We start from the raw sequence: 121,896 nt of genomic DNA, 5'->3' as shown, positions 1-121,896 counted from the left end.
AGATGTGAAAGTGTATTTTAGAACTCGCGTGTTGGTATAGCGAGTGTCTTGACAAAGAGGCGGGTACGTCTCGAAACCAGTAGACAAAAAAAGTCAGTAAGTTATAATATACTAATATTAGTTAAGTGAATATGGAGTCGCAGCAGTCATGATGCGACGATTGCTGCAAAAATATCGTTTTTATACGTTCAAGAAAAGAGCTTTTTTATTAATTTAAGAAAACGTTTTTGTTCGTTTTTCTGTGTTTTTTTGTAAACATATATTTTAATTGAACTAAAAAATTATTTAATTAAATATGTGAACCTTTAATGTATTTTTTTTTTGTTAATGCGCCCGTTTTTGCCGTGTACCCTTCAAACAGATTTCCTTCTCATATCGGCGATGGTGATGTTCAGTACTCGGCGCTTCGATAGTCCCTGGGACCTCAACTGAGGGCCCCCGCGGCGAAGAGTAGGGCCGATAGGAAGATGAGGAAGGTCGGAGGGCCGCTGGTGCTGGACCCCTGCTGCAATTCGGCGAGGCTCTCTTCTGAAACAATGGTACACTATCAGATCACAGTTCGGCCAGTTGGATAACGTCTTTATTTTGGGATGTCTCGAAAACACTGCGACAAATGGTCATTTTTGAATGATTAATTTAAAAAAATTGATCTAATACTAGAACTACAGATTTATATAAAATAACAAAAACGCTTGGTTATAATTAATTAACTTACACAGAAAATGTAAAGATAATATTTTAGATGAAAAAGAATAAAATAAAGACAAATATTAAATTTAAGTTTGTCTACAATATACATCAAAGAAATACAAGAGCGTTAAATAATTTAAGTAACGATTAATCTAGGTTTAACAGAAAAAAAAACAGTTTTGTTTATATGGCAATAAAGTTTTACAATTCACTTTCTAATAATCTAAAAATATACAAAACATATGCGTACTTAAAATACACCCAAATAAAACAGTTCTTACAGCCCGTGTGACGAGTGATATATGATTTTATTTAATCGACTTTTTCTTAAAACTATTGTGTCATAATATATATTTTCCCCTCATACCAGCACTTTTGCTGATTGGGAATATTTCGTACAGTTAAAATATGTAATGTAATGTAATATGTAATGTTAAAACGATTGATCGATTGACTCATATTGACCATATCGAGTCTGTCCAACACCATTTTCTAAGAAAAGTGGCATGGTTGCTCGGATTACAAAGGGCTAATTATTTCTATTTTGAGAAAGAGCAATCCCTTAATTTGTCTTCATTGGATAGACGTAGAACTGAGATAGACCTTATATACATTTTCGAAATACTTCATCTCTGTTGCAATCAATTTCTTTTCATGTTCCCAACCATGTCACCAGAAGTCAAAATCTGCAATTTATTCAATCTTCTAAGAGCAACTTTAGTTTTATGCCCCAATATCCAGAATGTATAGATTAGTCAATTCATCACATGACTTGGAATTCTTTGGGATAGATCTTCCGGCTTTTTGTTGATCTCTTCGCGACTAAAACAGTGTGGGATGAAGTTGGACTGTCATAGTTTAGCTCGAAGTCTTATGTCTTTAGTTTTTAATAATATATTTTATACCATTATTGTATTTCCCTCGTTCGTCTTTCCTACATAGTTATATGTTCTTTTTGTTCAGTTTCTTGTATTTATGTTTGTTCATGTAACTGTTGTAATTGGCTTGGGCTGTATCTATAATAAATAAATAAATGAATTCAATCTAATATGAACACTTAATTGATTGATTTATGTACTGTTTTAGTGGATTCTGCCTTTAACAAAGTACAAAACAAATATAAGTATCAAAACAAAATAAAAAACAATATGTATATGAATAACATAAAACATTGGCATACATAGAAAATAATTTATAAATCCGTAATTTGAGCATACAAGATAAAATAACAGTAAACAAAATACATCAGTTTTAGAGTAACAGAGGCAATGTGTCAAAATGCATTTCTTAATATAGGTGGCCTCCGTGGTCAAGGAGTAAAGACGCTTGACTCACGCCCTAAGGTACCGGGTTCGATTCCCGGTTAAAACACAAAAACTTAAATGTGATTTATATGAAGCTTGGGTATTTTGTGCTGTAATTCTCTAATATGTGTTTTATAGGTTCTCGTACTCTTTTTTATACAGTAAAACAGATTTATTGTGGTATTGGCATCACTTTTAATCGTATAATTTAACTTTAACAACTATTATATATTATGTAACTCAAATAAAACTTATGGCATAATAGGATGGGGAGGCACTAATAAATCAACATTAAAACCTCTCGAATCTGCTCAAAATCAATTTTTAAAAAGCGCTTCGGGTATTCCAGCGTCAAGTTGTTCGAAGAATTCGATATATTAGATATAAGGCAATTATATATATCAAGAATAATTATGTTTGTGAAAGCAAATTATTCTACCAAATCCCAAAAGAAACACTCCCACACCAACCAGAAGTCAAACTAAAGGATGGGTCATGGGGTCTACCACAAACTCTAAATTCGGGCAAAAAAAAATCAGATTTATGGGTCCCAAAATATTCAATATGTTACCAAACATTATAAAACCATGACCCGAATTAAATTAAATAAATTAGTAGTAAAATGGTTGCTGGATTTAGGTAGAGAAAATCGGAAAACTTACTAAAAAACATTCTAAAATAATAAACGGTATGTTTAAATATTGTATTACTGTATAAGAAATTAACTATAAGGTAGTCATGTTATTGTTTATTTTTGCATAAAAACGTCTGCCTTAAAACAGGTTGTACTTAGTTTGGCAGACTAGAGATAATCCAGAAAAATCTGACCTAAGTATTGTAGTAGACAAAGAAATTATAATTTTCGAATTGTAAAGATAAATATTTTTTGTATAAAAATCCAGCATATTTACACAAATTTTACTTTCCAAATCCGATGTGAAAATGTTCATTTAAATATTACAAAAAATACAACTTCATCTTTTAAAATAAATAAAAGAGTAATTTGTAAGGTGTGAATTAAATACTTAATGTTAAAAAAAGTATATTTTTTTATTTTACAAAAAAACCTAGTTAATTTAACAACGAACTGTAATTTTCAAATAACTGTTTACGACAGTTTCTAGGACATAATATTCAGTTATGAACCTATTTCAACAATTACTCAATTTTCAGTCCTTTGACTCCATCGATTAATTAGTATGGTAATTAAATTTTTAAAAACCACAATCGTTATTAATAATACTCGATAATTGTATGAAATAATAAATCAACTGAACTGCAAAGCCTCTTATTTTTAGTTGTTTCGTACAGAAAAGATAATAGTTCAACCTTAACTTATTTTGGCGTTCTCGTTAAGACTTAAAAACATTTTTACAAAATGGTTTGGAATTAACTGTTTGCCTAATTACTGGGTTGTCGGGAGGGTCTCAGCGAGGTTTTACACTAATTGCTAGCGTAATTAAGAGTACAAATTTGTACACGGCTATAAATTCTTTGAGTACCCACTCAGGAGAATGAAGGGTTTATTGTTATAGAATTGGTCCTATTTTTATTTTTGGTTGAGAATTTTATCAAGTTTATTACTTTCTTAACCAACGTAGATTAATAGCATCGCACAGTACGTAAAACAAAGTTTTATTGTTTGAATTAACATTCAAGATACAGTCCACGTATGATGAAAATAAAATGTGGAACTGGAGATGAACGAAATTTGAGTACGCACCAGTTGCATAAAAAAAAAAACTTTATTGATACAGTAAAACTCCAACTGTCCGGATTGATGAGTGCCAGATTTAATTGCTTTTGAAATACTACAGCGAATTGAAACCGCATTAAAAACTCACTTACATATGTCTAGAAAAGTTAATTGCACAATATTTTTATTTGTTTTTTTATTTATTTTTTAAATTTACATTGATAAACCCTTACGGTAACATACATTTAACAAAATATTTTTACTTTTAAAACTCACATTCTACTTTTAAAAATAATATGTTTAACATCTTTTGTAAAGGTTGTCTGAGTCTTTTGTTTAGTTTTGTGTGGTAGTTTATTGTATAATTTCAGTCCATGGTTTATAAGTCTCGATTGTCCTTTTCTCGTTTTAAAAGGTTGCATATAATATTTTTCTGATATTCTCGTATTGTGTTCATGTTTACTACAATTTTTTAAAGTTTTTCTTCGTCTACAATTACATCGTTGGCTAATTTATGAATAAACTTTAAAGATTCTAGTTTAAAGAGTGCAGTTACATTTAATTGTTTAGTTTGTTTAAAAAGTTCTTTAGTTGCTGTTAGATAGGGTAGGTTATATACTAACTTTAATATTTTAGTTTGCTATCTTTGTAGTCTGTTTATATAATTTTGATTTCCTCTTCCCCCTAGTAGTTGCATATAACATATTTTAGCTTTTACATAGGCTTCATCCATTTTTTTTTTCCTCTATTGGAACAAAGTTTTTGATCTAAAAAAAAGACTCGATAATATCGCCACTTTGCTAATTAAATTGTTGATATGAATTGTCCGTGTCAATTGTCTGTCTATTGTTAGTCCTAAGTATTTAACATGTTCAATTCCAGTAAGTCGTTCATTATTTATTGAAGTATCTACTTTATGACATTTTTTTCTAGATTCAAAATGGATAATATTGCATTTTTTTCATTAAGTGTAAGTAAGTTTGTGTTTGTCCATTTAGTTAACACAGTAAGGTTTTCGTTTATGTTATTGTTTGTTAATACGTCTGTTTGATTTTTATAGAATAGTCTAATATCGTCGGCATACATAATAATTTTTCCTTTAATATACAGGAAAAGTCAATTAAAAACAATCTTGAATTATTCTTCTTAATTTTTCATTTCCTGAAACGCACTTTTTATATTTTAATTTTGGCAGGTTTTCGATATATTTTTTTAAAACTTCGTGGATATACATATTTGAATGAACAACCTGGATGAAATGGTTACAGAAACTTGCACACATAACCTAATATATTATATCCACGTTAATTTAGACATTCTAGTGAAGTTAGTCCTTCTTGTAGTGTAGTGGTGAGACTGGTAAGCGCATTCGCCTACTATGATTAAGGTCCCGAGTTATATTTCTTGCGGGGTCAAAGTGTAAAATTTGCGTTATCTGTTATTTCGCTGTCCATTCGCTTCACATGTCCAAACCAACGCCAAAATCATTTTTATGGATTTGTCCCTTATAAAACTTTTTATTTACCCAATTCCACATACATCTGAATTTGTTGAAATAATATGGACTTGTTTTCGGCAAGCAAAATTTTGCCGAATTCAATGCTCCCAATAAATTCACGACTTTTTTTGGCTTAAGACCAAAATCATTTATTACGGCAGGTTAGAACACAACTTTATTACTGCGTAAAATAATAAACTCTTTATTGAGTTCACATCATTAGATTAAGTTAAATACGAAAGTTATAAAGATAAGAGACGATAAAAGCTAAAGAGACATTTGTTTTTTTTTTGTAAATAATAACTTTAGTGGCCGTATTTTGAATAAAGTGGATGTCAAGTCAAACACTTTATCCACACTTAAACTCATAAACAAGGGCTTTTATGAAAAGTTGTAACGGACAATTTGTTTAAACGTAATACAAAAATGTAAAAAAATATCTCAAAAAGCGGATTTTACTTGTTAGGGGGTTTACGAAAATTAACATTGATATAGAGAATACCTTAAAGAAGGGAATATGGAAGTCTAAGCATTTACAGGGCTTATGACCTGTCGTTGGCTGGTATAAGTGGCCACTTTACACACTGTGTAACATTCACCATTCACCCGAGGGGGTGAAATCCAGTCTTTTGTCAATAAATATTTGGACAAACTCAAATATTGTAATAAAACCAACTGGTCCAAGAAAAATTTGGAAAATTGTTTTCAGTCGTTGCCTTGAATGTGAAATAATTCAGTCAGATTATTTCTTTACAATAATAAGGGTTTCAGCTCTTAAACTTCACTAAAATCAACAAATGGAACAATTGAAGAAATGTAGATGTTCAAAGATGGGCAAAATAGTGAATATTACACTGTGTGTAAAGTGGCTACTTAAACCAGCCAATGACAGGTCATAAGCCCTGTTAATGCTTAGACATCCATATTCCCTTCTTTAAAGTATTCTCCATTCATGTTGTAATTTATTAATCTTAATTACTTCCGAGGGGGTGAAATCCAGTCTTTTGTCTACAAACATTTGGAGAAACTCAAATATTGTAACATGGATATGTTACAACATTTAAGTGACATTCGTTATTATTTGACTTATTTTTGTTTTTTTATTTTATTTTATTTTTACAAATTTTATTACTATTGTTTTCAATTTTCTATGTTTTTTTAGACAGCGCACGTCTTTTTTAAATTTATTTAATATAAATACGGCCTAAGCCTATATGTATGACTTTTGTTTATGAACTTCGCTGGTCTGTCTTCAAACCATATCTTTTTAAAGTTATTATTTCATTGTCTACTGATTGTTTCTGTAAAATGAAAAAATAAATATACAAGCCGATTAGAACAGTTATATGAAGAAAGATATGTTCAAGAAACTGAATAAAAATAACATAAAACAACGTAGCAAAGGCAAACAAGTACAATAAAATAATGGTATCCAATATATTCATAAACACGATCAACATATAAGACTTCGAGCTAACCCATGCCAGTCCATCTTCATCCCACACTTTGTAAATGGCGAAAAGATCTACAAAAAGCCTAAAGATCTATCCCAAAGAATTACAAGTTGTGTGACGAATTGACTAATCTACGCATTCTAGACATTAGGGCATAAAAATAAAATTTTCTCTAAGAAGATTTTATACATAGCAGATTTTGATTTTGGTGACGCGGTTCGGAAAATGAATGGAAATTTGTGCATTTCAATGAGCTTAATTGAAGTTATCACAAATTATTTTGGTCTAAAAATTTTGTATTTATTCATTTGTTTTTTAAATGAAAAAGAAACATTTGCGTTTTTATGAATTACCCAAATATTTGAGATTTGAGGGCCATTTTCAACGAGTTGTAATTATTATTCATGTTTAAAGCATTAACTTTGTGGTCAAACATCTTAACTAATATTAGTATGTAACCACTTGCCGACTTTTTTAGTCGACCGGTTTCGAGACGTACCCGTCTCTTCGTGAGAACACTCACTGTTTGACTACCAAATTGTCGATAAGTGGTTTTGTACTAAATTTTTCTTACATTAGTTGAGTTTAAAATAATTCACTATTAGAAAATTCGAATCAAGTTGTGGTAAAGCAGGGTGCGAACCTTGGACCTTTAATCCGTGAGTCTGCGACACTAGCAACAGGACCACAACCCGATTCGATCTCTGACGAGACATATAAAGTGGCTTGGTTAACCTTGTAACCATTTTTTTTTAATAATGTACTAGTACTTCTACTGTAGTTTTATGTTTGATTTAAATAAATAATTAAACACAATTTTTTTTTAATGCTTTCTTAATTTAAAGCTTGGCTTTTAAGCTGAATCGATATTAACTTTTCATTAAGATATATTTCTTAAACCTGTTTGAAAAATCCTTCTACATGTGTCTAGGTGGATGAAGAATACAGTTTTGTGTGTGAAATAGAACCGGCATCTTACATGCTTTCAATTCAATAAATAGTATCGGATAAAAATCCTAAAAAGAAAATAGAGTGGAAAAAAGTCCGCGTCGTACTGAAGTTGTCGACGCGGACAGTTGGCTTGTTCTGTCACAATTTCGTTTCTTAAGTTTGTTCGTTCGCCGTTTATCCATCGCATTTTAACGCAATCAAAACCATATTTGGTTCAATTTCAGGTGAATTATTTAGCACGTGTGTCATCAATCAATGGACTATGAACCCTAGACGTAGGGTAGGGCGATATTTTTTTTTCTGAATTTTGAAACGAAAAGAGTCTAAAAATTGCCTTTTGTCCAGTCCAATTAAATTTTATTATGTGCATTTAACTTTATTAAATAAGCATCTAAGGGCGTAAGTTTAACTTTTTTTGTAATAAATGGGTAGCATTGTTTTAATAAGCCATTACTTTCGTCAATATTAGCCAGACGCTCAACGGAATCAGTTCCGCGGATTGTAAACTTTTGGCATGTTCGGTAGTTTTAAAACACGTTTGAATTTTTAATGTGATTTAGTTATATCTCGAGAGGGGAGACTACACTTACGGAGAAATGGAGTCAATGTTAAAAATCTCAAGTCTACAAAAACGTCGAAATAACATTGACTCCGTATTTATGTTTAATTTACTGAATAGCTTAATTGATGTGCCATCGTTACTGGAGCAAGTGGAATTCAATGTTCCAATCCGCCGGTTGCGAAATAATAATGTGCTGTTCCACGATCTACACAGCACAAACTACGGCTTGCATGCACCAACGTTCCGATTGTGTCGTATTGTAAACTCGAGACAAGATCTGGACTTTTTTGGTATAAGTCTTTATAGGTTTAAAAAATTACTAAGATAGACCGAATCTTGTCTTGAGGTAGTAATTTTTTTTTGTCCTCGTTTTAATTTTATTTAGCTGTATTTTATTTTATTAGTGCGTATATTATTATACGAAATTGTATTTACCATTGTTATAATGGACTGCATAAGTCCGTCAAATAAATAAATAAATAATATCTTTTCTAACAAAAAATAATTTTACCAATATAGACAATTAACAAAATTTTCAGACTTGAAAAACTTCAAACCTCGGTTGAGGCAGAAAAATAGTGTGGAATATTTTTTTAAATAATTTTTACGTTCAAGTAATCCAAAATGCAAATTTTTAGACCCCTGTCATTTTGATGTCTAAAAAAAAAGTTGGCCCACTCTACCCCACAGTTATATACATTTTTTTTTTAATCTGAAAAAAAAGGTTTTACATAAATTTTTAAATATTTTTTTATTTAAATTTTATTTTTTATTTAACAAATTTACGAACAATGTCCAATTGAAAAAATCACATAATAAAAAAATAAAATAATACAGTAACAAATATTAAAAGCAATACAACAAAGAAAAGCTAAGACAATTAATTAGATAGGCTTTATAGAATCAAGGTTAATGGTACAAATATACAGTCAATTTATTTGGAATATTTCTTCAGTCTATTTGTAAAAAATTCAATTTGAATTCAAAATAATTTAGATCTTGATTTTTATTTACAAATATAATCATTCTCGGTAGAGGCGCATGGAAACCATAATTAGTCTTACGATGACCGAGGAACAGAATATCATTATTTCTGAGTCTACGTGAAGAAACGTTCAGATATATTTGTTGGAGAATAGTCGGGACATCATATAAACTATTGAGTATTTTGAACATGCAAATTAAATTAAAAAATAATCTGCAATATCAGATATAAAAGAAAGTAAATGTGGCATTTTTCACACATCCGTCGTTGTTCTACGATCCCGACGTTATATTATATAAATGCTCCGTTAATGACGATAATCGTGACCATTTTGGAATGTGATTCAAAGTCAAACAAACGAGGCCGGTTGAACGAAATCAATATACTTTAAAGCTCTCACCTGTTTCGAAGGTAGTAGGCCGATTCCTTTACGGATATCAAAAAGTTTACACCCCACGAATTATTCTCGCTCCCCAAAAGGAACTCTAGAGTAATGCGAGCGTTGAGAGTAATGTGTACTTACACCGTGAACAAGAGGAGATATATTTATCTGTTCCATTTACTCTCGAGTTCTACTGTTCCCGTTTAATGGGCAGACAGCCGACGCCGACCGACGCCGATACCAGAGCTACGCATACACGCGTTCAGTGCCGCGTAGTAAAAAAGTGAAAAAATATTACACCTGCGATTCGCGGAAATGTTATAATTTCAGTTTTATTTCGGTTACATGGACGAAAATTGATTAAAGTTTTTTTTTGCTGAAGTAATCCTTTATTCATTAACAAAACATACATGGAAAAAAAACCAAAAGTTTTTTTGTATTTTTTTTAAATATTCAGATAACAAATATAAGTCTACAATATTACAAATAAATATAATTTTAACATTAATTAGATACATATATTAACATTAACGTATCCCATTATGTAAAAAAAAAACATTCTTGTTTACATAATGGGGAGTGACGTCTTAACATAGTTTGTTTATTTTATTATAAAATTTTAATATTTTTAGGTAACATTATATAATAACATATTACAAAAGAGATGAAGAACATTTAAGAAAAGATAATATAGAAGTCTAGGCATCTACAGGGCTTATGACCTGTCAATGGCTGGTTTAAGTGGCCACTTTACACACTGTGTAACATTCACCATTCTGCCTATATTTGAACATCTATATTCCTTTAATTCTTTCATGTGTTGATGTTTGTGAAGTTAAAGAGCTGAAACCTTTATTTATGCAGGTGAGATTCAGCTAATTGAATTATTTCAACTAAATACTAGGCAACGCCTAAAAATGATAAGATCATAAGCCCTGTAGATGCCTAGACTTCTATATTCCCTTTTCTTAAATGTTCTTCATCTCTGTTGTAATATGTTAATATAAACAGCTCCCCAGGGAGTTGAATCTAGTCCTTGTCTACAAAAATTTGGACAAACTCAAAATATTGTTGATAAATTACCTGGTCCATGAAGAAGTATAGAAATTGAAAAAATATCATTTTCAGGCGTTGCCTAGTATGTAGGTGAAATAATTCAATTAGATGAATCTCACCTGCATAAATAAAGGTTTCAGCTCTTTAACTTCACAAACATCAACAGATGAAAGAATTTAAGGAATATAGATGTTCAAATATAGGAAGAATGGTGAATGTTACACAGTGTGTAAAATGGCCACTTAAACCAGCCATTGACAGGTCATAAGCCCTGTAGATGCCTAGACTTCTATATTACCTTTTCTTAAATGTTCTTCATCTTTGTTGTAATATGTTAATATAAACAGCTCCCCAGGGAGTTGAATCCAGTCCTTGTCTACAAGAATTTGGACAAACTCAAAATATTGTTAACATCATATAAATTACAAAAAGAAAAAACTGTGTTTTTAATCAGTGATACACAAAGAAGAATTATGAATGTAACTTTTTACTTCTTTCTTAAACATATTGTATTCGTGACTTCTTTTTATTTTCTTTGCTCATTTCGTATTCCTCTGTAAGTATAATGATGTAGTGCTGTACAATATTTGAGTTTGTCCAAATGTTTGTAGACAAAAGACTGAATTTCACTCCCTCGGGAGTCATTTAGATCAACAAATTACAACACGGATGGAGAATACCTTAAAGAAGGGAATATGGAAGTCTAGGCATTTACAGGGCTTACGACCTGACATTGGCTGATTTATACGGCCACTTTATACACTGTGTAACATTCACCATTTTGCCAATGTTTGAACATACATATATCTTCGATTCTTCCATTTGTTGATTTTAGTGATGTTAAAAAGTTGAAACCTTTGTTGTTGTGAAGAGATTCATCTGACTTAATTATTTCACATACAAGTCAACGCCTGAAAACAATTTTACAAATTTTAAACTTCTTCTTGGACCAGTTGGTTTTATTACAATATTTGAGTTTGTCCAAATATTTATAGACAAAAGACTGGATTTCACCCCCTCAGGTGAATGGTTAATGTTACACAGTGTGTAAAGTGGCCACTTATACCAGCCAACGACAGGTCATAAGCCCTGTAAACGCTTAGATTTCCATATTTCTTATATTTCACTTAAAGATTCTTCTCATCGTTTCTTTGAATCTCTTAAAATAAATATGTGTTTATGTTTTTCCTTTTTTAAAAAAAAAAAAATGTTATTACTATTATATTTTATTTTTACATCTGAGTATTTTTTTCATTCTTTATTTCCATTCTTAATTCTTAATTACTCTTACAAGTTTTCTTCATTTTTAATATTATTTCCATTTGTAAATAGTCACTACAAACTACAAACCTTAAAATATATTTTTTTTCACTTAAATTTAAATATTTAAACAACTTTCATTTATGTTTTCTTTTTCCTTCTCTTTTTTATACTTTCATAATTAACATTAGATTTAATTGCTTTTTAATATGGAAACTTCACTGGTCCATTAGAATTAAGTCCAATTGTGTAAAATATTAAACTTTGTAACTGTACTGTATGTTTCCTGAATAAAAGAAAATAAATAAAAAATATTCCTTTCTTTAAGGTGTTCTCTATATCAATGTTAATTTTCGTAACCCCCTAACAAGTAAAATCCGCTTTTTTTATGTTGAGCTTCCCAAAAAAAAAACAGCCTCTTGTGTTTAATAAAATATATATGAAAATGCGAAACAAATAAATATTTTTCTATTGAAAACATAAAATATAAAAAAAATCATGTAACATGTAAGGTGCTAAACGTGCTTTGTTTCTTTGTTGTTCTCAATATGTCTTATTTTCTAAATGTTATTATTATTTATGTCCTGAATCGAGCTGTTATAACTGCTGGGAATGTAATTCAACGTATTAAACTTGTAAAATACTTGGTGTTATATGATTTATAAATAATATTTAAAAAAATACATATATAACCAAGGCAAATATATTCATTATACATATTTACCTTCTTATACAATACATACTGCTTAGATGCTTTTTAAATTGACCTAAATTTAAATTTACTGTCTTATATTTCACTTAAAGATTCTTCTCATCGTTTCTTTGAATCCCTTTAAATAAATATGTGTTTATGTTTTTCCTTTTTAAAAAAAAATGTTATTACTATTTTATTTTATTTTTACATCTGAGTATGTTTTTCATTCTTTATTTCCATTCTTAATTCTTAATTACTCTTACAAATTTTCTTCATTTTTAATATTATTTCTACTTGTAAATACTCACTACAAACTAAAAACCTTAAAATATATTTTTTCACTTAAATTTTGATTTTTAAACAACTTTCATTTATGTTTTCTTATTCCTTCTCTTTTTTATACTTTCACAATTAACCTTACATTTAATTGCTTTTTAATATGGAAACTTCACTGGTCCATTAGAATTAAGTCCAATTGTGTAAAATATTAAACTTTGTAACTGTACTGTATGTTTCCTGAATAAAAGAAAATAAAAAATAAAAAAATACATTTATTATATAGTAAATATACGAATGCCCACATCGTGGTGTAGTGGTTAATGCAAAAGGTCTTGGGTTCGACTCGTGACATGGTTGATGTGAAATATTTATTTAAAAATGTGTTTTTACATTACGATATTTCATAGTCCCTAAACTGGCACCTGAAACGTTAGACTGATCATCTTATCTTCATGTAATGAAAACGATTATGATACGCTGTAATTAGTGTACCTATACGCCATTAAGTGCGGCAAGGGGGGAATGATGAATGGTGATAAAATAACATTTTGTTTTATTAATATTTTAAGCATTAACTTTGTGGTAAAACGTTTTACATAATGTTATAAAATATTTGAATATAAGTACTAACCGACATTTCTATGTCTACCGGTTTCAGGACGCACCTGTCTCTTCGTGAGGACACTAATTAAACCATCATGCTAAACACACCGAGCCAACCGTATCATCTCCACTTGATGACAGTTGTCAATTGAGTTTGCTGCGTCCGTTCTTTTATTACTTAATTCCTTACAAACCACCCCACATCCAAGATTCTTCTGAGATACCTATTCTTAAAATTCAGTATTTTTCCGTTTTGGGCACTAGTAAGGTGTCAAAATTCGCATTTATATGAGATTCATCCGGCTAAAGTCAACTGATGTAAGAGTTGAGGAAATATGGATGTTTAACCATGGTCAGAATTGTGAATATTACGCGTGGCCAATGTGTGTGTAACGTGGACAATGACAGGTAATAAGGCCTGTAAATGCCTAGACTTCCATATTCCGTTATTAAAAAAAAAATCCCTCTATGTTGCAAAAAATTGAAATATATTCTTTTCTAATAAAATAAATAAACAACATTGTTTTTGATCGCTATTTTTTTTTCCTCCGACCGGTTTCAAAACAAACAAACTTCTTTGTCAAGGTTTACGTAACTCGTTAAAATTAGACAACTTGGGAATCTTAGATATTAAAAAAGGGATTTACAATAAGAAAAAAAATATTATTTAACTTTTGTACATAATTTTATTTGTACATTGGCGGGCTTATTGCCAAATGGTAATTTCTTCCAATCAACCAATATATTAATACTAAACTAACAATATTTTTTTTAGTCCACTCCTGTTTAGTTTCAAAAATATGCATCTCAAATGACCACCCTTTTCATCATCATCATCATTCCCTTTCCGCACCTAATGGTGCATCGTGCACTGCATTGGTAAAACAATCGCAACGTATCTTGATATTTCATGAAGGTAAGATGTTCAGTCTTACGCTTCAGGTACCAGTCCAGGGACTATAAAATATTCCAGTGTAAAAACACCCTTTAAAATAAATATTTCAAATCAACCATGTTGGGAATCGAACCCGAGACCTCTTGCATGGTAGGCAAACGCACCACGAGGCCGACAAACCACCCTTTTAGGAAAAAAAAAAAGACTTGATTTATAAGCTGTGTAGTATTTAGTAAACATATTAAAAGAAAATAGGAAATAATTAATTTGTTTCGTAAAACTTGACAAAGAAGCTCGTTTGCTTTGAAACCGGTCGGTGGAAAAATAAATAAATTAGTCGTTAAAAACTAAGTTGCTCAATTTATTTTATTATAATGAATAACCACAAAGTAGGTGCTTCAAATATAAAATTTATATTAGATGCTACTCCTTTCTATTTAAATAGCGTGTTCTATTCAGAGATGTTAAATTTGAATTGTTATCATATCCACAATGGATAAATATCCTCAAAAAGTCCCAATTTGTTCCGGAATGCGGCAGCCCTATCGGATACGCTCGCCTTGGGAATTGGAGAGAATCTTGAGTGTGCCTACAGCGGATACAGAGAGCTTTGTACCACATATTTTAACCATGGAATAAAAAAACTCGTATCAGAGAAAATGGCCAAAACGTGTTTAATGTGATTTTGAACGAAAATATGAAACATATTCTTCATAGATGGCGCTTTGAATATATTTTTTTCAAATGCCATTTTTACGTCTATTTTTAATGGAAATTTTACAAAACTTGATTTGCGAAAACTTTACACTATATTGATTGTACAAATACCATAACAATATAATTTAGGCCCTTTTTACCATTTTGTGACTTGTTCACTCGGTGGCTATCTGGTAAAAGTCCTAAAAAAGGAAATCGAGTGGAGAAAAATTCACCTCGTAGTACAGTAAGTGACGCCTTCATCTACCATATTTGAGATTTGGATTAAAATATTTCATTGCAAGGTGGTTTGTACTTATACGAAACCAATAAGTAAGAGATTGATGATTATTTTTTGTTGTAAAAAAATATATAATTTATAATAATACAGCTTTAAGAAGTAGGTGTGCGGTGTCAAATATTAAATGCATTCCAAACAGAAATAACTTTTACATGCAAATAGCGAGAAAGGGATGGAGTGGAGCGTTTATGTTTTAAGTACTGGGGATTTTTTATTTACCATGGATTGTTGGTCGGAAAAGATGCGTGCGTTCACTATCGAGGCGTTCTCAACAAGCTTTTTTTGGTTTTCTGCAGCTAGACATACGAGTAAGTCCTGTAATCGTAACAATTTTATATTGGTGAAATAAATTAAGCTTCTTCTACAAGTTTAAATGAAAATTCAGAAGTAAGAATTTGAGAATTAGGGACAGCTATCAACAAACGTAATTTCACCTTTTTTCTGTATGTTTTGTGTTGTGCTTAAATATGTTAGCATGTATTTAAAAAAAATGTAAATGCTCCTTGGGCGTTAATGAACAAAATAAATAAATAAATACGTTGCTAAGGTCCAGCGCCATCTGCTTAAATTGATGTAAACGTCCAACGTAAGAGTGATTAAATGTTGGAAAATCCACAAATATCACTAAAAGACGTTCGTTTGTTTAAGTAATCGCTAAATCAACTTTGTGTGAAATAGTGAAAAAAAAACACAAATTTCATCAATTTAAAATTTAAATTGTCTAAAAATTAAACCATTATTACTATAGAAAAAAAACTTATGCCGAAAAATTGTAAAGGACCTTTTTTCAGAAACGCGAGATGACAACTTTTTTACAATGATGAACCACATGTTTGTCTTTGAGGTTATGTAAGAAAGTAAAATTTCGGTTACTCAAGTTCATAAAATCCAAGGAAAATACATAAACGACCATTGCATAGCAAGAAGGTGCGCTATTTCAGGTAGATGAATCAAAAGCCTGTATTTTTCGTAACGGTAAATTCTGAGAGACATTGTGAGATGATCAATATTTAAAAAAAGAACTTTGCAATACTATTTTCATCAAAAAAAAACAACTGGTTTCATCAAGCTTGCGCCAATGCACGCTCTACCCATGCGTCTATAGTTTTGGTAAAAAAATACATCTGTATTTATTTATTCATTCAAAATTATAAAATTAAATATTTATGAACTTATTAAGGCTTTTTAGGCTATGCCCGTGTCAAACTACAATAAATAACAATAAAAATACATAGTAAAATTAAATAGATCAAATTATTATGACATAGAATAACAATCTAGAAAAAGGTAAATGTAATAAATAATCAAATTCCAAAGAATACAATGCAAAAAAAGATACTAAGAAATAATTTTTAAAATATACATTTTACAAATTAAGAATCACACATAATCAAAAATACAAAATAGTGGTATCATTAAAATCAACAAAATAATTGTAAAATATAGTAGTTTAAAAAAAAAACAAAATAAGAGTATCATTTAAATCAACATTAAAAGAATATATATATAAAAGCATAATTAAAATGATAATTGAGATATGTATTCTAGAAACTCACTCAATACTATAGTAAGAAATATAAGAAATAGGAGCAATAAATCACATGCCAAATAATAGTACGTACTAAATTTAGTTAAACAAAAATACAAAATGAAAAAAAAAAAACATAAAAATTATCAATATATATAAAAAGCAAATAAAAGTGAAAAGTATGGAAGGAAAGCAGATTTGAACATTTTTGCTAATCTCGAACTTTAAAAAAATTGACAACCTCGTCCCTATCGATGTGCAGCAACCAATTGCAAACATTTTTCTTAAATACATTGGCACTTGTGGAGTTTTTTATGGCTGCCGGGAGTTGATTAAAAAAATTCGGAGCCAGGAAGGTAAAGTTTCTTTGAGCTAGCTTCAAGTGAGTGGTTGGGCCAAGGTAATTAATCCTTCCCGCTGATCGCGTCTGTATATTTTGCTGAGTCCTGACTTTATCTACAGATTTCCAGAACTTCACAAGTGTCTCCTTGACAAATAGCTGCCGCACATATAGAACTTTACAAATATCAAACAATTCTTTTGAACGATTGCGAAAAGGTATTTTTTTCATTGTTCTAAGAACGAGTTTTTGTACTTTAAAAACTGGATCCAATACGCTAGCTGCGCTACCCCCCCCATCCAATAATTCCATAAGTCGCTGTAGATTGGAAAAAGGAGAAGTAAACGCTTTTAAGTAATGACCAATCGATTATGTCGCGAAGCGATTTAAAAATAAAATTCATTTTTCTTAGTTTAGGTGTAATATACTTTACGTGGGAACTCCAGCTTAGGCATTTATCAATATAAACTCCTAAGTATTTGATATTATCACACTTTTCAAGATTAATGCAAAGACATGGAATAGAGGGTTTGGGACACGTATGAATAATCAGTACATTGTCGATTTGAATTGTATTGATGTTTTTTGAATCTCTATGAAAAGCATTGATGTTTTTTGTTGATATTTCTTGTCTTGACATTTCTTCTCTCCATAGTTAATGATTTAGATAAAATTATAAATAAAATTATAAATGAAATTTTTTGGTTTAGGTTTATTTTTTACTATCTAAGAAATTTTATCTAGTAATATAATATAAATATCTACGAAATTATCTAAGAAAAGTTGTCTTCCGGTTTGGGCACTCCAAGCAAAATTTCTCCAGTAGTTAAAAATATTGTAGCAGAGAAGAGATGTCATGTGTCAGGATATTATTATTTTGTTTTGTACTATCTATCTCTACTTTTAAAAATAAATAGATAATTCTATGAATATATCAAAGTTTTTTATTATTTTTTTACGGTCCACGTAAACTTAAACCTTTATCCATGCCAAACTTATAATTTGACGAAATGGCTTCATTTATACGACGTAAGGCTATTTCTTTTTCTGTCTTTCATTTTTATTCAATGATTTTGGCATTAGCATTTACTAAAGCTCCAGTATTGTACAGAAACTTGGCAACATGAAGTTGTCTCCTTGTTCGAATCTACGAGATCCTGACCCTAAAAGGACTGTGTATTTCACAGTTACCAGTACATAGAATATTGATCATCTTTGAACAGTCCTCCATGTCTGCCCTCCGGTGTAAAGTCAACACATGGTAATGTGGTTGTTAGGTTGATTACGTATTTCTAGGTTACATGTTCGGTAATGCCCTCATCGGCGTGTTTACACGGACTTCAGGGAAGTTTGACATGAACTTAATCAGAGTTACTTCAACGGGAAACAGTTAAGTCATTATAGTTGATGTTTCATCACTTGTGTACATATTGCACTCCGAGTAAAACACCGTCGTATCTAGATACTTCTTGTCAAGAAAACAATATTGATATTTGAACGTTTACTGGCAAGCTTTCATTTTTTAAATAATATTAAATGCGTCAACTTAATGATCAAATATTAGATTAAATTTTAGTAAATAATTTAACGATATAGGATATAAAATATCAATGTCGGAAATTGAAGATTGAGGTAGAACGTTTTTAAGTTAAACGTTGTTTTATTTAAAAGAACCTCAAAGTTTGTTGCAACTGAGGACAAAATTTAAGAAGTAAATACAAAAGTCTAGGCATTTACAGGGCTTTTGACTTGTTATTGGCTGGTTTAAGTGGCCACTTTACACACTGTGTAACATTCACCATTCACTCTATGTTTTAACATCACATTTCCTCAACTCTTTAATCTTTGACTTTTGTGAAGTAAAAGAGCTGAAACCTTTATCATGTGGGTGAAATTCTTTTGAATGAACCAATCACCTACGAGGCAACACCTGAAATCAATGTTCACATTTAAACATACTCAACATATTGTTGGATAAAAGATCCCGCTTAATCTAAATTGTATTAAATTACCGCTTTGTTTCCAGAATTTAAATAAGATCCAGTATTTATCCCCTGTACGCATTTTTTACTTGTTCAAGTATCTTGAAAAGTACAGCCATAATTTCAAGTTTTATATAACAGAAATGAAGATCATGTGAGCTGTCGTCAGATGACATTTTTTTTTTAAACCCATAAAAATTTACATCCATCCTTTATATCCTGCACCCTTCAGCTTTATGTAACCGCTTACCGACTTTTCTATGACTAACGGTTTTGGGACGTACTTGTCTCTTCGTCAGGACACTGATTATACCAACATGCAAATCTCACAAAACATATGTAAGTGGATCGAAATAATTATTTGTTAATATTTTATTTAATTTTTTATTTACATTTTATATATTTTCATAGCTGATATAATTTATGCATATTTAAATCTTATTGTAATTTTAGTTTTTTTTACACACATATATGTATGTTATAATAAGAATATCTTTCCTGTGAATATTGGTTTTCTTGAGAGGTTTGATGGTTACTATAAAAGCCGTGAAATCCTTACTACAAGCAACCAGTTAGTCAATCAGTAATATTCAGTAGAGTTCAGCCGTTACTCTCCCGTTTCATAAACATATTCTGAATTTTATTTAACATGTAATAAATATACAACGAATCATAACGTAATTTTCTTCTGTCATCTCCAACTATTGTCTATTTCTGTAAAAAGGAAAAAGGAGGGTTCATCTACTAGTGTACTGAAGAGTAGGACTGGAAGGCGTGTAACGGTCGGAGTCGGGCTGGTCTGCTCCTTCGCCGCCGTGGTGTGTTATTAAGGACGCTGTCCTAGTATTGGGTTTTCATATTGCGTGGGGTTAATAAAGTTGATCGATAGGTTGGTTAATAGATTAATTGATAGGTCATGACTAGAATGATGCCAGAATTTCAAATAGGTTGATGCTAGGTTCTTGTTTTGAATAGGGTGATGCTAGGAATAAAGCGAATTTATGCTTAATGATTTTCTTTTGGGCTTAATAGGTTTGAGTTATTTGACGAACGGAGGGGTAGTGATGGTTCTGTGTCTCTCGATCGAATTTATTTCTTTCAGTTTACTAACAAGCTAATGAACTAACATACCCTTTCGCCGTCGAATTTGGGAAAATTAGATTGATGATGACAGAAAAATTTAATGTATATACTTAGGTTGCTCTGGTGGCAATAGGGGCATTGAAAGCTGCCAATGTAAATTTCGAAAAAAAACAACGCAAATTTTGTGTCAACAAAAACAAATTGGAAAAAAAAATACCCCTCATTACAGCTAAAAAAAATGTTTCTGCAATGTTCGGATATGGAAAGAGGCTACAAAATCTTTCAAACGTATTCGGGTAAATATGTGGGGCGGGGTTTTCAATGTCATCTTCAACTGTAATAAAAATTGATCCGGTTTAAATTTATATTTCAATTTTCAGTCATAATAAAAAAAATACTAAATTTGTTAAAAAGTTAAAAAACATTTTAAAATATGTGAAATTAAATTGAACCAAAATTTGTAAACGAGAGACTACTCTAATTATTTTATATAAAAATGGTGGTTTGATGAAGAAAATTGAGTTTATAAATGAATAATAATGGTTAAAACACAGGTGTTGAAGTCAAAACTGTTCAGTTTGTAGAAAGTAGATTTACCAACCCCGCAAATTAGTAGAACTGAAATAATGAAAAGCTTCGGGGACTTTCATTTTTGTTGGGAACTTTATGAAAAGCTTGAGAAGTTTAAGTTCATATAACTTTATCAAAACGAGCTAAGTGTAATCAAGTAGTCTAGATTAACTGGAGGTAATTAATTAATAAGTGACGAGTAAGCGGGCCCATTTATCTTAGATTAAAGTGGAACTATAGATAGTTATTAGGGTACACGGAAAATGGGTAATTAATTGTAGCAGCGATGATTTAAGGTCAAACTTCGTCAGATATTATTTATTTGAACAGCTTTGTTATTTTCTTAATAAAGGTGTTATATAATTATAAAGCAATATATTTTTTAAACAAATTGTATTTTAATTCCTCAGTCAGAATTTAATTATATTTGATTACAATTAAGAAACAAAATTCAAAAGAATAGTAATCGATTACATGAACTTAGATAAAATAAATTTTATTTATGTATACTTTTTCATTTTTTTTTTATTTTTATAAATACAGAATAATATTCCCTCACTGAGGTAGCCCGTGCTGAGGGAAACATTTCACAAGAAGTATAATGAAACATGCCTTTAATTAGTTATTTAACATAGTTAACATAAAAAGAGATAAAAACTTAATTAATCTTATTACCCTAATTACCATCGTAAACATAATAAGCAAAATATTTTAAATAATCATAAAAAAACATAATAAATTCATAAAAGCTCATGGACATTATTTCATAATCAGGAAACAATTTTTTACCTATTTGGCATGATCCACTCATCGATCCCTAGGTATCCCACCTCCACTATCCATTTCTTAATAACAATTTTATATTGAAAGAACTAACTAATCGTCCTTATGGATAATGAAAGTTGATTGAACAATTTAACCGAGTAGTAAGCCAATCCTTTTTGACTGAAAGTTGTTTTCATTTAAAGTTATTTTTTGCAGCATTAGGGTGGAGTATCTAGGAACTCTTGTATTTATGGTAATTACTAAATATTAAAACGAGTTCATAATAAGAAAAAAACATAATTTAAATAACAATATTTGCTTTACTTCACTCCCGTCTAGTTTTAAAGATCGTATTTATCTTACTTCACACTTTCTATCTTTAAAAAACAACATGACAAAAATACTTGACTTATTAATTTCATATGTTTTGATGTATGATGTATGGCGGCCTCCGTGGTGTAGTGGTCAAGACGCTTGACTCACACACGGAAGGTTCCGGGTTCGATTCCCGGTGAGAACACAAAAATTAAAATGTGATTTTTCTCAAGCCTGGGTGCTCTGTGGTTTAATTCACCACTGTAATTAGGCCTCCTCGCCTGTTGTGGTGCAAAAAAAAAAATGTAAATCTGAATTTGTATTTTAATATTCATATCTGAGTTTTTTTTACATTGTTTTTGGAATTTTATTATTTATACTTTGTTTTTCTGGATTGTTATTATGTTGCATCGAATGTCATTATAATTTAATTAAATGAATTTTGCCATGTATTTTTTTAGTGTTAATTATTTTGGGTTTACACGGGCACAGCCTTGAAAGCCTTTATAAGTTCATCAAAATTTAAACGACTATAATTTTGAATGAATAAATAAATAAAAATAAATATTGAGGAATCACTGTTGAAATTTTAAAGTTAAGATTTATTAGTTAATTATTCCTTGATAAAGAAGCTTGTGGAGCTTTGAAACCGCTCGCTTGAAAAGTTTAAAAAAAAAGTGCTTTTAAACAAAGTTATTTAAAATTTATTTTATTATAACGAATAACCACAATGTTAGAGCTTCATATACAAATTTTATAAACAGAAATTTTACGAGGTAAATTAGGAAAATATATCAAAGATTAACAACAAAGTGATACAAGGATGGAAAAGATAATTATACAAAAATAAATACAATTTGAAACTAAAAGTTTTGACCGAACAAACACTCTTGTATGAGATGTCTGTTTGCCTTTGAAGTTTAAGTAATGGATATAATTATTAATACAGTTAAGCCATGTTAATGGTAAGCATATTCAATTTAACATTTTGTTATGAGACCGCTTGAATATATTTTGAAGCACTACTACAGGGTGCGTTTTATGTTCCAGACAATTTCATAATTTAAGATTAAATTTAAAAAATAAATTAATTTGAAATATGACGTCGGCCAAGTGGCATCATCTTTTCGTGGCTAAAATGCTATCTATAAAGTATGTTAATTATTTATATGAACTTCGGATGTTATTTCAGCAATTCCTTTTTTAGATGTTATCTTTAAACATCAGAATTGTCTGTAGTTTGCTGGTGTACACCTTTCTCATAAAGATTATTTCGAGTAAAAAACCCAGGGTGGTCAAATCAGAGGATAATGGGGGCTAGTCGATCACCACCTTTTAACATTATTCGGCCCGGAAAAGTTTCTGCGAAATTTGCAATTTGTATGTTCTTGCACTTCCGGTTTTAACGGGCTTGTTTCATTTAGATCTGGAGGTTCAGCGACGATCTGCAAATTTCCACCTAAAAAGAAGGCGTTCCTCTGTTATTGATGGCGTCCGTCTACTCCCAACTGAACGAATGTCTCAATCAAATATTTAAAAAAATGACTTTAAATGCTCTTCTTAATGCTTGGCAATCGCGATGGGAATCTTCCTCTTCAGGGAGGGTTACCTTTCTTTTTTTTCCTTCAATCCGTCAGCGCTTAGAATCTTCTTGGCTTATCCCCGATCACTGGACTACGCAGTTTTTATCAGGTCATGGTAAATTTAATAAAAAATTATTTGTTTTTAATATTGTTGACTCCCCTTCGTGCTGCTGCGGATATCCTAACCAATCTTCTGAACACATCCTGTGGTATTGTCCATTTCCCCTTCTCTATGATTACCGAATGGAGCTTCTCGCTACTATCCGTGGCCCTGTTATAGGTCCTGTCGGATATACAGATCTGGTGGCTTCTAAAAAGAATTTCAAAGCTTTTAAAAAGTTTTGTAATCATTTCGGCGAATTGATCATGTCCAATCAATTTAATCCCAGTCAGTGAAGAATTCACTTCCCTCTCTTCTCAATCCAATGAAGAACATATTATTTACTTCTGGATTACTTTCTTTCAGCACAAAGATGCTAAGGCTACCAAATTTCAGAGAGCTCCTTCGGGCAGCTTTTCTCGTTTGACAACGAGCAAATTTTCCGTGTATGTGGGCACCGCCAAGGAGACTTATGTCCTCAGATGCGGTGTGCGGTATGTGGTGGGTAAGCTGTTGTATGTTCTAATTTCGGTACAAAAAAAGATTGATGAAAAAGATACGATGAGAAATGGCCGGACATTTACAAACACTGTGCCTCACTACGTACGTACTCTAGTGTACGTTAGATAAGTTGTTGTTCAGACTTTGTCTCTCAAAACATTAAAAAAAAAACAAAAAAAATCATGACACGCTAAATGATTTGCATGGCATCGGAAATTTTTTGCAATTTTATTAATGTATTCACATTTTTTTTATTATTTTTATGCGGCGCTAGACGCATCATAATAAATTTTTACCGACTGTACTCCACAATTGTCAAATATGAGCAGACAAATGACAACAAAATCAAAAAAAAAATCGGGTTGTGGTCCCGTGGCTAGTATCCCGGACTCACGGATCAAAAATCCGTTGTTCGAATCCCACTCTACCCAAACTTGATTCCTATTCCCATTTTAATAGTGGGTTGTTAACAACTCGCTGAAAATGGCCCTCAAAATTAAATATTTGCGTAAATTATAAGAACGCAAATATTTCTTTAAAAAAAAAAATAACGGCCAGATAACATTGGTCAGAAACATAAAACGCACCCTGTATATAATATAAGAGAGCACTACATCTGTAGATGGATAAATTCAAGGGGTCTCATAATAGACTGTCTAATTTGATATATTTAATCACGTTATTCTAAAAAGTGAATTAAGATTCAATAAATCATATTTCAATAGCAGTAAAACATATTTGAATTATGTAAGATAATATTTAAGAAATTATGTAAGAAGTGAGTTGACTAATGTTATAAATGAATTCTACACTGACTTCGCAATTAAATTTTGTTTAAAATATAAACGTTCAAAGAAAGGCATAATGGTGGATCGAGTGCTTATAGTTATGACATACACCGCCGACTATACTCCCATTTACACTTGTCTAAAATTATCTTCATCTCGATTGTAAGACACTTCGATATTATTCTTGGAAATGGTTTTTTCAATACAACATGGCGAGAGACCCAATGACGGTGGTGAATTACAGCCCAAAACATCCAAGCTTGAAAAAATCACATTTAATTATTGTGGTCTTACATTAAATTTAGTAAAACTACAACATAAACAATAACTTTATTTTAACCTTCCTTGAAATCGACCCTGGGACTTAAAGCACTGTAGGCAACCACACTAATCTACCACGAGACGGATTTATCTCCACTCGATTTCCTTTTTCAGAAACTCTGTGGCTCTGTATCATTTTGGAACAAAGAAAAAGTGACGAATTCAAAAATTTATTGGAACATAGTTATTACACAAGATTCACACAAAATGAAGGTTTAGTGATTCCAAAGACAAGCAACAAATATGTGACAAGAACTTTAAAATATATGGTTCCAGTTATGTTCAATTTGTTACCAAAAAATCTGAGAAATGGCACTATCAAAAGTGACAAGGGCAAAATAATAGACTGGCTATTCGATCAGGAGTTTATATATTTAAAAAATTGAATATTTGTAAATATAGATTTATATAAAATAGAATTTATAACTAAGTAATATTCTCATGGATGTTTATGTGTGTATATGTATGTTCATATGTATGAATGTGTATATATGTGTATATATGTATGTATGAATATGTATGTTTGCATGTACGGGTATATATATGTATGGATATGGATGAAAATGTGATATAGATATTGACTTAGATATAGATATAGATTAAGATATAGGTATGGATATGTTAATAAATAATATTTTTAATAAAATGCTTTGTGCCTATTAAATATGTACACATTTTTGTTTTAAATTTTGGTACTCCGGTTCTGTATTTATTAATTTTTTATCTTAAAATTGCGTTATCATTCACTTATTTTTTGCTTTTTTTTACATCTTTATAAATATTTTTTTGAAAGCATAAATTACAAGTACTTTTTTCGCTCCTTATATTTAAGTTAGTAGTAAATATTATTATACAGCTATGTAGGACTATCATATTATAAATTGTAAAGGATTTTTACCAACAAGCCATATTCATTGGCTTGGTGAGTCCTGTAAAAAATAAATTAATTTAAAAATGTTTTAAAAATAACTAAAATGTATGTAAATAATAAATAAAATAAAAATAAATTTTTAAAAATACCTGAGAACAGCCATCAAATCGAAAACACTCGTTCGGGACTTTATTTCTATTTCACACACAGAGCTGGATTGTTCATCCCTCCGGATACAGACAAAATATTACAGCCACCATTATTAATACAGTATTTTTAACGATTTATCGATTACCGATCCAAATGGTCTTTATTTCTTGCCCGATTTTCAGCCATAAAATTCCATTTCATTCCGTCTGAAGTCATAAACTTAGTCGTATTCATGGATCGCGGTAAATTATTATGGGTTTTTTTTTTTCAATATTTGATTTTTTTAAATTAAATCGAATGTAGGTATTTATCGGGGTTATTTTTAAGCATAAAATCATTTTAAATTGACATACAAGTAGAGGATGCAAATATTTGTTGGAATGAGTTTTTTTTTTAATTCTTCAAAATAATTCAAATACACAATAATCTTTTGAAAATGATATCCGAAAAATATTCTCCGCGACTAGTAATTACGAATAGAATTCTGTTGGTCAAGTTTTAAATCACTTTTTCCAATATAAATCCGGCGCTATTTCTGAAATAGTGCGTGTTATATTGGCATCCAAAGCTTCATGAGTTAGTAATTATTTTCAACACACCATATACTTAAAAGGAAATGCGGTGACAGAGAGATTTGATGAATAAGTATTTGTAAATAGTTTTTCTGTCCCTCCTTCGCAGATGCCTCCCCGATATTGTGTTATTTTTAAAAAGAGCATCAGAATTAAATTTTCTGCGTTGGTATTTTTTTCGTTTTCAAAAATATTTGTATACCGTACGTCTGAAGATGGCAGATAAAACTAGGCGCTCTTATGGGTTTTTGGGGTTTTTATGGGTTTTTGGGTTTTTATGGGTTTTATGGATTTTTATGGGTTTTTGGTATACATAACAAACAAATTTTCAAAAATAAAAAACAATATAGACACACCAATGGTTAATAAATATAATGTGTATAAAAATCCCTGCTCTATTGCCATAATCTAGGGAAAAATACGGAAATACGTTTGTATGAAGAAGTCAAATAGAGCTTCCTCTTAAAAATTATCATTATGATGGCGTATGCGCTATAAATGATAAAATATTAATTCTTTCGTAGAAATAATTTTACAAAAAAACAACGGAATTTAGGTAATTATTTCGTTCTGTATCATATTTTTATTTAGAAAGTACATATTGTATTGTAAGAAGAAACAAAAAAAACTGATAAGTTGAACAGAAATCGGTTGATATAATTTTACAATTCGGCTACGTAATTCTTTTTCTTAAGGGTGGGGGTCAGTGTTATGCAAGCTCCTGACGTCACTGCGACGTAAACAACATGTTCAAATATATTTTTACTGAATAATATTACCAAATTTATTTACAACGTAATTATATACTATAGCATGAATAAAAATTAGGAATATCATGTTTATTCCAGAATATAAAAAAGTTTGAGACTTTCTATAAATAAAAGGTCACAGAAAGTGAAACAAAAAGGTTACTCGTTCATCAAATCGGTTTGCGACATGTCGACACAAAATGTCTGTGACTGTGGGTAACTCGGAACATAATGACATTTTCAACGATCAAATGTCATGTCATTCATTCTAAAAACTTTATTTCTTTGAAACTCGCAATCTTACATATTTTATATCATCAAAAAAATTGTGTGTTTTTTTGCGTTCTTTAGTTACATTTTTTTGCGAAAATTTCCGTCGGTCAACAGCTGATAAATAACAACAACACACCATCACGCCGTTTTCCCGTAAGAGTAGGCGCTTCCTCTACATTCATACATCTTCTCATGCACGCGCGTCGATCATTCCGACTTTTGACATGTCCATCTTCAATGATTTGTTGGATTTGATCGTGCCCTGTCTTTCTCGGTCTTCCTCTATTTCTGCATCCATCAACATTTGCATTGTAAATATTCTTAGCCGTTCTTTCGCTGTATATTCGCTCTACATGTCCAAACCAGCGCAGAGCTCCTTTCTTGATTTTGTCGATAATGCTTATCTCAGCCTTACATACTGTACGGATCTCAACATTTGTGCATCTATCGTACATAGTTTTACCACACATACGCCTGTGAAATCGCATTTTCACAACATTCAGCCTACTTTCATACCCTGTTTTTCCAAGTCCATATTTCGCTCCTATACATCAGGGTCGGGACCAGGACTCCATTGTGAACTGCTAATTTTGCCTCTTGCGACAAACATTTATTTGCCAAGGTTGATTTAAGTGCACCGTTCACTCTGTTCTCGACACTCACCCTCCTATTAATATCTTTCTGTCATTCTATCCGTAGTAAACATACTTCCCAGATACACAAATTCCTTTTCTTGTTTTAGTATAACTCCTAACTGTGATTTCATATTAATTTATACCTTCATTTCTTTCAAACACCATCACATTTGATTTATTTACATTTTTTTCTTTTACATTTTACATTTACATTTTTTTTTGCACCACAACAGGCCAGGAAGCCTAATTACAGTAGTGAATTACATCACAGAGCACCCAGGCTTGAGAAAAATCACATTTTTAATTTTTGTGTTCTCACCGGGAATCGAACCCGGAACCTTCCGTGCGTGAGTCAAGCGTCTTGACCATTACACCACGGAGGCCGCCAATATATATTATAAATAGATGTCAAGAAATATCGAATTATTTACAATTTTAGTACTATTCAACGCATTTGTTTTTGTCATAAGAGAGGCAAGTGTTCTATTTAACTTTGATTTTAGTATAAAATAAAAGTATTTTGGTTTTTCCATCATTTCAGCTCCTGTTAAACAAAAGCAAATTTAACATATCGATATTATTTATGTTTAAAGCATTACCTTTGTGGTCAAACATTTCAACTAATGTTAGTAAATATGAATATATAACCACTTACCTTTACTTTTTTAGTCAACCGGTTTTGAGACGTACCCGTCTTTTCGTCGAGTTAATGCGAAATGTTTTTTACCTCTGTTAAAAAAATATGTCAAACATAATAACCTCCATCATCATCAAATCTCTATACGCACCCAGTGATGCATAGGGCACTGCATTGGTACAATAAATGCGGCATATCTTAATCATCTGTTACCGGAGAGTAATATGTTATGTATTCTAATCATCAGTTAAAAGACTGAAATGTCGCTATTTGAATATTTTCCCTTTTTTTTCCTTCTTTCCTTCCCATCTCCCCTCCTTCCTTTATAGTCGTGTAGATGTTTAGTAAAAAAAATCGGTAAAAAAGTATTTGTGTTTATATTAACATAAATACGCAGCGTTTAAAACCGTCTTAACTTTTCGTAATTTCTGTCTGTATTTTTAACATTTAAAAAAATATATATATTTTTATGTGTCCTCGGCACGGGTAACCCCAACAAAAAAACATTATTTTTATTCAACAATGTTTTAAGTATGTACAAATGCTTGCAAACTGGCTGGATACCTAGTGAAAGAAGAAGTACAAAAATTGGAAAATTGTTTTCAGGCGTTGCCTAGTAGGTGAATTGGTTCAGCCGGATGAATCTCACCTACGTGATAAAGGTTTCAGCTCTTTAACTTCACAAAAGTCAACAGATATAGGGGTTGAGGAAGGGTGGATGTTTGAACATAGGCAACATGGTAAATATTACGCAATGTGTAAAGTGGTATCTTGAATATATTTCCTTCTCAAAAATGTTGTTATTTATTATTGTTAACAATGTGAAAAAATTCGTTAACAAATAAATAAATATTTTCATGTCCAATTTTATATTAAAATTATACAAAGTCCGTATGGACTAAATGTATATCATCTATTCCTTTTTTTCTTACTGAACGGTTTGGTTAGGTAGGAAGAAATTGCCTTAAGGCATATGCATTTAAAATTTATATAAAGTGTCAAAACTGATAAATACATTAATTTATTATTTATTTTTATATTACATTAAAAAAACTATAATGTATACAAGGTTCTTTATCTAACTAAGGTTATTTACTTGTTCTAAGACAGTCAAAAATATCTATGTAAAACAGTAATCAACATGAAAAACCAATAATAAAGGTAGCGTACATAGTGAATAACATGGTAAAAAAATATAGTAAACGTTGTTAAAAATAAAGTAAAAAATATATCTAAAAACCCATTTAAATACTTAGTAAAAACAAAATACATTGTAAGATGCATATTTAAAAAATCACAGTCTAGTAAAAAAATATACTTGTGTATATTTTAAATAAATAAAATAAATCCTAGTCATAGTAAAAAAAATAAACATGTGTATAGCAAAAAATATCTTTTTAAAAAAAACATAGCAAAATACTTACCTAGTAAAAAGAAAAAAACAAATCCAAAAACAAAGTAAAAGATGTAATAAAAAATTAAATAAAAAGTAAATAAAAAATATTAGAATATTTTTTAAAAACATTAAGAATGAGTCAATGAGGCGGGCTTTTCTTCACCCGATTTCCCTTTTCAAGATTTTTACCTAAGAGTATTCATCAAGTCGAAAAGAGTCGTCCGCGATTTTGGTTCTTTTGCCCAGAACAGTATTCCGAAGAATATTAATCCACCCATACTATTTCTGTTACTACTATAACGAAAGCTATTTCTTAAGAAAATAATTCATAACTTTTAGTATTGTCGTAAAATGTAACTTAAAGTTTAGTATTATATTTATTGTTTTTTTTAATATATATTTTTTTATTTAAATTCTATATACAATCCTAAAAAAAAAAACAAAAATGTCGTATTAAAAATAAATTGATCAATTAAGTCATCAAAAATTACTTACATATATACTTATTCAAAATAAAAATACGAGTCACGAGCTAAAAAAAGAATACGGATATTTTTTTAGATGGAACGTATAATTCTCTTATATGCAAGCATGCTATAACTCAAGATATATATTTCTTGGCAATAGTCATTTTAGTATGTACAGATACGTCTAATAAATTAATTCTGCGCGTTAATTTTTTTGCATTTGTGAAATGTAAAGTAATCTAGTACATACAATGAAGAGAACAGCTTAATCCAATGTTTATAATTAAGAATGGTAAGTCTACAAAACCATATTTTTTTTATAAAGAAATATTAAATCATAATTAAGTCGGCTCTATTGTAACAATTTCATTTTTAAATGAATAAGGAAAGTATATATAAGTCATTATTAACGTGACGAAAGCGATACTCAATGCTTTTGAAAAAATTGATACATTTAATGTGATTTATATAGTTCGTATTAAAGTTGCCTAATAAATTGCCTTCTAATTGACTGCGAACATGAGCAAATTAAAGAAGTTTAAGAGTATAATCAAAACACTAAAAATGTCTAAATAAATTTCTAAAATATTTAAAATTTCTGAAACAACGAATATCTCGAAGTAGTAGAAGTATTTGTGTATCTGGGAAGCATTTTTTAAAAAGATTCAACAGTAAAAAATGATGTTGAAAGGAGAGTGAATGCGGGCACAGTAATCTTTAATAAAAATATCTCAATTTAAGCTAAACTGGCAGTGCACAACGGAATTTTAGTCGGGGGTCAGTTTTAACGGGAACTGGCAGAAGAAGGAGAAAAGTAGAGTGAATGTGGTCGAAATGCTATATCTTAGACGAATGCGTAGGAAATCAATGTATGACAGAGTTACAAATGATGAAATCAGGATAGAGTGCAAATCTGAGACAGGTATAATTGATCAGATTATGAAAAGATATCTGTGATGGTTTGGTCATGAAGAAAGAATAGTAAAACAGATATATATGGCGAGAATGAACAGTAACGTTGGACAAGAAAGATGTGGCATGATCAGATAAACCGAAATCTTAAGTCTGGTCATGTCAAAAGCAGACAAAACTGAAGGAATAAATATAGAAGAAACTATGATAGACGTGTGTGGCGGTCCATTTTCTCTTTCGACCTCTACGGGGAAATGGTGTGGTGGTAGTAGTAGTAGTAGTAACAGAAGCTCTTGTTCACGGAAACCATGTGATAATTTGCTATTAAATGTTACTGTCTAGAATCTCTACTGCATATTAAATATAGTTTTTTACTGCAAATTGAATTAAAACCTCATCGCATGAAAGTAAAGGTCATTATTTTAATGGAAAATATAATTCACTAAAGCTTTTCCGATTGAAATGCATATCGACACTATCTCCGCTTGGTTCAAATTATTTGGCACCATATTCTCCCTTAAATGGCTTTAGCGGTATCCGCAGTAAAGCCTGATTCTAGGTTACCGGTGACAAGTAATCATTAGGGATGAATCAGATATATACGTCACTTCTTGCGCTGTACTGGGAAATTATACTTTTTGCGTGGGTGGAAGCTGTGTGATCACAGCATGTTTGGTTTGTTTACCAGTGTGCCGGAAATTTCGCTGTTGGTTGGCGGATTGCCAAATCGGTACATTGCAAGCGTTTTATCTCTCAGGAATTAACCACCACATTCTGTTTTTATAACCAAGTCGAATACGTACCAGGGGCGATATACCGGCAAGATGCATAATATAGTTTAACAAATATTTTCATATTTAGTAGTCAAATGGATTTCAGAAAGTTTCTATTTTTTCTCTAACCCATATAATGATAATTATTTTGTTAACAGAGTGTAATTAAAAGGTGTCATATTGTCATTATGCGAGAATATTTTTGAGAAAATAGTATAAATGTCTGGGCATTTACAAAGGTCCATCGTTGTCTTGTTTATTTTTGTTAAAAAATATTGTTTTGTTAGAAAATTTTATTTTGTTTACTAACTTTATTTTGTTCACAAACTTTATTTTAAACACAAACTTCATTAGGTTCACAAACTTAATTTTGTTCACAACATTTATTTTATTCACAAACTTTATTTGGTTCACAAAATTTATTTTGTGCTCACTTTATTTTTTTCACAAACTAAATTTTACTCACAAACTACATATATTTTATTTATAAATACTATTTTGTTCACCAACTTTATCTTGTTCACAGTTTTTTTTTCGTTTACAAAAGTTAACGGATGGAAGATTTGAAGATATTTAGATGTAAAAACATAGTCAGAATGGTAAATGTATGATAGTGTGTAATGTAATAAGCCCTGTAAGTGCCTTGACTTCCATATTCCTTTCTTAAAAATTTTTTTCTTTCTCTTTCTCTTTCTTGTAACAACAATGTATCTATTATTGGTGTATAAGTAAAACCATTCCACTCTTCTCTTTTTCAACAATTAGGAGCTCTAACCTATTCTATATCCCTGACCGAATACAATCGACATAGACATCTTACTACACTCTACAACATAAAAAAAAATATCCGTAAGAAATTCTAAACCTCAATTAGACGTAGTTATGCAAAAAGCGTCCAACCCTAAAAATGCCAAATATGAGTAATGCCAGTTTCGATAGCATACTGCGATGTCTTTGTGTGCTGAAAGTGACCAAGGCTCCAAGTGCTATTCTTTTTTTGCAAATTAAAAAAATTAAATATTATCAACTATCAAATATCTATATTTAGTATATAGGGTCTAGAATTTCAACCGTCCATGCACTCAGTAGCTGCAAGACTTGTTGTAATCTAACTTCTATTTTTATAAATTTGCTTTTTATTTCGTTTTTTAAAATACCAGCTAAACTCTAAACTTCATTGTCAAATAATTTTTTTCAAAATAAAAATGTAAATAGGGGCTCGATTTCTTATTATCCGTGCGCTCTGTAGCTGCAAGACGTGCTGGGATATTTACTTATTCTACAGCGCCCTTGAGGTGATTTCACAAAAATGGCGCTATAAAAATTATCCAAACATTATTATTATTATTATTATTAATATTATGTCAAAAAACGTATTTAAGGTTTATCATATAACACACCTTTAAAATCCACTGAATGATTTCTGAATAATTCGATTAAGATACGTAAACATGTGTTATATTAAATATAACGTAATCATAAATGCGGTAGTGTCTAGTAAAACATTTGATTTCATCACAGAAATATTACGTACATAATCAAAAGAACAAAAAATTGGCAAGTTTGATCAGAAACAATTAGATACTCAATTAATTTTATCGTTTAGCAATAAAAAAATTCCCCATGGAAAGATATATTTTTCGGGATAAAATGTAGCTTGTATCGATTACCAGTCCTGTTACTATCGCTAGTTCGTGGCGACGTAGCACCGTTATTGCGTTTTAATATTAATTAATTTTCCCACTAAGAATTATTTTTTCCATTAAGAATTCTCTCGAGGGATTGATATTTTTCCCGTACGAATAGTATCTTGTGACACTTGTCAACTCTCCAGCTATCCTTTGCAAAAAATAGTCGATCGGACGCTTCGTTACGAAGTGAAAGAAACATAAACTATCAAACGAACACGCTTTCGCATTTACATTACATGGTATGGGTAATCAAAAAAATTGTGGATTGTCGAATTGTAAAAGTCTCCCCACGCCGCTGGTAAGCATAACACATACAGCATGGTATGGTGAGCGGTAGGGGATAGTTATGGGAATAGTAAAACGCTGATGTACATACTTCACTGTATCTTTTCACTTATCTCTTGGGACTCCTAGGCCCAGTTTTACAATGTGTCGTAAAATGCTCTTGACGATTATCTTCCCCCCCTGAATTCCATAATAAAGTAAGTCGTTCGTCCGACAGGACACGAATTAAACGAAAAATAAAACCGCACTTAAAAAATATTTTATTACGAGGTCAGATTATAAAGCAATGTAAGAAGAGATAATTTTATATTCTTAATAATTTGGGTAGAAATTTGTACAATAAAAAAAATACAGTTTATTTTCACTTATCCACCGGATCCATTTTTACTCGGTTTTGTAACTATGTTTTTTTTTAATCGAACAATAATTTATCAATTCTTAATAGTAATATAAGATTTTGTTTACCAGTGGTGTTTATGCAGGTGCAAATCTTGGGACCAAACCATGTTGGTCCAAGATTCTTCAATCTTCTAACCAAGGAACTACATAACATTAAATCACTGGTACAGTTTAAAGTAGGTTTGAGGTGTTGGATTAGCATGGAAGGAGCAGATAGACACATTCTTTAAAAAAAAAATATATTAAAATTAAAAATAAATGCATACTGCAAATAAATCATATTTTCGTAATTTCAGCATATGTTAATTTGGTTTTTCTTTTATTTTTCTTTTCTTTTCTTTTCTTTCCTTTTCATGGTCATGTCATACCATATCTATGTCAGATAAACTTTTTAATAGTAAAAAAAGAAATGGCCTACGCTCAGACGCTGTGGTCTTTGTGGGCATTTTTTCCAATTCATGTTATAGCTTTATTTTATGATGTATTTTTGTTGTTACATTTCTTTGTAAATAATATATGTATGGAAAAAAAAAAGAAAAAAAAAGGTCAAAACACCAAACTTCTGAGTTTTGAGAGCAAGTGCTTGAGAAAAATATTAGGCATGTGGTTTGATTTCATAAATTACACCGAAGTCCGAAAACAAACTTATGTCTTATGCTTCAGGTACCAGTCCAGGGACAATGAAATATTCTGGTGTAAAAACACCTCTTTTCCACAACACACCTAAAAAGTCTGCTTTGAAGTGTAATGGTTGGCCCATTTGATTTCCACGTTAAAGGTACTGGGCTCGATTCCTTGAAGGGTTAATGTGAAATATTTATTTGACGGGCACCGTAGCGCAGTTGGCAGTTGGTAAAAATCCAAGAAAGATTATTTTCTCAATTGGTCTGAGTGTTGTGGTGTATTTTTCATTACCTCCTTCAATATTCCCTCTATTCCACCTGCTGACAAGCCTCTATATAGAGGCTTAGCGGGTTATTTCTTTTTTAAAAAAAGGAAATTTACAGTTTAATATTTCAATGTTTCCGGACTGGCAGCTGAAGCGTAAGACTTATCACCTTGCTTTAGTATAACAGATGACGGAGATACGTCCCATTGACTATTCCTATCAAACGCAAAAACCAATGACAAGCTGTCGTTTCATTAAAAGCATCTTCATCGTACACAGAAAATATCGCGAGCTTTGGAAGCTTTATTCCCTCGGTTGAACGCAAATGAATGAATTTTGTATGAACCATTATCAACAAATTTTCTGATGATTCCCAAAATTGATTGAAAGCTCGTTATCAAATAAAATAATGTATTTAATGTAAAAGCAAACACAATTGCTCTTGCGCTGATTGGGGTTATTTTCACAGATTGAGGCGCTACATAAATTTATAATTGTTATCAAAAACATTTTTCACTTTGTGGTATGACATTTTACACTTATGTTTATACATTTGTTAATTTGTATTAACCACCTTAATTTTGATTTACACTTCGACATACATTACACTTCTTTCATACAATATTTTATAATATAAATAGCAACGCGTGTAATAAGTTAGTTTAATTTCTGACGATGAGGTACCTTGAAACTGGTCGAAGTGTTACGCAAAATCAAAGTGGTTTATGCAAAATTATAAACATGTAAGTGCCATATAAATTATCCAATTAAATATATATATACAACTAGCGGATCCGACAGACGTTGTCCTGATCGCACGTTGGTTCGCCTGCTTATTAATGTATTATCCTATCTTGGAAAAAGACTTTTCATTGATAAGTAGGTACCTAGGTACTTGTTTATGGTTGAATTCCAAAACATAAAATAAATATTTTTTAAATATGGCATTCTTTTTGCAAACGTCAAACTCCGGTCTTCTCATCAACAGAGGGGTCTACTTATCTAGAAATACGATTTTTTTAAATGTATTGAATTTAATATTATTTTAGTATTACCAAAAATCTAGTAAAAAGAAAAAAATGAGCAGAATTTATTAGGAATTTAAGGAAAAAATCTGGTTGAGATCCACAAAAAACAAAAACAAAAAAAAAAAAAACAGCATCTTCCCATTTTTTTACTAATGCATTCTCCTCGAATGCAACCCTGGTAGATCGATGAACATTTATGCTCCTTACTTATTTTTTACATTTATGATTGGAGACTTTAACATCTACGAACACGCACAGCGCAAAGATCTATATTTCTCTAAAAACAGCACGTAAATCGGTTGAGCCGTTTAGGAGGACTACGGTGACATCACACGTACAGAGGAATTATATATATATAGATATCTTGCAAGGCTGAATCTTCCGAATGACGTTATAACCTTACCATTTTGTTTTACTTTTGGTACTAATTTCTAAAGTCCTAAAAAAAATGCACAAAACTTATGTTAACACTTAACATATTCCTTAATAATTTAGAAGGAAAACTATTCTCACTTAAATTATTGATCTTGTCGGTTACGATGTTTTAGTGTTTTAGCGACCATAGCTCAATATTTCTATAAGAAAAAAAAAATATCTTTCTAGGGAGCTCTAATTGTTATATCATATAAAACTTTTTTTCTGTATTCTTAAAAGCAGAATGTGGCTCATTGATTTTTGAAAACTCGGCACTAAATAATGAACTCTCTGTCACCTCGGCACTTCAACTGTACCCGTAAATTGACTTCATAACTGCCTGGGGTATTTCTAATAATATTTATTACATTTAGAGAGCAAGGTATTCCACTCGCTTTGATCAATTTATATTTGACTGCAGAAATATAAAAATGATTGAACTAACTACTCGGTTGACATTTGGGGCAAGGAGTTTCAACTTTTTGTTTATGAACTAAAAATACACTGAATTTTTGCGAATTTGTTTGAGAATATAATCTGCGCGACCGGGTCAGAAATGGTTTGATACGCGAAATTGAAGATATTATTATAGTGTACTGGGGCAAATTCCCTGGTAAATTATATTTAAAGGTTATTTATATTTTCAACACTTGACACTTGTGCAATATTTACACACATGTCCACCCTCATTCCAATATAACACCCACTCACCAACCCTCTCACTCACTTACACTCATACTCATACAAACACACTAGTATGTATTGTACGTGTATTTAATGTATTTCTGTGGATATCTGTCATTGGCTTTATTCTCTGTATATTTTATTTGTTATATTTTTGTTACATGTATTACTGTTGATATCACCAATAAATAAATAAAAATTTAAAATTTTTAGAGATAACACATAAACATAATGAGCAATGATAGACTGGTGTCCAAAGCAGCCGAAGAGTTGCCGTCAGCTATCGGCATACTCATCAGTCATGTCCAATAAATTAAATTTAATCCCAGTCAGTGAAGAATTCACTTCCCTCTTTTCTCAATCCAATGAAGTACATATTATGTTCTTCTGGATTACTTTCTTTCAGCACAAAGATGCTAAGGCAACCAGATTACAGAGAGTTTCTTCGGGCAGCTTTTCTCGTTTGACAACGAACAAATTTTCCGTGTATGTGGGCACCGCCAAGGAGACTTATGTCCTCAAATGCGGTGTGCGGTATGTGGTGGGCAAGCAGATACTCATCAGTCAAAAGAGCCAAAAAATAGCAATACAGGAATTGAGATTCCTTTTTTGAAACCAAATTTATTTTTATTTTAGGAAGTTTTCTCAGTAAAGCCAACGCACCTTCGTAAATAAATACGTCCATTAGCAACAGAAAATTAAACAATGTTTTGAGTATGTCTAAATGTTTGCAGACTGGCTGGATTCCCTCCCGAGAGATATTCAGATTTAAATTTGATGCAACAGAAACAGAAAGCATTCCTTTCTCAAAATGTTTTCCCTCTGTTGCAACAAATTTAGAACAAAAAATTTGCTTATGCGCCCTCCATTTCAACTAGAAATTCTTTAAATTGTCGATGGTAAAAAGTTTCTTTCAATAAACTTATTCTGGGAATGTCTACGTACAAAACGTTTCTGATTGAATAATGCAATGGTAAACTAGTATCGCAAACTTATTATTTTTCATCTAAAAAGAAAAAATACCTTCTCTCACTCCGCTTATACTTTTTAACCCATCTGCATCCGTTGGAACTAAACTTTTTAGTTATTCCACCTCGTAGTTAAATAGTGTTTGCCTACCAGGCAAGAAGATTTGATACCCCGCATGGTTGTCATAAAATATTATAAAAAGGTGTTTCTATACAAGAATACTTCTCCGAATTCGCAACAGTACAATATAATATACATAATTATGTATATGGAAGCAGTGAAATATGTACAATAATTTTATTTATTCAGTTTCTTTCCGGCACTGTATGAGGAAGTTCAGTGCCACGAGAAATTTGATATAAAAATGATTTAACTGAGAGCATTTAAACTTTCTCGGAAATCTATAAAACCTGTATAAAAAATATTTCAATAAAAATTTACCACTTTGAACGCCGTCACATGTTTCTGATAATCAACCAGATTTCCGGGAAGCCATTTTTTTATAACGTTTAGTATATTTTGACAGCTACGGGATTCTTTCTAATGTCCAAATAAACGCACTTAATAATTAGAAAGTTTAGTTCTACGGAAAATTGGATTCAAAATATGTTTCCTTACACGCTGTAAAAAATAAAGCATTTGATTGGACAGAAAAGTTTTTTTAAAATGCATGAAAAATTAAAAAATGTAAATTTTAATCAAAATTAACTTTAAATTTATTTTACAACTAAACTACGACTAAAAAAATAATGCCACAGAGAGGAAAAACATTTTTGAGAAGGGAATATAGAAGTCTAGGCATTTACAGGGCTTACGACCTGTCATTGGCTGGTTTAAGTGGCCACTTTACCAGCCAGTCCACTTTACCAGAAAATTCAGCTAGTCTGCAAGCATTTGGACATAATCAAACATTGTTAAAAATTAACTTCTTTTAATGACGTTACAAGTTCTTCTAAATCAACTAATGATAGAGTATTGTGATAGATTTCCAGTTTCTAGCAAGTTAACTCACCAACCAGGACAACTAACTGATAAAATCTAGTGACGTCACAGGCGGAGTAATTTCAAAATAACAAAACTTTTTAAAAATCATGGCGATTAGAATACGAATCATTGAAATATGCATTTCTTAAAATTTTGGCGTTTATAATTTATTTACAAAAAAAGCACTGAGCTCCCTCATCGGTACACAGGGTATTGATTGTTGATATTTTGTAACATGATTAGTTTTACGCTTTAGGCGCCGGTACAGGGAGTATTTGGGACTTTTACCTCGCTTCCATAATGTATGCATTTCATAGTATAAAATGCATTTGAATGTATTGTATGTTATAAAATTCATACGAAAGTGAAACACAATTTTTTTTTTAACTTTGCTATTTTTATTTTGAGGGCATTTCCTTTTAGTTTCAAATAACCGTGTAAGTAAAAGGAAAAAAAGTTGTGGGAAAGCGGGGTTCAAACCTCGAACCTCCGGATTCAGAGACTGTCAACACTATCACAGGACCGCAACCCGTCTGAATTTATTCATTTGAATAACTAATAGCTGCAATTATTATAAATAAAGAAAACAAATAAGCCAATTACAGGTTTTCACAATTAAACGCATTAACTAAAAATATCCCATTTTAACACATTTATAAAATCTGATTCATTATTATTATGAAGTCTCGTAAAGCAAACGCAAAATTAGGAAATCATACGATTTTGCCATTTTAAAACAAATGTTTTGTTTTGATCGCGCAATAATAAAAAAAAACGTTAATTAGATAGAAACAATATTGTTTGAAGGGATTTCTGTAAAAAAATATACTCAAAAGTTTTATTTAACTAAAATATAATTACTTTTAGACCGGCAGATTACGCTTTTTCAAATTTAGACTGAACTTACTTATCTGAGATCTCAATAAAGACTAAGTATTGAACTAAAATTTATTGTAATAATTTGAAGATAATAAATTGAACACAAAAGTGGCCGTGGCCAAATTTTAATTTTGAGAAGAATTACAACCATTTCAAATCACATTCATTTTTGTGACAATTTTCTTTATTTCTACGTAAAATCATGCCTTCGTTAATACTTTAAAAAAAAAATAAATACATTAGTTGAAACCTTTTTTTATAGAATTCTATTCTCTTTTTTTAAACCACAAGATAATTCTGATTGTAATAATTAATTTATAACAACATCTTATTTACGTTTTTATGATCTTTAGACCTGCCTTTATCGTGGGTTAAAAAACCCATTATTTGATTACAAAGATTTAAACGTGCTCTAAATTTAGGTACATATGGTTTAATGTCGTTTTGTGCGCCATAATACTTTACGTAGACAAATGAAAACCAAAACTAGAGATTTTCTTACTAGTAAATAGTAGTTAAAACGAAACGCTTTTACTCGACAAGTTTAGTTAGTATAATTGTGGTATTTAACATTAACAAAGTTTTTCCTTCGTGGGATCCCAGGTGGTTGGTAGAGATAAGAAAATTAAATATTTCCTTTTCGGTACGTCCTTCCAACATATTATCTGGCGCATAGTGAGAATGTCACTGCGACCCGAGAAGGTCTATTGTTACGGGTCTCCGTAAATAGTTCTCGCCCTTCATTCCCAGATCTTTAAAGATCCTGGCTTCTGTGTGGAAAGCGAGAGATCTCATTTTGCTAAATCTTCCTCTCCAAGACCAGATCCGTAAAGTATCGGGCTATTAGGTAAGAGACCAGCTCTTTAACATCCTCAGGTTTAACCAGTGGTCTTTTGAGAATGCGGCTTCTTTTATGATGAAAAGCATCACATTAACATAGAATGTGTATAAGAGTTTCCTCATCTGCACCGCAGAACTTACATTTATAATATATGTTTGCTTCAAATACAAAAAGACAAAATAAATAGTAGTGTTTCTAGGTTACAAGACGTAAGTACGCGACCTAGTGTTAATATCTTAATTCCCAAATTAAAAACAACTACAGCACATCATTAAACTTACAGAGAAATGTTTTTCTTTAATGAAATGAACAAAGAAAATTAAATGTACAATCAGGAATACAATATATTTATGAAATAATTGAAAAGTTAAATTTATAATTCTTCTTTGTGTAGCACTGATTAAAAACACCGTTTATATATTTTTTTGTAATTTATATATTTTATCCTAAAAATATTAATAATTAAAAATAAAATTAACAAACTACTGTAAAATGTCAATCCCCATTATGTACACAAGAAATGTTTTTTCTTTTACGTAATGGGAAACGTTAATGTAAATATATATTTTTAATTAATGTAAAAATTGTATTTAATAGTAATATTGTTTTTTAATTTGTTATCTGAATAAAAAAAAAAACAAGAATATGTTTTAGAAAGATTCATTCTAGCAATAAAACAGACATAGTAGAGTGAATAATTATAAATCGCAATACAATGAAAGCACCCGCCCCTTTCCCGAAACTGTTTACAAAGACATGTGTCTTTCGTCAGTTTCGCAGATTCACTTTCAATTGTTTTAAAACAAATTAAGAGAAAATTAAATATTTCTTTACAATCAAACCGCGGAAATAACAAAACAATGAATATTTACAAGCTTTCATTGTACCCCTCATTGCAGTATTGTCAAATTGTGATCAATCAAATACACATGGTCAGTACAATCACCTTTTATAATCACCCCCCGCCTGCTCATGCTTTGGGGCTTTTTCCCGATTTTTCGAGGAAAAACCAGACCGCATTGATACACAAGAAACGGTATTTAGAAAATTTACCCCCCTGCCACTTTTTTCTGCTCCATAATATGACGTGCACTATGTTATTTATAAAAATAATAACAATAAGATAAACTAGATTATTTTGCTTGTGGGAGTCAAAATTTATTAATCGAAGACACACACACTTGTCAAACGATTTTACCAGAAATGATAGCGGCTTATTTTGCAATATAAAGCGTCACATTCGTATAGATTGGAATATATAGTGTATGTGAGTTTTATTATGTGAACCCCAGAACCTCCATATAGAAATTTTAGATAAGTTCGTTCTTGCTAGATGTTGTTATTGTTCCTAAAAGGTCATACATTACAAACATCACTTCGTATCATTCCAATAGAAGCAATTTACTGATAATTGAAGTGTTAATTATATACGGATAGTTAGATAAATATCAAGGGCGACAGGCGACAATTTTCAAAATCCCATTAGCAATAAATACAAAAAGTTATGTAAAAACACGAAAACATGCCTTTCTTGCCATGCTCCGTGCGCTTGTTTCAGACACTTTATTTAAAAACTGTTTTTCATAATCGCAATTTTTAATTATTATTTATGTTTATTGTTTTACACACAGTGCTATATTGGTATAATACAATGATATTACTACAAAAAAACATAAACCCAACACAGCACCAATTACCCACATAACAAAATATAAAATATAATTTTTGAACAGGACGACAAAACATGATGAGAATATGTATAACACGTGACTCTATTTGTATTGGTATCTCCATTGTTATAAATAATTATTTATTTATTTGACACTTTATATACATATACAATATATATACATATAAGGACGGGCATATTGTCTTAAGGCAATTTCTTCCTACCTACCCAAACCGTTCAGTTTGAGAAAATTATAAATATATGGACATATTGAATCTTACAATTTTATAAAAAAATTAAAAACAAAGATTAACCAAATAAAAATATATGAAAAAAAATTAACACTATACTATGAAGAGAGGAGAGGGGATGGGAAGGAAAGAAGAAAGATTAAGGAACAATTTAGATATTTAGATACTGACATTTCAATCTTGACTGAAATGTAAATAAAGAACGGGCGTCTCTAACATTAGAGGGTAGATTATTCCACAATTGAGCGGCTACTACTGTGAAAGAGGAGGCAAGAAAATTAGAGCGATGACAGGGTATTAAAAGGGTTCTCTCGTTACAAGAACAAAGAGATAGTCCGTGTTGTGAAAGAGGTTGGATGAGCTCTCTCAGATAAGTAGTTTGGCTTATGGAGTGATGTGTGTGAAATGAGGTGTTTATTTTAGATATGTAGTAGATTTTGTATTTTGTGTCTTTGTTTTTTACCTTTATTTATATTTTAGTGGCTAAATTTTATTATGGTCAATAAGACTCAGTTTCCGTTTATAGCAGAGAGTTCAGTCTTTAAATAAGCCAAGATCGTACATCTTCTCAAATTAAAAAAAAATAATAATCGCTCTTTCTAACAGAGAATTCTGAGCTGCTCTGGTGTTGGATTTGTCGTTGCTCAGTAACTTAGTATGTCTTGTGTGACGAAGGCAAATATTGAAATTTATTTCAGCCAGCAAATGGGAACACAATCGATCCGATTATTAAGCAAATTACAGATAAATAATTAATCCGCAATCATGCGCCCCTTTTGAAGGCAAGGTTTAGATTACTGAATCTAGGACATTTATATTGCATCTATTTTAGAATTTTGTTTTGTACTTTATCTATTAGGTTTATGGAAATATTGTATTGAGGATTCCAGATGCAGAAGGCGTATTCTAGGTGACTCTGACTAATGAGTACCATGGCATTGCTTGAATTATTGAACGGTTTACATACTCTCATTAAATTAAATATTTGTATTTAACCACTTACCGACTTTTCTATGTCTACCGGTTTCGAGACGTACCCGTCTCTTCGTCAGGACACCAATTAAACCAACATGCAAAACCCACTATACACCTTCACCATAGTTGTTGCACAAAAATATCTCGTCTCGAAACCGGTAGACATAGATAAGTCTGTAAGTGTTTATATACAAATATTTGATAACATTTAGTAAAATGTTTGACCACAAAGTTTATGCTTTAAATATTAATAATACATTTTTATATCGTCATCTAACAATCTAAAATTACAGTAGAGAAAAAATTTGGAAATATAATAAAATAAATTGAAAATACTATAAATGCATTTTAACGACTGTAAGGTAATAAAATTTTGACCATATATTTTTTTTAAAGTAAAAAGAAATATTAACGTTCTCATAATTTACCCAAATATTTCAATTTTGATGGCCATTTTCAACGAGTTGTAAATAACTCACTATTAGAAAATGGAAATCAAGTTGGGGTAGAGTGTGGTTCGAACCTCGGACCTCTGATCCGTGAGTCCGCAACACTAGCCACGGGACCACAACCCGATTTTAATCAAACTTTGAGAATATTTAGACACAGGGTCGGCGCGCCGTTCCGAAATAATTCTAACTAAATTTGTTTGTCAGTTCGACGAAATACTTTGAGCTGGGCACACGTCGCGTCGGTTTGAATTGTAAATTGTTTGAAAAATATAAGGTGGAGGGAGGACTGTGTAAGTATATAAAATACATAACGTTAAGAGCTAACAGTTATAATAAATAAATAAATATCGTACCATTCAAGACGTGCACGAGGACGGTGTACGGGCGCGCGGGCGGCAGCGAGCACGTGTAGTTGCCCGCGTCGGCCGGGCCCAGCCGGCTGACGCGCAGCGAGCTGTCCGCGCCGCCGCGCGCCGCCTGCGTGCGCACCGCCACGCCGCCGCGCGTGGCGTCGCGGTGCAGCGCGCGCGCGCCGTGCAGCCAGCCCACGCTGGGCGCGCCGCCGGGCCCGCCGCGCGCCGCGCGCACGCCGCGCGCCACGCAGCGCAGGTGCAGCGTGGAGCCCGCCTCGTAGTACTGCTCGCGCAGCGGCGCGCCGGCCTCGTCCACTATGGAAACCTCGGGCGCTAGAAGAAGAAACATTGCGTTTTGTACATTTTAAAAACAGATATTTCCGTTCTTATGATTTACTCAGATATTTTAATTTTGTATGCATTTTCAACGATGAAGTTGGGGTAAAGTGGAATTTGAAGCTCGGGCCACTATCTTTAAGTTCGCAATGCAAGCCACGCCACGGGACCACAACCCAATGCTCCGATTTGATTTTGCGGATTATTATTGAACTTTCTGTACAATACTATTTAGGTATTTTCTTAACTTTTGATTTATTTTCCTTTTTTTTTTTTTTTTTTTTTTAGTTTGACTATAAGGTATTGCTAGACAATAATGTTTTTACTGTTGGTATTTTCTTCATTTTCAATTTATTTACTTTATTATTTCATTTTTATTTTTTTTTACTTTTTCCATTATTGTATTTATTATTTGTTTTTGGTCAGACAGTTAGAAATTGCTCGTGGCAATAAACCCGCCATTGCACCGTGTATACCTTTGTTTCATTTTCAAAAAATATATTTTTTTAATGTATTTATCTCATTGTTCATATAATGGTTAATAGATTTTTCTTATCATAATTATAACTATGATATTGTAAGGTAAGTGATATTATTATGTGTAAGTAATAAAAAATAAATTAATTATAAATATCGTTGGGTAATAACTACAACTAGTACCTTACTCCATGTTAATCAATCAACATTTGTGAGTAACCCACTAAAAACACATTTTTATTCTCCTCCAAGAATTTTACTAATAGAAAAGTCGTGCATTGAACTCATCATATTATAATACGCTTCGAAAAAATCCCATCGGGCACCCGGGCCTGCCCTCTAACTCCTCGGAAGAAATGTCTAAGAGCAGAAACTGCAGAGGGCACCCAGGAGACGTCTATATGAACCAAATGATCAGGTAAGACAAATTTAAAAATTGTTTTCAGGCGCTGCCTAGTAGGTGAATTAGTTCAGCCGGATGAATCTCAATCACGTGATAAAGGTTTCAGCTCTTTTACTTTACAAAAGTCAATTTATTGAAGAGTTGATGAAATGTAGATGTTTAAAAATTGGCAGAATGGTGAATGCTACACAGTGCGTAAAATGGCCACATAAACCAGTCATAAGCCCTGTAAATGCCTAGACTTCCATCAAACCTTCTCAAAAATGTTTTCCCTCTTTTGCAACATATTTTTAATTACTTTTAGAACTGCTTTTAAAAATAATATATATTGATTTTATTACCATAGTATTTATTTATTTTATTTTATTTTGTTTATTAAGAAAAACAACAGCAATACAAAAAAATATACACAACATTATAAAAAAAACATAAAATAAAGCCAAATCAGTTTTCCACATAAATACAATTATAAAAATCCAGTTCAGTTAAATATAATTTATAGAAGTGCATGTGTGCTAGTTTTTTTTTGTGTGTGAGGATGCGTGTGTAAAAAAGTGGAGTGTGGTTTTGGTAAGTATGTGAATATGTGTGTGATTGTATATGGGTGTGAGGGTAGGTTTAAGGACAGGGTAAGTGTGTATTTGATATGAGCGAATAGAAACAATTTAAAATTATAATGTAAAAATATATATATATTTTTTTTTTTATAACGAAACATAATTTTTTTCAAATAATAGTTTTTTAATTTTGGTTTTAAAAGTGAGTTTACTGCAATTAAATATGTCTATGTTATTGAAAAATAAATTATAATTACGCGTCAAGCGAATCAGAGGAGAGTTCTGTGCATAGTTGGTGCGAACTGAAATATGTTATTATTTTCTAAAAAGTTTCTTGAATTAAATTAAACTTATTGTTTTTTATTTCTTTTTTAGTTGCTTCTCATTTGTTTTTTTTTTAATTCCTTAAAAAATTGTATGTATCGTATGTATAAATTTTTCCGTTTTGAAAATGTATTTTTATTGCATTTGAGCATGTTTTTTATTCTTTTTGAATTTTAATTTGTACTTTTTAATAATTTAAAGTAAGGTTTTTTTTTCATTTTAATACTATTTTCATTTATGTTATCTGCTTAGATACTTTTAACATAACTTTTTTACTTTAATTTTAAATTTTAATCTACATTCAGTTATGTTTTTTTATTATACTTATTATTCTAAAAAATAAAAATAGTTATCTGATAACCGAAGCATGTTATATAATATGGAAACTTCACTTGTTCATTAGAGCAAAGTCAAATTTTGTATACTTTAAAACGATGTAATTGTATCGTAAGTTTCCTGAATAAAAGAAAATTTAAAAATAAGATCAGAAACATAATTGACTGTAACTCAAGAGAGAGATAATGCACATTAACTTGTTTTTAACATGTTAACTTACAGATAGTTAAAAATGCCTTCAAATAAAAAAAATCTTGTTCCTAAAATCAAAACGGAATCAGCCAATAGAAAGAATTCTTAAAATTCACGAATGTACAAACGTAAGAAAAAGCGATTGTGACTGCCAAACTATATAAAAGGTCGATAATACAAAGTATCTAGGTATGCACATTGATAGTTACTTAAGAAGGAACATACGCGTAGATAAGACAGCAACCAAACTAAGAAAAATGAAATATTTATTTTTTAAATTAGAAACATCTTAAGAAAAACAATTTTAATTAATGTATACTATGGTATAGCACAATCAATTATCAGTTACAGAATAATAGGATGGGGAGGAACAAGTAAAGCCACATTAGAGCCATTAATGAAAGCTCAAAAAACCTTACCAAGAGTAGCCAACAAAAAGCCTTACCAATACTCTACAGACCGACTGTATACAGAATTTTCAGTACTAGACATAAGATAAATATACATTTCTGCACCCAAAGAAAAAAACAAGTTACGGACAAAAGCATTATACTTTTCTGGCCCCTAAGCTATACAACTTTTTAAGCAAGAACATATTCGTGAACAAAATGAAAAACAATATTTTCAAAGCTCGAGTCCATAAATGGTTTGCCAAAAAGACTAGACAGGAAGCTGAGGAATATGTTTTATATATAAGAATACAGTTTTAGTTTCTTAAAAATCCGTTCTTGTTTTATTGATGTAGGTATGATTTAATTTTTTTGATTTTTTAAAAATTTTTACACAACATAGGATGTGAAAGTATGTACAATTATGTATAAATAAATAATACACTGACACTCCGGAACGTGCCTGTGGGCCAGTGGAGTGGCATCCATAAATAAAAATAAAATTACATTGAATGTTATTGTATGAACATTTTCATATGTAAACTATGTATTTGTATTTTATATTAGATTAAATTAATAAATAAAAGAAAAAATTAAAATATTTTATTATTTTAGGATATTCTAGGATACCTAAAGCGTGAATATTACGGAAATTTCTTGTGTATAAAGCTATGTAAACATTAAATTAGGTAGATGATTTTCAACATCAAGCAAGAAATTGAATCGGTGATTGATTGATTTTCATATTACACTGTTTAAATTTTGTCAAATCAGCCTGACAATCAACAAAAGGGGAGTTTCCGATATCTTCAATAATGACATCTAACATATTTAGTTATAACTCTGTTATCCGGTGTCACTGTTGTCACGGGAAATAAAATAGAAATCGCTTACTGTATTAAGCGCACATTTTATCGACGCCAGTGTAATTTACTGAGATGGTAAACTCATAAATACTAAATTATCCAAAAACATAGGTATTGGGCTCAAATTTTGGTTGGTTCACGGTGGTGAATATTTTGATGGAAAATGCGTTCCGTCAGCAACGCTTCCTATAGTCCTACTCCTTAGCCCTACGAGTGGTCTCTTGGGTCCCGCGAGCCTTGGGCAATATGGTATGAACTGACATTAACATCAGTGCCGTATAAAATAGGAAGAGGATGAATGGGGAGTGTCAGGCGGCGCGGCGGCGCCATAAAACTAAAACTTTCCAGCTAAGGATGGGTAACCCCCACAAAAAATTCCACCGAAGATGGCAACAGGAAACCATTTCGGTCAACAATTCCCCAGGATAGTATGGAGAGCTTTCTCACAAGTGATCGTTTGAGGTAAAAACCTTTTTTTTCACACTATCTCTGTTTAAATCACGTCTGAAGAAACATCTCCCTTCTCTCCCTTAATCTCTGCTCCTTTCCCTTTTTCTCTTTTTTCCTTCTTCCCATTGATTAATGGTATTAATTTAAAGTAATTTATACAAAAATACATTTATTTATATTTTAAAATATCTTTAGCTTTTTTTATGTTGAATATGTTTTAATTTGAATTAAAAAATAAAAGTTTTATTTTATCGGCTGGCTGGAAGAAATTGCCATTTGGCAATAAGCCTGCTAATGCACAATTAACATTATGTACAAAAAGTTTAATAAATAAAAATTAAATATCGGATCATAGGCCATATAAATACCTACACTTCTATATTACCTTCCATAGAATGTTCTTCATCTCTCTTGTAATAAAATAAAGAAGAGTTTGTTCAACATCATCAAATCAGCGACATTCTTCCAGCATTTTATCGTTCTGATCTGAAGATAATCAAATTGAGTTATCTTCGAAAAGTTCGGAAAATTCTCACAGTATTTTATAAAACGATTCGAAACTTTGAACTATCTATCGTTTTTGTAACCTAAATTTCAAACTAATTTATAAGTTAGTTATAACTGTAACTATTCCGTTGAGTTCCACGCCACAATAATTTACATGTATTTTAGAGCATTTTCCGCTGATGAAAGATTTTTTAACTCTAGAGAATAGAGCGTCTTAGGGCTCTCGCACACGAGAAGTTTTTGTTCCACGACAGTTTTATCCCCTGGGGGAGGAATGAAGTATGTACATGTACGCGAAGGGATATCTCGTCGACGTATAATTTATGGCCTGACTGGATTTATTTCAGAATTTACTGATTCCCTTTTGTTTAGAGTTTTATTTTTTCGAAACATAAAATGATACGATTAATTTTTTTTAAAGAAACAAACAGTCGACAATGATATAATAACATTTTTAAAAAATACAGTTTAAAGACAGACCAGCAAAGTTTCTAAATAAAAATCATACATATTATTAAATTGTGTTACAACAACAAAAGGATGTGTTTATGTGTATTTGTATGAGAGTAAGTGTAGATGTGTGTGTATGTGTTAGTGTGGAAGTAAGTGTTCAGGAGTGTGCATCATTAAATAGTAAGTGGGATCGTATCGCAGCCAAAAATAATGAGTCTTAATTTATTTTTAAATAAATTAAGGAATATGTAAAATATATCAATAAATGAAAAAAAAATATTAATGAATGAGAAACATTATAGTTAGAGCAGGAACGATAGAGGAAAGAGTGTTGTGCATAGTTAGTGCTACAGACTGGCAGATGGAATAAATACTTATTTCTTGTCACGTGAAAGGGGACATTAAGATTAATTTTGGAGAGTAGGTTAAACGAGTCTACTTTATTATTTATAATTTATGTAAATAGCAAAATTCAGATACAGTGCGTCAATTTTCAAGGGTAAAAAATCCATTTTGTTTGGCAAATTGGCTGTAAGTACAAAGGGTTTTATTGTTTTTATAAACTAGGTATTTTAAAAATTTTCGTTGAACATTTTCAATCCTAATATGATTTATTTAATACCTACAATTACATACTTATTTTCTTATATATTGGTGTTTTGATTGGTTAAAAAACATGTTTTATGTCATGGAACCATCGGGTAGTTAATTCAAATAATTTTAATAGATGTTGTAATTTTACATATTGCAAAACAAACCGTTACTAAACAAAATTTTCCAAGAATTTAGTTAAAAATGTTCTATTTTAAAAAAAACTTATCTGAATTTAATGTCATAATAAAAATCCATCAATGTGACCCCAAAAAATGGCTCAAAGCACCATGATCTTAAATTCTATTGCAAAAAAGCCTTCCATTTTTTTATTCCTGACTTTAACTCCTGTGTAAAATTTTATATTTTCGTTTAGTAACGGTTTGTCTTTTAAGTGCGATATCAACTGTGTTCAGGACAAATACTTCAAACCATAATTATGACAAAAGCAGTTTTATTATTCTAACCATATTTATAAGTACACATTCTAGCAACAGTATTTAAATCGCAAACACATTTTGTCATGTGGTTTTTTTTATTGAACAGATCAATTGCTATTAATAATGGATATAATGAGAACTTAATTGAAAAAATATTAAATCAAAAACAAAAACGCAAACTTATAAACAAATATTTATATTCGACTCCCACAGTAAATAAAGCAAACCCACGTAAACAATGGAGGTGGATTCTTTTTATAAATGTTATTTTTTCAAAACAATTATCGAATTCCCTACCATCAAACATTAAACCGGCTTTCTACACAACTTTTAATATTGGAACATTGTTAAAAAATCACAAAGACAAAGTCCATAAATATAATAAATCTGAAGTATACCAATTAAATTGTAATGATTGCGATTCAATCTACATTGGAAAAACTAAAAGAAACTTAAATATTAGAGTAAAAGAACACTTAAGATGCTTAAATAATAATAATTTTTCTGAATTCGCAAATCATCTGATAGAAAATAATCATAACTTCAATAAAGACACTGGATTAAAAGTACTTCATGTTGAAAATAAAATATTAAAATTAGACAACTTAGAAATCTAAGAAATTAAAAAAGCGATTCATAATAAGAAAACAATAATTAATAACCAAATAAACAATATTTCTTTTAGTCCTCTCCTGGCTTACTTCGAAAATAATAATATCTGATTACCACCCGTGTAAGAAAAAAAACACTTGATTTATTGGGTCCACGTGTAGTATTTAGTGAACATGATAGAAATAAAATAAAAAGGAATCAATTCATTAGTTACGTAAACCTTGACAAAGAAGCTTGTTTGCTTTGAAACCGGTCGGTGAAAAATAAAAATTAGTGGTTAAAAACAAAGTTGTTTTATTTATTTTATTTGTTCAAACTCCGCTTAATATTATTTTGCCTCGTTGATAATGTTTCCTTATCTGTCCTCTAGACTTATCTGACCTCTGTCCGACCTCTTATCTGTCATATATACGCTTAAATAAGTGGAATAACCATCCAATAATCCTGCTTTAGGTTCCACTACCAATTTATTTGTTTGTTTTTTGTATGAGCTTCTATGATTAAACTGAAAACAATATTATGTTTGTTTTATATTTGTTTTATCTTACCCGTCGATGGAAAAAGTGATCTCCCACAAATATAGTTGTGTTCTTCTATGAGAATAAAACGTGCAACACTAATAACAAACCTTTAATTTCTATAATAATTAACAATTAAGTGTAACGATGTGAATGCCGATTCAATTGATAATAGCCTTTGGAGTTATTATTTTGCCATAATGATTATACATAAGATCCATGTAATTGGTTGAAAAAACATTAAAACTAATAAAATAACTTTAACCGAAATTGTGATTAAAAGCCTTTTATTTATTTTCTAAAACATTTAAGTTTGCAAGGGAAAATTCCTTACAGAAATTCATTGTTATTTGTTATAGAAATAAAAGACATGTGATACTTTAATCCACAATTTTTTTTATTTATTTAATAAATCATAAATACATAAAAGTCTTTTATTTATTTATGATTTGTTAAATTGGTTCATAACATTTTAAGAACTTATGCAAACTTCTAACAACATTACAATTTTTTTTATCAATATGAAATATTTCAGTGCTTTATATTTCTTCAGGTAACTCATTATATAGCCAATCCTTTGCACAGTGAGTTTTGAGACTCAGACCTCATCGGTAATTCTACCTTTTTCTATCCCACGTTTTTTTTTACCTAAACACAGTCAATATATATACGAAAGATAAGTCAATTTTTCCGAGGACTACGCATCAAAATGGCTTATATTTATTGGCTGGGTTTTTTTAGCATTGTGTGATATTCATTTTTACGCCATTTGAAACTCGCACGCGACGATTTTCACGTCAACAAGCGTGTTTTTATACAGGTTTTAAAAATACATAAATTATCTCATCATCATCAACTTCCTAGCCGAGCCCAAAAGTGCATAGAGTCATTACTATTTCTAATACTTAAATTTTATGATAAATTAAGTGAGGTCAAAAGAACTCAACAGAATATAAACACTCGTTCAGCAACACAAATTAACTGTATTGTCCCATTTGTATCAACCGCCTTTGGTAAAAAGCAATACAATGTTATTGCTCCAAAAATATTTAATGATTTATTGCCAAATATAAAAGACTCAAAATGTAAAACAAAATTTAAAATAAAAATAACTGCACATATAAATAGTGTAGCGAGAGATTTTTTGTAAAATAAATGTAAATCACAAAACCTAGTACTTTACATAATTGGTACACATATTATTTATAATTTTATGTATTTCATTGCTTTATATTTGTTTTATTATAGATTATACTATATTATTCATGTTTAAGTAACATGTATTCATGGCACATATACATACTTTATATTTGTAGAATAACGGTTTTTAATTTTTTACATTTGATTAGCTAGGCATTTATAATTAAGTAGTTGTAGTTTTTTTTTTTATGTTATTGTTTTATTAGTTTAGGATTACTTATGCTCTAAAGATAGAAAATCTCCATCTTAGAACAGGCTATGCCATGTAAGATGGATTTTTTACATAAATTGGTTTATATAGATTCCCCGTTATTAAGTATGTAAATTATTTATTTTTGTAATAAATAAAAATATAAAAAATTGTTCTCCAATTCAAGCGTATCTAGACCATTTTGGTTACATGGAAAAAATGTGATCGCTTTGTCAAATGTGTACGTACATTTTGGTGCCAGTTCAGGAACAATTAAATATTGCAGTATGGAACGACTTTTTATTACAAACCAGAAAAGCGGATTGATGAAGTGAGACCCGTGGGGCTAAATTTACTAGCTTGTACATACTTGTTATTGTAATCTACACATTAATAATTGTTTAAATTTTCATTTTTAAACTTAAAACGAACTAAAATAAACATCATATAACCTATTAGAAATATTCAGAATTTTCCTTATGAAAATATATTTCAAATGACTTAATAGCATTGTTCTGAAAGAATTTTTTTTACGTACGTTTTGATGCAAAAACAACTAATTCTGATACAGTTGATTACAACTTATTACTTATTAAAGTACAAAAAAAAAGAAAACAATAGCAAAACATTAAAAAAAACATCAATTGTTCATATAGGAAACAATGGAGAAAACTGTTTTATTCGAGAACAAAAAATTCTTCTGGAAGATTATACTCGTAGAAGTGAGAAGGTGCGACTAAAAAATTTGAAAAAAAATTAGCACATCGTCAGTATTTCACATTTATTGAGTCTGACAAATGTAAATCCTTATAAATTATACTTAATTACACAATTTCAATGTTCGATCTTCTATAAATTTTCGTACGGCAAAACGTTAATCGTGCGCGATAACTCAAAGGTGACTCGCAAATTGCTTTCCCTATGAAAAAGCGTTTAGCAAAATGCTTTGGGAGCCTTCTCACTTACGGATAAAAAATAAGAGAGACCGGATGATGAATATACCGATTTTATTATATCAAATATGGCGCGGGTAAATTACGGTTGACAAACTCCTTTTTTAATAAATATGGAGTAAATATACAAAAGAACGCCGTATAAATTAATTTCTCAGCCTTAATATTTTGTTTAAAACTGACAGGATATTAAAATAAATTGGTCAAATTCTTTCAAACACGACACTCGCATATTGTGCTCTAAACTTTTTGTGTTTCATTTCATATATTTTTATTTCTTGAAGATGCAGGTATACCGATCTTAATCAAATGTCTTCCTGCAAAAAGCACCACTTGCTTAGTTTCGAAGATCGCCGTCTACTGTTAAACATGGGGGTCCTTCATGACATTCCTAGTAGACGGCTCTTATGTCGGAGTTATCATTAAATGCCACTGGCTACCGCACCCGTCACACGTCGAGCTCTCTATTTCACGTGCCAGCAGTTTGTATGAAGTAAGTAAGAATGGAGGAAGTGTTAAATCTAGAACTAAGGGAGATAAGGTCGTCAACTTCATATGTTATGCAGACGATCGATGCAGCCATAGTGGCAATAGCAATAGCTTATTATTAGAACAAAGGGTTTAAATATGTTTTCATAATTAGGTTTTAAAATCTCGAACCGCAGCGTTCTAAACTCCAAAAGCCTTGACAGCATCTGGATGCCTAAGTAATGTCGTATGGCATGATAAACACACGGGGGTTGGAAACAAAATTTGGATATACAAAACGTATAAATAGAGAAATAATTATTAGATTAACACTTTGAGTACCGGCCGAATACACATAGAATTTACCCTGTGCCCGGCCCATTTTTATGAAATTTCATGCTTTGTGAAGAGTTTCTTAAACGTGTCATCATTATGAAAATACTAGGTTTAATCAATTCTTACTTCTCATATATATTTGAAACAATTTAAAAAGTAATTTTTGTATGATAGTTCTGCCAACATTAGCCTTTATAGAGAGCCACATTGCAATGTTCGCGCATATACCTACAGCGTCTCACTCCTTTTTTTGTGCTTTGTACCCCGGAGCCGTGTAAAGACGTGATTATAATAACCACGCGTTGTGTCCCGGTCCCGTGTTTTCACGTAGTTTACCAGCAGCAAAAAAGTACTTATGAAAGTCACTAGATGACAATAAAATGCACTTTTTGAAAAGCTGGTAAATCACGTGAAAACACGGGACCGGGACACAACGAGTGGTTATATAATCACGAGTTTACACGGCTCCGGGATACAAAGTGGTAATTCAAAAATAATACACTGCACATAAAAAGCACACGGATAGAAACAAGAAATAATTTGGTTTACATGAATATAAATCTTTTTTAAACCATGAAAGAATTTGCTACTAAAATCTATCCGTCCAATATTCAGTCTTGAATTCTTTTCTTGAAAATAGTTTCGACCTTTGAGAGCTTAATACGCTCTCCCAAGATACTTAAAACAATCTCAGTGCAATAAAGAAGGGGTGCCTCTAAGTAAAAGTCGTGTGGGTTATCCAATGGCTATGTATTATTTATTTGATGTTGGTAAATCGAATACGCGTAAGGAACTAATTAAAATTTGATAATGTCCGTCATAAAGAGCACAATGCATTTCATGCGGTCGAAGGCGAATATGATACAATTGTGTTCAAAATTCAGGAGCTTTTCTGAAATTTCCGGTCATCCCTTCGAATTACCGCTTTACAATTTAAGGGATTGAGTTTTTGTCAAGATATTACCGGAGGGATCGCCTTTGCAACCCGAACAACCATTAAACCTCCCTGTAAACGTGTATTCATTAATCTTCCCTTACCTCGCCACACGAAAAACGAACTTGGGGACCTTGAATAAGGGAAGAAAATACGTCCTAGAGGATTCGTACGGGGATGAACATATCAACAGCCGTAATACAGATAGGAAACAGGATTGAATTTTTCATACTATAAATACTCGTAGCTAAGAGCAGGAACTTATATAATATATATTAAATCGTTTTGACTTAAACCATGAGTGGCCAATGTTTTCAGCAGCCCGGACAGACAAAATTTAAAAATAAGATATTTGGCTGGGCTCACAACCAATTTTTTGTTTGTTAATCGAATTAAACATATCTTCCATAAATATTAAAATAAATTAAATAACTTTTTAACCGCTAGTTTTTTATTTTTTTCCACCGACCGGTTTCAAAGCAAACAAGCTTCTTCGTCAAGGTTTAAGTAACTAATGAATTATTTCCTGTTTTATTTTATCCATGTTTACCAAATACTACACGTAGATCTAATAACATACACGTGGTCTTTTTTTCCTAAAAGGGTGGTAATTTTAGATGCATATTTTCTAAACTAGACTGGAGTGGACTAAAAAAAATTATTGGTTATTTGGTTGTTAATTATTTTTTTCTTATTATGAATCGCTCTTTTAATTTCTAAAAGTTCCCAGTTGTCTAATTTATTTTTTTTATTTTCAACGTTGAGTAATTTTAATCCAGTGTCTTTATTGAAATTATGATTATAAAATGTGACTATTTGACTTTATAAATTGCGTAACAGTTTTCCTATAATTATTAAATGTATTGTTAAAGATATTGATTTCAACATTACTTTACATTACTCTACATTAGTATACAATCTTAACATTCGTGAAAATGCATTAAAGTGAGCCATATTATTATTGAAGGTTGGAAGATAAAATGTTGTGTACGACCTTAATTGCCAACATTACAATTAATTATTTTATAAAGATATATCATGTCTAAAATCTGTCTCCTAAATTCCAACCTATCTAGACCAAAATGTTCTAAGCACCGATCATAAGACTGAAGGGTTCTGCCTAGGTTACATTTTAATGTTAAGATGCGAAGAATTTTTTTTTGCCCAGATTCAATTAAATTAATGTGAGTTATGTAATATGGTTACCAGACTACATATCCAAATTATAAATAGCTACGAATTAATGAATTATATAAACACGTTATTGATGATACAGATTTAAAAAGTTTACATATTCTGAATACAAATCATAACATTTTTAGGGCTTTTTCTTTGATATTATTAAAATGAGTGGAAAATTGTCAAGTGTAAGTCAAGAGTCATTCTTAGATCTCAAATCGTGTTAACTTAATGATTTTTAATTTATCAGAGATTAATAGTGCATAAAAGACTGCATTGAAACATCAATCGCAGTCTTTTTTCATATTCATTGTTACATAAAAACAAGATGGCAAGTCTTTTGCTTTAGGTTTGAATCCAGGGACCATGAAATATTGCAATGTAAAATGCAGTGGCCTATGTACCAGGGGGTACGAAAACATGATGACAACTCTGTTACTCAAAATGAATCAGCGTAAAGTGGTTAAAAAGTACATTGAATTAGTTTAAACCTCAAAACCAATTTAAAACTTTTTTGATCTTAAAATCTTATCTTTATTATGTCATTTAATCATTGTTAAATATGTTTCTGTAAAATAAATAAATTAATACGATACGAACCGTATAATTAATAACAGTGCTTTCACACTTACTAATATTTTACACAGACAGCATAATATTTGAATATACGTTAGCTTAATTACCTCGCACAGTTTAAGCTCGCGCTGTAAAGCAGGTGTCTTGTAAGACTCTACTCTCAGTAGAATGTTTATACTAATATGCATGTAAAAAACTTTATTTTATTTCATTTTATGATTTTCCATAATTTTAGTTAATTTGATTGTACAATGTTTGAGTATGTCCAAATGCTTGCAGACTGGCTGGATTTTCTCCCTAGGCATTTACAGGGCTTATGACCTGTCATCGGCTAGTTTAAGTGGCCACTTTACACACTGTGTAACATTCACTATTCTGCCCATGATTGAACATCGACATTTCCTCAACTCTTCCATCTGTTGACTTTTGTGAAGTAGAAGAGCTGAAACCTTTATCACGTGGGTGAGATTCATCCGGCTGAACCAAATCACCTACTAGGCAACGCCTGAAAACAATTTGCAATTTGTATACTTCTTCTTTTACCAGGTGGTTAATTCAACAATGTTTGAGTATGTCCAAATGCTAGCAGACTGGCTGGATTTCCTCCCTAGGGAGTTATTCGTATTTAAATTTATTTTAACAGAGAGGGAAAACATTTTTGAGAAGGGAATATGGACGTATAGGCATTTACAGGGCAGAATAACCACCAATGAAAAAACCAATTATTAACCACTAATAAACCACCTGGTAATTCTGCCCTGTAAATGCCTATACGTCCATATTCCCTTCTCAAAAATGTTTTCCCTCTCTGTTAAAATAAATTTAAATACGAATAACTCCCTAGGGAGGAAATCCAGCCAGTCTGCTAGCATTTGGACATACTCAAACATTGTTGAATTAACCACCTGGTAAAAGAAGAAGTATACAAATTGGAAAATTGTTTTCAGGCGTTCCCTAGTAGGTGATTTGGTTCAGCCGGATGAATCTCACCACGTGATAAAGGTTTCAGCTCTTCTACTTCACAAAAGTCAACAGATGGAAGAGTTGAGGAAATGTCGATGTTCAATCATGGGCAGAATAGTGAATGTTACACAGTGTGTAAAGTGGCCACTTAAACTAGCCGATGATAGGTCATAAGCCCTGTAAATGCCTAGACGTCCATATTCCTTTCTCAAAAATGTTTTCCCTCTCTTGAAATAAATTTTAATTTGATTGTATTTTACCGTCGCGCATCGTATTTATTGTATTTTTCAATTATATATAGAAAATAAAACATTTTACTAATTCTACGTCATTGTTATTTGTTTTGTTGTGTTTAATTGTATTTCATTCTTTTAAATTTTACTCTTTTTATTTCTTTGCTGTTTTATTTCATTCGTGTATTTTTTTAAATAATTGGATCATTTTGTTTAGACATTAATGTTTTCATTGTAGATTCGTAAATTTATAATTGTTTCTGCCAAAGATGAGTAAGTCTTAGCCGATAAGAATTTCCTTTATGAAAAATTAAAATAGATGTATTTTTTTGATTTGTGCGAGATTTAATGCTAGATTTGCGAAAATTTGATTCATTGTAATTTCACAGAGTGAGTAATGCTTTTATCAAAAAGCAAAAATAACATTAATCATTTGTCAAATCAAATATCACCGGTAAAAACTTCGTTTCCTTTCAGTATCATTAATTATGTTTAGGCAAAATAGCTCGAGATCAGATAACGACAATATTTATTCGTAATTCCGAGAACGCGACCGATATGGTTTATGACAGTTTGTGGGAATCGAGAAATGACCTTTGAAAAATCCTCTTGATAGACTGGTAATGGGACGATACAAATATTCGGAAACATAAACATAATAAAACTTATTGTTAACATTCGATCAATATTATTTATTTATTTATTTATTTATTTATTTATTTATTTATTTATTTATTTATTTATTTATTTATTTATTTATTTATTTATTTATTTATTTATTTATTTATTTATTTATTTATTTATTTATTTATTTATTTATTTATTTATTTATTTATTTATTTATTTATTTATTTATTTATTTATTATATATATACGGCTTAAGCCCATTACAACAGTTACATGAAGAAACATAAATGCAAGAAACTGAATAAAAAAAACATAAAACTATTAAGCAAAGACAAACAAGGGCAAAACAATAATAGTACACAGTATATTAAAAAAAAACAAAAGACTAAAAACTTTGAGCTAAACCATGCCAATCCAACTTCATCCCACACTGTTTAGTCGCGAAGAGATCTACGAAAAGCCGGAAGATCTATCCCAAAGAATTCTAAGTCGTGTGATGAATTGACCAATCTACACATTCTGGACATTGGGGCATAAAAACCAAAGTTGCTCTTAGAAGATTTTATAAATAGCAGATTTTGACTTCTGGTGACACGGTTGGGAAGATGAAAAAAAATTGATTGCAACAGAGATGGGACATTACTTAAAGCATTAAGTATTTTGAAAATGCATATAAGGTCCATCTCAGTTCTACGTCTCTCCAATGAAGACAGATTAAGAGATTGCTCTATTTTAAAATAAGAATTACCCCTTTGTAATCCGAGCAACCATGCCACTTTTCTTAAAAAACGGTGTTGGACAGACTCGATATGGTCAATATAATTTCTGTAGAATGGAGACCAAATAGGAGAAGCGTATTCTAGATGGGGTCAAACTAGTGAGCTATAAAGAGTTTTGATGGTATTAATATTTTTAATGTCCCCCGTCACTCTATTGATAAAACCGAGAAGTTTGAGAGAATTGTTTACAATATTATCAATGTATTCACGATAGGAGAGTTTAGTATCTAAAGTAATGCAAAGATCCTTTATTGACGAAACCATTAAAAGGGAAGTATTTGTAGTTTGTCGTTGAATTGTATAGGTTTTTTTCGTCGCGAGAAAGATATTATTTTACATTTGTCAATGTTAAGTTGAAGACAATTGATGTCGCTCCATTCATTAAAACAATTAATATCATGTTGAAAAAAAAAACAATCATTGGGAGATTCAATCAGTTTAAGTACCTTTTTGTCATCAGCAAAAAGCCAGAATTTTGTTTTTCTAAAAACATTGATAATATAATTTATAAAAATATTAAATAATAATGGAGCAAGGTGGGCTCCTTGAGGTACTCCAGAAGTAACAGTGATTGGAGAAGGGAAGGAATTATTAATTTGAATCAACTGTTTTCTTTCACTTAGGTAAGACCTGAAAAATGACAATAAAGGATCTCTTATACCAATGGTTTGTAATTTAGCCAGAAGAATTGTGCGATTGACTTTATCGAAAGCTTCAGAAAAGTCTGTATAAAGCACATCAGCCTGAAGATTGTCTTCGAGAGCACAAGTAATAGCAGTAGTATAAGCAAGCAGATTGGTTGTAATGGATTTGGCAGCTCGAAATCCATGTTGTTGATCTATCAACACATTTTTGAATACAGGTGTTATTTTTTTTGTTATAATACATTCAAATATTTTCGGAACAATAGATAACATTGATATAGGTCCATAATTTTTGACATTAAACTTGTCACCTGACTTAAAAATACAATAATGTTATTGAAATATGTATTATATGTTAAGATAAGTTTTGTCTGTTTTTATCCAAATTTAAAAATGAGCACGTAAAGTAAAACCAAATGGTAAAGGTAATTAATGTAATTGCTTAGGCTAGCTTATCATTTATTTATCTTTGTTTTTCTCTCTCTTGATTGTTTCTGGTTGTTAAGGTTATTTCTATTTGATCCAATATATTATCTTTTCAGTATTATTGGATTTTTAATTAATAATAATGATTATGAATAGATTTTTAAATGCTTCCGTTTACCACGCAATTATTCGTGGTCTGTCTTATCTTGCTTTGCCATAGTATATGTAAATACTCAACAATCTTTTTAGTGTGTCTAAATGCTTGCAGAAAGGCCGGATTTTCTCCCTAGAGAGTTATTCAGATCTATATTTGTCGCAACAGTGAGAGAAAACATTTTAGAGAAGGTAATATGGAAGTCTAGGCACTTAAAAGGCTAATAACCTCACAATATCTGGTGTAAGTGGCCACTTAACACACTGTCTAACATTCGTGACTCTGCTTTTGGTTAAAAAATCAAGCCTGTCTACGAGCATTTGGAAATACTCAAAACATCGTTGAACAGGTACAAGAAGAAATATAAAAATTGGAAAATTGTTTTCAGGCGTTGTCTAGTAGGTGAGTTGGTTCAGCCGGATGAATCTTACCCACATGATAAAGATTTCAGCTCTTTCACTTCACAAAAGTCAACAGATGGACGTTGAGGAAATGTGAATGTTTAAACATAGGCAGAATGCTGAATATTACACAGTGTAAAGTGGTCACTTAAACCAGCAAATGACAGGCCCCGTAAGTGCCCAGACTTCCACATTCCTATCTCAATTTTTTTCTCTCTCTTGTTGCAACAAATTGAGATTTATGTTAATACTGCTTAATAAGTAGTTTATCTTCTCTTTTTTGTATTAAGTTTGTTTTGAAAACTTTTAAGGCGGGCAGTAGTTATGGCCAGCGCCAGCGGCTCAATGTGACGCGATGATTATCCCCGTCAGAAATGGATAAATGAAATCGATTCATGATGGCACATTTAATTAAATTCTTTAAATAAATGTGTGTTTGAAATCCTCGCCCAGAAATGGCGGGCATTGTTTTTGCTCTGTCAGTATTACCGCGCGCGAAGAAAAACCGAGATGTGAAAGAAAAAACGCAGACTTTATTCTTCAAGATTTGCATCACTGCATTGTGCTGACCTGTGAAACCATACAAATTACAACCATTGAAGTGCTCAACAAAAAACAGATAGAAGCGGATACCATTGGATATTCGAAAAGTAAAATTTTTTATCCTTTTTTGACGGGTAATAATTTGTCGTGCGTTGAATTGCAGGCAAAAAATATACTACGACATTTTCTATTGAATATGAAAAACTAACCGCATTCCTTAAAAAGGGTTTATTAAATTGAAATATTTTTTACACGTGCCGGAATTTATTACACATTATAATATGGACAACGTCGTTCGAAAGAAAATACTCTGTTCTATAAGATATTGTTTTTTTTTATTTGATTAGAAGCCTTCGAAATGGAATGTCAAATAGATAAAAGTAGGCATCTTTGACACCTCCTTCTGTTTGCGCTCAATCGAGGGAATAAAGCTCCCAAAGTTGCTCGCGATATTTGCACAGTGAACAGTGAAGAAGCTATGAATTATTGATTAATTCGTTATTTTTTGTATCTTCTTTTTCTTTTTTAATTATGTTAAAACCCAATGAAATATCAAAATATCGGTAGACAAGTATTGCAGAAACGTGAATGGTCAAAGAAAGGCAGAATTGTAACTGTTACACGGTACGTTAGGTGATCATCAAAAGTAACCAGATAAGAGACTCATATATATCAATTCTGTTTGTGTTAGAGCATCCACTTTTATCGTTATATAAAAAAAGCAATTAACTAACAACCCCGTTTTAAATTTTAAATAATGTTTTTAGAAAAATAAAATATTCTTTTAATGAGGTAAAAAGGTTTTCGTAATGAATAAAATTAAAGTGTAATGCTTAAAACTGGAAGTTATACGATGAAAAGGTAAGGCAAAATTAAAGCAAGCATTGAGGATTTTAATCAGATATTAAAATGAAAGCTCTCATAAGCTAGCAGCTTGCACAGACTACAAATTACTGAAAATGCATCTATTATGAACCAACACGAAAACTCATCTCATGACTATATATTAGTGTATGTCTACTAACCTATTTAATTATTTACATCCGCAAATTTTAAGCAGATAAATTAATTTTTTTATAGCTGAAGCACAAACTTTTCGGTTATATTTTATAATAACTTACTTTATAATTATAATAAATGCTATGACAGCGATATGGGCATTGAAAGCAGCAAATATAAATTTAAAAAAAAAACGCAATTTTTTTGTTAACAAAGTAGTTTTTGAAAAAATAAAATAATTTTCATCATACTGGCGGCCTCCGTGGTGTAGTGGTCAAGACGCTTGACTCACGCACGGAAGGTTCCGGGTTCGATTCCCGGTGAGAACACAAAAAAATAAAATGTAATTTTTCTCAAGCCTGGGTGCTCTGTGATGTAATTTTATTTAAATCTTTTTTTATTTAAATCTTAAAGTAGGGCACACATATCATACATATTGTTATGTGTGTTCTAATAATAACATTGAAAATATATTTAATTTATAAATTGTTTATCACATATGTCTTGACCATTATTTTAAATTTTGATATGTTTTTTTCTTCATAAATATTTTTTTCCATTTCGTAATACTTTTTAATTGCTTTAAATAAAATTGAATTTTGTGACTTTGCCTTTTTCCTAAATGGAAGTCTAATTTTGTTCTTTTCTCTAGTATTGTGATCGTGTTCATGCTGGTTCCGATCAATTTTTTTCCAAAATTCTGTTTTTTTATTAAGAGTTTATAATTTTATGAACAAATATCATTGTATTGTAAAATATTCTTTGTTTATATGTTAATAATTTCATTTCAGTTACCATCGACTTTACCCTCGTGTATCTGTTTTTTTTTCAAAATGATTCTAAAGGCTTTATTTTGTAATACAGTTAGTTTATCTATGTTTTCTTTGTTTGATAAAAATAAAATGCTACTACAGTAGTTAACGTGTGGTTCAATAATTGCTTTGTAAATAGTTTTGCAGGAGTCCTTATCAATAAATCTTCTGATCCTTCCCAAAATTGATATTTTTTTGCAATCTTATTTAATTCACCACTGTAATTAGGCCTCCTGGCCTGTTGTGGTGCAAAAAGTAAAAAATGTAAAAAAAAAAAAAAAAAAATAGCTTAAAAAATACACTTTAAACAGGACCTTTAAAATAGATCCGGGTAAGTGGGTGGGGGTTTTCAATGTATAAGTTTATGTTTAGTTCATGAAGTTTAGGTAAGGTCCGTATTTTGCAATTTTAGTCAACAATGCCAACACAAAAGGATTTTAATCCCGGTTCTTTTGGACTTGTTGAACTTCAAACTAAATACATTTCAAAAACAGATACTCACCATCAACCCTCAAGTAAACTTTGATGACACTGGGAGGATGTGTAGATAGCTGGCACTCGTACAGTCCTTCATCAGACTTATTGACCGCAGTCATCTTCAGTCTCCAGTTCCCAGGGTACCTGAACTGCACGGAAAATCTGGCGTCCCCGGTGTACGTCTGGTCCCCAACTGTTAGAAGAAGAGGAGCTTCTCCAGTTTTGCGTCTCACCCACGATACCTGCACAATATTTTATAAAGTCCTAACTTAATCTTCAAAAATTTCAATTTAATTTGGAAAAACTAAATGGTAATCAACTTTTGGTCCTTATTTTCGTCAAAGTATTATTAATTTACTAATAAAAGTGCTAATATATCTCACAAAAGACAAAAAACCGCAAGAAGATATATTTTTTTTAATTGCTTCTATTTTCATTTTTAAGGAGATTGAATTTGTTGTTGCATACACTGATGTTTATCAGCCCCATACCATATATATTATATTAATATTTGATAAATCTGATAAAATCTACTATTTTATCCTTCAACTTTGAATTTAACATAATTTAATTTGCCAAATTTCGTTCAAATTTATTTCAAATTATTTATTTTCATAAAATAAACAAATACCTCATAGGAAGACTCGATAAGTCAAAAAAAATATTTACACAACTTTGAAAGCCATTTCTATTCAATTTCAAAATAACATAAACATAACGAACTTAAATTCCAGACGTACATATCATATCATAATACATATGAAGTCACTTTAACCTAAGTAGATATGTTGTTACGGGTCACCGTTAGTAAGTTCTCACCCTCTAAGCCTAGATCTTTAAAGAGCCTACTGAGTGGTGAGGGGGTGATCTCATATTGCTTAATCTCCTTCTCTAAACTTAAGTCCTCGAAGTAAAGAGCTAAAAGGTAGAGAGCTAGTGCAATCACATCCTTAGATTTAACATAACTTTTGGTCTACTGAGAAAACCGCTTCTTTTTCAATATAAAATTCATATAGAATGTGCCTACACAGGGGTATCATTATCTGCAATTTAACCTTGTACATTACAAGCAAGGTAAAAGAATAATGCAACTAACATATAAAAAAAATATAAAAAAAACATTATCTGCACTGCAGAACCTAAATTTCTGATATTAATAAAGGTTAATTTTAGCAAGGTGTTTATTTAATCTGTGGTGCTCTTTTACGGATTACCCTCACTTGATTTCGGCTAAATTTCATTAGGTCGAAAGCAAATCTTTGTATTAAAGAGACAGTTGTTTTTCTATTTATCCAACTAAATAGAAATGATACATAGTATCAACATCAATTTATGAGGCACAAATATTTTGGATTAATTTACTTACAGTTTTATCTCTAAGCAAGCTGACTCTGCAGTCAAAGTGCGCAGTGTGTCCTGCTTGAACAGTTACTGATGAGTTGTCTGCAGAAGCATCTTCAAAATGCGGTCCATGTCTGCGATCATGCTCGTGCTGTGGTCGTGTCCTCAGCCACGGCATTTGATCCAACTGCGAGTGCACACTTCCCGAATGTCCACTCAAACTATGTCCACTAACACTATGCCCACTTAATCTGTGTTCACTTGTACTATGGCTAGAACTTACACTGTGTCCGCTATGACTGTTATGACTATTTCCTGTGTGTCCGCTGTGACCATCAAAATGTCCATGGGAATTGGAATTCCCACTGTGTCTATGAGCATTAGCAACTTCGGTCAAGTCTTCTTCTCTCGTTTTCGCGGCTCTTCCTTCGTGAGGAACTTCTCCTAAATTTCTGGCGTCTTCGTTTTCATTTTCTTGTGGAACTTTAAATAATTTATTTAGGTCTACGGTCTGATTTCCGAGCTGTAAATACCTGGGTAACATCGTTGTACCCTTATAGGCAAAAACATACTCCTCGGTCATCATGATGCTGGAGTCTTCCATATCTTCTGACTGTTCACTTGGATCTCCCTCGAGAGATGATGTGATAATTTTTTCTGCAAGAGATGAAATATAAAATTATGTTATGGAAATTATGGACTTCACTCCACTCATTAAAAAAAAATGCTGCATAAAACACATTCCCCGACTTCTACAAAAATTATAAAATACAAATTTCAAAACATAAAAACTAACAAAGTCTTTTTTTATCGCATGCACACATTGTAAAATAACAAAATATTTATTATTTTGTAACAACATTTACTTTATTAAATGGTTGGTGGAAATTGGCATTAGAAATAACCCCTCAATTACAATCTAAATTTCAAACAATTTGAACAAATAAAAAAAGGATTAAAAATATCATATAAACATCATTAAACTTTCGTTATTCGCATCGAATGATTTATTTATTATCATTTACATAAAATTAAACATTTATACAAAATTGCTTTGACTGTCTAACTAGTGTTATTTACTTTTTTATTAATATAAAAACAGTTAACATAGAAACTATATTTTTAGAAAAATGTAGTAAACAGTGAAAATATAGTGAAAAACGTAGTAAAAAACGTATTTAAAAACACATTTAAAAACTTAGAAAAAAAAACACAAAAAAACATAGTAAAATACGTAGTAACATATTTTATTTTTTTTAAAACGTAGTAAAAAAATATAAAGAAATAAACATACCATATATCGAGGCTTTACTGAAAGAATGCATTAAGTCATTAAAACTAGTTCCCAGAGAATCGCATTTAAAGCTTTTTTTATTCTTTCAACGCATTATTTCTCCCGAATTTTCGTTTTTAAACAATTTTTTTAAAGCATAGCATAAAATTTTGAATCAACATCTTGCGACTATATTTAAAATATAAAAAGACTGTTGACTTAATGCATTCTGTCAGTATCGCCTTGATATGCATGTATATTTTTAAAAATTGCTTTTAAAAATTAAAATACATTGTTTATCAAATCAAATGTGTATTTTGGCTAAATGTTGAAAATTAATAAATGACTGTTGCCTGTCATGAAGGAGAAGATCAGAGGACGTAGAAGGGACCGAAGAAAACAGCCTTTAAAACATCATTGACAATGGCTAGATTAAGCTAATTAAATTTTCGTAAAGGTATGGATTTGATGATTTTTGTTTTATTTATTTATATTTTATACAAAAACACTATCCTAAAATTCATCAAAGATTGGCTAATAACATTTTTTTTTTTTTTTCTGAAAAAAGCTGAATGATGCAAAGCCAATCCAATCCCGCGCTACTATACTGAAAAACGAAAAAATTGACAAAAAAATAGTTTTAAATTTGTCAAAAATAATATTAGAATTGAATGGTTTTATTTGGGTTTAACGTTAATTCGATACTCATTGCATTATATTTTGCCTGTACTAAAGTTCCCTTTACAATTGAAACAGATTCTTCACCGGAAGTTGTTTGCATTCCTCTTACAAATCTAAATCCTCGAGAAGTATAATGGCTGTAATATGCATTCGTAATGGATGGAATTCTTGCACGTTTAGATTTCATAAGTGCATTTGCCATGCATCCTATTTACTGTAGGAAAGTGGGTGGCAGTAATAGGTAGAAGGCTAGTTAGAGCTGCTGAAGAAACAAAAATGCCTAGAGGGAATATCGTTCTGAAACATTATGAAAGTGTAATGAATATTAAATTATATGTTAATATTTATAGTTGAAAATTTTCAAAACATGAACGCAAAATGGAGCAGCGTTTTAAGCACGTTTGATCAAGAAGGCACATGGATTCGTCTTAGTAAAGATTTATGTAAATATATATATATATTTTTGATAAAAACAAAACACACATAGAATTTATACAATAGTTTCAATATGTCAGTAGAAATACATATATATATATCCCCAGTATGCCATATATATAAGTAGAATAGAAAATATTCAAAACAAATTTATAAAGTACCTTAAATACAAAACCGGTATTTCTTATGTATCTACTCTCACTGTCTCCACCTTCCATGGAATCATTTCTCTACAATACCGCAGAGTGTGTGCGGACCAACTACTGCTTTACAAAATTGTGACAGGAATGGTTGACTGTACAGAGCTGCTTGGTTTAATAACAATACATGTGCCAGCCAGGATTTGTAGACGGTACCACCTGTTTCATGTACCAACAAGTAAAACATCGTATGTTAAAAATGCTTTTTTTCGTAGTACTTTTTCAATGTACAATACAAAATTTAAAAATATAGATTATACAAACATCACTCTGTCAGATTTAAAATTTAAACTAAAAATGTATTATGTAACTTAGTAGACATTATAATAATAAATATGTACATCTCCCCCCCCCCCCCTCCTTATCCTATCTTCAAGCATTTTTGTCCTTATCCCGCCCAATTTACAGTAACTTAATGTTCTTAAAATTAATATTTGAAAAATCTTTGATTATTGAGTACTTGAAAATAACATTTTTATATGTATAAATTGTATGTATTTATTTGATATGTAATATATATATTCTTTACTAACTTTGTATACTATGTGGAAATCTGTTATTGGTTCTGAGTTTATACACTATATCTGTTTGTTTACTAAAAATATGTATGTAGAACTGTTGATTTCCCTAATAAAATAAAAATAAAATAAAAATAAAAAATAACTTTTATCATAACATAATAATATTTATGCTAAGTATTTGTTTTAGTGTATCAGTGTTATAATTGTACATGTCAGGGTGGGTGACGATGTGTGTATATGTGTATGGGTGTGTGAGTATTGTATGTATTATACCTATGTAAAACCTAGATCTAGGTCTAAGGCCTAGGATCTCGGGTTCGATTCCCGACATGGTTGATATGAAATATTTATTTAATGGGTGTGTCATCACTAGAATATTTCATAGTCCCTGGACTGGTACTTGAAGCGAAAGACTGATCATCTTACCTTCATGTAACAAAAATGATCAAGATACGCTGCGATTGGTAAACCAATACAGTGCCCTATGCACCATGAGCTGCGGAAAGGAAATGATAAAGACATTGATATTTCTTATTGTTGGAGAAAATACACGCTTTTCAAATAATTTTTGGGTTTCTGTTATTTATTTTTATGTAAACATACCTGGATCATCTCCTTGCCTCCTTCTAAACTCATTATCTGATCCCACTTTCCTCGTCATATTTATAGTGCGGAAAACAAAACTGTTTTTATTAATAGTTTGTATGTATTATCTCTATCTGTTTATTAATTTGTTATTCAGACTTTTTGATTGTAATTTGAAAACAAATCAACCGAGCTGTGGTTCCGTGGTAGTATTGTGGACGCACGGGCCAAAGGTCCGAGCTTCAAATCCCACTCTACCACAACTCGATTTCCATTTTTCCAACACAAGTTATTAATGACTTTTAGGAAATGGTATGAAAGTTTGAATATTTGGGAAAATAATAAGAATTGAAGTATTTCTCTTTTTTTACGTACTAATTTTGACTATTCTTTTGACCAGTCTGTTTTTTTAAGGCTGGCTAGAAAATTTTAGCAGTAAGCCCTTCAAATTGCATCTATTTTTGTACTTGAAGTTAAATAAATAAAAATATATAAAATAAAATGAAATACTTAGAGGTTGCCTTAGGTAATAAAGAAGTTCAGCGTATTGAAAATTGGATATAAAAAGGGTTTTCAGCATTAAATTGTACGGCGAAGATAAATGTATAAAATTTTTTTTTCACAAAAACGAACTACTTTGAACGACGTCACCAGTTCTTCCGAATCAACCAATAATGGAGTCTTATGATAGATTTCCTGATTTACGGGAAGTCAATTTATCAATAAGCAAACTCACCGAAGTGAACATTGAACATGTGACGTCACACGTGGAGTAATTTCAAAACTTTAAAAAATCGTTGCGCTAATATTACGATAACATAAAAATATTTTGTCTTTTCATTTTGAATAAGAATAAGAAGAAAATATTTTTTTTTATTTAACAACCACTCAACTCCCTCATTATGTTAAAATTATAGAAACTTGTTAATCATTGTTTTTTATTTAAAAAAAATATTTTTCACTTCTTTGAAGAGATGCGTTTTAAAGATTAATTTTTCAAATAAAAATAACCGTATTCAAATGAACACATCCTTCAAGTACATACAAAATATATCACTAAAAGGTAAAATGTTTTAATAAAGTGAAACAAATTCCAAAATGCAATCTTGCGAAAACTACCCTTAATTGCATAATGTTATGTATAAATTAGTTAAACCACAATATTTGTTTATTATATTTTATATACGAGTATTACGTAGGAAAGTTAATATGGAAGCAAACTACCTATAGGCAGAATGGTAAATGTTACACTGTAATAAAGCAGATAACAATCTATTGTCGGATAAAACCCTTATAATGCATTAAGGCCTATTCTGAAAAAATCCATATTAATCTTTGACTGAACAAAAGTCTTTTTCGGTCTTCCTCATTCATATTGAAACTTAGTTTACCCTAAAGATGGCTCCTGCAATAGTAGTCAAAACGTCGGAACAAATCCTGCAGACACGGTATCACCCAAAAAAGAAACAAAATGATAACTGACAACTGTACCTAAAAGAAGCAATTACACACTTCTGGTCGAACAATAAGAAGAGGTCTCAGCAAAATGTCCGTACGAGGTGTTCCCAGAGCATGAATTATGTCATACCCAAAAGACGTACGACTTTTGCTCAGAGGCATCTCCCATTTATCGCACCGAGAGTGTTCAATATTTTGGAAGAGCAGATTAAGCTCTCAAGGATAAAAATTATTTTCAATAAAGGAGTTAAGGACTGGATTTTCCTTAGTGGGAGGGATTTGAATAGTTAACTCCTCGATGATTTTCCGAATGTTCAAACATATTATGGTAAACAGTAAACTTGAGTTTACCGTTTACCGTTATATCGTTGTGCCGTGTTTATGTTTTTTTTTTTTTTTTTTTAATTATTTTATATGTTTCTGATCCAATATTTGTGGTGAGATACTCATGTGTCAGTGTCAACTTATTGCTCCTTCCATCTCAACGACTTTTAGTCTCATAGAATTGGGACTTATGTCTCAAATAATGTACAGTAAACTAATGTATGTAAATAAATAAATTCCAATGTAATAGCTGTAAACATTTCGAAAAAATATAAATAAAATGTTTTTTAAATTGACCTAAATTTACTGTCTTATATTTCACTTAAAGATTCTTCTCATCGTTTCTTTGAATCCCTTAAAATAAATATGTGTATATTTATGTTTTTCCTTTTTTTTAAAAATGTTATTACTATTTTATTTTATGTTTACATCTGAGCATGTTTTTCATTCTTTATTTCAATTCTTAATTTTTAATTACTCTTACAAATTTTCTTCTTCTTTAATATTATTTCCATTTGTAAATACTCACTACAAACTTTAAAATATCTTTTTTTCACTTAAATTTTAATTTTTAAACAACTTTCATTTATGTTTTTCTTTTTCCTTCTCTTTTTTATACTTTCATAACTAACCTTACATATAATTGCTTTATAATATGGAAACTTCACTGGTCCATTAGAATTAAGTCTAATTGTGTAAAATATTAAACTTTGTAACTGTACTGTATGTTTCCTGAATAAAAGAAAATATTAAAAAAATAAATTAATTAATTAAAAAAATAAAAGTTATCAGTGTACATGTTACTTAGTACTTTTAGTCCCATAGATTTGGGACTTATGTCTTAAATAATGTGCAATAAACTAATGTATGCAAATAAATAAATAAAACGACTGAAAGGTATTGAGCTGACAGCAAAACAGCAATAAACAGCAAACTAAAGGTTTAGTCAGAATTAAAGTTTACGTATAAAATTGTAAAGCGCCTTCGAGGTGACTTTTCGCAATAATGCGGCTTTATAAAGCCAAGCAAACAAACCATCACGCCATTTCCCCGTAAGGGTAGGCAGAGAGGATAGAACGCCACATCACTCTATATTGGCATACAGATCTCGCTTCCTCTACATTCATATATCTTCTCATGCACGCGCGCGGATTATTCCAACTTTTAACATGTTCATCTTCAAGTATTTGTTGGATTTGATCTTGCCATGTCTTTTTCGGTATTCCTCTATTTCTGCATCTATTAACATTCGCATTGTTAATATTTTTAGCCATTCTTTTGCTGTCCAAGGCTCCTTTCTTTATTTTATCGAAAAAAAAGAAAAAAAAAATTCTTTTGATTTTGTCGAAAGTTCAGCCCACTTTCATCCCTGTTTTTCCAAGTTCATACTTCGCTCCCATACATCAGGGTCAGGATTTGACTCCACTCTGAAATGCTAATTTTGCCTCTTGCGACAAACATTTATTTGCCAAGGTTGATTTGAGTGCACCGTTCACTCTATTCTCGGCACTCACCCTCTTTTCAATGTCTTTTTCAGTCATTCCATCTCTAGTAAACATACTTCCCGGATACACAAATTCCTCTACTTGTTTTAATATAACCCCATTCACAGTGATTTCACATTTAGTCATACTATATATTTTTTTTAAAACCATTACATTCGATTTATCGACATTCATAAGCAAATCGCTTCCCTTGCATGCATCGTAGATTTTTGTTACCAAAAACTGCAGTTTTTCTTTTTTGTTAGCAAAAAGCACGGCATCATCAGCATACATTAACAGTTAAATCACCCATTTATGCTCCTATTTTTATGCCTTTCATTTCTTTCATACAATTATCGATTTACACGTTGAACAGCCATGATGACATCACACATCCCCGCTTGACTCCTTTTTGAATGTCAAACCACGATGTGAATGATCCATTTACCGTCACACATTCTGTGCTGAGATTCAGAGAAGCAATAGCCCGTTTCAGGTTTCCACTCACTCCATACTCCGCCATACTCCATAAAGCCAATGAATTAAATTATTTGAAGTGGATTGCGAATACCGTATTCTCAAATAGGTCAACTATCTAGCTTCGGTATTTTATTATTTGAAAACACTAATTTATTTATTTTATTAACATATCTACGTGTTTATCCCAAAATCAGAAATTTCGGGTTTGTCTCACTGTGAGGCTAGCAGTATGCAAAGTTCTAAAATAAAGTAAGGACAAAAAAGGTTCATAAATCAGGAGTACAAACTATACAACGCTTTATCAGAAGAAATAAAAAACAAGGAAAAGTCAGCTTTTGCCCTTGGAGCAAAACGGCATCTAACGAGTAAAATAAATTAGTGTTGTAATATAGATATGAGAAATATGTAATAAACAAATTGTATAATGCTAACAATATTTTAAGTTTGTCCCAATTTTTGTAGACACGGACTGGATCTAACTCCCTGGGGAGCGGTTTACACAAACATATCACAACAAAGATGAAGAACATTTTAGAGAAGGTAATATAGAAGAAGTCTAGGCATCTACAGGGCTTATGACCTGTCATTGGCTGGTTTAAGTTGCCAATTTACACACTGTGTAACATTCACCATTCTGCCCATATTTGAACATCTATATTCTTCAATTCTTTCATCTGTTGATGTTTGTGACATGAAAGAGCTAAAACCTTTATTTATGCTGGTGAGATTCATCTAATTGAATTATTTCACCTACATACTCAGTATGTAGGTGAAATAATTTTAGGTTTTAGCTTTAGGCCAGTTATAAACTACACCTCTATATGGAAAGATCTCCGCATTCCGAAATTATACTAAAGTTGTGCTTCTAAATAAAGTTTTATTTTCAGCATTTACTTTGGGGAAAAATATTAAATTTATTTAAAATGATACCCTTTGTTATTTTTACCACATTAGAGTTTGATATTAATAGTTTATTACAAAACTTGTTTCAGGAATTCTGAATTACCCACCATCAGGTGTAAATATCAACTAAATTTAGTTATAATATAGTGTGGACCAAAAAATTTCAAGTTAAAATAAGTTTCAAAATATTTTTAGTGTGCCTTTAAATAAATGTGAGTATACGTCAACAATATGTTTCAGCTCTTTAACTTCACAAACATCAACAGATTGAAAAATTGAAGGAATATAGATGTTCAAATATGGGCAGAATGGTGAATGTTACACAGTGTGTAAAGTGGCCACTTAAACCAGCGATTGAAAGGTCATAAGCCCCAAAGATGCCTAGACTTCTATATTACCTTCTCTTAAATGTTCTTCATCTCTGTTGTAATATGTGAGTATACGTGTTTGTATATAACCGTATGAATGAACCTTTCCGAAATTTCTAGATGTAGGTTCTTTTTTTTTTTTGTCTTAAAATAGTACAAACATAAAAAATGAATGTCCTAATATTAAGTTTATATTTGAAGAACTAACTTATTATTAAATTAGTGGTTAAAAACAAAGTTGTTTTATTTATTTTATTAGTCCTAATATTAAATTTTATCTCATTATTAATAAAACATATACTAATTATTAACATTTCTAAACAATATACGTACATTTATTATATAAATAAAAGACGAGTGATACTTTAATCCACAAATTTGTAATATCCAGTGACCGGTTTCATCGCTTTCGCGACATCTTCGAAACTGGTATCTTTATTAAGGAGTTCAATGTATTTATACAAAACAGAGGTAAGGATAGATAATTCAAAGTTATATAAATGTACATTAAATAAAGTTATTTTTATCTTAAGGATTATTATCAAAAAAAATTTTAAAAAAATATCTTAAGGATCACAATTAAAAAAAATAAATTTTAATGATCGAATTCGAGATACGCCTTTTAAAATTAACGACTATATACTCGTATGTGGGGTTATTAAGATATTTATTTATTTCCAATTGCTCTCTTGTTAACGAAAAGGCGGACTGTAAATGAAAATCGAATTTCATTCAGTTTTGTGATTGGGAAATATTTGACAAAAGGAACAGGAACATGGAATAGATACCTACCTTTAATATGGTCTAAATATTCTTCAATTTCTGGCACTGGATGACAAAATAAACTATTAAATGTAACAATGTTTTCCACGACGCGCGACGATTCCAACCACTTTTTATCCGACTTTATGTCAAGTCAAAAATGTTGTTTGGGTTTTGTTCTAAATCCGAATCTTCTAAATTGGAATATCTTCTATCTTAATGTTAGGTAGGTACCATAAGGATGGGTCAAAGGAAGGATGGGAACGAAAGGTAATCGGCTAGGAATAGTATCGATAAATGCTGTTATTTACTTAAAACTCGTATATTAAGTTGTATATAGCTATACCCAGACTTGTATAATTGTATATAAGGACCATCAGTTTTATCATTTTTACACTTATTTAAAAATGCTCTAACAAGGTGAAATAACAACAGTTGTCCGATAATATATATAATATACTCAAAGTTAATTGACTCGAATCAGCGTTTTATTTCAGCATTAAAATTTCTAAATGTTAGTTAATATCACAAATGTAAAACATAAATAGTATATTGTGAAGTGTCCTCGGCACGGGTTGCTCTAATGATGACACAGGAGTTCTACAAAATAAACGCCAACTCAATAAATAAATAAACATTTAAAAAGTTCATGTTTAAAATATTAACATAAGCATTTACTTTTTTAAAATTATATAAATAAAAGACGAGTGATACTTCAATCCACAAATTTGGAATATCCAGTGACCGGCTTAATCGCTTTCGCGACATCTTCGAGACTGGTATCTTTATTAACGAGTTCAATGTATTTATTTAAATAATAAATTACAATAAACTTCAACAAGAATTTTCACTTACAAATTTAAATGTTTTTATAAGCATTTACGATTGCAAAATCGTTTTATACTATTTGATAACAATATTTAGACCAAAAACACGAACTCATCTTACTGTGCAATACTTGTTTTTTTTGTTGATTGATGATATTCGTGCTAAGCTCTAATGATATTTTAATGAACGGACTTAAACCATTTATCCTACGATAATGATGAAACATGAAGGTTAAGCGCAATAACAGTAATATTAGTATAAGCTGAATAAAAATATTATTAATATTTAAATCATTAACTTTGCTGTCAAAAATTTCAATAAATAAAACTCAAAATATTGTCATAAAATCAACTGGTCCAAGAATAAGTTTAAAAATTTTGAAATTATTTTCAGGCCTTGCCTAGTATGTGAAATAATTTGACCAATTGAATATCTTCACAACCTCAAAGTTTTCAGCTCTTTAACTTCACTAAAATCAACAGATGGAAGAATTGAAGAAATATGGATATTCAAGCATAGGCGCTATAGTGAATGTTATACAGTGTGTAAAGTGGCCACTTAAACCAGCCAATGACAGGTCATAAGCTCTGTAAATGCCAGGACTTCCATGTTTGCTTCTTTAAAATACTTCCTCTCCCTGATGTTATTTGTTAATTTCAATAAATAATGTTACATTTTTACACTTATACGTATGTAATGTTAGGCCTAAAGAAAGGTGGTCTGAGATGGCATACATTTAAAAAAAAAGTACAATTTAAATTTTGAAACTTTAATGAAATTGAAACAGCTACTAATTAACTATCGTAAACTGTTATATTCTAAACAAGAATACAAATAAGATAACTAATTAAAAACTCTATTTTTAGTGAATTATTAACTAAATTTTACTCTGATTTGAAAAACCACCTCAATCAACCCCCAGAGATAAGATGGCATACTCATTTATGAGTAATATGTAATTATTAGGAACATTGTACTTATTATGCAATATTTTTTTACATAAGACCATTGGTACAGATAACTGACGTTTACGGAGCGCAAGAATCATTTTTTTTAAAGTTGTTTTATTTTTAGTAGCCACCATTCTTTTGATCTAGAACGAATTGAAGTCTTTAAAAAACAAATGCAAGCCGGAACTTCATCTTTGGAGTCAATTTATAATTATTTTATTCCCTAAATGATGAATTATCATTAAAACGGATTTATTTTTATCGTATGCAAGATGGCATACTCGTCCATCTTACCTTATAGGTACAGATTGCCTAAAATATTTTTTATTATTTTAATATTTAATAAATACATCAACACAACTCATAGTAAACTTATAATTAGAAATCAAACACTGATTTGAGTCTACTGAACACTTTATTTTATTTTTACAAATATAAACATATAAAAATAATAATAACAATATGGAATAAACGTAGCTTTTAAAACAAATAATAATAATGGAGCTATTTTTAAAAACAACGGTATTTACAAACTTGAATGCAGTTTACTTGGGACAAACTGGGCGCTCTTTCTTAACTAGATATTCAGAACACATAAGAACCTTTAAAAATAAAAAACAAGATTCTCAATTTGCCAATCACTTGATTGAAAATAATCATAAAATTCATATCTCAAATAAACCAATTCCATTACACGTTGAAAGCAAAGGGCGTAAACTTAATATACTTGAACAATAAGAAATTAATAAATATCTAAATAATCCTAATTTTAAAATAATAAATGAACAAACCAACCTAATATCTTCACCACTATTAAACATATTTAAATAGACTGTTATTCTTCACTTTGTTCCTTTTTGTACACGCTTATATGACGCGTAATTAATAGATGAATTATGTTACAATTGCATTGATATATTTTGATCAGAAATTCTTAAAAATAGAAATATTGTATAATAACACATTTATGTTTATGTAAATTTCCTCATAATATTTCAATCATGTTTTAAAATTAAAATGAACAGCAACCTGTTATAATATTATTGATATTTTTTCGACAACAATTATCTAAATTTACAAAACTATAAGGCCTTATTAATTATCTCACAATACACACTTGTATGTCAATAAATACTTACTTTGTTATATTTTCCCCGAAATTCAAATATAAATACCTAAATTCCCCATTACCTATTAAACACTTAGCCTCACCCTTAACCATCGGTTTTTCCCTCAATTATTATGATTAATGTACATGCTATAGTTCATAAAATTATTTTTATTTTCTACTTAAGTAACTTGAATTATATAACTATATAAGGACATTCAATCCAAATAATCTTCATATTCGTTTGAAAATGCCCTAATAAGGCGAAACAATTGTCACGAAGTTTTTATTTTTATATGTTTATATTTGTTAAAATAAAATAAAGTGTTCAGTAGACTCAAATCAGTGTTTGATTTCTAATTATAAGTTTAAATATGGAGTTCTACAAAATAAACACCAAATCATACTCAACATAACAATTCATAGTATTACTTAAGCTCCACGTTTGTTAAATCAAACAGTTTTCTTCTATCTTACGCCGATTTTCTACCAAAAGGGTTTAAGTTTTTACGTAACGTGATTTCGAATGCACATGTTTTAAACAAACATTCATGGTTTCACTCCAAATCTCTTTCGTATACTGGTGTAAGACAAGTTATGACAAGAAATACAAGAGATACTTCCTTTCAAGATAATGCCACTGCATGACATAACCAATACTATTTTAAATATCATAAACTTTCCTGCTTATTCAAATTTAAAACACACATTGGGTCATGATATTCATAATTACAATACGCGTTACTCGGGAAAAAATTAATGTGTCTAAGTTTCGCTCAACAAAGTTCGGCAGTAGGTCCTTGGAAAATATTGGCCATTCCGAATATAATAAACTGCGCAATGAGCTAAAACACGAAAAATTTAATAAAAAATCCAGAAGTGTCGCAATTAAAAAATATTATTTAAATTTTTTTGATAGTGATAATTATTAATGTATTTATATAGATGGTGTAAAGTATTGTGTTTTATGTTTCTTATACAATTATGTTTTTTTTCTATTTCAGATGTAATAACATGGCGACCTCCGTGGTGTAGTGGTCAAGACGCTTGACTCACGCACGGAAGGTTCCGGGTTCGATTCCCGGTGAGAACACAAAAATCAAAATGTGATTTTTCTCAAGCCTCGGTGCTCTGTGATGTAATTCACCACTGTAATTAGGCCTCCTGGCCTGTTGTGGTGCAAAAAAAAAATTGAAATGTAAATGTAAATGTAAAAATGTATGTTTCTTTTTCTTCTAAAAATCATTTATATAATTTTTGCTACTTCTTTGTAAAATACATGTCTGTCTTTATTTGTATATTTGTATGTAAAACATGTAAAAGCCTAAAAGGCGTTTAAATAAATAAATAAATGTATGGTATTATGTATTGTCAAAAAAAATATTTTTTTTTATGCACGGTCTCAAATGAGTTTCTTTAATAACTCCTGGGAGTATTATATGTACTTTTTGTATTATATGTTTTATTGATAATACAAAAATATAATTAAAAAAAAAAAAACAATTGAAGACACAATCCCGACATGTTTATTTATGGAAGTATGACAACAATGCCATCTCAGCCACTATGCCATCTCAGACCGCCTTCCCCTATTATACTAAATTGAAAATTATATTTCACAGCGGTATACTTAAATGTTCACAGAATTGTCTAAAAAATACATTTCCACTAGGGAAGTTGTTAAAATTAGAAGTATTATATAAAATTCAGCAGCTTTTTTTGGGTTATTGCGTGGCTTCTGTAATTCTACTCTGTGCAGTGAATAGTTTGCTGTCGAAATAACCTTCTTGAAGTTAAGTTTTATTATACACACTTACCAGTACTTGAGAATTGTACTCGAGTAATCCTAAAACAAAACCAAAGTGCTTGTGAGATCGAGCATTGTTTGAAAGTTTAAGCATTGTACGCATCTTAACATTGAATTTATTGTCAAGGGTTGTTCAAACATACATAGGATAGGATACTAAACTTGTACAGTATTGCGCTGTGTATGCTCTAAGGATTCGACGCCAGGCCGGAGCGATCGGATATTATATATACCCTTTGTGAAATTGATCCCATAACTATAATATTATTATGGAAATGGGCGATGGTGACTTTAATTAATACAAAGCATAATATAAACACCGCAAGCTAATTTCGGGCTCCAATATTCAATATAACAGACGTTGTAGAGAAACTCTTAAAATTCAAATAGAAATAATAATTATGCAAATTGAATGAATAATTCATTACAATTATTATTTCTCTAGTTCTAGCACTATTAATCACACATTTAACGGTTTACATTATTGATTGAATCGACATTTACTTTGTAGAATGACATAATTAAAATACATAATTAATAAAAATCTTTGCTTTTGGACCACTTGAGTTTATTTTGAAGCACAACTAGTTTCGGAAGACTCAGTACCTTCCATTTACAGGTCTTATTATAAACTGTTATTAATATCAAATATTATTGAAAAAATAAATAAAATTGAAATTCTCTGAACGATGCCAGAGTAAAACAAAACATTTCCGGTAGCCGAAAAACCAATACACCAAACAGGACAACTCATCGTGGAGAACTTGAGACGTCACAGGCGAAGTTTTTTTTTTTTAATTTTTTATTTTCAAAATTCACAAAACATTAAAAAATCATAGCGCTCATAATGCAATACATTTTTTTAATATTGGCTTTGGTATCCAAAAATATTTTTTTTTTAATACTGAACTTCCTCATTTAAATAAAACCGTAGCTCGTGATGACAAAATATATTGAGTAACTAAAAAGATTTGCTTAACTTCAAATTAAATTGTTTTTAAAAATCTAAACGAAAAAATAATAATAACGCGTGTCGTGAATCATAATAAGACCAATGCAAATTTATCCAACCACACCATTTTGTCAAATACCTCATTTGGAATCATAATATCATGGTCTTTTATCAGCTACCATAAATTGTGGTTTAAAAACTCATTCACACTTCCTATAATATAAGCACGTTATGAAATTACATATTGCTATATCTAAGACACTTTGGTACTACACATTAGGGCCGTGATTATGATGGGAAGCTAAGGACGTCATACTTTCACCACGACGGTTTAGTTGAAGATAAATTCACGCCAGTGATTGTGAAGATATCCTTCCAATCCCTCCCCTCTTCAAGTTTTGATGGTAGAACATCGGTTTATACCGACGGGTCTAGTACCCCTGGATACGCATTAAAAGTGTCAAAAAAATTATTTCACTGAGTAGTTTTTCTTTTAATTGCGATTTTTTTAAATTTATAATCGATCTGAGGCTAGCATTTTTGTTCTTAAAAGCCTATTAAAAATATGAGAGAAAAATAAGTAAATTTTGAAGTCGAATTAAATTCCGACATCACTGTCAATTTTGAAAACAAGCGCCTAGATGCACAGATAATGTGGCTAGATTTTGCCCTATTAACATATAAGAGCATCTAAGCGTAAAAACGTTGCCACAAAAAATGTTTTTATATTTTTTCCATCTGTTTTGCTATATTTCTGAGTATTTGTATGGTGACGTTAAAGGGACTGGCTTTGTTATCGTTCGGTATATAAATATAGACGATCGTTAAGCTTACCGAATTGGTAATTGTCAAAAGTACTTATATTTAAACACAAGAGGACATTTTCTAAATTCGTGCACCCATCATTACCTGTATTCCTGAAGAACAGTTTAACGGTAACTGCAAAATTCGAGTATCTAGGGCACATACTGACTGATGATTGTAAAGATGATCAGGACATAGAGAGATAGAGAAGAGACATCAATGTCAGGACCTCTATGCTAGCAAGTCACTTCTTTCAGTACAGTGACGAAGTGAAGAAAATCATATTTCGATAAACTTTCGTCGAAAATTTATACAATATAGGTATTTTCACTGATGACAGAGTGTTTTGATAAAATAATATTTGTTATACGAGTCTCGTAGTGGATCAGAATTTTTTTTTAGCCTTCAGAATATTAATATGTTTTCTTCAATTTTGAAAAGTTTGGCAAATGAGTATTTATTTGTCAGGTGGGAACAGAAAAAAATATTCAAATTGTTAACTTACCAAATTGCCTACATAAAATGATAGCTGAATTGAACGTAGTTATGCAAAAAGCGTCAAAACCACAATTGTTAAAAAAGTCTATTCTATGTTCTGCTAAAAATGGTCAGACCGGTTTTTTTACAAAAAAACTGTTATAGTCACTTTTTAAAAATAGTATTGATCACAAAAACGGTATTTCTTAATTTGCAGAAAACACCCACAGAACTAGGTAAATCTTACGGTATAGATGCTGACAGGAAGATTAATGCCCCAGAAATCTTATTTTCTTAAATAAATTAAAGCGTATAAACACAAAATCATTTTTATTTTGTAAATTCATAAATTTAAATTACTTGTAATAAAAAAACATGTTTTAATACAGAATGTCATCTCATACATTTAAAGTTTTAATAAGGTATAATTCAATATTAGATCTGGCTGTTTTCTGCAAAATGTACATTTTAGGTTGTGTAATAAGCCAGAGTTTAAAAAAATCACCATAATTCTTTAAACACACAATTAAATTATTGATATAATCATCATCATCATCAGCCGTCTCTTGTCCAATGTTGAACATAGGCCTTCCCCTTTAGTCTCCATATTTCCCTATCCTGAGCCAACCGCATCCAACCACTTCCTGCAACTCGTCTTATGTCATCAGACCACCTTGTCTGAGGCCTGCCGACACTTCTTCTACCCGTTCTGGGTCGCTATTCCAGGACTTTTTTGGTCCATCTAGAGTCTGTGATTCTGGCTATATGACCAGCCCAGCTCCATTTCTGGTTGACAGCCCTATTAACCACATCGGTAATCTTTGTTCTCGCTCTAATCCATGTATTGGTTTTTCTGTCTCTCAACGAAATACCCAGCATTCTCCTTTCCATGGCTCTCTGTGTCACTGATAATTTGTGTAAAATTTTTTTCGTGAACTCAAAAGTTTCACAGCCATATGTCAGTACAGGGAGAACACAAGCATCAAAAAGTTTCTTCTTTTAAATAATGTAAATACTTCGGAGATATGAGGATATATGAGAGCTTACCAAAAGCGGCCCATGCTAAACCTCGCCTTCGTTTTATTTCGACCTTCTTGATTATCTTTCCCGAGCTTTATTTCGTGTCCTAGGTATATAGATTAGCACCAACCTGAGAATATCATAGTTGACTTTATAGTTGTGGCGATTCAAATTTAAATAATTACTACTTAAAGTATCTTAAATATATTGTGTGGGACATTGTTAGATCCCTAAACATTTCTTTTTCGTGTGAGTTTATAAATTGTTGTGAAATTGTGTGTTTCTTAATGACAGTTCTCAATCTTCGGATTTGATATTTTACACTGTGAGTATTGTCACATTGATTTGTTTACTTCATCCTTGGAGTATATAGATGTACATACTCTAAGACTTCATCCAATATTCACGGATAAATATTATTAAAAGAGACCATAGACTACTGAACTTATTTAAATAAAAAAACCATAAACAAACAATGTCTACAAGATCGAATTCCACAGAGCAGAAGTTCATGGAATATATAGACAAAAAGTTTACTGAACTAAAAACAGATTTATTCCGTAAAATGGAAGCAGAGTTCTTGGATATTAAAAAATTCCAAGATTTTATTAATGTTAAATATGAAGAGATAAATTCGAATCTAAAAGTACTGATGGATTTACCAAAGAAACATGAAAAATTATTATTAGAATGTAAAATATATGAAGACAGAATTACTGCTATTGAAATAAAACTTGCAGAGGCTGAGCAAACAACCCTAAAAAATTCGGTGGAAATAAGTGGCATAAAAATTTTACCATCGGAAACTACTCTAGAAGCTTCCAATAGAATAGCAAAATCTTTTGGCATACAACTAGACCCCTTGGACAAGGCTATTATTCCTCAGGCGATAGCAAACAAACCCCGTCTACTCATATTTAAGTTTAACGAACACGACAAACTTAAGACAATCGTAAATTCTAAAAAAAATCCCCAAATCATAAAAGACATCTGTGCTGAAAATTCAAAAATTTACATAAACGAAGCAAAATCCAAATACTACAAGGACCTATTTTGGAATACAAAAATTATATCTAAGGAAAAGGACTACAAATTTGTGTGGTTTAAAAATGGAAAGATTTTGGCCAGAAAATCGGATGACTCTGAAATCTTCCAGATTAAACATTTTAAAGATATAATGAGAAAATTCATCTAGCTACTTATGGCTTGTGCCAAATGAATTTTATGTATACTTTTTTACATTATGCTTCCTGATAATATAGATTATTTTGATCAAAATTGTTCACCAAAAACAATAGTGACAACCTCTATATCTGATTTAAATACAGTTCTTACTACCAAATATACACCACAATTAAAAATCATGCACCAAAATATTAGAAGTATAAACAAAAATTCTGAAGAATTTATAGTAATGCTTCATGAAATAAAACATGAATTTGACATTATAATCCTTTCAGAATGCAGAATGAATCTTAATAAATATACTCCGAAAAACATAAAAAACTATAAAGTTTTCAATACTACCAAACATCACCAACAAAATGACGGAGTGATTGTGTATATAAAAAATAACATTTACGCCACAGTGGTAGAAGTCTCTATTGAACATGCAAATTGTCTGAAACTGACTATAAATAATGACACATGTATACTGGGAATATATAGATCTCCATCAGTTAAAGATATATCTCCATTTCTTCATACCTTGGACTCCACACTCACTGAAATACGAGATATCAGGAATTTATATCTTATTGGAGACATCAACATCAACACTCTGGATTCAGAACATCGACACGCTAGAGCAAATGACTATGAATTTCTTCTCCTTGCTCATGGCCTACTGAGTGCCATAAATCAACCTACTCGTGTAGATATTAACCCAGCCAGTGTAAATACAACTGGAACTTGCATAGATCATATAATGATTAAGTCGAATAAAGACTTTAACACGGTAATTCACCAATTCACTATAACCGACCATTATACTCTTATTTTTACTACTCAAACAGAGCTCACCCAGAATTCTCATAATTATTCTTCAATTAAAAATAAAATTGATTATGATAAACTAACCAACTCATTAACATCGAAAAATTGGGATGAACTATATTCAATCAGCAACCTAGAAGATAGCTGGAATTATTTCATTGAATTCCTACAGACAACAATACGTCAATCTGAATCTCCCACCATTAAAATTGCACATAAAAATAAAACAAAAAAACCATGGATAACACAAGGTCTGCTTAAAAGCATTAGGAAAAGAGATAAACTACATCAACAAACAAAGAATAACATTTATGACATTAACCTACTTAAATTGTACAAACAATATCGTAATCTTTGTTCTAAACTTGTAAAAACATCTAGAGAAAATTACTACAAAACCCTCATCCAGGAAAATAATGACCCAAAAAGATTTTGGCAAATTATAAGAGAGATGTCCTATACTACTAATAAAGGCACATTACAACCAACTGAAATTAGAAAGGAAGATAAAAATATCAATTTTGAGGAAAATTCTGAAGAACTACTCAATTTTATAAATAATTACTTCGCCAAAGTTGGATCCAATTTGGCAGAAAAAATTGATAGACCTGGTACCCATTTAGCCTTTGCTAGTACCACCAAATCTAAATCAGTATTTAAAATCTCTCCAACGACTGAAGACGAAATCAAAATCATCATTAATTCTATGAAGGCTAGTAGCTCTTCAGGTACTGACGAAATTACAATGAAAACTGTTAAAACCATATGCAATAATATATTGAAGCCACTTTGCTTCCTTATTAATAAAACCATAGAAGAAAGCACCTTTCCAAATAGTTTAAAATTAGGATCCGTAATACCCGTATATAAGAACGGAAATAAATTAGACATAATTAACTATAGACCCATAACTATATTAAATACATTTTCAAAAATTATTAAAAAATGTTATCAAACTTCAATTATCTACATATCTAGAAAATAATAACATTTTGTCAGAAAATCAATTCGGCTTTCGAGAAAAAAAAGGAACAACAGATGCAATAGCAAAAATGATCCAGTTTATAACTACCCATTTGGATAGAGGTGATAAATGTATTGGTATCTTTCTCGATCTATCTAAAGCATTTGATACTATAAATCATGTTACACTTTTCCAAAAACTTAGAGGAATAGGCATCGACAATAAAGAACTAAAATTATTTCAAAGTAATATGCACGACAGAAAACAAGTTGTCAAAATAAATAATAAAATAAGTGACCAAACCAATATTACCTACGGAGTACCTCAAGGTAGTATTCTAGGACCAATCTTATTCTTAATATACATAAATGATCTGTGCCATTTAAACATTGATGGTTCTGTTATAAGTTTTGCTGATGACACCGTTCTATTATTCAAAGATAAGACATGGAAGGAAACATACGAAAAATCCGAAAGATATCTGAATATAGTAAAGGCATGGCTAGATACTAATTACTTAACTCTTAATAAATCTAAAACTAACTTCATTCCATTTCAAATCAGTTCTAGAACCTATTCACAAAATGCTGATTTTAACATCAAACTACATAATAATAATTGTCTTCAAAGTGCTCATTGTAATTGCCCAATACTGGATAGGACAGACAATGTCAAATACTTAGGAGTTATTATTGATATAAATTTAAAGTGGAAACAGCAGATTGAAAATGTTACTAATAAACTTAAGAAATTAACGTATTTATTCAAAACAATTCGAAATATAATTAATGTACAGGAACTTTTAAAGATTTATTTTGCATTGTGCCAATCAATTTTGGAGTACGGTATAATCAGTTGGGGTGGTGCGAGTGACACAGTTCTAAATAGTGTATTGGTTGCACAAAAATCCATCATTAAAATAATACTCAGAGTCCCGATACAGACATCCACTGAAGAAATATTCCATAAATCACAACTTATGACACCAAAACAATTATACGCTAAAACAATACTCACTTATAGATTCAAACACTACTCTTACTCAAATGAAAGACATAACCCCCACAATACATCACATACAAATAATATAATCACTAGATCCTCAACACATAAACAACTTAAACAAATACAAACTAATACCACTTTTAGACAAAGGGATTTTGAGTATTATTCAATTAAAATCTATAACCTACTTCCACTATCTATTAAAGCAATTAGTAATGAGAAAATGTTTAAAAAGGCTATAAAAAAATGGATAGTGGAGCTAGGTAGAAGTAAAATGGATTGTCTCATTCGCCCATACCAATGCTGAATCAACTGCTCCACAACTGTATGGCTATTGCTAGGTTTTTGTTGTTTTCATTGTGTGTTTTGTAGTGTTTTGTAATATAAATAATATAGATGTATATAAATACCTTGTTTTTAAAACTGTCTGAATATTTGTTTAATTATGTTTGTTTTTTAAGTGAGTCTTCTTTGTTTATTCTCAAATGTAATAAAAAAAAACTAAATTGTTAAGTGTCCTCGGCACGGGAAACCCCAGTGAGGTCACATTATTTTAATTATTAATTTATAGTTTGTAAGCGAAAAATATGAATAAATAAATAAAATAAATAAATAAAATAAATATAAATTTTAACCTTTTCAATGATTTGTCCATTTACTAAGATGTTTCATAATTGGTTTGCATCACTCTTTACTTTAGTTTTTGAAGCATTCATTTTCAAGCCTATTTTCAGGGATGCTATATTAACTTCGTTAATCACATATTCGAGTTCTTTCTCATTTTTAGCAAATGGAACTATATCATCGGTGAATCTGAGATTGCTAATAAGTTCGCCGTTGATGTTAATACCCTTGTCGTTCCAGTCAAGAGTTTTGAAGACATCTTCCAGAGCTAGTGTAAATAATTTTGGGGATATTGTATCACCCTGTCTTACTCCTCTTCTTATGCGAAACTTTTCGCTTGGTTCATGGAGCTGTACAATAGAGGTGGCGTTATTGTATATGTTTTTTAGGAGTTCTGAGTACCTGTGATCCACTCTACAATTATCTAAACTTTTCATTGCTGCCCATATATCTACAGAATCAAAAGCTTTCTCAAAATCAATGAATGCTAGTCGTAGTGACATATTATATTCATTATATTTCTGGATGATATTTTTCAGGGTCTGTATATGATCGTTCGTGCTGTAACCTCTCCTAAATCCTGCTTGTTCTACCGGTTGGTATGCGTCTAGTTTATTAGAGAGTCTATTATTGATTATTTTTATGAACAGCTTGTACAAGTGAGATACCAAACTGTTGATATAATATAAATATACAAATGAATTACGTGATAATTTATAATTAAGTACCCGAATATAAAATAATATACACCACATATCAGAGTTTTACTAGGGCCGGATGTATTCTGATAAATGCACATCTTAGATTGTGTGGTCTGCCAGACTATAAAAATCATGAAAACTGGTCAAATATATAATTAAATTCGTTTTTGGTATTATAAAAAATGAATGAATGCGTATCAGTTGTCAAAGTGCAAATCATTTCAGCTGTATGTAGATTTCATTATTTACTCTTTTCACAGAAGTACTATTTTTTGAGTTTCACTTTTCTATGGCTGGTTGCTTTTTGCATAACTACGTTAAATTTATGATTATGCCAACTGCCAACGTTTTGCGCATAAAATGGTAATTTGTTTTCTGAAGCAGGAGTCTTCAAACATTTTGGTCCCGGGCAACATTTACTGTTCCATATATAATAAATTATGGGATAACGTTTTCGGTATTCCTTCTTTATACATTTACTAATCGGTTAAGTTATTTTTTTTATTTAACAATTAATGCTTATTGGGAACAGAAATAGGATTTAATTAAAGAACGGAGATAAATCATCAATACAATAAGAAGTTTACCAATGTTTCGTGTGTTGCGGAATACGTTGTAAAATAGTAATCCTAGTATATAATTGTCGCACACACTCTTTACGTCTCGCTCTTGATAATACCGGTATATTTGGGAGCAAGAGAAACAATTTCACGCGTCACGCGCGCAAACAGCCAAGTTTCTGGTACTTCTCCCAGACGCCAGATGTAGCTATCCGACTTTCGTCAGGGGTGGTTCTTTCGCCAGCGCTACAAGCATGAGCTAATGATTGTTTTATGTTTTTATCAATCAGATTAAAAATGTTATCACTTTTGACTTCACCTAAATATAAATAATTGAATCACATGGGAACATGTACATTTTTCCGATTTAAAAATAACGATTCTTTTACATGTGTAATGACTGCACAGCACCGTAACGCGCATATGTTTTTGGGAAAGTAAGGGGATGGTTATCTGCACAGTGATTATTCTGCGCTTCCAGACTAATTGAATGAATAATTGCACCCTTTGGAAAATACAGACCACCTATAATGACAGTTTTAGTGACATCAACACATGACACGGTTAATACACACTACAGTTTTATTAGGTCTGTTAAAGACATTCAAAATTTATATTCTGCTTAACTTTTACATACACCAGTGAACTGTATCTTATAAATTGTCGGTTGTGAAATTTTAGTTATAATTTTTTTTTTTATGGAAACAGAGAGAGATGAGAGGAGAGTACCTTGTCTTTTCCTTTTTATATACTTATTATTTAATTTTTCAATATTTCTTTTCAACTATAGTTAAATTTATTCCCTTCTCTAGTATTTATAATAAAATATATAAATGTAAAATCTGTAATTGGTAATAATCCTTTAAATTGATTACTCATACCTCGTGCTTATTAAAAAGACTGATTTTCATAAGAAATAAATAAATTATGCGTACCTCACTAGCATTTTTTTTTGTATATCATTTAAGTATACATTTACAACAACAAAAAATAGGTGGTATAAAATCTATGGTTTATGTGTTGTTATTTTAAATCTTCTCTACCCACTTAAGAGTGGTTGATTTAGGGGTTTTTATTTTTTTTAACACTTTGCTTTTTGTAATAACCACACTGATGATTCAACGTCAAGTGATGTATAAAACTGTATAAAAAACTTTTAAAAAACTAATGCGGTTTTGTTAATTCAACCTGATTAATTGTTTTAGGTAATGCTGAAAGTCGTAATAATGTTCTAAATAATTATTATTATTATTAATTTCACGCGTTCATATTTATTTGACGGTTAATCATCAGTATGGTTATATATGAAGCAAGGTGTAAACGCTTGCAAAAATAAAAAAAAAACCTTAAATTAATCCCACTAGGAGGAAAAGAAAATTCAGAACACCACCCCAGCGCAGCGCAGCGCCTCGATAATGAACGCAATCTTCATCGGTACATATCGAGACGATATAAACTAACGTCGATATTTATGTACAAAAATGTGTATTTTTGCATGAAAATTCAAAACATTTTCGTCGGCAACCTGCAATGGAGCATGTTTGGAAATAAAAGGTGAAAATATTGTATTTTTCATTCTGAAACCTATATTATACTTTATAGAAACAATTGAAGAAAAATTTTAACTTTCCATTTGAAAACGGACCGAAGTAGAAATAAGTTCGCGTCGTAACGTAGCGCACAAACCAAATTTCTATGTTTACTTTTTTTTTTATTTATTTACAATTTTAAAAAACCCGTTAGGGTTACATTAGAAATTTTATATTGTCTAGTCATTGTATGTCTCGTCTAGTCTAGTTAGTTTAGTCATCATGTGCTTTTTCAGATTGATTTTTAATTTGTCTCCAGTAAAAGTTTTCAAGTAGTAAGGTAAGTCATTGTAGTGTTTAAGTCCATTATGTAGTATTTTTGGCTGTCCTGTGTTTGTCTTTGCTTTTTCAATATGATAGTGTTGTTGTTGTCTGGTGTTATATTTGTGTATGTCAGCATTTTTGACTAATATTATGTCGTCGTCTTGTATGTTTCCCAGTGTTATTTTGTGCACAATTTTTAAGGTCTAAAGTAGTTTATGTCAAACTGGTGTGTTTTTTTGTACAGTTCAGTCATAGAGGTCAGATAGGGTAGGTTGTATGTTAGTTTAAGAATTTTATTTTGTTATCTTTGTATTCTTGTTATGTCTGTCTTGTTACCAGTTCCCCAGAAGGCGATCATGTAACTCAATTTACTTTTGACATAGGCTTCGTACATCATATTTTTTTTCCTTTCTTGGTATAAAATCTTTAATTTTGTAGAAAAGGCTATGCAGTGATGCCATTATTTAAGTGAGTCCGTCTATGTGTTTTGTCCATTTTAATTGTCTGCCTATTGTGAGTCCTAGGTAAGTCACATGTTCTAGTTCTTTAAAAGTTTCGTTGTTTATTTTTATGTTCATGTTATGGTTCTTTTTTTTGTTTCGAAATGTATTATATTGCATTTCTTGGCATTTAGTGTTAAAAAGTTTGTTTATCCATTCTAATAGTTTTTGCACGTCATTGTTGATGGTTTTAGTCGTTTCAATGTCATTTTTGTTTTCATATAAAATTCCTAAGTCATCCGCATAGATTGTTTTTTTCCCTATTATGTCCCTGTGTATTATGTCGTTAATGTATATTATATATAACAATGGTCCTAATATTGATCCCTGAGGTACTCCAAATTGCATTGTTGTTATTTCACTTTTGTGTTCTTCAATTTCCGTAAACTGTTTTCTTCCTTGTAGATAGTTTTTAAATATTTTGAGAGCTTGTCCCTCAACTCTTGTATGTTGTAGTTTATCTAGAAGGGAATCTATGTGGACTGTGTCAAATGCCTTCTTGAAGTCAAGTATGAGTGCAGTCATTGTATTTCCTTTATCAATTTTGGTTTGTATAAAGTTGCAAACTGATGTCATTGCTGTGGAAGTACCCTTTTTTTTTTAAATCCATGTTGGTTTTTTGCAATAAAATTAAGGTTTTCGAGGTGTTGGTATAATCGATTGTGTAGCACTTTTTCAAATATTTTACTTAGAATGGTTAAGTTTGCAATAGGTCTGTAGTAAGAAGCTAAGTTTTTTTCTCCTCCTTTGTAAATTGATGTTATTCTTGCTAATTTCATTACTTCTTGAAAACTTCCGTCTGCTATATGTTTATTAATTAATTTCACTATTTTCGTGGTTATTTCTTCCTTTATTTTTTTGACTTAGTTCACTGACTGGCACTAACAAATTAAAAAAAGGTTAATGATTCTCGCGGGCTGGTCATGTCCCGCGGCCCGTACATTGGAGATTCCTGCTCTAAAGTATGAAGAATATTTTATTAATACTGTCCACATGCGCGGCGAAAAGTTTTACCTTCAAGTCCAATAAAAAATATTTTCCTGGATTTTAAATAGTGCGGATAAAATTTAACTTTTAAATTAACGTCACTTTGAAGGGTGCTTAATTTCTTTAAAAAACTTTACATATAAAATATCACGAACATTCGAGCAAATCATTTACGTGATTCTAAACGAAAATATAAATCTAATTGTTCATAAAATAAGATAATAATTTTTTTGTTTTGTACACCATTTTGTGTAAAGGGCCTTAATTGTATTTTTATGGAATTTAATACAATCAATAAAGTATAAAGTTTCAGCAAATCAAGTTTTGTAAAATTTCCATTGAAAATAAACGTAAAAATTCTATTTTTAAATAAAAAAATATAAAAGCGCCATATGTTTGTTTGTGTTTCTTTCACGTCACAATGGAGCAACTGATCGACTTGATTTTTTGCATGAGAATAACTGGAAAACTGAAAAATGAAAAAAGCTACTTTTTATCCCAAAAAAAAAAGCAAGTCTTCGGAAAAATTCTTAGAATACAAATGAATCAATACGTCACCATAGACTAACGGATCGTCGTGTTTTTCGCACAGCGAAGTTGGAGGACCGGCAATTGATCAGGCTATTGTTTAACCAAAAATATTGTTTAACAACAGAACTAATTCATAAACTGATTCATCTCAATATCATGCGAGCCAGGCTGCTTTACTCATCTGCTCTTATAATTTTATACAAAAATTTAAAACAGAAATTAACTAAAACATTACACTATACTATGAAGAGAAGAGAGGTGATGGAAGGAAAAAAGAAATAACAACGAAAATATTTTGAAAGTGGCATTTTAATATTTTTTAAAGTGTAAATAAAGAAGGGGCGTCGCTAACATTAGTGGGTAGATTATCCCACAATCGAGCAGCTACAACTGTGAAAGAGGAGGCAAGAAAATAAAAACGAAAGGGTATTAAAAGTCACTACCATCATTCCCCTTCCATAACCGGTGGTGAATAAGAAACTGCATTATTAAATCAAATGCAGCATTTGAATAATCTGTTACATGAAATTCAGGTGCCAGTCCAGGAACAATAAAATATTGCAGTCTAAACCAACTTTAAAATCAATTTTTCAAGTCCACTCTCCACTCGATTTTTACTTGAGAGTAGTCATTGAGTCAAAAGCGCTAGTTCAGGGTTCTGGTTTTATTATACACAGAACTGTTTTTTTAATTTGCCTGGATACGGAGAAAATATTGTGAATTTAAAGAGCTGAAACCATTAATAATGCGGAGGAGATTAATTTGACTTAAAATTATTTTACCTACATACTAGGCCACCCCTGAAAATATTGTATAACTTTTTATACTTGGATGAGTGGGTTAAATCAAAAGTACTTTGAGTTCTTCCGGATGTTTGTAGCCACGGACTCTATTTTTAAGTATTTTTCAATGTATTTCTTTGTGATTCAGGCCGAGATTCCTTACTGGACGTGACAAACTCGCTGGTAAGCTTTACTTTATACTCCAAGTTAAATATGTATGCAACTCTTTCAGTGTACAATTGCATCAAGATTTCCATATTCTATGCACGCTCTTGTATGGTTCAGGAACACGATGTCAGAATGTCGTACGTGTCGTAAATAAAGCTGCATTTTATGACGTTCCTATATTTAAAACAAACTCCTTTTTAGTGTCCAAAAAGTACTCCAAAATCGCAGCAGAGATTTATATCGTGAAAAATATGGCTTCTTGCATCGGGCTTACGACTCTCGACTTAGTAGAGCGTCGTCTTTGTCGCACAAATCTGGTATATGTATATGAATGTCTGAATGATAAAGACGACGCTCTACAAAGCAGATTAGGCCGGCAGTCTCTTTCTTAAGTCTGATGTTTTTTATTTAATTCAGGTTACCATAGTTAGTCTTAAATAGTATAGTTTTCCTTGTTCAAAAAACAATTTTACTAAAACACTTCTTCTTTTTAGTTACTTTTAACAATGCTTTAGCTTCTTTATTACATACACACAGGTTACATATATTGTCTGCGTCCGGGCGAATAAGGAATACGGTTCTGTGTGTGAAATAGAACCAAAATCCTAGACGAGTGTTTTTGACTCAATGGCTGCCTTCAGGTAAAAATCCTGAAAAATAAAATCAAATGGAGAAATTTTCACCTTCTAGTGTAGGGATTAACGGGTTCGCCTACCACAATTGAGGCACTGGGTTCAATTCCTAGAAAGGTTCCCAAGAAATATTTGATTTTAAAATTTGTTATCTACTGAAGTATCTGATTGTCACTGGACCGGCACCTGAAGCGTAAGACTGATCACCTTACCTTCTCGTAACATATGATTACGACACGCTGGAAATGAGTTTACAGACCAGTGCCCTATGCATCACTGTGAGTGGATTAGGGTTCGATGATGATGATGATATATATTTATTAAATAAATACAAATAGCTTCGTTAAGCAGAATACCAGAGAAAAAGAAAAGGTAAAAATCAGACTCCCTTTTGGAAAGGCAAAACCACAAAAAAAACATTTTATATATGTCAGTAATGATGTGGGAAAAATGAATTATAAAGAAATTTTTTTTTCAAAATTAAAGGTTGAGAAATATGTGTTAAACGACTTGTACTTAAAATACACGCACATCATTATTATAAGAGCAACAGGAGAATATGTTTATGTGTGCTTCTTCAAGGTTCAAAATTATTTTTAAAAAAACGGAAAAGTGTAAAATGTCAAACCACAAAGCGAAAAATATTTTACATTTACACTACATTTTATCTATGTCACGTTAAAGTACATACGTACCCGATACATTTTAGGTGATCAATATTCTCCATGTTAAATTTATTTTCTAAATATTTTAACTAATTTTGTTTGATTTTCTTTAGTTACGGAAGAAAACTCTAAAACTCAAAAAGTGGCGTCACCAAACTTGCCCAAAGTAAATAGAATTCCGCAATTAAAAATAAGTTTTGCTTAAATTGCTTAAAAGACCACACGACACGAACTTTAGTGAAGGAATTCAATATAAGAGTCATTAGGATCAATTAAGGCCATTTCGGATTAAGATTTAATCAAGAATTAAATTAAATCAAATGGCAAAAGTCAATGGGTCATTTTGGATTGAGACATTTGCCAAAACACTTTTGTTTTTCTCATTTAAGTTTTGCTTTTTTTAAACTATTGTTTAACGATATTTTTAACAAAAAGTAGAAAGAATAATCAGAAAAAACATTGTTCTTTTAAATTCAATTAAAAAATAATCAAATATATATTTATTAATTTCATACTTTAACAGAATTCATACCTTGAGTTCAAGTATGACCCAGAATTCGTAAGAAAAAACAATTTTAGCTCAATTATTCATTAATATTTACGTTTTTTCTATCTTCGTGGCACTTCTCGTCGGCCGATTTCAGAATGGAACAGCTCCTTCGGCGAATTTTCTTTTATCACCTCAATCGAGTCGAAATAGATTCAGCAAAGTGGTAATTTGAGTTTAAAGAACAGGAAAAGATCACACAGAGTCAAATATGGTAAACACGGTACATAGGGAATGACTCTTACTTTGTTTTTGGCCAAATAATCGTGTACAAGAAGAGGATATATAATATACATACACTCATACAAATCCGAGCTAAAAAGTTGTCTCCAAAAGAAAAGAAATGGTTGGCGGAGGGAGCAAGTATCGTCGCGTCATATCACGTCGACTTTGACAAGCAAAACAAGAAGAACAGTAAAAAACACGGACTTTTTACACCGGTCTATTTAAGTTCTATTCAGTTTGTCGCTCCCTTTCGCATACACGTCACCTTTGTTTACCGTTTCGCTATACGCCTGACTAACTGAGCAAGACAGGGACGGGAGATAGCTTATGACTGGTAACATATTAATAAAACAAACAACATATTGAGTTTCAACAGCAAAGGCAAGCATTCAAGAAGCAAAGGGTGTTGTCACTCCTGACTCGCGATGATACACTTGCTATGTCCGCCTAGATTATGCCATAATTTTACCTTTGTAAATTTAAATAGACTTAAAGATTGTTTAGATTTAGTGTTATTTTATAATATTTAGTCAATAATGCCAATATGCTACGGCTTTTATTAGCCTGTTGTTTTGGCTTTAAAAAAAACGGCTTTAATTGCGAGGAGAAAAGTAGCCGGGAAATGCCCGCAACAGACTTAAGTCCGTTCTATCAAGCATGTAAAAATTTAAAAACTTTGTTACTATACCCACGTTAACATTATTCTCTACCTTCCGTTACAAATACAAGAGTTACTAGATACTCCACCCTGATGCTGCAAAAAAATAAATACAACCCTCGGTCAAAGAGGATTGACCTACTACTCGGTTAAAGTGTACAATCTACTTCCATTATCCATAAGAAAAATTAGTAAGTTCTCACAATATAAAATTTCATTTGAAAAATGGATAGTGGAGGTGGGTTGCGCACGGATCGATGAGTGGATCAAGCCAAATAGGTAAAATGTGTGCACTGTTTATGATTTTTTTTTAATTAGTTTATATAAATTGGTAATGTTTTTAATGAATATTTTAGTTTTTTACTGTTTATCATGTTAATTATAATTAGGTTAGTTAGATTAATTACGTTTTTTTTATTGTTATTATTATGTTAATTTTGTTAAATAGCTAATCTTAGGCATGTTTCACATTTTGTAAATGCCTAAAAATAAAATATCAAACCCTCGGCACGGAACACCCCAGTGAGGACACATTATTCTGTATGAAAAAAAGAATTCAAACAATGTAAAAGTATAAATAAATTAATAATGCTTTTTTTCATCTATTGATATATTTTACATGCCCCTTACTTACTATTTAATGATGCTCACACTTACACACACTTGAAAACTTACTCCCACACTATTACACATAAGCATTCATCTACACTTACTCGCATACAAATACACATAAATACATCCTTTTGCTGTAACACAATTTAATAATATGTATGAATTTTATTTAGAAACTTCGCTGGTCTGTCTTTAAACCGAATTCTAAAAGAAAATGTTATTATATCGTTGTCGACTGTTTGTTTCTTAAAAATAAATAAATAAATATGCTAATTGGCCGCAGGTTTAGAGAACTTAATATTTCAAACGCTCATGTTTACTCTAGTTATAATCCTCAATGGTCTTGATCAAGATTTCAGAGGCAAATCTCAGGGTTCGATTACTAGCTAAACTGAAATGAAATCTTTTAATTTAAACGGTGTTTTTACGCGTTGAAAGTTCTAGGTTGGCGCCGAAAGAATTTGTGTGCAAAGTTAAATTATATTTGTTAATGAAGGCAAAATGAAAACATCAAGAAATTAATGCTCCAATATATTTTTAGTATCACGATAAATCAGAAAAGATGAAATAATTATCAACGTAAATAAGCAGCTCTGTTATTAACAAGACTATATTTCTCGAATCCTGGGAGATCTTAAAATGTTGATTTACTTCGAGCAATCTGTATCAATTATTAGAGAAATTTTGTGAAATATCTCACTGAACGCTCAGTTTACCAGATTTACGACTGTTTCGCTCAGAGAAACTACATAGAATCGTAAAACCAGCCCTGAGAAAATAAATCTGACTGAATCCAGGTTGAGAATTTCCAGAAGCTTAAACATAATATTCTAGCATAAAAATTTGGTTTAAAGTTTGAAAATATATATGAACAATAGTTATAAATTACTTTATTTAATAACCTAATTCCCTTTTAATGTATGTTTATGAAATTTGCAACGTAATAAGTCACATAATTGTTAATATTCTAGATCTAATTTTTTTGCAACATCATCATCATCAGTCCATTTTCGCACCTAATTGTGCATAAAGCACTGCATTGATACTCCGATCGCAGTGTATTTTGATCATTTTTGTTACATGAAGGTAAGATGGTCAGTCTCACGCTTCAGGTACCAGTCCAGGGACTATGAAATATTCTCGTGTAAAACACCTTTTTAAATAAATATTTTATGTCGCCATGTCGGGAATCGAACCCGAGACTTCTTGCATGGTACGCAAATGCGCCGACCATCTCACCACGAAGTCGTCAGTTGTTTGTTGCAACAGAGAAGGAAAACCTTTTTGAGTAGAGATATGGAAGTCAAGGCCTTTTTACAATGCTTAGGACCTATCATTTTTCGAGTCGAGGGAATGTGGATGTTTACAACATCTAATAATTTGTAGATACAATATAAGTATGGATGGAGTCTAAAGCTTTCTTGTGAAAATCAAATATTGGTACAAGCATTTTCCAGGAAATGTTTTCTGTATTGAGATTATGTATTCAAAACGTCCGTGTCCGGATGAAGAATACATTTCTGTGTGTGAAATAGAAACTCACGAGCATTTTGATTCGACGGACAGGAAATTGAGTGGGAATAATTCGGCTTCATAGTGTAGTGGTTAGTGCATTCGTCTACCTTGCTTGACGTCCCGGGTTCGATTTGTGTTAAGTTGACGTAAATTATTACTTTGAAATGTGATTTAAAACCGAATCATTTAACTGTCCCTGGACTGGAAACCGAAGCATTTATTACCTTACTTATGTCCACTCGATTTCCCTTTTCAATATAATTACCTGAGAGTAGCCATCGAGTCGAAAACACTTTTTTTTCATTTATTTTTTTTATTTATATAAAAAGAATAATGCATCCCTAATTGAACGTAGCTATGCAGAAAGCAGCCAGCCACTAATAAGTGAAACTGAGATGATAGCACTTTTATGAAAAGAGTGAATTATCAAATTTACACAACAGTTGGGACGTTTTTGACTTAGGCAAATGATAAACAATGAATACATTAGTTTTTTTTTTCCACACAAAAATCGAATTACGTATTTGACCAGTTACAATAATTTTTAAAGTAACGTAAGATATTTCTGGTCTTTTGGGTGTTTTCTGCAAATTGAGAAAAGCCGTTTTTGTGATCGATATTATTTTCGGAGGTGATTAATACAGTTTTTTGTATGAAAGTGGTCTAGCTGTTTTTAGCAGAACATAGAATTGACCTTACTGCATCAGATAACACCAATATCTCATTTTTCCAAAATTGTGGACTGGTTGCTTTCTGCATAATTACATTAAATTATATGAGGCCAAGAGGCCTGGTTCTAATTCACACACACAACTGTTTTATTCATTCTTTCAAACACGAAGAAGTCGGAGTTAGTCAGATAGTATACCTGTGTATATGAATGGTTCCGAAAAATGTATTGTACATTTCTATTTTATTTATATTTACAGTCATTTACAATATGCAGAGTTGTTATAATATTATGATATAATAAATACTTAATGCTTGACTTAAAATGGTTTATTATATACCTAGGTACTGAATGAAAAAAGATAAAAAGTTTTTACATATTTGCATAAAAATGTAAACTTGAAATGAAAAAAGTAGCTTATGGGATTTTATTTTTTAAAGAAGAAGAATGAAAATTTTGAAATGTTGGAACTTTGCAATGTATGTTAATGTTGATAAATAAAAAAATAATTATAAAAGTCGTTTTTCAAAAATTGCTGACATTTTTATAACTCACCTATATTGATGATGCCTACACGCTGTTGCTGATTTCCTTTTTGTAATTATTGTCATTGAAGTTAAATACTTGCATATTATCCACTGTTAAGTTCAAATATGACTAAAAACTTGTCATATAAAAGAACAGCGCTCAAGATATTGGTATTTTTTCTTCTTCTTAAGGTTTTTTTATTAAAAAAAAGAAATAATGGCGTTTTTGTAATTTACCCAAATATTTCAATTTTAGTGGCCATTTTCAACGAGTCGTAAAAAACTCGCTATAAGAAAATGGAAATCAAGTTGTGGTAGAGTGGGGTTTAAACCCCAGATCTCTGATACGTGAGTCCATAACACTAGCCACGGGACCTATTAAGACTGTCATAGACGCACGGGACACTAGTAAGACTGTCATAGACGCACGTGTCAGTTCTTAGCACAACATGTAATGTAGTTTGTTTGAGGCAGTTATGTAAACAAGTCGATATTTTATGTTTGTTTTGCAAATTTCGCTTAATTTTCTTCAAAAAGAACAACGCAAATCTTTCACTGAAAAGACGATTTCGACGAGAGCGAAAACCCAAAAAACCACTCCAATGTTGACTGTTTTCTGTAATTGCCATGATGTTGTGCTCTTAAAGTTTCTTAATTAATTACTATTTAGGCGTATTGAAGCGTTTGAGGGAGAATATTCGTCGAAAGAAGCAAGAACGAAAACGGAAAGATAACTCTTAATGTTTGCACCTCGATAATGGGCCATCTTATGCATCTCTTCTTGTACGCAATTATTTAAGCAAAAAATAACTTAAAAGTCGTTCGTTGGCTCCGACGATTTCGACGAGAGCGAAAACCCAAAAAACCACTCCGAAGTCGCTCAAAAATAATGTTGACTGTTTTCTGTAATTGCTATGATGTTGTGCTCTTAAAATTTCTTAATAAATTACTATTTAGGCGTATTGAAGCGTTTGAGGGAGAATATTCGTCGAAAGAAGCAAGAACGAAAACGGAAAGATAACTCTTATTTTTTGCACCTAGATAATGGGCCATCTTATGCATCTCTTCTTGTACGCAATTATTTAAGCGAAAAATAACTTAAAAGTCGTTCGTTGGCTCCGTGTGACTTTTTCTTGTTCCCTAAACTCAAACTACAACTTGCTGGAAAACATTTTGACTGGATTGAGAGAATAAAAGAAAATTCGCACTGGGAGCTGAAATCCATTCCGAAATCGGCCTACTAGAAGTGCTATGGAGATTAGAAAAAACGTTGGCATATTTGTTAATACAAACTGGTAAAACTTCAAATGGTAATAACTTTGAAGGGTATAAAATAAATAATGATGAATAATTGAGCTAAATTTCAAATTTTATTTTCACATGAATTTTTTGCCACATTCGTGTTTATCTCAGAACAGTTAAATCATTTGGTTTAAATTTAAATGAAAATGTAAATGCTTGATTTTGAATTACATTCCTCAAGTACATACTTTATTTCCTCGTACCCCGAATGTATCAAAAAACACATATTTTTTTGTGAATGCAGCTTCCATTGTTTAAATGTTCAAATTCATTCCTTTGAGACTAACTGGAAGAAAGGTTGTATTTATTTTTCTCTTTTTTCACGAGCGTTTTCTGTTCCACCATATCTCACTTGGTAATTTTGATGAATAAAAGATACGCAATTTTTTTAAACGTTCACATCAAAAGTGTTAAGAGACGTATAGGAACTCGTGTTCGCAAAAGCAAAGTGTTCAAACAGCAAACAAAAAGCTTTTTTGTCAATGAAAATGGATAAAAAAAAGTCGGCTTTATTGTTGATTTAGACTTTGCTTTTCCATGTTATCAATTTTTGTTATTTTTTCTTAATAATAACATGAATTACGTGCCGTAATAATGTAGATTTTATAAAAAATTTAATTCGTTCAACAACACATATCTGATCTGTTATATTTTTTGTAATTTTGTAAATAATCTTTCCCTGATTTGTTCAAATGTATATATACGAGTATCAATGTGCCTAATAGGCCAATGTAGCATCATATTTATATTAATATATCTAAGTCAAAATCGCAAATCAATTCTGTTCTCGAGAATTTACTATCTCGAAAACAAGCACACTAATGACCAAAAAATATAACATGTATTTGCTATAACTTTATCAAACTTCAAGAACCAATAAATTTTTAAATTATTAATTTTCAAGTGTATTCCTTTGTTTTTTATTATTATTTTATTTTATATTAGTACATTGTTTATAATCCTCAAACCAATAAATATTATTTTATAATATTAAGGAAATCGTTTAAAAGTAAGTAATAAATTAAATTATTCATTTTCAAGTACATTCCTTTGTTTTTTATTATTATTTTATTTTATAAAAGTAAATTGTTTATAATCCTCATACCAATAAATATTATTGTATAATATAAAGAAAATCGTTAAAAAGTAAGTAATAAATTATGGATTACTAATTACGAGTTTGGCTCAACGACTTTCTATTAAAGTTAAGAAAGTGAAAACTCACGTTCCTTGTGAATGAATTTAGACACATACGTTATATGGATGTTAAAAAACTAGAACAAAACAAAAACTCGAAATCCACTAAGAATGAGTAAAATTTTGTTGTTTTCTCTTTTTAAATATGATTAGGAAATATTAGTCTAATTTTGTTTTTTTTTTTTTAAATATGTTTGGTAAATATAAGTTAAATAAATATTTACCTTTCGAAATAAAATAAATCTATCAAATGAAGGAAAGGCGTGTTTAAATAAAAATCATACTCGGTGAAACCCAATTAGTCAACCACTAAACAAAAGATTTTTAAGCGATACAAAGCACGTAAAATAGTCAACGACTACCCAGTGAGACGATCAAGTTAAGAATTAAAACTCATTTAAACCGTGTAATAAGTAGGTACTTAAGTAAGTACTTTATTTCACTATTGACATTTATTTTTTAATTCAGAAGACAGGTACTGTGGACTTTAAACAAATCCGTAGATTTAGTATTTGGTAACTAACCCTGGGAATAAGTGCACAACAAATCAACAGGGAAACCATTTCTCCACGACGTGTGACTTAAACACTGGGATCTTTTTTAAAGTTGCTACATGTCACTTAGCAACTTTTTCCTTTCCAGCGTCGATATTAATGTGGTGCTTTGCGACGTGCCATAACCCCTCCATCATTTTGGCGAAGACAAAAAATCGATTGGGACTGCACGGCGGTACTCCAAGGCATACAACGTTAGAGCAGTGTAATTCTAACCATATAAACCACATAGTATGCGCCAGATAGCTTCCCAACACACCACTACACAACACAATATAACAATGTAATCCTGCCATAAGGCTGTGTTTTTTTCAAGTTTTTTTTTGTGGGTTGTTTTTTTTAGTTTATGACCTATCATTAAATGATTTAAGTGGCCACTTTATACACTCGCTACAAAATCGTCCCTGAGTAGCGCCTACTAACGTCACTCAACATAATCAGTACTGTTTTCATCGTAGTATCTGGACTACGACATCAATATCTTATTAAATAATTGGTTTCGCTTATTACTGGGGTGGATACACGTCAGTTATCTCTATCCGACACGTCTGCTATTTCGTGTAGTTTGCATCCAGCCAGAGCTGTTCCGCCTGCTGGGTACTTTTTACCTTTTCATCTCGTATCGCTGCATCCTCACTAAATATTTCACTCGCCGAACTTATCCGGCATAGCGCGAAACATGGTTGGACTGGGCGCATTATGAATATTAGAGCAGTTAATTTTGGCGGTTTTATAAAACGGCACGCTTCGACTAACCTCGAATTTTCAAGATGATTATTTCAGAGTTTAATCGCAAAACATCCCACGTTTGCGCTTTCATCTGCGAGAAAATGGGATTTGCAATTCATTATGATTACAAACCCGAGAAACGAAAAATGTAAAGAGTTGGGAAGACCGTATAGTAAACGCCACAAAATATTTCAATTGGTTAGGTTCACAGGTAAGTTAAAGTTTATTCTGATTATATTTTCATTTGATAAACTGGCATTCTCAGGGCAAAAAGTAAAGTGTTTTAAAATATTACTCGGATAATATTATGAACATCCCTGAATAAGTTCAGTAGTTTAATGGATATCTGTATTTTTTTTTTTAAATAGACATTTTTGCATGTAACATCATTTTTTGTATATATTTCTTGATGAAACTTCATGGTCTACGATTTTGATAAAAATATCAATAAAATTCATAATTTATGTTTTAGTTAATTTTATTTCACCAATTTTACCAGCGCTGAAGATTTCTACTTAGGCAAAAGCATTTGTTGGTTTGCAAAACAAAATCAAACTCAACCAATGAAATTTAATGAAAACTGATGTTTTTATTAAAATCATTAATATTTAGTTATTCATTTATTATCAAAATAATATTTTTTTGGAAAATATTACAAAATATTAAAGAGGAGGGTTTGAAAAAAAGGGTGGTAAAGGTGACAGTTAAAGATGACAATGAAAGCACCTACCCCTTTCCCGAAACAGATCATAGATACTTGAAAGTGTCTTCTTTCAGTTTCGCATATTCTCTATAATTTTTTTTCAACTTTTAGTGAAAATCAATTATTTTTTCCGGTCATGCTGAAAAATTACAAAACATTAAAACTTTAAAAGTCTTAAATGGGAAGTTCAGTGTTTTTTTTTTATGAACAGACTATTAAACAAAGCCAAATTTTGTTTTTCATCTGCACTATGGTTTTTTCAAGGTGGTGTAAATCTGAAAGTACTCCGCGTGCGACGTCTCAAGTTCTCTTCCGCTTCTTTTCGGTCAGTTCTGCCAATTGGTCCGTTGAAAAACTGTAAACCGGAAATATTTCACAACTCTCATATCATTGGTTGATTCTTATAAACTAGTGACGTCGTTCAAAATACTTTATTTTTGACAAATTACAACAACGATGGAGAACATAATGAAGAAGAAGATTTTATGTTTACCTTACCAGAATAAAAGTAGAAAAGCGATTCACGTTAACAAATTGTAATAATTATTAAAACAATAGAGCGGACGATTTCATTTTGAAAAATCATTCCGATAATTTCTTATTATTTATCGAAAATGTTATTTAAGTATCCACTGCCTACTAAAAGACAAATATTTTCCGCCTAATTTGAATAGATACCCAACTCCGTTTACTTAAGTATTTTATTGTGAATCCTGTCCTGTTTATCGAATTTCTTCCAGGATTAATAATAATTCTACAGAATTCTGAACTCTTAAAACAACTTTCGAAATTCCCCATTGTGATTAATATATTGCCAGAAATTAAAGATCTTTTGAATTTTATTTTTTTTAATAATCGGAAATTTTATATTTTTCACCAACCCCGAACCGTTGATCATGATTATACATACAAAATTGTTTTTCAAAACCGTTATTTTTGTGATCAGTAAATTCTTTAGTTGCCTTAAAGAGTGTTTGAGTGTACACAATTTTTTTTTTAATGAAATAAATAAATCAATTACATTTTTATAAAAAAAACTATTGTGAATAATATTGTCGGGTCTCGGAACCTTGATGATTCCTGTACGTCAACCTAAATGATGGACGCAGTTATGCGATTTAAAACGTCGGAAAAGCGGACGAACGACACACAGTGCGATTACCCAGAAAAACTCGTTGTGCGTCTAAACGACCAAGCCCGAGAAAATCTAAGGAATTGGATTTAAAAACACCCTTCATATATTTATTTATTTGTCTCGAACGGATAATTGTAAATACCTGACGCGTTATCTATTGGAAATGCTTCGGAATCACTCTAAAATACGTCCTCCATACGAAAAATTTCGGAATCTCTCGGACGCTCGTTATTCATTAGCTCTGTTCAATTTTGTAACCTCAAAAAAAACCCTGAGTAGCGCCTACTAACGTCCTCAACATAAACATTCTTGTTTTTATTATAGTGTAGGATTTACTCGGAAACGAACACCCACTGTCATTTGACCTACTTTCATCGTTAGGACAGCGCAGAAATTGAATCATACATTTCCGGTGTGTAAACAACCAAACATCCAAATTATTGATAGCAAATTGCTGACAAGGAACGAGTATCAAATTGCTTACAGCCAAGTTGCCAGCCCTTTCAAATACCATCACTTTTGACTTACTTTCGCTCATCGCCAATTCGCTCTCCAGGCATACATCATACATTCTAGAGACTATTTGCTGCAAATCAGCCTTGCTGCTTGCTAACAGAACTGCATTGTCAGCATACAACAAGCAGCTTACTGAAAAATTGTCCATTTTTGCTCCAATACCCATACATTCTATCTCTTTCATAAATGTGTCCATGTATAGATTAAACAACCATGGTGACATTACACATCCCTGTTTCACGCCTTTTGAGATCGCAAACCAAGATGTAAGTCCCCCATTAACTCTTATCCACGCTCTCCTCATAGAGAGACGATACTGCACGTATAAGTTTATTGTGGAGATTATAGTATTTAAAGTGAAGTTGGTTGATTTATCATTACAATTTATTACTGGATATCTAAATTTATTATTTTCATTTCTTATCATATGTATAATGTATTGAGTTTGTCGTTAATTTCTTAAGCGCAGTGTATATTATAATGTACCAATTACTTATATATTAATTGCTTCCGTAATTAAAAACCCCACCGCACGCCCTTGGTAGCAACACACTTAGCTACAGTCAGTTCAGTTAGTGGTTTGCTCAGGACTTTTACAGTGAGTTACTTACGTAAAACGTTCATGTTGTTACTCTGTTTATATTTACAACATCCAATAAACACACATCGAAACATAACATCATTTTCTAATGTCACTTTTGACTGGATAGTAGTTCCTATGCATTCATTTGCTTAACTCTTGTGTGGCTGTGATTTCACACTAGTCGACATACGACACAAGATTTGATAAACTCGTTTATTTTTTTAAATGATGAAGTTGTCTTTTTTATGATCTTCAAATGAACATTTTCACACAAGATTTTGTATAACTATGCTGGATTTTGATGCAAAAAATATTTAACCTTGTTACCCGTAGAATGATGTCCGCAAATGCATCTGTATTAGAGAAAGCACGAAGATAGAACACCTAACAAGGAAGACAGAGACGCTGTTCTGTAGCCGTCGTAGCCGGTGTTGTGTGAAATAAATGGGGTACACGCGCGTGAATTATGAGTGGCGAATTTATGTTTTTTTTTTTTTTTGCTTTAACAGGGCCAAATTAAATGTTTTTTTTTTTAATTATGGAAAAGGGATTATTAACATTATGTCTTTATGTTTTTTTTTTCAAATGTCTGAACGTTAGAAAATTCCGTCTTTTGCTTGTGGCAACACGATGTTACATCACCGCGCGCAAAGGATTTTTTTACCACAGTCTTTTAAGAGTTAATTTCTACAATTGTGTCTCGGCTACGCTATAAATGTCTTTACTAGGGTGGATACGCCTCAGGTTTCTCCATCCAACACGTCTGCTATTTACAAAGCCACTTCGGGTAGATTCCGAAACATTCCATTCGCGTCGGATATTTACGAATATGCGTCCCGAAAAGTCAAGGAACTTGGCCATGCATGGATAGAAATGATTACATTTAGGCCACACATCTTGTTGAAATTATTTAATATTTCCAGAAGTTCTCTTCCAACCCCCTGCAATCATCATTTGAGACGTTTTTCATCTAAAATTGAGGTTTTATGGCAGCCATTACATATAAGTTTGTATATTTTATTATTGAAATGTTTACCTGTTGTGATTTGCAGAATGGCGAGGAGTGTCGCGGCAGAATATAAATTGCTAACCCCCTTCATGTCAGGGCCGGTGGAGGGAGCGTGAGGGCGGAGGCGGGGCCAGGCCCTAGCTAGGGCCGGGAGGCGTATGCCGCCCACTGCTTAGCATCCTCAAATCCAAAAAAAAAAAAAAAAACATTCAATTTTAAATTTTTGAAGATAAATACAGTTCTGTGTGTGAAATATAAGGACCAGGACTCCATTACGAACTGCTTATTTTGCCTACTGCGACAAACATTTATTTGCCTCCTTATTTACATATATATTTACATAATTTTACTGTGGGAAACTTTAGAAACAATACTGGGTCCTTATTCTGTAACTGATTTTTTTCGTTAATTCATTCGTATTGTATGATGGGAACGAGAGCAACATTTTGATTGCGTCGGAGTGAAATGGATATATGACGAACGAACGATTTACGAAACCAAATAGTGACAGAATAATCTTACCGGGTTATTTTAACCAATACCAAAAATCTGTTTATTGAATAAACCTGCTGATTGGCACCTGAAGCGTAAGACTGATTACCTTATATTCTATGAAATAAAATTGATTCAGATACTCCGCAATTGGAAAGCCGTGGCAATGTCCTATGCGCCATTGTCTTCGTATGGGGAAATAGTTTAAAAAATAAATAAATAGGAAAGATAATCCGAGCATTACTGCCATTATTTTCTTATGAAAAGCCAACTGAAACGTTATGATAAGCGTTAAACATAAAAGCCAGCTGACAGTGCCATGTTAAGTAACAAAACGGCATAGTTTTATCATAAATGTCACATGTATTCAAATGCTACCTAACGAGCTACTTTTGTGCAGGTAAGAAGGCAGGAGGCCATTTTGTAAAATGGTTTTGCAAATGGCGGCTGTGACGCGAAAGAGATCTTCATTATCCAATAGAAGGTGACAAGCTTTGGGAAAAATCTTTACCATAGATTATGTGAGAAAAATGTAAAATGCGTTTATTTATACTTTATATGTGTAATTACTTTATTTTATTAATTTTTCACGCCCACAAGGTTTTTATACTATAATTTTCTAATTGTAATTAGTATTTACATTTATGTTTCATTTTTCAATTATCAATAATATATTTTCTAACTTATATTTATGCTTCAATTTTTATTATTATCAGTTTATTTTCTCATTTATATTTATGCTTCAATTTAATTTATTGTCGGTATATTTTCTCATTAATATTCATGTTTCATTTCTTAATTATTACTGGTATATTTTCTAATTTATATTATTGTTTCAATTTTTATTGTTTATTTATATATACGCCCAACGGGCATTTTTGAGGACATATTTAGACATAGAAAATTATTTTAAAGTAAGAAAGACAATGTTATATAGTAGTCTGGGGGGGAGTAAAAGCGGGAGAGGGGTGTTTATATTATTACTGGTATATTTTCTAATTTGCATTAATGTTTCATTTTCTAAATAATAATGTTATATTTTCCCTATTATATATAAAATTCAATTTTTATTATTAGCTGTTAGTTTTCTAATTTATATATATTTTGAATTTAGTACAAGTTAATGAAATTTTTTTGTAGATTACCCATAAAATAAATCACGGATCGCTACTGTGCAGGTTAAGTATGACACAATCAAAGAAATTTATAAAAAAAACTTTCTGACGAGTTGTACGCTTACTTTTAATTCAGCAGGGCTTTAATTTTAGGATTATTGTGTAAATATCAAAAAAACAAACATCGTTTAATCCAGTATTTGACTATAAAGATTTAGACAAACTCAAAATCCCCTTCGCATATATTATTCACATTCGAGTTGTATGGTTGAAACACAAAAAAAAATATTTACATGTTTCGTTTCTTTATTGCAGCACTATACAGATTAACGAAATACCTGAGACAAAATATTCCGTCCTAGTTTTCCTTATTAAATATTCATAAACATTACCTTATGAAAGTGTGTACGCGTCTCAAGTTGATATCGATGTGAAAACATACCGCGTAAAAACATAGTAAGACTTTTTATACTATACATAGAACTCTCGTAACAACGACATGCAAAAAAATTCTGAAATACTTTTGTTGACATTACTAGGAAAAAAATATTTCATAATGATTATTCCCTTTTTCCAACAAATATATGTAAATAGAGCACTGATTTATCAATCGCAGCGCAATTTTATATTTTTCTAATTGTATAAATATATTATAATCAGCTATGCATCGGATGCCAGTCTTGAGGTCTTACAAAAATGGTGAAAAAACATATTTAAATCAAATATTTTCTGTATTGTCAGGAATTGAATCCGAGGTCTCGAGAAAGGTAGCAACGTGACGAAACTAATATTAAAAAATTATGTGAATATCGGAATAATCAATAATGACTAAATTCATGAATATATCTGAGTTTAAAAAAATACTGTTATGCGGAAAATATTTTAATTTACAATTCCTACACAAACGAAAGTTAGTCCCGTTCAAAATAGCCAGTTTAATTTTGTATACACAACATATGCATAAATGTAGATCGTTCAAAATTTTTCTTTTTTTATCTTTAAGTAATATTTATAAAAACATTATTATTCGTTTTTTAATGGTCTACGTAAGAGAATCTACTGTGTTTTTTTTTGTTATGCATATAAACATGTGCATACTAATAATATGTGTCTTTTTTGGGTAATACCGTGTATGTTGGATTTGATCCGACGTTTCGGCTACCATTGCAGGAGCCATCTTCAGGGAAAACTGTGTGTTTTATAAAGAACTGCCGGCTGCGACATAGTACAAATTACTAGTACATAAACATAATTATTCTTTCCTACAAAACTAGAAATGTGCCTACTGCTGACTTTGACACGGTACAAATTACTAGTACATAAACACATACATTTCTTTATAAAACACACAGTTTTTCCTGAAGATGGCTCCTGCAATGGTAGCCGAAACGTCGGATCAAATCCAACATACACGGTATTACCCAAAAAAGATACATAATATTGATAACAGTGACCGTGAAAACCTTCGCACCCATGTGCATACTAGTTCTGGGTGTGATATAAGGTTGGAGGGAAGTGAAAGCCTACCCATCCAGTATACGAGATACCCTAAAACTGTCAGAATGATAATTTATCATCAGAGGTGGGATCTTTCCTGGCTGTCGATCAGCCATCGTTTCTCAAATGTATATAAAAGAGGAAAATTAATTAATATTAAAATTAATTTCCTATTAATTTAATATTTTGTTTGTTTTTTCAATTTATTATTCTGAGAAACCTGCCATGGTTTGTTTTATGATATTAAAAAAAAATACAAAGGTAAATGTGTTATCAGGGAGGTTTTAAATTGTGTCTCACTCCAGTGCTGAAACTCTGTATGGTTGTTACCTTCAGTCTGAGCGGTAGATCATTAACATTTTCAGTCAGTTGTTTAGCAGTCGAGATTATTCTATTTTTATTGTTGATGTCTGCATATGGTAATAATGTGAAGTTCTCGTGTTGTGATGATGCTTTTCAGTTATTTTTTTTATTGAGATATCGCCTTTTTTTATGTGGCTTGGTTGGAATTTGTGTATTCATTTGAGGGTTTCAAGCTTTCTTAAGCTGTTATGGTCTAGGGGTTGTAAAGGAGTGTTATTGTCGGTGTTAAGTAGTCTAGGTTGTATACATCAACAATATTTTGAGTTTGTCTAAATTTTTGTAAAGGTTTCAGATCTTAATTTTTTTTTTTTTTTTTTTTGTTTTTTTACAAAAACATAAATGATAAAACAGAGTATTAAAAAAATAAGGCATAATGACATAACAATAAAATACATATTAATATTAATAGTAAAAATAAAAAACAAAAAATCCCACAAAAGCATGGACTGTTCGTAGGTATACAAGAAAATTCTAATGAATTTTTGCTCCTATTATAAATAATGGACAATTATTATATTTTTGTGTAACATAAGAAAGAAAAAATAAGATATTCTGTAAAAAATAATATGGTATTTTTTTTTAGTAATTAAAAAAGGAATTAAAAAATATTTAAAAAAACACAAACATATTCCTTATTATTAAAGGGCAACAAAATAAATCATAGAAAAAAAGAGTTCGTATCTTTAACTTCACAAACATCAACCGACGAAAGAATTGAAGGAATATATATGTTCATACACGGGCAGAATGGTAAATGTTACATTGAGTGTAAAGTGGCCACTTAAACCAGCCAATGACAGGTCATAAACCCCTCTAGATGCCTAGACTTCTATATTACCTTATCTTAAGTTTTTTATTGTAATATGTTAGGTTGTAGGCATTTTTTGGTATTTTATTTAGTTGTCATTGAAGTTTTGTTTTATTTCTAGTTTCCCAAAAAGGTCAAATAAAGTTAAGTTTGTCTTTTACGTATGATTATTTATAACTGTTTCTTCTTTAACGGAATATTTTATTTATTTTTGGAACGGAGCAAAAATGGATAATTTTTCAGTAACCTGCTTGTTGTATGCTGATGATGCAGTTCTGTTAGCAAGCAGCAAGGCTGATTTGCAGCAAATAGTCTCTAGAATGTATGATGTATGCCTGGAGAGTGAATTGGCGATGAACGAAAGTAAGTCAAAAGTGATGGTATTTGAAAGGGATAGTGAGGTTACTGACTGTATAATAAATGTAAACAACAAATGTCTCGAGCAAGTAGAAGAATATGTGTATCTGGGAAGCATGTTTTCAAGAGATGAAAGAGTAGAAAAAGATGTTGAAAGAAGAGTGAATGTGGGCAACAAAATGAACGAAGCACTAACCACAGTAATTTCTGATAAAAATATGTCAATCGAAGCTGAACTGGCAGTGCACAACGGAGTTTTAGTCCCAACACTTATGTATGGAAGTGAAACATGGAACTGGCAGAGGAAGGATGAAAGCCGAGTGAACGCGGTTGAAATGCGATCTCTTAGACGAATGTGTGGGAAATCAATGTATGACAGGGTTACGAATAATGAAATCAGGCGAGAGTGTAAATCTGAGTCAAGTAAAATTGATAAGATTAAGAAAGGGTCTCTGAGATGGTTTGGTCACCTAGAACGAATGGACGACGAAAGAATGGTAAAACAAGTATATATGGCGAAAATGAACGGCAACGTGAGACGAGGACGACCAAGGAAGACGTGGCATGATCAGATAAACCAAAATGTTAAGTCTGGTCATGTCAAAAGCAGACAGAACCGAAGGGCATGTATGACAAGATGTATGAATGTGGAAGAGCCTAGGATTGTATGTCAGGATAGACGTGTGTGGCGGTCCATTCTCTCTGCCTACCCCTACGCCTACCTCTACGCCTATCTCTCTGCCTACCCCTACTAAATGGCGTGATAATAGTAGTAGTAGTTTTATTTTCTTTTGTGAGTCGTGCAGTTTTGTTTTCTTAAAAGATTAATTTGATCGTCAATGTAGTTGCTCCATTTTAAATGTATATCAAGTGTAAGATCTAAATATGTTGTGCTTTTTGTAATTCTGTGTAATATTTTATTTCTAATAAAAGCGAAATATGAACGTAAACTTTACTTGAATGAGTTCTCGCTGTTTTTTCTTAAAAATTAATGCTTTATTTAAAAACTTAAAAACAAAACTAAAACTAAATCGGAAATAATTTCACACGCACAAAAGGCTGCTCGCGTACACGGTAATAGAATAAAACATCATGTAAAAGTGTGTTTGCTATTAGAATTGCGGCGCCTATTGTTGTCCGGTGTCGGCCAAACCGGGGAATCCCAAGCTGGCGCCAACCGGCGTAATTGTAAATCGGCGTTAATCGAACCTGCGCAAAATGACGTTTACCTGTACTATCATTTCAAACCTAATGATAGGGCTTCACTATGAAGTTGGCTGTCGTTTTGTCCGATATAAAAAGGCTAAGATAACACCATCTGTCGAGAAACAGAGAGATCTTTTCATGTCCCTATTATAAATAGCAGTCTTATGTTGGAGTCTCCATATGCTCTGTTTCCTAAGATCCTATCCATTCTAAGACGAACTTTCACATAGAAGCTTCATTGAAGTATCTTCAAAGAAGAACAAACAGAATTGATTAATTAAATACGTTTTGTACAAATGTTTACATAGACCCATCCATAAGAAGGCAAACGAACCATAAAGAAAGTTATTCTTAGAATCAAACCCATTATTAATCGACGAAAACCCAAAGATAATATTGATATTTAAGCTGGAAAGGGGATTGTCAATAGGGAATTTTCATCTGAAAATTGAAAACAAATTTCCACAATTAAATCGTAAAAAAATATTTGTTTGAATGTTAGTGTCCGCCCCGTAGTGAAACGGTCAATTTATTTGCCTACCATGCAAGAAGTCTCGGATTCGAATCCCGATAGGAGCTATAATAATTATATACGATAAATAACTATTTATTAAATACACGGCCTAAGCCAATTATAAAAGTTATATGAAGAAGTTAAATCGGCCACTGAACTGAGCGGCTAGGCTGTTCATCAAATGTCGGGATTTAACTGAATGGCTAGGCCGTTCGTTGCATGAAAATTAAACCAAACGGTTGAATGTAGCTTGACCTTTTCAATTTGAATACAACAATAATAATTGTTTAATTTTTTTATTTAGTTCGAAATGTGAAGTTAGGTTAGGTTAAGATAGGTTGCGTTAATTTTACTCATCACCATCATCATTCCCTTTCCGCACTTTATGGTGCATAGGGCACTGCATTGGTATACCAATTGCAGCGTATCTTGTAAATAATTATGTTTTCACTACTACTACCATCACGCCATTTCCCCGTAGGGGTAGGCAGAGAGAATGAACCGCCACACACGTCTATCCTGGCATATATTCCTAGCTTCTAATACATCTTGTCATACATGCCCTTCTGTTCTATTTGCTTCTGACATGACCAGATTTAAGATTTTAGTTTATCTGATCATGCCACGTCTTTCTTGGTTATCCTCGTCTCACGTTACCTTTCATTTTCACCGTATTTACTTGTTTTACCATTCTTTCGTCGTCCATTCGTTCTACGTGACTAAACCATCTCAGAGACCCTTTCTTAATTTTATCAGTTATACTTGACCCAGATTTACACTCTTGCCTGATTTCATCATTCGTAACCCTGTCATATATTGATTTCCCACACATTCGTCGAAGAGATCGCATTTCAACCGCGTTCACTCGGCTTTCATCTTTCCTCTGCCAGTTTCATGTTTCGCTTCCATACACAAGCGTTAGGACTAAAACTCCGTTATACACTGCCAGTTTAGCTTCGATTGACATATTTTTATTGGCAATTACTGTGTTTAGTACGCCGTTCATTTTGCTGCCCGAATTCACTCTCTTTTGAACATCTTTTTCTACTATTCCATCTCTTGAAAACATACTTTCCGGATACACAAATTCTTCTACTTGTTTAAGATATTCGTTGTTTATATTTATTATGCAGTCAGTAACCTCACTTACCCTTTCAAATACCATCATTTTTTATTTTTCACAACAACAAAAAAACTTTCACAACTGTAGTAGTTCGTGGAGTGAGTAAAAGCTTAGTATTTAGTAAATCCCCGAATACGAATAATATTAAATTTCTTTTTCATCAAATGGAAGATGTCTTTCATTGTTACGTTGGTACTGGTATTATCATCATACGTTGGCCGACACAAAGATTAACATAAATCTGGCGGAGGTACATAAAACCAATTTCTTACAGAGGATTTCCCTTAGTAAAGCTTAGTAAATAAAGATTTGGAAGCTGATTGTTTGCTCGATTTCTTTTCTGAAACTGAATTTGGTGCTGGTAGCAAATATCAAACAAAGTTGTATACACGGCTTTTCAGGGCCAGACCGCGAAACTTCAGAAAAACATTCTTCATAGTAAGCTTTAAAAAAAATCTTAGTAAAAAAAATCGAAAAGCAATTATAAAAAAAAAAAATATTACCTCAAAATGGAGTAAATCTTTAATTTATCGGACTAGCATCCCTTCCGCAAAACCCCTACCCCTCCTCAACAAAAAAAAATGAGATAAAAACGTATTTGACTAACGAAGCGATACGCACCAGACGCGGACAAGTGAAGCGGCTGGGTAGGAAAGGGGTAGGGGCTTATGGAGGGACTGCTTATCAGAGAAATTTACTAGATTTTGAGATTATAAAAAATTAAAAATTTAATGAGTTCCTGAAAAAATTTTATATGGATTTTTTTTAAAGCTAACCATGAGGAATGTTCCTCTAAAGTTTCGCAGTCTGGCCCTGAAAACCATGTATACAGTGTCAGGGTATATCGGGCCAAATCAAATCATGGCGTAACCGTTTCGTTGTTTTTAACATATTACAACAATGATCCAAGATCTTGGAATTACTTTCAATTCACATTGAACTTTTTCCACTAATTTCAACAATGTTGAAGAGAAATCTTGAAAAAATGGCTTCTTGCACAGAACATACAAAACCATTTATTTTTTCTTTTAATTGAATTTATTTTTGCACTACAACAGGCCAGGAGGCCCAATTAAAGTGATGAATTTCATCACAGAACATCCAGGCTTGAGAAAAATTTCATTTTTATTTTTGTGTTCTCGTTTTTGTCTTTAAACACGTGGCATCCATAATTTGTTTGTAAAATTCTCTTGTTCGTTGGAATTTTGAAATAAGTGGTATTGTTTGGTTATCTCACTTAATGATTTATAAAAAAATAATTAAAACAGGACAGTAAAAACTTCTTCCTTCTTTATCGTTTAAATGTTATATTTATTTATTTATTTATTTATTCACACTCTTTATCAAAATACAATTCCATATTCACTTATATCTATATATATATATATATCTCTTTAAAGCCAATCTATTTATATACACAAAAGGATTTTTTTTTACGGTATCTTTTTACAAAATAACAAAACAAACAATGAAAAAAATACAACGAAATATAGCATGATATTAAAAAATAACAAAAACATCGAAAAAAGTACACAATAGTAAACAATGTTTAAATAAAAAGAAGAAATATTACAGCCGTAACAAATATAAATATTTATCTACTTAAAAGAAAGGTAAATTAAAGAAAATAACCGTTTTAAAAATGAGGAAGAAAAGAAAAAAAGAAAGAAATCAAAGTGCTTTAAAAGGAAAGTTCAAAAGTTTACACCATGGTATATATTATAAAAATCAATACTAAACAGTACTCCCAGTTCCTCTTTTAAGGCCTTCTACCAAAACATGATAACATCGGCCAAAAACAAGTTACATTAATTTACAATAAACATAAGAACATCACAAACAGAAAGGAATTACAATTTAGATACAAACAATAGACAACGAAAATATATGTACAAGAATAACATGAAATAATTATTGTAATATGTGTTAAGAGTTAAAACGAAAATAAAGAACTCATCATTATTTGAATTTTCAATTGCTAATTCTTTTTCAAAACACAGGACTTGATCATCAGCGGCGTGGTATAAAATATATCTAAATCATACAGTGTATTGATTTGCAAGTTGCTGCACGCGAATAATTGGTGAATTTAATGAATAATTAGTACCATGATGATGACTGTTAAACAGAAAATTTAGTCTTGTTGGTTTACGTGGAATACAAAAGTTTATTAACGTAACAGTTCTGGGAAATCTATTTTATTATTCAATAATTTATAAATAAATATGAGGTCATTTATTATCTTCCTGCTTGACCAGTAACGGTGAATTTAAAATGAACAAAATGAAATTACAATTATTTCTATATTTTAAAAATGCTGAGTGTTACGTATAACTTACGAAAAACGTAACATTTGAATATTTTTAATTAGAGATAATTTCATAGTGATGTGAGAAAGTTAACTACATATCAAAAGAAACACCTAACAGTGTCATCTCGAGCCATGAGTGATAACACCGCTTGCTTCTTGAATACTTGCTTTTGCTGTAGGGGCACATCGACAGTACTGTTTAATGAGATTTTGTTAACTGTTCTGAGGATCCTCGACAGAGGAGAAAAGAATCCGACGTTGGTTTTAACATTTTCCCACAGCAAAGACAGCATTGGTACGCAAGTTTCGGTGAGGTACATTAAGACTAATCTGAGCATTGATAGATCACTTAAATTTTATGCTGAAAAAATGCTTGAAAGATTTTCGTATTGAAAACTTAAACTATGAGACAAATTACCAATGATCTACTTACAAAATATAATTCACAATAATTTTACTTCAGTACTTTGTGATAAAAATGTGTCATTGTACGTTCCCAGTAGGCATTTGAGATCACCTTGTACCTTTTATATTCCAAATTTTTATATATTATTCTGTTTTGTATTAATTATCTTACTTCTTCCAAGTCGGTCCCTTCATGCTGAAGATCGTGATCACCATGAACACGTCTAATTAGTCTGTTACACTCCAGTCTGTCCTCAGCCCGATGAACTGACTCATCAAATTTTAGCCCCGTAGCCACCTTTATTTGGTCAGTCCATCTTTATGGGATTCTACCCCGGTTTCTCCTACCTTCAACTCGGCCAGATATTATTGCCTTTTCTAGATTGTCTGGCTCACGTCTAGCAATATGTCCAAAGAAATACAGTATCCTTCTCAAACAAACCACTGACAGACGAGTTGTAATATGGAGCTCTTCCAATATCGATGCATTCGTCCTTTTGGCTGTCCAAGGCACTCGCAGCAGCCTTCTCCAACATCACATCTCGAATGCATCGATCCTCTTCCTCTTGTAGGCACGCATTGTCCACGTTTCAGCCCCATATAGGAAAACGGAAAATACCAGGGCTTCCATCAACCGCTTTTTTGTGTTTATTGATATACCCGAATCTCCCCAAATCTTCTTCAAACGGTTCATTGCTTCTTTGGCCATTTGAATTCTGCGACCAATCTCAGGTCTGCAACTGCCGTTGTTGGAGATAAGCGAGTCAAGGTACACAAAGTCATTTATCAGTTCAAGGTCTTGCATCTGTCTTGTCCTTAGGAGACTGCTAGTTCTGTCTACAATCATTGGCTTTGTCTTACTTTTATTTATTTTAAGACCCAGAGCCTCACTCTCCAACTCTATCCGTCTGAAGGCTTCTGCTAGCTCGGTTTCATCTTTGGTAATCAGTGTCGTGTCGTCTGCATATCTCAAATTTGATATTTGTTGACCTCCCACTTTGACACCACCATTCCACCCATCCAGCGCTCTTCTCATGATATATTCACCGTAAAGGTTGAAGAGTTTTGGCGACAAGATACAACCTTGACGCACACCTCTTTCTGATTTAAATGGAGCTGACAATGCATTTTCCATCCAATTATCTTAAGACATCTCTAAAAAAATATGATGTATTTTATACATAAAAAATGCTGTCTACCTCAGAACAAGTATTGACTATACCTAGAGAGAATAGATAGTGTTCAATATGTTTGTTTATAATTTAACTTTCTTTATTTGTATATTTTTTACCTTCTTTACTGTTTTGCAAACAGATCACAATAATACTAAGTTTTACAATAAACGCCGATTTATTTGGCACTAAACTGAATAAGTTGGAGAGGTAAGTAGTGGGTTTTTTATGCTACTTTTTATATACTATTTTTTTAACTAAATCTTATGATTTTATTTGTTTGTCTAAGGCTCCACCCCATCTATTTATCCGATATGATAATGAAATGAATGTTCAAGAACGTGGTACACCAATTTCATAATTCTTAAGTTAAAAACATTGACCGCTTGTAATCACGAATTTATTATGGCGATTAAGACCATGTCCATGTTAAATAAAATAAATAAATATATCAAAATAACAATCCCAAAAAAAAACTACAATTTTAAATTTTACCCAAAATTAACATCCAAGTATCTGCGTAGGTTTCTAATATTTATACAAGAAATACACTGAAAAAACAAGCAATACTGATGAGTAAATATGTTTTTTTTTGCTAAACAAGTGTATAACGTAGTTGAAAATATTATCTTGTCTTAAGTAAGAAGAAACGTTTATTAATAATATGAAGTATAAAAATGTAAGTCAAGTCCTGCAAAAATTGCCCATCATCTTTCTAGCTACCTTTTATAAAATAAAATGTAAACAAATCAGGTGGATTGTTAATATTATGTTGACGCTCTACAGAGACGCAATAGCTCCCTTATTACCCTGATTTATTACAAAGAAAACGCACATACCCTGAGCTTTCATTAGGGTGCTTCTTTGCCTAACTCTGCCTATTTTATGCCTTTTCTTGCCTCCCTTTTAAAACAGGTGAGTTGAGAATATAAGGAATCAAATTTTCTTTGAAAATTAGGGCCAGGGAAGCATCTTTCATCACGTTAGTTCTATTAATATTCTCCCTCTTCCCCTCCTGGTGTAATCAAGGGGTAATATTTAATATAAATATTCGTTAGGGTATCGTAAATTTCATTCTGATATATTTTTTGGGGTGGAATATTCAAAATGTCACACATAAAATATGCTCAAGGTTTTTTTCAAATACCCAACGAAAAATCAGATTTTCTTTTTTGCTATTATTTTGTCAGGAGTTAGAGCTGATTCGTTTAATAATATATAAAAAATGCATTTTTGGCGTCTAAGCAAATAAAAAATAAATTCTGTCTAGAACCAGAACCTCGGTCAAGTTCTTTTTGACTCGATGACTGCTTTCGTGTAGCAATCATGGAAAAATAAATCGAACTGAGATAAGTTTGGCTCTAAGTGAAGTTCGTGGCGCGTTCGCCTACCATATTTAAGGCCTTTGGTTTGATTCCTAGCAACGTGGACATAACACAATGATATATTATTGTCATCAAAAACATTTTTCACTTTGTGGTATGACATTTTACACTTATTTGTTCATAAATTTGTATAAACCACTTAATTATAATTAAGTGGTTTATACAAATTTAAAAACAAATAAGTATAAATAAATTGTCTATGTTTTTATGAAT

At 31.2% G+C, this 121,896-nt stretch overlaps 1 protein-coding gene across 1 annotated transcript; it reads right to left on the bottom strand.

Moving 5' to 3' along the window:
• Positions 1-424: 424 nt before the first annotated feature.
• LOC148276585 (uncharacterized) lies at positions 425-70,837 on the bottom strand. The gene is made up of 5 exons (XM_088234058.1): positions 70,780-70,837; positions 67,092-67,723; positions 65,751-65,967; positions 45,381-45,713; positions 425-528 (listed from the first exon to the last, which is right to left on the bottom strand). The coding sequence occupies exons 1-5, from the start codon at positions 70,835-70,837 to the stop codon at positions 425-427; spliced, it is 1,344 nt and encodes a 447-aa protein (XP_088090184.1).
• Between the last annotated feature and the right edge of the window lie 51,059 nt (positions 70,838-121,896).

This window comes from Micrasema longulum, unplaced genomic scaffold (genome assembly GCF_059751315.1).
Source record: "Micrasema longulum isolate JH-2025_06_02 unplaced genomic scaffold, ASM5975131v1 h1tg001189l, whole genome shotgun sequence".
NCBI lineage: Eukaryota > Metazoa > Arthropoda > Insecta > Trichoptera > Brachycentridae > Micrasema > Micrasema longulum.
This window is presented reverse-complemented; position numbering and strand designations above follow the sequence as displayed.

Bases quoted from the DNA above. Each gene is read 5' to 3' on its own strand.
- LOC148276585 (XM_088234058.1), bottom strand. From the start codon at position 70,837: ATGACGAGGAAAGTGGGATCAGATAATGAGTTTAGAAGGAGGCAAGGA. The intron at 65,968-67,091 runs GTAAGTAAATTA...AATATTGTGCAG, and splicing joins GCTTGCTTAGAGATAAAACT to GTATCGTGGGTGAGACGCAA. The intron at 529-45,380 runs GTACGATATTTA...CCATTGTTTCAG, and splicing joins CCTCGTGCACGTCTTGAATG to AAGAGAGCCTCGCCGAATTG.